This window comes from Haemaphysalis longicornis, unplaced genomic scaffold (assembly GCF_048455015.1).
Source record: "Haemaphysalis longicornis isolate Haplotype H1 unplaced genomic scaffold, Haemaphysalis longicornis Haplotype H1 scaffold_6, whole genome shotgun sequence".
Lineage (NCBI taxonomy): Eukaryota > Metazoa > Arthropoda > Arachnida > Ixodida > Ixodidae > Haemaphysalis > Haemaphysalis longicornis.
Genome location: NW_027526407.1, coordinates 33,002,852 through 33,104,320, shown reverse-complemented (window position 1 = coordinate 33,104,320; position 101,469 = coordinate 33,002,852). Strand labels below are relative to the sequence as shown.

General features: G+C 47.5%; 2 protein-coding genes across 2 annotated transcripts; one reads left to right on the top strand and one right to left on the bottom strand.

Moving 5' to 3' along the window:
* Nucleotides 1-4,137: 4,137 nt before the first annotated feature.
* Nucleotides 4,138-5,225, bottom strand: LOC144142450 (protein GUCD1-like). The gene has a single exon (XM_077673970.1). It carries the CDS (start codon nucleotides 5,031-5,033, stop codon nucleotides 4,311-4,313), a length of 723 nt encoding a protein of 240 aa, XP_077530096.1. The 5' UTR covers nucleotides 5,034-5,225; the 3' UTR covers nucleotides 4,138-4,310.
* Nucleotides 5,226-6,785: 1,560 nt separating this feature from the next.
* Bap170 (Brahma associated protein 170kD) lies at nucleotides 6,786-91,376 on the top strand. Its single transcript, XM_077673968.1, has 18 exons — nucleotides 6,786-7,181; nucleotides 7,333-7,426; nucleotides 8,014-8,111; nucleotides 50,894-51,048; nucleotides 52,775-52,993; nucleotides 56,721-56,843; nucleotides 56,930-57,012; nucleotides 57,496-57,572; nucleotides 57,685-57,766; nucleotides 59,862-60,697; nucleotides 62,780-62,922; nucleotides 67,239-67,486; nucleotides 68,472-70,030; nucleotides 71,789-73,096; nucleotides 79,631-79,769; nucleotides 81,487-81,672; nucleotides 84,612-84,703; nucleotides 88,094-91,376. The coding sequence occupies exons 1-18, from the start codon at nucleotides 7,093-7,095 to the stop codon at nucleotides 88,206-88,208; spliced, it is 5,646 nt and encodes a 1,881-aa protein (XP_077530094.1). The 5' UTR covers nucleotides 6,786-7,092; the 3' UTR covers nucleotides 88,209-91,376.
* Nucleotides 91,377-101,469: the final 10,093 nt, after the last annotated feature.

The following is a 101,469-nucleotide window of genomic DNA, read 5'->3' as shown; positions in this document are numbered from 1 at the left end:
TCAGGTGTGGGGACATTGTGGGTCTCTGTTAAAATAGGACTAAGTGAGGTGTGGCGACTTTGCGTGTCTCTGGTATAGTATTGGGGACGATTAGGCGGAGCAACTGCCGGGTTATGCAAGGCTAAGTCTGCCTCATCCAACAATACATACTACTCCTACTACTACTGCTGCTTGCGAAAGTTAGTTCTGCCAGTGTTTCAATTTTGCGGCATACCAGCTAGCCCAAGTTGTATTAAGTGTAGTATCGGGAACAAAAGTTTGTGGGACGGAGTATCAGCTCGCAAACGGGATTTCCTGGGTGTGTGGCGACAAGACACATGGGTGATGTCCGTAACTGATGAACCTTGCCCAAGAGCATCACTTTCAGCCAGGAAGCAGATTCTTGGCTGTCGGAAAGCAGAAAAAATCTCGTTCAATAGGTGAAAGCACATGCCTCAGACTTTGGGCCCCCGATGTAAGCATATGATCACACGTTTGTGACTTGTCATGTCTATGGAAAACGATTACCCATATGTGCACCCCTTGCCAAGTGTCATCATCATTATCAGCCTATATATGTGTCCGCTGCAGGACAAAAGGCTCCCCCAAATGGGCTGAATTCAGCTAAATACTACCCCAGAAGGCTGGTGGGAGAATGCTGCTGGTGTCCTCCCTTACGGAACCTTCCCAGTGGTGTAGCCTCGTCTGCTGTAGCCCAAGGTACACATTTACAATTCTGACCCACTATATCCCACCCACTTATATCGCTGCACGTGCGCACGTCATAAAACAGCATGCATCTTCACAATCATAGCCAAGACATCAAATAGCATCACAATTACTATGCTTGTCTAATAAGAGATATGGCAGAAGGTATTGAGCAAATTAATTGATCACAAAAAGTCCTGGGCCATCTCCACTACCGTGAAACCTGGGGAGGGGCGAAGCATGCAGTGTGCGCCGATGTTTTCCGCAGCAACATTGCTGCTAATGGGCAATGAGAGACAGAAGACGATTTTGTTTCAACTACCTTTATACATATGTGTATTTATTATGAAATACAATCTGCAATCGTGTGGTTAATCACAGTCAATATGCACGATGTATTTCTTGGGTTTTTCTACCTTGTCCTAATGCTCGTGGTGTTGCTGAGGCTTCTGCTATTCCAGGTCATAGATCGTGCCGAATTCAAATAGAGGTATACAGCTTTGCCGTAAAGGTCTCGTGCCTTTGAACAACGAATCTGGCGCGAGGCGTTAGAAAACGAGTGATTGATTTATTGTGGGGTTTAACGCGCCGATGCTACTATAAGGCGATGAGGCGCATGGCTCCGGATTAATTTCGACCACCTGTGGATCTTTGACGTGCGCCGAAATCTCGTACACACGGGCACTTTTTTGCTTTTCTCCTCCATCAGAAAAGCGGCCGCTGCGGTCGGGAATCGAAGCCGCATCCTCGTGCTCAGCAGCACAATGCCTTAGCCACTGATCCACCGCAGTGGGTGTTGGAAAACTAGTGTCCCAGTGTGTGCTTTTAGTACGCGTTTTTGCCCACGGAGATGAAACATTCTAGCGTGAGGCGTTGGCAAACAAGTGTCCCGGTGTGTTCTTTTAGCACGAGTTTTTGCCCACGGAGATGAAACGTTCAAGTGCAAGGCGCTGGAAAATGAGTGTTTCTCTCAGTGCATTCTTTCAGTATGCATTATGCACTAGTGAGAGGCGTTGCAAAACAAGTGTCCCAGTGTTTTAGTACCGTGAGTACACGAGACGATGACAGCCCGAGCCCATAAGGTGCTTTGCCCCTAAAAGACGTTATGTTCAACAAGATAACGTGACACATTTTGCAAATATGGTGCTGCAGTGGCATCCCTTTCTGCGCACCCCTTATCTATGTCACCCTGTCACACACACACACCTGCTCCTTACCCGTCTGCATCCACTTGTTTGTGTAACCCGTATTGTTCATCGTTCAACAGTTTTGTTAAACTTATGAACTAATTTGCGTAAGCCATATTGCGCATCGTTCACACTTTGTTCACCTGCACTTCTAGAGCTTTCTGATGGCTCAAGGACAAACGTAGTCAGAAATAAGCAAGTAGACTCATTTGCTTACATCAGGTTTATGAGGTCCATAAATGAGCGTCCAACAATGACAGACATCAACAACATAAACACTGCAGTACAAGTAGTTGAACCCAGCAAGGAATATTGCACACAGCGCTTGAGAAGCGCCACCAGCACAATGAGATCACACATTTTTGCTTGTCCGGGACAATAAGCTTGGAAGTAGCGCAGTAGAACAACGCATCATTGCAGTTCCCGTAATAGACCCGTAAAAGACAATAATAAAAAGGAATACAGAAGTGAAATACTGGTCCAGCCAAACAGCCATTACTTGATCACGGAATAACAGGAACCCAATAGTGTAATAAAAAAAAGGCAGAGATGATCGTTCTGCTTCTCAATAACATGCAGAATAAAAAGGGAGCAAGAGGAATATCCTGCTCCTCATTGGTCACATAGGTTGTGTAAAATGGCATAAAATGACACACCATATTCAACAGCAGAGGAATTGCAGCCCTCTTCTAATAAGGGTCATCATAATCATCATCACATTCTCTAAATGGCACAAAATGACACCTTGTGTTCAACAGCAGAGGAATTGCAAACCCTTTACTAAAAAAGGTAATCATCATCAGTATCACATTCTTTAAAATGCCATAAAATGACACACCATATCAACAGCAGAGGAACGGCAACCCTTCTCTAAAAGGGTTATCATTATCATCATGATCAAATGCTTGTGTCAGCTGCTCCTGACATTGGTAACAAACGTTTAATGCGAAAGCATCAGGTGCCCCATTCTGCAAAAAAGCATCGTTGTCCATGCAGAAAATTCTTGCCATATAAAAAAACACTATCATTGGAATTTGTGCCAAAGTGGGTATGTGGATTAATTAGAACAAAGCAAATTAATTAGTTCGAAAAAATAATTGGGTGCACTGAGTTAGAGTGGAAATTGAGTTATACCTATGCCACACATACACGAAAAACGACATCAAGTGTTTAAGGCCTTAAGATACTGTATGACATAATTTGGGCGGGCCGTGCTATACATGAAAATGCAAAGGTAATAAATGTGTTAGGCATGATGGTGATAATGGCCAAAAAGAGAAATGCACTCATATTTCAGAAGTTTTCAACGCGGAGAAAAACATCTTACAAAGGTTAAAAATGTTTGTTGTGAAAGGAACCGTTATGAGAAAAAGTGTTATCTTAAAAATGGTGTGAGCCATTTCTAAAAGTGGCTTCAGCAGCTGCCGTCACCAGCCAGGGGCAGCCAGATCCGAAAAATTCCAAACGACGAGTAACACGATGTTTGGCTTTTTGCCGTTGTTTTAGTGAACTTGGTCTTCTTCAGAACTCCGCCACCAAGAGTGCACAAAAATCGTCTTATTTCGGAGTTCTGCTACGTTTCTGCGTCAACACTCTGGCGCTGAGAGTTTCGTTGGTTTCATTTGGTGCTCATCGCGTTCGAGAGTAGGCAGGTTTAAGGCGTTCGTGAAGGCGAATGAATTGTGCGGAACGCCTTAAACCAAAAATGACATTAGGGCAAATGGCATTAGATTTTTGCGTGTATCAGCGAAATGATGGCATCAAAACTTACTGTCACTTTTCATCTACGTGTGGCATGGGTATAAGTTATGCCAGGGGAAGCCACAATGCTTTCGCATTCAAAGCATGTAAGCAGAGTGCACCAAGAAATCTTTTTTTGTCTCCAAAACGAAAGTTGCCAGAAAATTCTTTCCGAGGTAGCATCAGCCATACAAATTGCAAAAATAAAACTCCCTCACAACTGAGATAACATTTACGCTCCAATGGTATATGGCGTGTAACAACCACCTATGAACAAGTCTTGATACGTTGATCGCAGCTTTTGACATGACATGTTTGTACTAAAATTAACCGCCACGTTGTTGGAGAATAGCCTAAATTAGTGTTATGAGTAAAAACTATCCTCCGACAACACACAGCCTCCTAAAACATCCGAGTGCCGCACGCGAAAAATGTAGAAACGCTGCGCTCGACCCAAAACTGTCCGAAAATGCTCATGTCTGACATGCCGTGAAAAAACGTGGTCAGAAAGCCCCCCCCCCCCCCCCCCCCCCCCCCCCAAAAAAAAAAGGAATCTCGTAAGCGCTTTAGCGGCACGTCTCTCAACCCGTTTGTAAAACATCATTTAGGCAATGTACGCGGTTGCAAGCGATACACAAATTGAGAAAACGGCGTCTTTGACGCGCTGGAATCAAAGATCACACGTCTGTTCGCTAATCACGAGCAACGAACGCCTCTCATCGGCGAAGCGCTCACGAATATCACGTCTTCGTCGGTGCCCAACCGCTTCCTGGCTCGGTCCAGCGTCTCGAACGGAACACAGCATAGCCGGTCGCTCCTCGAAGGGTTCCGATAGAGGAACTTCCTCTCTCGAAGTCTGTAGCCACACAAAACCACGTAGTGACCCTGATACGGCACATACCGAGCCAGGACTCCGGTCACCTTAGAGACTATCCTGTTTTTCTGGCAGTTCTCGCAGTGTAGGAGCCCCTGATCGACGAGAACAATGACGGGACCACCCCGCGAAAGGTGGTCTATCAGGTCAGCGACTGTAGTCGACCTTTCGCGCACGACGATGCCCACAGAAGCGGCGTCTCTGAAGCGATTCTCGATCCTCTGGTAATCCCTGTGTAGGGAATTCTTGTAGTAGCACTCTGCCTTGTACTTGGGGTTGACGCCGATTGTTACGGTCGCGTAGACGTGGTCGATCCCGAAGCGACGTAGGAGATAACAGAGGTCTATCGTCCAAGTGCTTTGCAGATATCCTTCCTCCCGGCCGATTTGATCTCTGTTGAGTAGAAGATAGTTTCGCTGGTCGGGGCCGAGCACCATGGCGACGCAGGAGACGCCGCAGTCCCACGACAGACTTTGCTCGACGTGAGGCAGGGGAATCTCGATCGAATTGTGGCGAGCCGCTGAAGCCTGTTGCTGCTGCTCCATTGCGGTCCAAGGTTTGTTTCGTTCTCCCTGTTAATGTCTTCGCTGCATCTTCACTGCCTCAAGACACGAAGCAGCACGAAGAAAGCTTACTACGTATCCAGATTCCGATTCAATTTTGGCCTGTGGTGGAGACGAAACTTCAGCTCGAGCCGAGCTTGACAGCACGCGCCTGTCGTCGCCTTGTTCAAGGCAGTGCATCGCACCACGTGACACTTGGTGACACTGGCCTCATGTTTCCGGTAGCCTAAAACGCTTAAAGCTTCCGGTGTAATATTGTAGTTCCATAATTTGCCACTGGTGACGCCACAAAGCAGTACGCTTTATAGCGTACTTCATCTAAATGCTCATTTCGGTCGCGTTTGTGCGTGTGTGTGTTGTTGATACAGTTGGACTCTTACTATCAGCTTTGAACTTAATGCGTACTGTTCAAGGCGCGCAACGCTACTTGACATCTACTTTCCCCATTTATTTCTCGGAATGCACGTCCAGGACTTATAATCGAAGAGCCCAAAATGCTCGTTGCGTAGAGCTTCACGGACTAGGCCTCTTTGATTCATAGAGTTTCTCATAATGTTTTGATTTGCCCTGCACCACGGAGCCCTGCACTTTCTGCATGAGTTCAGAATTAGTTCAGCCAATTTAGCGCAGGCGCCGCCACTGAAGAACCCGTCCTGCGCTTTTGTCGTCTGCTTCTGCACCTCCTTCCTGGGACACGACCTACTCTCCTGGGATGTGCAGGGAAAGCCGTGAACTCATACCGTCAGTAAATCGAAGAGGCGAGTACTGCACTAACTGAATGACTGCAGCGAGCGCAGCCAAATAGAAGACACCTACTATTTTTACGAGCATTTACAGTGCAAGTCTAGCACATAGAGTTTGCCTAATGGCAGCAAAAAAAAAAAAAAAATGCTGGACATAAAAAAGTTACATCACGGTGGTTCTGCGCGCTAGAACAAGTATTGCAATACAAATTGGGTCCATGGCAATCGGGCTAATTTATTAAAGGAGAAATTGTGCTCCCCTCTCTCTTCAAATGCTATTTTGTAAGAGATTAAATAGATCGACATAGACGTGCAGTTTCAATTCTTCTTAGAAAAATATTCCTTCGCGACAAGAGTGTGATGTTTCAGCGAAGTTAGTGGTTCAGTGTACCAATTAATTAAAATGGCCCGGCTCGACCACGGTCTAGGCCGCACGGTCTGACTGGTCTGACGCAAGGAACGCCTTTCTTTCCTCCATGCGGGGGTGCTAACTTCTCTCTATTCTAGGATGATACAAAATGGTTCAGACATCTAACGGAAGATGGAGCCACTGGTGCTAGTTCTGCTTTTTCGCTCCGAAGTAAATAACGATTGCTTCTCGTCAGGCTTTTGCACGTAAACCCGTACTGAGCAAAACTGAACGCAGATAGATTAGGAACATAAGCAAGCGCTAATCATGTCATAACTGCTAGAACACAGTGGAGGACGTAGCAGCGACTGAGTCAGTAAACAGAAAATGAAACCACAGGGTGTACCAACGTTCAGTATTTTATTTCCCTCACAACGATGGCCTTCACAGCGTCGTCATTGACTCGCACGAAACTTCACCTAAAGAACAGCCAAATTTACGCTAATAAAGGGTAACGCACACGCTACAAACGAGCGAATCAAGCGCGAAATCATACCCTAGACGGCGAAACTCCGTCAGCCATCTTGGGGAAGCCATGAAGACAATGGTCGGGAGAGGAGGCGGCGCGCAGTGGGCGAGGGCGTATGTAATGACATCGATAGCTTTTTTTTGAGCGTTTTCTAACCTTGTGACGTTTTGGGCTCGGTGTGATAGTGGTTTCTTGATGCGCGGTGCTCTGGATGTGCGGTGCTGCGAACCCGGGATGTGATCGGAGCGTGCCGGCGAGCGAAATACGTTCCCGGTGTGTGCAAACGGGCGCTGGGCAAGTGTCGGCGCGTTGGCGCGCCTCGAACGAGGCTTAGCTGGCCATCGGGGCCTGGAGGCCTCGGCGGAGCAACCCGCCCGTCCGATGAACGTCAGGTGAGGAACCTCCGCGCGCTCTGGAGTCATGGAAAAGCTTCACAAGGAGCCCGGCGACTACACCAAGGACTCCTCTTCGTTCACGCTCGAGCTGCAAAAGTTCCACGAGAGCCGGGGGTGAGTCTTTTCAGCTTTTCGGGGCCGGAGGCTGGTCGGCGAGCCATTGTGGAAGTTTCTCTCGGGAGAGGAGAGTCTGGCTCGCGGTTTGCGCCGGGTCTGTGTTTCTCGGGCCCCGGCCGTCGACTGACTCGGTGTTCGTCGATCGCAGGAGCCCGTTCCGGCACGCGCCACGGATAAACGGCCGGGAAGTGGACCTTTTCGCCCTGTACAACAGCGTGACGGCGATCGGCGGCTGGCAGAAGGTGAGGAGAGGGCGGCCGTGCGGGTTTTGAATTTACCTCCACTTCGGTGGCCGACGCGGGTTTGGGACCGGTCGCTCGACCCCTCGGTTGGTCGCTGGCACTTTGCGCGTCGTGTGGGACCGAATTTCGGGCCTTATTTTGGCGTGCGCGCGTTTGAATGACGGTGCGGCTTGCGATCGTCGGGGAGGTGGGGGAGGGTAAGGGGGGGTTCCGTAGTTGGGTCGGCGTTGGCCCCTTGGAACGTCGGACACCTGGGTCGACGTGCGGCCGCTTGCGGCCGATCGGGCCAGCGTTGTGGCGTCGCGCGGGCCCCACGGGCGATGTTTGCCTGCTCGAATTCGGCCTTCTTTGCGAAACAAAGGCAGCCAGTTGTGCTAGGACTAACGTGGATGTCTTCAGCTCGCCTGCGTCGCAAAGCCAGGCAGCCGAGTGACGAGCAAACACGCGGCGTCACCTCGGTGTGGGGGGTCTCGCTGTGTGTGCTTGCGAGTTTTCGGCCCCGGGCAGGGTCGGATCGCGTAAGCGAAGCGCCGATGTGCGGTTAACGCCTGTTCCGTAACGCAGTCCTTCTTTTCTGTTTTGGCCAGGTGAACGACCTACTCAAATGGGATTACGTTCTGGACAAACTCAACTTTCCCAAGGCCTGCGCCAACGCATCGCTTGCATTGCGGCAAATCTACGTCCGGTGAGTGTGAAAGCAGCGGCGTGTTTGTGTTTACAGACGCGAACTTCCACGTGAGCGAGGCGCGCGCGCGCACGCCCGCCGATCTCATTCAAACTCTGTTCGGGAGAGGAGGATGTTCGCGTGTGTGTGTGTTCACTGCTTTGCCGTTCCTAGCGTCGGACGTTGTCTTTTGGCGGGTCTCGCGTTGTTAGCGCTGTCTTTCACGAAGCTTCACAGTCGCCTTCAGTCTCCGGTACAGCAGGTAATTTCGGTCGCTTTTTCGCTGGTCACTGTTTGGTGAAATTGGGGCGTCTTATCGATTTTCGCTTGCCTTACTAGACGGTTTAATCGGGAAGTGTTTGGTAATGACGGCTTGCCTTTAGGTCGCGATTTTTCGGACCAGGGTTCAGCTGCGCTGGTCGCCATAAGCGTCTTTCGTTTGGTGGTAACATTAAATACAGGCTTAGTGGGGACCATACCCTTGGGTTCTGATTGAACATTGAACCCATTACAATCCACGTTTTTCGTCGTTTAATCTCGTCGTATTTACGTTCACTTGAACGCAGTGTTTCTTTCAGGTTTTATTAGAGCTCATTGGAAATTGAAACGGCATAACTCGCTTGAGGGTCGACAAAATATTGTTTCGGTGCCTGCCAAGTGCTTTTATTATTCATGTGATTACTGCTATTTGTGTAGCAATACGGTTACTATTAGAATTCAGTGAAATATGGTTTGGTCACTGACTCAAAGCTTCGGCTTAAACCCAGCGCTTGTGACTGATCGCATCAGAACAGTTGGAGTTGGAGTTCATGACGGAAAGTACGGACATAGATTGCTTGTTTTTAAGGCGATAAATAAAATCATCTGCGCTTGAAACACGACGTCAGGGTTGTGGAAATGAGAGTGGAATTTTCGCTTGGGCTTTGTTGAAAAAAAACTCCTGATTGTTTTTCGCTCAACATAGTGTCTTCTGGAACTAAAGCAACTACTGAACGAGATGAAAATCCACCCATTAGGGTGGCTATAAAGTGGGCAGGATTGTTATATAGCATTTATGTTCTGCAATGCGAACGTATGAAACCTTCCTGAATCCTCTTACTGTTCATGTTTCGATCAGCTGATCTTTATTATTGCTAGCTCAGCTTATTATAATCACGGCTTGGCTGAGCACTATGAATACGGTTAAATTGGGAAGCTTTGCTTTTATTTATAGGGAATCTCTGCATTTGTTTGCGCTTGTAGAACCTAGCTAGACGGATTTGTTTGAAGAATTTTGTGAGGGGAATGAAATGTCAGCAATTGGACATACAATTATGTGGCAGGCATTAAAACACTGGAGTACGCATCTGGAAGTTTTCTTCATATGTCTGCAACGCAATCCATTCTACCATTGTTATGCAATTGAGGACAGTGACTGTGTCTGTATAGAAAAATGTTCCATCAGTAAGATTGCTTATTTGTTTCCTAGTAGAAATAGTTCGAAATTTTGGGGATACCTAGAAAAATATGAGAAGCCTGCAGCTGTAACAATGAAAGCTTGAATTTTCCTTATAACCTTTCTTTATATTTTGCTAAGTTGGGATGTTTGCTAGGATACAATATTTTGGGCAAAATTCCACTGTGGGATTTCTGTTTAGCTAATGCCTGGTGCTGAAAGACTCCTGGGAATTGGGTTCCAAGTTGTTGGTAGCTTGGTTAGGGAGAGTAGTGTGTTTGAAATATGTCATTTTGGCCTGTTAGAACGTTTTTGGAATTTGTCGGAAGGTGAAACAGTCATCTAATGCCAGGAGACTAAAAAAAGCGTTCATTCTCGGACCTTTTTTGAGAGCTCCGCTATGGTTGGAGGCATTAATTACAGAGAGTGGTTGGGAGTAAGTTTGTTGTAAGGTGGTGTGATTTTGTTATGATGTGCCTCTAACATTTCAAACAAATCTTTGACAGGGACAGAATGCTCATTTTTACAAGGAAATTCCCAATCTGGCGCTCCAAAGTTGGCCCTCGATAATGTGCACCGTCAGCTGTAAAATATGATATAGATCTGCAGCATTTCCGAGGTTCAACTTTTGGGGACACTGGTCTTTAAGCATAATCCAGAATTGTAATCTTTTAAGTTGATCTGGGATTTTATTGAACGTAATCGTCTGGAATTTGTGTTATCGCAAGTATGTTGGGTAGCCATAAAACTTGCCTGCAGTAATGGTATTCGTGTAACACTCATCGCAATCTATTAAATGTTGTAGGGGAAGGGGGCATATATGTTTATATATGCACATGCGTACATCCATAAACCTTGACAAAGGTGGCCCTTGTCGAAAATATTAGTGCTAGGCACTGTCACTTTGCGTACATATATTCTTCAACCTAGTAGCTGGAAACTGCCTGAATACAGAAATGTGTATATAAATATGAAGATAATGTTACAATAACATCACGTGGATGTAAAACTTTTAGAAAGACATTGCGTGAGTGACCCTTGGAAGCAAGCATTTCTAGCCCTCTGCACTTTGGTAATCGCTGTAAACGTTGATCAGCATCGCTTATTCAGTTGCAATCTGCCACATAGCAGTCTAGCCGCCCATATTGATGACCAAACTCCATGTCTACCGCTAAAGAATTTCTGCTGACTGCAAGGAACAGAAAGTTCTATACCTGGCAACTTTATCCGATAGCCCCTCTCCCACTCTCTGCCACATCCTTCCCTTTCCTCGATGGAAAGATCAGGTTTGCGGCGATACTGCGGAAATTTGTGTTAGCCTAAGTCTGTGCAAGATGGCTTGAATTACTTGCATTATGCGTGCTGCTCATTGTGCATAGCCGACAGGCGGGTAATGCCAGTTCAAAACTTTTATTTCGCGGGGTGTGAACAATGACTGTACTTCAATAAAACGGGCTGTTGGGCTACTTGGTACATACTGAATGGGGGACTTAGCACAAGAAAGACAAGGACGGTGGCAGACGAGGCAGGTGCTTCTTTTAAAAAAATTTTTTATAAACAGGCATGCACTGAAGAAAAAAAAAAGGAAGGGAAAAACATACACCCTGGGCATCTGACACAGCACGAATGTCAGAAAAAGATTGTAGAAAAGCACTTTCCTTATCATAGATAGAAAGTGACGGTACACTCGCACACATGGGCCCTTTTCTTTTTATAAAAAAATGCCTCGGCAACCTCACGTGTCTCGGCAAGTGACATCTCTGCTTCTTCCGATAATATTTTTTTTGTCCAGGTCGGGTTTACAAACACAATCACAATCTTTGCAATGTTGGGGAAAGTGTGAACCAGTTCCGCTTTTCATCGACGGGGCATGTTCTCTTAGGCGGTCATTGATGCATCAGCCGGTTTGGCCGATATGCACTTTGCCGCAATTCAAAGGAATCTCATGCACAACCCCTACCGCACACTTGATGAAAGGCTTGACATGCTTCTTTTCGCATTATTTGCGCTTCATTTCTGCTGCTATTCTTGAGCACAGCGTGGCAAGTTTTAAGGGCGCTGAGAACACAACCGGTACGTTGTACTTGGAAGCAACCTTTTTAAGGTTGTGCGCAACTCGGTGCAATCACGGTATGGCTGCGGTCCTTGGCTTATTTGGCAAGCGCTCAGCAAGAGCCCTTTGAGGAGCACCTTTTGGTTTACCTAGCAAACCTCCCGCCACGGCGGTAAGGATTGAGCTCGGAAAGCCAGCAGCTTGAAGCCTCGCCATTTGATGGTTAAAACTGCTTCCCATAGCATACTCACAAGATTTGTGCGCCTGTCTCGTCTGCCATCGAATCGTCTTTTTTGCTCTAAGTCCCCATATTCATTGACTGTACCATAGTGCAACTGTTATTTTCTGCGCCACTCGAATGAACTTCAAGGGAAGTAAGATGGGATGTAGCTTAACGGGGGCGGGAATACAAAATACAACTTCGGTTCATTAACCCTTTGAGGTTCAAATTTTTTTGCCAAACGCGACCCCCTAGGGTCGATTTTTTTTATTGCTGATATCAGTTCATCAGACGAATCTATTTTGAGAAAAAAATTGTCGTAATTTTTTAGGGTGATCATAATGTGACAAGAAAATTGTTTGTGTTGTTACACGGGGTTTATTCATGAGTATCATGAGAAAAATTCTAAAGTTTCGCTGACGCAAGAAGTGTAAAGCGCCCAGAGGATGAAATCAAAACCAGCCGGTGCACCGCATTATTAAAGCATAAAAAAAAAGGAAAGAAAAGCCATCTGCACAAGAAAAGCATTTCCTGTGTGGCAGAACATGCCAAGCGAGAAAAATGATTGAAAAAGGCGGGCTTTTTAAACATACCATGATGATGAACATGTACGTCATTGACCATTTTGAAAGTGTTTGCCAGAGACATACATATGCGTCATTGGCCCTGAAAGGGATAAAAAGACAGCCTCATTTCGATAACAATGCTGCTAACTTTATCACGAACTTGAAAAATTATAATTCAGATATTAAAGAAAGCAGGTAAAGCAGAGGAAGCTCTCCAGCAACTTTCCAGGGATCTCTGTGATGTCGCACAATCCTGTTTCTGTGGCTGTTGGCCGCAGACCTAAGCCACCGCCAAGAAAACGGCTGGGCAATTGTAATTGGGCTTCTAGTTCCATTTGATCTGGGTATAGTTCGGTTAACACGCTGATATGTACAGTAGGACCCCGGTGTTACGTTCCTCGGGGCTGCGTTTTTCCGGCTGCAACATTGTTTTTGTCGAATCCCGGCGCAGTTCACATAGAGTCCCATGTATTCAAATCCTCGCGTTACGTTGTGGCTCAGAGTACGTTCCTGGATTATTTGTTGCAATCTTACACTCTGAACCTGCCCAGGCAACATGCGTGGACCGCCATTTTGACATTTGATGAGCCTTGGCCAGGCTTGGCTACTCAACTGACGGCATGAAGCCGTATGCAGGTGCGATTCGTCACCACTTGATGGCCCTATGCTATCACCATCATCACTGTGCTTACAATGGAAGCTTCACTTCGGAATGCTGGAAGTGCGTATTTGCCATAAAGAACCACCGCAAGAATAGCACGCGGTCTCGTCGGCATCGTGTGTTTCAAGCTCTGATAACGCCGTTGAGTTTGCAACCGCGAACTTCGTTATGCTTTGATGGCGTCGCAAAAATGGGAGGCGCTTTCCCTTCAGGAAAAGCTTGACGTACTAAACGCAGTTGACAAGCAGACAGTGTGGAAGAGAGTTGACATCGCCAGGGACCTTGCATTGCCACGCGTGGTGTTCTACAGCAATCGCAAAAAGGGGCAATACTATATTCAAGTTCTTTAAGGTTCAAAAGCCAAGGTTGCAGGAATACATGGTTGCAGGTCAAAGCTACACTGTTTTCGTTCATTTTCGAAGGTTTCCTCACTGCTGCGTTTTCCTGGTTGTTAACGTTTTGTTTTCCCAATCCGGTGAAAAACGTATGAACGGGGTTCTGCTGTACATTTTTATGCTGGCCCATATCACATCGCACCTGCCCATATTACGTCAGCGTAGCGGCAAATTTGGAAGTTTTCAAGCAAAGCTCCCTCTCTCTTGGCAAGCCAGGTTCCGAAAGAACAAACTGCTGCTGGTGTTAGCTCAACACTTCTTCCTTGTTCTCTCGCTTGTCTCATCTTTCGCGCTGTTTCCTTATTCTGAACGCAAACGTCTACCAACGAGAACCCTCTTTTCATTTCTGTAAAATGCGGCATAGCATTCTTTGCCGCATTCTTTGCGGCATGCCATTCTTTGCTTTCCTTTGAGGTGGAATGAATCTTCACTTGCTGGATCAAGAATTTATTTTCCTGGTGTCATCGTGTGCCGACATTGTTTTGAAGGGCTGACGAACAGTACCTTTGGTGACGAGAAAGTTGGTCCACCATTATCATCTTTAAAAAATTAACTAAAAACAAAGACATATCCACAGAAGATGCACGTTTTCTGAACAAAATGGTTTAAATGGCCTCGATAGCGATCTTCTCAGTTAAACAAGTTTGCAGCATTGACCTCAGGAATGCCTCCACCCCTCTGTGGATGTTCATGAGTCTGCTCACGTCCCATTCAGCCTTGTCTTGCTCTTTGCTACAGACAGCTTCATTAGCACTTCAGCCAACTCGGCCGTTGTCAGCCAAACCTAGCGAACACTGACCCCAGCATTAAACTATTGGCAATTTCGCCGTTAAGTTGGCCAAAAGGGTTGTATAAAGGGAAGCGGCACTTTTGATTCGGCTTTGTTTGGAGGTGGGATGTGTGGAATATAAAAGGGTCGAAAATGTTTGGGAGGCCGCTTGTCAGCTCTTGCAGCCACGGGACTAATTCGTGCTTCTCAGTGGACAGTGGTTTAGTGCCGAAAAAGTGTGTTTTGTTTCTTTAGACGAGCGGCTTACCTCTGTTAACTAAGAACGTCGCTTTCCCTTAATATGTTGCGCTTCTCTAATAAACCTTGATAAAAAAAAAACAATCTAATGAGGTAAAACTTGGGATTGGGTAACTGCGAAGTCTGGTACTGGTATGTTGTCCCCAGAGTTGTGCGTAATGTGAGCATTGTGGGCCCAAGAGGAGAGCTGAAGTTGAGTACGTCATGCTTTTCACCCATACTCTAAGCAAGTACCATTGCACACGCACACACACATGCAAACACAAAACAGGATGCAGTTACAAACTTATTTTATTCAAGCAAGAAGTATAGGAATCAAAACACTGGGAGGTGCCCCTGGCCCCATTGCAATGTATGGTTCAGGAGCATTTCTGAGCATGATAAACACACCAGCTAGAGAATGATGAGCGATGTTTTTATCTGTGAACTGTTGCTAGGCTGTATTTCAACAACCCTTGCATAGTTACTGCAAGCACTGTTCACTGAAATTAGGTAGCTTGTGGGAATGGGCAACTTTTGGCAATGAATAATTTAAAGGAGCCGTGCAGACAAAACACAAGTATGGTTCATTCGAAGGGTTTCCTCAGTAGAATAATACTGACACCACTCTTCGCGCACACTTCTCTCAAATAAGCTATATAATCAGGAAAAAAGGGAATGGCCATGCGACCCACTAGCTCATTTCCTGCAACAGAACCTGTGATGTCATATGAGCCAGCTGTGCGATTGGCTGAGGCCGGCAAAAGCAAACGCAAATTGGGCACAGCTTATAAGCTTGCAGAACGAGCTATTCGCGCTTAAATGTAATGCATATCCATTTTACAGTAGTAAGGATGGTTGGGTAAACGGTGAAAGTTATGAAAATGGACACAAACAGAAGCATCGATGCATGCGCACTGCTGTTGGTGCTGGGAGCACTATGCTTGTTTTAGCTGCACAGCAGTCCGCTGCTTTGGAGTTGTCTCACACGACACTGGCCGATTGGTGTAAGCGAGGGTGTCTTACGTGACCCTGATGGTCTAGCATGGCATATGTTTCAGGAAACAATTACTTTCTACAGTAGCAAAACCAAGCCAGGGGCAAATACGGTCAAAAACTAAGCAAAGGTGGACAACGATCCGCGGCTCATATGGTAGTGCCTTCTGGGTGGACTGACAGTAAGCAAAGCTGCCGAGCCTAATGACGCAGTGGAAGCTCGTTTGAATACCCGCGCTTGTGACTTCATGGCGGACATCACAAAAACACAAAATTTGGCGGGAGAATCAAAATGTTAACCTAAATTGACAAATTTCTAGGTTAATACGGCAAATCTTTAAAATAAAACAAACTTGTATTTTGCCTCCATGGCCCCTTTAAAGAAATCCACTGCAAGCAAATGCGTTAATGTGCTTATTTCTTGTTTAATGTATTAGTTTCGCATCCCTAAGTGGGATCAGATAAGTTTGTTACGAACTTAAGAAAGGTTTGTTACGGACTTAAGAAAGTTTTATTACGAACTTACGAAAGGTTTGCTTTTGGGGAAACATTTGTCGAAGCGATGTTGGTCAGAGTGGCAGTGTTGGGGGGGGGTGTTAGCAACTGTACAGTCATGCTAGCTCAGTCTTTAAAAAAGTTTGTTGAAGTGGTGTTCCTCAGAAAGGGGTTGTGATGACTTTGGTTAGAAAAGCTTGCAGCCTCAGCTGCATACATGACTAGATTGAACGTGCCTGCACCTAGTATATATAGGGTTGTTTGTTTTAGGGTTTTAAATTTTTCTAAATTGGGGGAGGGGGGGGGGGAGTAAAAATTGGGTGCTATTTTTTGAACTGATAATCAAGGAGAAATCGGGCTTTTTTGCAGAACAATTCCGAAACTCTTTTTTTTTTCTTTTAATGTACTAAGAAATACACCGTTTATTTTAGACAATGTCACGATCTTCTTAACTCTAATGCGTTAAAATTGGTGTTTATTTGAAGATGGTAATTGGGGGAAATAGGTTAAAGGCTCTCCAAAATTTGCATTTGTTTGGAGATGAATCAGTAGTGGTGGCAGTTAAGGAAATTAATAGCTTCTAAGAAATGAAACATTTTATTCATAAGGCTGGTCATGATTTTCCAGTCATCCTTGTTTACAAACATTATCATCTGCTTGCACAACATGTCGGTTTTCATTAGAGACCTGTCTGATCGCTGAGCGTATGCATCTCAACTGGGAGGAAGTTCCCTAGACAACACAGCTTCCATTAGCTAGGCACAACATTGTCAGCAAAGCGTTTGTGAACCTGAGGTAGTGAGCGGTAGAGTCATGGCAATACTCGAGGAGTTCGGAAGCTGTGCTTTTAGGGCTGTGTTTTTAGGCGTACCATCAGCGCACGATTGTGCAAATCGCTGCTTTAAGGAGGGCTATTGTGGGAGAAATCCTGAAACATGTTTAGGGCGTAAGAATTGGGTAAATCGGGATTTACCTGAAAACGAACAACCCTAGGTATATTGCTTTTGGCACTTCAAAACATGTCATATCGTTTGCGCATGTGGCATATACACTGCTGGTATTGCCACCCATTTTTGTTTTTGTTGCTTTTGTGGAAAGTTCGTTTTGTGGCGGCAAGTTTGCAGCTCACTTTCTGCTGCGCTTATTTCTTGTGGAGTACAAATTGTACCTTCTCTTGTTGAGGTATTCATCGTTAGAACAGGACATGGAGAGCTCGGTGTCAAAGCTCTAAATGGGTTTGTATATTTTGCAGAATGATTTGGGGGTTTATTGTGTGGAACTACGTAATAGTATCCTTTCAACCATTGAACTGTGGGGAAATTTCTTCATATAGTATGTTTGAACCTTAAACTATTGCATGAGGGGATGCAACCCGTGGGTTAGTGATGGCACGAAGGATTTGATGAGTAGCACTTTGAGTCTGTGATTTGGTTTTAACCAGTGGTACTCTCCGACGCATCAGACGAGTCTTGTAAGAAATAGCAGTACCCTGGTTATGCTTGGGGAACCTCTGTTGACATTTTGAAGTGTATTGCGAGTTTCGCCAAAAGCAAGCAAAATCTTGTAACTGCGTTGTGTCGTTCAACTTGGGCAGTTGTGTATTTCTCTATTCAGGGGAAGTCTTGTGCAGCTTTAGTTTGTACAAAATGAAGAGAAAACACAACACATTTTGTTTTGTGGCCACGTTTTAAACTGCTGCAAAGTTGTACGGAATGGCTGTGTATAGCTCGACGCTATTTTTGAAATGTCAATGTCCGCCGTACCTTACGTTTTTCCTTTTGTTTGAACTTGGTGTTACTGTCAAAAATACTGATGTGCTGTTTCAATTTCACCCTAAAAAATTTTTGAGTGTGTTGTCATGGCCGACGTTATCAAATTGGTGAAAAGGTTGATGCAAGAGCAATGGCATTCTTAATACATTTTTCTTCCAAAAGAAAAAAACAAAAGGATCGGTTGAAGGTACTCGCAACATGGCCAATACATTTTGAACTTTTAAGCTGGTTTGGGTTAGTCGGGCAATGTTTATAACTTGCTTTCACTGAAGGGCAAAGGAATTGTTCATTCCAAGGTTGAATGTGTCGAATTTTTTAAAATCGAATTACTTTTCCTTGGAAACTTAATAGACGTAGGTTGTGCTTAGAACAGCGATGAGCTGGCTTTTCTCATGAGCGACAGGCACTTTTCTCCGCACCGACGGGATTGAGCGTGAAATTGCTGATGTGGGCTGGATGCGTGCCATACCTGCGCGCGCCGCGCAGATGTTGTGCATGCCAGGCAGATTTTCTTCTTTCTCTTTTTCTCTCTTTCTCTGTTTGTTCGTGTGCATGGTTCGTGATGGATTGCACGTATCGCAGTTTCCCGGCCGTTCAGCGCTTTTCGACAACCTGTGTCCCGCACAACTTATTTTTTAGACACTTTTTTTTTGTTCTCTGCCCCTTCCTTCACTGCTTTGCTAACCTCTGCTTCCTCAACAGTTCTTTTCTTTGATTTATTTTTTGGTGGCCTGATTTTCCCTTTTTATTTTTCCTTCGAGATTCAAGTTTGCTTGTGGGGTAGTACTTCTCGCTGATGCTACGGCGCTAGTTTCGCTGTTTTTGTGCTTAGCGAGAAATGTCTCAGTGCACTGGATGGAAGTGACAGCTTGAGAATTTTTACCGTAGCAAGTTGCAAACTCAAGCCCGCAAGCTGCTCCCTTGGGCCCCTTGCTGTTTTATTTTTCCATTTTTTTCTCCTGTACATGCTTAAAGGGGACATGAAGACGAAACACAAGTTTCATTCATTCGAAAGATAGCCTTATTAGAATCATACCGACACTACTTTTAACATAAACTTCGCTCAAATAAGCTGTATAATTAGGAAAAAGGGAATGTCCATGCGACCAACCAGCTCATTTCCCGCAACAGAACCTCCTACGATGTCATACCAGTCAGCTCTGCGATTGGCGGAGGCGGGAAAAAGCAAACGCAATTTAGGCAGGGCTTGCAAGCTTGCCGAATGAGCTATTTGCGCTTACATTTAGGGCACATTTTTTTTATAGCAGTAGGAATGGTGGGGTAAACAGGGGAATATGCGAAAGTACACCTTAGTAGTACCGATGCGTATTTCTATTGGTACTGTGCACACTATGCTTGTTTTAGCTGCACAACACTGCAGCGCTTCGGGGTTGCCTCAGACAACACTGGCCGATTTGCGTAAGTGACGGTGTCTTGCGGGACCATACTTGCCAAGCAAACACCGTGTTTCATGAAAGGATTATTTTCTACCTTGACAAAAACAAGCTAGGTACAAATATGGCCAAAAACAAAGCAAAGGCAGAAAACGGCCCTTCATAGTATGGTGGTGCCATCTAGGTTGAATAACGGTAAACGAGGCTCCGCAATCGGCTGCAGAGCGGTTCTTGTGATGTCATTTGCAGATGTTGCAAAAACGCACGGTTTGGCGGGAGAATCAAAATTTTAACTTAGAATAATTTCTCAGTGAATAAAGCATCGTCTTCCGGACAAGCGTGGGGGGCACTATAAAACACGAAATATTTTGAATAAAACAAACTTGTATTTTCTCTGCATGGTCCCTTAAGAAAGAAGTCATGAAAAAAAGCGAAAAATGACGGCGATGCAGAATAGAAAGTACACGGGACAACACGCTTGTTTTTTTTTTTTTTTTACTAGCAACTGGAAACTTTATTAAGAAACAGATTCTGTATCTGTTCTATTCTGTGTCACCGTCTTTTTTCACGCTATCGTTCATAATATATCAATACCAACTTGACCAACTTTCTGTCATGCTATATATGCTGACGGCTCGCATATCCTCCCTGCTCCGACTTCGTGGCTCCAAAATTTTGCTGGTTTGTCTTTGAACAGGGTAGTTGTCTTCTTTTCTAGTGTTTTAGTGTTCACATTTTGTGTTCAAAGGATTGCAGGATTACTGGTTTTGAAAGCGCTGAATTGAGAAACCGTGTGAGAAATCCATTGCAACCTCATGTTCATTAAATTCTTGCCGCCTGTCCAGTTTGCCAATGAAACAAGGTTCTCTGGGCTGATGTGTAGGCCGGAGAATAATGTACGGCTTTAATATTTCCTGTAAAAGGGAAACGAGAGAGAGTTGCACACATTGCGCCTAATTTTTCAGTTGAATGCGCGCAATGTGTTTGTTACACGTGTTGTGAACTTTCTAGGCACTTGGATCAGGTCGCGAAAGTAAAGTAATTGATAAGTGCCCTTTCCCCATTCCCCAAGCATATTTTTGCATGTGGTAATGTACTTGCAAGTCCACTAGGCTGTATTTAACAGAGTTCTGGCACGTATGAAAAGCAAACACGAAAAGGACGAATTGACGTAGCTGAGATTGCAATAAGCCACATTGGGCCTGATTGGCTGGGGGTGGCTGTAACGGCATCTGGCACTTTTGGAATAAACTGAGGCTCTAAACTTCTGTCGCATCATCTGAACCGCACGGGGCAGCCGCAAAGAAGGGTTCGACTCGTTCGGTTTGGTGCTCTTCAAACCTGCAAAGCATCTACAGGGCTAGTAGCCATAGTTGACGGCTTCGAAGTCCAGTTTGTTCGATATCTGTGCACTGACGTTTCAGCACGAATGCATTGCTGCGCACTATATTAAACCTTCACGCGTGGTTACTGTACCTCTATGGGCATTCGTTGCTTCGGATCAACCAGGGAAGGATTATTATACAGAGAATTGTTTATCTCGATGCATCGAGAGATTTTGTGCATGGACAATGTTATGCGACACCTCTCTCATATATGCATGCGTGCATATGCGTGCACACGCACACGTTAGTGCGCGCAACTTGGTACTGTCAGGGGTTTTCTGGATGAACTTGGTGGCGGTCGATTGCAATTACTTAAGCCCGCATTCATTGCTGAGCCCAGTGCACTGCATTTCTTTCCAGTAAAACTCTGTTGTGTACAACATGGTCCGCGCAGGGTTTAAGACGCCTTTACTCGAAAGAATGCTTATGCATGAAAAGGCGCACACTGTGTCGTGGTAATGGGCTCGCCTCCACCTGGCGTTTTCCGCGTTGGCTGGCTTGCGTCGCGGATTCGCTCCCTCACCTGCCTTACAGCAGATGTTTCCTAGGGAAGCGTGTGTGTTGGGGGTTTGCTTATCTAAAGTGCGCTGATAATAGCCGGCTCCCCCTTTACATCCGAGGAATAGAATACGCCGCCGCCACTGGCCTCTTATCTCTTTGTTGGGAACGAAATCGATAACGGGCCATATGGGCATTTCACCATCGTATACGCGTGCTCGCAGATTTGCGGCTTGGACCGCAGAGCTTGTGTGCGCAATGTCAATGGAGGACGAGCTTTGGACAGATCTGACCATCGCTGTCGGAGACTTCTGGAACCAGCGGTGAATCTGAGTTGGTTGACGACAAGTTAACACTGGCTAGAGTTTAACGAGTTGAGCTTTCTTGCTGGAAGCAATGCCGACTCGTTTCAATCTTCGCGGGTCCTCGTCGTCCGATGAGGCGGTTTAATTCTCTCCGCAAGTACAGCATTGTAGAAGTGCATATTGTAAAAGTACAGCATTGTAAAAGTTGGTAGGTACTCGTTTCTTCAGCATGGCCTCTGGAGTGGAAGGCTACGCTTTCAGTGCAGTCGATTGGTACAGACAATGACTTTACGCATAGGGCCAAGTTGTCTGATGTGCAGCTTGGAGACAGCATGCCGCAATGCAGTGTAGATGCTTTGTGCGCGGACTTACTGATGTGTCCTTGCCCGCGTTCCGCTCCTGTTTGATATGTCGCCCGCGCTGCCTGACGAAGCTGCTATCTAAACGCCGCGCGGAGTGTAACGGTTTCCCGTTGTTTATACCCTCGCCCACTACACGCGTTTTCCTTCTCTCTCTCCGACTACGGAGCGGTTCGGGCAAGCTGGGTGACCGACCTGGTGGGGGCGAGTTCACGCAACGCGCTGCCCTTTCCCTATCGGTGTTGCCGTCGGGTCCCTTTCCCCACTTTCTCCCTCCCTCGCTGGGTTGACTGACTCCTCTCTCAACTTCCGCCATTGCATCGCCCCCTCCTTTCCCGCGGGCCTTGTGGTAACTCCTTCCTTCCTGTTATAGTCTTCCGGGCTTCTTCTTTGCCTTGCTTTACACTTTCGCCGTCATTTCATCCCTCTCGCCGTCGTTCGTTCTGATTCGTTTTTTTTCTTCTGCTTTCCTTTTCGTCGCGTTCGTTCGTTCGCTCCATTTTCCCCCTCTTTCGTCGTCTCTCAGTTGCCTTCAGTCGTTGCGGCCTTTCGCGTGCTAGTTTCTTCGTTTCCTTCGTTGCCCTGATTCGTTCTCGCCCTTTCTCGTCCGTCGTGTGTGGGTTTGTTTGGTTTCCCAGCCTGGAATGAAGCGAGGAGGAATATGTCGGCTTTCGGTTAGCGTTCGTGGCGTTCCGCGGCTTTTGTAGTAGCGCAGCAGACAGCTAGCGCACCGTCGTCTGCTCGCGTGATCTCGTGGCAGACGTAATCGGTCGCTGGTGTTGCCAACGTTTATAGAACCAAGGTCAGTTTTAAAACTCTCCGCCTCCGCCATACCAGCAATACGGCGCCAGAGCGACCCACAGCGCCAGGTGGCGTCGCCGTCGCAACCGGCTCCCTTCAGCCGCTGGGGAAGCACGAGCGAAGGCAGCGCGGGCCGCATCTGTACTGCCGTTGCGAGCTTAATCGCGAAATATGCCGATCAGCGCGTTTATAACCTTTTATTTACGCTTGTAAGTGGTAAATCTAGCCACATGTCACCGGAGCTACGGCGCTCAATCGGCGACAACCATTGCGCAGTAGCCGCTTGCATTTCAAAGGCCGCGCGGCTTTGTGGCTGCACTTCCGCGTTCGTTTAGAGCATCGTCTGCCATTTCACATTACATAATTTACGTTTCTTGTTGAGGCTCTAGGCAGGAAATGTGGCTGGTGCGTTATGCAGAGACATTAGTGAAGGCTGGCAAACATTGTCATCATTTCGTTAAAAAAGCTTATCGGTTGAATAAAAGAACCAGAAAGTGGGTATTTTTTTAGTCAAGGTAAGGAGGTATTTTCACGGGATATCCCTCTTGGCGAAAAGAATAGGCTGTCAAGTATCAGCTTCGCGTGGTGATGGGGCCGAGAAGGGAATCAAGACGAAGACGACGATCGCAGTGCGCCCGGCACAAACCGTATATCTGTGTCTCCGCTGCAGTGCCTAGTAGCTCTGTAAATAGTGCAAATACCGCTATTATAATCTCGTCTACTTCGTGCCGGTAAATGAGATTATAGTAACTGTATTTACGCTATTGACAGAGCTTCTAGGCACTGCAACGGAGACAGCAGCTGACCGAAATAGTTACTTCTTCCCCGATTGAAACACGTTTAAACGAAAAGAAGCTATCCCTCTATTTTCTGAAGAACAACAACAACAAAAAGCCAACATGACTTCTATTGTAATCTCTGCCAACATTCTTTCGCCAGCTCGCCAATTGAAAACGAACTCCTTCCATGTCTCTCAAAGACGGTTTACTGCTCGCTGCCAGCACGTCTAAATTTGCAGCACTTTCTTCGGCTGCACCGTTAGCGCTTGTTTTGGCTTTCTGTGAAGACGAGGTCTGTGCAAGAATTTGCATGTTTTGGCGTGGAAATTTCTTTCTATTTGCCGGCGGCTTTGATAGGTAAGGAAGCAGGTTTGGAAATATTTTCGGGACTGCTCCTTCCACGAGGCTCCACTTTCCTCACTCAGTTTCTACTTTTTCACTGTTAATGAAGTGGGTGTAGCTCGCTATGTCCTCAGGGTAAAAATTCACGCCACACGCGCGATGTGGCTGAGAGGTTTCGGGCGAGACACGCATTGGCACGGTACCATATATCTACACGAAGGCCGAAGTAACTTGAAGTGCGAGAAAAGCGCCTTTGGGTTTGGTTTCCCCTGTAGCCACCCGCGCAACCGGGGACACAACACGCCGGCATGGTGCTCACCTAACCATCTACAACTGGAGTGCGCACGCACGCACGCGCACGCAAGCACGCACGCGCGGAGACGCCAGCCGCACAACGGCAGGTGTATCCCTCAGAACGTGCTGACCTCAGCTGCCTCCTCAGCCACCCGGTGCCCCGCGCGGGAGCCGGGTGCGACTGCAGCGCCATCAATGCGGCTTGGTGCGGCGGCGCCGGGAAACACTTCGAAGTTTTACAACTGACCTTGGTTCTATAAACGTTGGGTGTTGCAGACGGTTTTTCTGGAGGCTCGTCAAGCCGCTGTTTTCCTTGGGCACTACTTCTGCTCGACATATATTCGGGCAAGTGAGGCGAACAAGCTCCTACTCTGGTAGTCTGACTGAAACGGTATCGGTCGTTTCTGAGCAAAAGCGCACACGGTGTGTTTGGGGACGCTAGGACTACTTTTGCAGCCGTGCCTTTGGGTTCTTTCAACCAGTGTTTTGTTTTGGCTACGGCGTTTTTCTGTGTTATCGTTGAGGTGTTTTATTCTGCTGGTATCGTCTACGCGCCGCTTACGTTCAGCGAAAATAGAGGCCTTCTCCAGGCGTCGTTGCCTTATCCCTCCCCATTTGCGAGCGAGCACAATATATATATGGTGCCCTTGCAGACGACGCTGACTGCGGTCGTCTGCTACGCGCTGCGCCTGCTAGCAGACGACAGTTACGGCGCGGTTTTACGGAACTCGCGCCCAGCGGCTGGCGGGCGCAAATTTACTACATAACGCAGCGCTGTCTGTGTGCGCGTGCGGCAGGTGTGTTTGAGCCCCCGCGACAACGGCGGGCAGATGGCTTTGAGTGCTCCCCACTCTGCCGCTGACGTTACAACACCACCTTGATAGAGAAGGGCTCCTGCTCGGAGTCGTCTCGCCGTTATGAGACTGACGACAGGCTCAGCTGCTACCTCCTTGGAAAGTGGCTGGTATTTTGAAAGAAACGTTGCTTGAAGTGGTATTTGGGGTGTTTGCAGCAATCGCCGGAGGAGTTTATGCGGGCGTTGGAGGTGTGTAGTCTACGCTGTGCGCCTACGTATGCGGCGATGGGGGTTGGTAAGGGGAGGCTTGGTTACGCGTGGATTTGTTGGTCGTCGCAGGATCGCCGCGGCTGTGTTCAGATGTCTGCGACTTTCCAGAACCCTTCTTTTTTTGTCGTGCGGTCCTTACCTAGCCATCGCCGGTTGTGTTTGTGTACAAAATTGCGCTTATTTTACGGAGTGATTCGGTTCTGCATTTTAATATTCTCTTGTCCTCACGTCGGAATGTGTGCTTTGTTCCACTTTGTTCCTGCTTTGGCACAGGGTTGGTAATTCTGATTTCGGTTCGTTTACGTTGCTTCGCAGATTTCGCATAATATGCACCATCCCTCTCCCCCCACATTTTTTAAAAATTAGCGGACTGTTTTTACCTTACGTCAAGCGAATATTTATGCCAATACTTTTTTTTGGCGCTCGGATTGTTACACACCCGTTTTGTGCGCGTCGTTGTTGTGCGAAAGCCCGGGTAGTCCGAGTTAATTCTGCGTCTCTTTCTCTTTTGTTTGAAAAGGCGAAAGCTTTAAGCGCCACATACTGCGAAAAGCCAGTGTTGTCGATTGTCCGCTGACGAGAGTGACCGCCGCTGTAAACACTAAATGTATAAAAAAAAAACGTGTGGTCCAATGGAGTTTGAACCAAGGTATCCGTAGTAGCAGCCGTCTGAGCATGCCAGCACTTTTTTTTTTCTCAAGGTGCAACAAATTTCACCATCAATTCCTAAGGAAAGTTGAGAGAAGCGCAAAAATTTATTTTCTCGCATCAAAACTGCATCAAAAGTGCGTCCAAACGATCGCCAAAGATCCAAATTGCAAATGAAGAATGAACCCATGCGACGATTTTTTTCGGTCACTAAGTAAACGCATCTACGAACAACCCGCCGCGGTGGCCCAGTCGCTAAGGCATTGTGCTGCTGAGCACGAGGTCGCGGGTTCGATTCCCGGCTGCGGCGGCCGCTTTTGTGATGGAGGCGAGAAGCAAAAACGCCCGTGTGTACGAGATTTCGGCGGACGCTAAAGATCCCCAGGCGGTCAAAATTAATCCGGAGCCCTCCACTACGGCGCGCCTCATCGCCTGCGTTGCGTCGGCGTATTAAACCCTACGATCAGTCAAAATCGGCATCTACGAACAGTACACATGTAAATATGTACCGATACGGGGATTTGAGAGAAAGGTATGCTATTGTGCTGCTTCTTCATGGCGGCAATGCATGCATTGGCTTATCTAGAACAGCTGCTTTTTCGCGATTTTCATGTAACCGTTTTGATTCTTACAATGGAAGCCCGGTTTCACGCCCCTGTCGTGCGTACAGAGATCTCCTCAGAGCTTTTCAATTAACCGACCGGTCTATGGGGAAATTCGTTAGTTTTTTGACCCCACTAAAAAGCTTCCGCCTTAAAAGCAATACGCAACAACGCGCACTGAGGCACTGAGCCAAGTGCTACCTCTGGAGCCAGTGCACTTTCGTCTTCGTTGACGCGTTGCCATCTGTAGAACAAAAGCTGCTGTCATTGCTTTCTTCAAGGCACATACCCACTTCGGGAATTGCAAAACTACATACCCACTTCGGGAATTGCAAAACTATTAATTGGAAACGGTGAAGTCGTGAACAGTGCACGCCGCCGCCACCTAAACGCGATGCACGTGAGTAGCAGATAAGAAGCCATTCGAAGTAATTTGCGCCGAAAGACAAAAGAAATAAGAACGAATAAAGAGACGCAAGCGCGATGTAGCAGTGAGGAAGTTTTCGAAGCACGTTGAGTAGACCTAGGTGCCCGGAGAATTTATCTTTTTTGTTCGGGGAGTGGTTGGGAACGCTCTAACATAGATTCGGGAACAGTGTGAAATATTTTTCTTTTTGTTTAACGGTGTGGACTTGAAAACTAACCTTCAACGCCGTTTGCTTGCTATACCGTACTGGTCCCCCCCTTTTTTTTTTCGATTCCAGTTTTTTGGGGCGCCTTTCTATCGCTGCTGCGCCTTGTGGAAATTGAGGACTTCGTTCACGTCTTCACTCGCTCCGTCGCTGTACTTTCCTTCCCACGCGATTCAGCGGTATTCGCTGCGAAATGCGCTCTTTTAAAGCATTTATTGGGAACACCTGGCGGAACATTTATCAAGCCTTTTCTCCTTTATCACCGAGCAAGAGTATAAAAGCGATTTTTTTTTTGTAACATTATCGCGCTAACTGTCCGCTCGTGAGGAGTTCTATAACTGCTCTTCGCAGTTTTAGTTGAGTACCTTCAAGCGGTTGAAACACGAGTCGTACCGTGCGGTGGGAGTTTTTGTGGCGTTGCTATGACGACACATTGCGTCATTCATCATGTTTATTTAAAGGGACTGAGCCGATTTTTGTCGCGTGCAGCCGCTGGAATTGGAACCACTTCACCTGCGTCGACAGGTTGCAAGGCTTAAATTTTTTTCTCTGCTGTATAACAGTAAAACTGGTTTATGCAGAGATATGTATGTACATCCCGCACCCCTAAGATCAACCAGATTAAATCGCTCTAAAGTTGTACGCCCCTACTTTGGCCGAAGTAAGCGCTTTCAAATGTCGTATTTCCCCCGCACAACTGAACAATGGAACGCGCTACCTGACGTGTATTAAAAATTGCTTCTAACACAGCTACAATAACCCCTCTCCTGCTAGGGCAGCAGTGCTGCCTGCAGTACAAATGAAAGAGCATCACTTATCGCAAATGAAAGGTCAAATGATAGCGCCGTAGAACTTACGAAATGGCAATTTTTTAGACCTACCTGTCTAAACCTGGTACATGGCCTATCAAAAGGAATGCTGGCACCCGTGACAGTGAGCCATGCGGAAGCAAAAATTCAAATCTTTATTTCCAGAATGAAGTACGGATGGTTCCCTGACTAAAAGCTGTGAATCGACTTGACGAAGGCCAGGGAACCGTTCAAGGAAACGTACTTTGAATGTCCGTTAGATGAAAAGACGTATTTAAAACGTTGTCCCGGGCTTAAAGAACAATAATGGGCCGTATTTCCTATTCACGCATTGAATCACGCATTAAAACTGACAGAGTAATTTGGAAACGTATGGTAGCTTATTGTTCAGACAGGTACACGGCGCCGCCTGTCAGATTGCGAAAAGATTAGCGCGAAATTAAAATTTTCGTCATTTTATTTAATCTTTTTCGTGGTATAAGATTGCACTACACACTATAAAACGCTGGCTTTCATACATGCTAAAGGACACGCGCTCCACAAAAATCGGTTCTGTCCGTCAAAGGGGCCATGAAGACAAAATACAAATTTCGGTTATTTCGTTTTGCTTTGTCCCCAAACAATGGTACCAATCTTGTCGAAAACTTTAGACAAGTAATTTAGATATTCAAGAAAACGTAAGCACCGGCGACACCCCGGCCACTGCGGGGATCCGTCTATGACGTCACAGAAACTTGTTTGCGCGATTGGCGGCTGTCGACGCAGTGCTGGCCCATATGACGTCATTCCTGTCCACGCTAGGTCACTGTATCTCGAAACTTGCGGAAATTGTGCGTTATTGCTTGCATTTTTTTTTGTTGTAAAAAAGCATTTCTTGTGTAGATTTGAGAGCTGAATGAGTTTGCAAGGGGTTCTTTACTATTTTGCTTTTAATTATTCGTGGCCGAAAAGCTTTTGTCCTGGCCTAGAGAATTTTGACCGAGGCTGTACGTATTCGGGCTTTTATTGTTACCCGCACGAACTTGCGACGATTTCTTTCATTTGGCGGGACTAGCTCGACGCTATGCACGTTTGCCCCATTATTTGGCCCCATTTCTGAATTTATTTTTCGCGGGAAATGTTTCGACCGAGGCGTCGTACCTCCACAGCGTGTTTTTCTTTCTGTCGTTTCTTTAATTTCTTGGAACACGGCTTGCGGACGCAGGGGGGTAAAACTAGGCGAACGGTAGTGACTCGCTACAGCGGCTAATTTCCGTCTAACGGCGTCGTATAGAAAGCGAAAACGCTCTCGGTCTGCTTCCCGTCGCGTTTGGATAGGCGCGCCGCGGTCACGTAGCGAGGTTTATCCGATCTCGGCTCGATCCGGCCGCCCGCCCGTGTCCTTGAAGGCGGACTTGGCTGCAGCTAGCTGCCTGCCGCCGGCCGGTCGGAGTACGCTACGCGAGGTGTTGGTGGGGTAGCCTATTTCAGAAGCCGCGCAAATGATGGGGCCTTTTCGCTTCTTTCCTGAATTCGTCACTCCGAAAGGCGGAAGTCTTTTCAAATAATTCTGCCTCTGTTATTTTTTTCTCTCTCTCTCGCGCTAGGCCGGGCCAACCTTGCCTCTTATGGCGGGCGGGTTCGGCTGTTTCGATTCCGACCTCGTGAAGTCTCGGTGTTTGTCGCTCGGCTGCGCGCATGGACATTTCGCTGGTGGCCGCGTTATTTCCGGCCGCCGTCGCCTCCTCCGTGCGGTTTATGAAACGGTAGGAGCGGGGGAGAGGGGGCAGACTGCGTGGATTTAAACGCTGACTCGTGCCGCTGCCGCCGTGATGGCCAGTGCGCCGCGACTGCTTGCGTGTGTCGCGCTGCTGCCGGCGATTTTGCTCTGTCCAAGGCCACCGCCGCCAATCCCTCCACTCTCTGGTGGAGAGGGGACGATTTGGACAGGCGAGGAGGCGAGGTCGCCGGCTGTTCCAATGGAGGTGCAGCCAAGCGAGTCTTGTAAGATGAAAGGGGGAGGGCTGGAGGAGGACGTGGAGGAAAGTATCGGTGAGAGCATCCGCGCTAGGTTTTTTCCCGCTTGTTTCGCATTGTATCTGATTTTGGTCCCCTTCGCTGTTCATTGTTTTTGTTTGTTTACCCGTGGTCGCTTGGTCGAATCGTTATGGCGAGAAGATTCTCTGGAACGTGCTGAGGGAATGTCCGCCGATCGAGACGTGGTAGTTTTCCGACATTTGCCGCCGTCTACATGTGCGAATTTCGCCGACGAATTCGCCCCTGCGACGCCGCCCGTGCGGCAGAGCGTCTAATTCTTGTTGCTCGGACAATTTTTCAAATATTTGGAACAGTCGAACTTCTCTGGAGAATCGTTAAATATGGTGCGAATTTCGCCGGCAAATTCGCCGCTGCGGCGCCACCCGAGCGGCAGAGCGCTTAATTCTTGTTGCTCGGACAATTTTCAAAATATTTGGAACAGTCGAATTTCTCCGGAGAATCGTTAAAGATTCCGAATTAGTCTAAATTAATCAGGAGCCCTCCAGCATGGCGCGCCTCATCGCCTGTGTAGCGTCGGCGCGTTAAACCCCGCAATCAGTCAGTCTCTTGAGAACGCCGCTTTTTATTTGGCAATTTGTCGCAGCAGTGAAAAATAAATCGCTGCGAATTCCCGTGCGAAATTCGCACCGTGTAGAGCGGGCTTTATGTGACCAACGACGGTGGCGGTGGTGGCTAGAGGCTATTCCCTTTTCATTGGCGTGCTCCTTCAGCCCTTTTTGCCTGTCTGGGTGTGTGCTGACCGTCGAAGGAACGTTTTTTAAGTATCGCGTGCCGAAGGCCTTTCGAGGCGGAAAAGCGGAGCCAGTTGTTTATTAGTGCTATGGAACATAATTAGCGGTCGCGAAAAACGCGCTGGCAATTTTTCTCTTACAACGATCGTCATGTGAAGGAAAGTTTGACATCCATCTCAATGCAACCGTTCGGCTGCATTGACGTGGATGTCAAACTTTCCTTCGCAGAAACTTACTCCACCTTGGGGATTTCCCCTAAATCTGGTCGACTAACACCTGTCCTTCACTTCGAGTTGTTGATTAATTCGCTCTCGCGCTACAAACGACTAGCCTCCTTGTTAGCTCAGTTGGTAGAACGACTGCTCCGGTTAAGCGGTGGTCCCGGGTTCGAATCCTGGACCAGGACGAATTGTTCTTCAACTGCGAAGTTTCTGAGAAAGCTGTAGGGCTTTCCTTCGCAGAAACATACTCCGCCTTAGGGATATCCCCTAAATCTAATCGATTAACGATCTTCGGGTCTTTTTCCTGCTGTTCGGCCTTGTTCGTTTCGCACTGCCGACACCTTTCATAGTTATATCTTCTGTTGTGCTATTGAGCTAGACCATATGTCCATGTTACTGGCTCTTTTTCTGCTCGTTTGCTTATCTTTTTGACCTCGACTGCTTCCTTAGTTTTGAACAGACCGTGTAAGGGTGTAGCTGAAGATGCTGCTTGGTAGAAGATATAGACTTCGTCTCCGCAGCAACAGTTAGGATGCTGAGGTCCTGTAGTGAAGCTGTCCAGCTGCACTGTACAAGACACTAGCCTGACACTGCACTGTACAAGACGCAAGACACTAGCGTTGTGCGACACAGAATTATAGGAAGAAGACGGACACAGAGAGATGGACGCATCTGTGCTAGGGGGTTCATTCACTGTGATGAACTGTTCATTCTTCAGTTATTTTAGGAACCCATTCCCCACGTGCATGCATTTGAGAGACAGGATGAGAAAGGACCAAGGTCCCTTTCCCTTCTCACGGCTCATGCAAATGCCCGTGTACATTCGTGGACAAATGCGAGTACGAAAACGTGAACCAGAACACGCAAAATTGAATACTGTTCTTTGAGATCCACTAATGGAGCGCTATTGGTTATTTGGAAAGTCACATTTGGCAACTTCGTAACTAAGCCACGTGTAATTTTGACTTTTGTGGAAACAATTCGCGACATTTGTGTGTTTTGGTTCATACTTTCGTGTTCGCATTTTATTTGCTAATGACTGTACATATTTACTATATGTGCTCGTCAGAGAAATCGGATGTTGTCGGGTTTCATTTCTCGCGCACGCGCCTTAGCGGCTCTTGTGAAACGCGGCTCCTTCACCATTTAATTCGCTGGAGGCATTTTCCTGATTGAGGCCAGTGTACAGTCAGATGGGCCTGTTCACTGCTCCAGTTGTAGTGTCTTGCAATTACAAAGCGGCTGGTACCAGGGCACCGAGGTTTAGTAGGTCAGCGGAAAGAATATTATGGCCAGCAACGTGTTTGCAGATAATCCCAGAGAGTTCACTAGCGTGTGGCGTTATGCGACGTCATGCCGAACTTGCTGTGTGAGCAGTACTGGAACTGCAACTGTTTACTGATCCCAGGAGTAATGTATAAAAAATGTTTTGTAAATCGGGAAAGCTTTACGCGAATTTCTGGGGTGTTTCTTCCGGAAACTATTCCACGTACCTACTGCAGGTGATTGTATCCCCGAAATGTCCTGAATAGACCGGTCCCGTCGGCCACATTGAACAAGCCAGGTGGCCAGCATTCGAAGCCCTAACCCTTCACTGATCGCAAGAGTGGGCTATAAAAAGTTATATACCAGTACAGCTTTGCACGAATATCGGGGGTGTTTCTTTTAGAAACTATTGTGTGCTCTTCCGAAATGGTATTGTTCTACCCCCGAAATACCATTAATAAATCGACCCCGTTGGCCACATTGAGCAAAGCGGGTGACCAGCGCTCGAAACGCTAACCGTTCACTGATCGCAAGAGTGGTCTATAAAAAGTTTTATATACCAGGTAAGCTTTGCACGAACATCTGGGGTGTCCCTTGAAACTTGTGTGTACTGAAAGTGGTATTGTTCTACCGCCGAAATACCATTAATAAACCGTCCCCGTCATCCCCATTGCACAAGTCGGGTAACCAGCACTCGCAAACTTAGACCAAGAGTGGTCTATAAAAAGTTGTACACCAGGAAAGCTATGCACGAATATCTGGGGTGTTTCTTCTCGAAACTGTTGTGTACTTCTGCTAGTGGTATTGGTCTACCCCCGAAATGCCATGAATAAACCGGCCCCGTCGGCCACATTCAGCAAGTAGGGTGACAGCACTCGAAACCCAAACCGCTCACTGATCACAAGAGTGGTCTATAAAAAGCTTTATATACCAGGAAAGCTTTGCACGGATATCTGGAGTGTTTCGTCTTGAAATTATTGCGTGTACTTCTGAAAATGGTATTTTTTTTACGCCCAACATATTGTTACTAGACCGGCCCTGTCTGCTATGTAGCCAAGCATTTTAATTAAGCTGAAACTGTTCAGAAACCACGAGAGTAGTCAGCGGAGGTTTACGAACCCAAAGAAGTTTGCACGCGTTCCAGGAGATATTTCATGTACTTCTGCAAGCGATTTGTACGTGTGCGAAGTCTCCCAAATAGACCACCCTTAGCTGCCACGCAAATGAAAAATTCCCTGAAATTGTTGCTATCGTTTTCAGGGGCTTTCTTGTTTCTGTGCTTAATTTGGACCTGGGTGTGTGCAGGCTTCTGCTCATGACTGTACAATGTTGGCCCAGCTTAACTTGTGTAGCTACTCTTTGTTTCCTATTTTTTGTTAATTTTTATGATCACATCTAAGTTGATGTGTTGCCCCGCTCCCCGCATGTTAAATATAATGCACCTGACAATGCTTTTTTTTTCAACTTTTGTGCAATATCTGAATTGCTTTATAACATAGTTAAGGTTACTCAATTCATACCGCTGCTAATGGCCGGCTTTCTTTCAAACGCATTCGATCCTGATTTAAGGAAGATCAAAACAAAAACAAACCAGGGGCTCGAAGAGGTATCTACTGCGGAGCTATTCATGCAATGCGGCTCTGGGCTAGCGATAGCTATAGCTTTTTTGAAGTGCACGAAGGAAAAAGTGAAGGCGTTTATCGCAGCGTGCAGATAAAGCAAAAAATCGTGATGAACAGCTGATCCTTATATCATTTCAAACTGCCCTGTTTCTGCTCAAAAGGGTCCTTGGAGCGTCGTCTGGCATTGTTTACAAACGCTCAGCTCAAAGGGCGAGGTCGTTTTGTTTCCGAACCTCACTCCCCCCTCGCCCCTTGCTTTTACGTCACTGCAATCGGCTGGATGCGAGGGCGAGCGCAGAATAGAAACAAAACACTAGGGCACCAACCCCCTGCGTTGCCGCGTCGTCGTCATCGGCGGCCATTTTGGCGTCGCTCTCTCTCTCTTGTTCGCGCTTTCGTTTCGGCTGTGTTTTGGCGGGAGAGCGAGAGACGCCGAAAAACCGGCGGCGGATAGCGGGGAGGGGGAGAGGTCAGGGGTCGATGACACACACGTGGTTTGCCGCCCTCGCCGCGGCCGGTCGCGTGTGCGACTTCGCGCGCGTGAGAGAGGGCGGGAGAGGGCGCACGTGTTTCGTCTCAGAGACGCGGGGGTGATCCGGGAGATGGTCGACGACTGCGCTACTGCCGCCGCTTGCTGCATCTTGTGCGCTGTTGCTGTTCGCCGACCGACCAGGATGAGAGGAGGCCTCCTTCGTCTCGACGTTCGCACGTAGTCGACGTGTGAACAGATTTCTTAGCGGTTTCTCCTCGGTCGACCCGTTCGCGCCTAGGGCGTTCCCGAGTAGGTGGTGTAATTTGGAAGCAATCGTGCCGGGGGAAGAGTCGCAGGTTGGAGGCGGCCTCCTTGCTATTTTTGGGGAGATCGGGGCCGCTTTGAAGGTTTTTGCGGTTATTTATTAGTAATGCCTTTCACTCCCGATGCTTTCGATTTTTTTGTGTGGGTCAAAGTTATAGACTATACATGTAGACCATTACAGATCATGCGCTTACTCAATTTTTATTTCTTATTGCGCGTTTGTTGAGGCACCGAATCGAACCGGCCGTGCCCGCGGGCTCGTTACTAGCGATCCCGCTATAGTTATGGCAAAGTCGTAATAATTATACGGGGAAGGGAAGATGGACTTGCCTTCACCTTGAGGCTTTAATGGGCGCTATGCACGCCAAATGGCCGACGCGTCTCGTCCCACGACTGTTGCCGAGGCCGACTATGACAGCAGGTCTGCGGCCTGGCTTTGATGGCCAGCTCACGAAGCGCTTGAGCGAATAATTTTATTGCACGCGAAGTGGCTCTAGGAGGTTCATATCGGTTCAGAAGTTTACATTCTTGCTCGTGTTTCTAGCTTGGTATAATTGTGGTCTAGTGTAACTCTGTTCGCGCGCGCTACCCTTGAGGTGTTCTTCTGTGCAGCCGCCGGCATACACGTTGATAGTATGGCTTACTGAGCAATATAACGAATTGAAGATTCTCTCCCTTGTCGGCTTAACCAGGGTTTGTGGGCTTAAATGTCGCATGTCAGGAAAGGGGAAGATATGGGAGACATGATTGAAACACTAAAGCACTACCCAATCGTTAAAAAGAGCTGCGAAGGTGTAGGCTGCTTTTGGTGTTCGTTTATCTTTCTGAAGCCGAACGGGCTGCTTCCCTACCGCGCCGAATGGGTGGGTGGTCACGGTGGTTTAGACACCTCATGCTTGGACGAAGACGTGTGTCTCCGCTTCACCGAGCTCCGTTGTGGACGAGGAGGGCTTCCGAAATATCCTGCGGTCTTTCGCGCTGGGCGAACGAGATGTGTTAATAAGGGACTCCAGCACTATACTCAGGCACAACTAACAGCAACGACAATAATGATGATTGCTATGGTGATGACGTGTCATCTTACCAAAAAGGACTATATACGCTTGGTTTAATACTAGCTCTGCTTAGGGCAGGCACAAAAAGCTTATTCGGCACAAAATACTTTTTGTTTTCATGTTTAATATTCCCCTCTCTGCTTTCCGTCCACCAGCATTCTAATCTTCTTTTCGTTGCCTCGACAGCCTTGAAGATAACTTCCTCTGTGCTACCCTTAAATCCTAGGGCTTCCGGAAGCCGAATTTTTCCCTCGTGTAGTTTTGGTTGGATACCCTCACATTCTAACACTGTGTGCCGCATAGTTTCTGTTTATTTCCCGCAGATCACGCATGCACCATCATTTTGTGAATACTTCCCCACAACGCTCTTAGTTCTTAAGCTGCTCTTGCCTCAAAAAGCAGTAGCTTGGAAGTTGCCGCTGTGCTTCATCACCGCAGCCGGATATTCCTCCGCTCGGCGCAAGTAGTGTGTTACCGGGAATAGTTTGAACATGGATCGAGCCGTTTTCGTAATTTTTATGACTTAATATGCTTATAAACTACTGCAGCAGCGACAAAGTACCTTAGAAGAGGCGGACGATATCACGCGTTCACAATGATCTCCTTTCAAAACGCGCGCGCACGCTGACATCCGGGTCCGTCGCTTAGGCGGAGTAGCAAGTATTCTAGTTCCTTGTAGGCTTAGTGATATCGTACATGAGTATAGTGTCTCCAAACACCGGGGCTGCAGCTGCACGAAAGGATAAAATCACCGGACGCCTCGTCTTGTTCACAGTTGCCTGCCTAAGGTCTACACTAATTGCGGGAAACAAACAGCCATTTTCGCAGGCATTCAACTATGGATTGCATTGCCAATAACAATTAAATTGTCTTATTCTATGTGTTCATTCTACAGTAGTTTAAGATCGTTTTTTTTTTTTTTTGCTTAACAATTTTTCTGAATAATGAAGTCTTGTTTCCCCTGTGTATAGTAGTTAAACCCGTTTTTTTTTTTCGGAGCTAATTTCTTGTTCTGGTGCTTGCATATTTTATTGGCGTGTTAGACTGACCCTTACCTAACTGCGTTATTTTAGTACTTCTACAGTATTTTGATTCTGCATTGTTCCGTAGTTTAAGACCATTCTTACTTAACAATTTTTTTCTGAATAATATTCTGTGCTTTCTCCTGTTTATAGTACTTAAACCCGTTTTTCTAGAGCTAATATTGTATAATTTTTTGTTCTAGTGTTTGCATGTTACGTTAGCATGTTAGACTGACCCGTATCGACTGCCTGAACGTTTTTTAAACAATATTTTCGCCTTTTTAACAGGAGGTCCCCCCGACAGTTTTACATTGGGACCTCCTTCTGTACAACTACGTGCAATGTGTCTGTACCGAAAAATGTTTAATAAAATCCTTGATGAGAGGTTTGGGGGCGGATGGGGTCCCGTCGTCGCTTGCGCTGCGAGTCACGCACTTGCCAGGGCAGCGCATGCAGGAAGTCGTGCCACACACTGCCGCTGCCCCCCCACGACCGGCGTCCTCTTGTGGGAACGACGCCGCCTTCCGGTCGACACTGGGGGGAGGAGGAGGAGGAGGCTGCTCGCGTTGAGGTCGTCTCTGTTTGTTGGCTGGAGGGAGGAGGAACGACCCGGTCCTTGTTTCGCGTTGCCGCGGCGACGCCTCCTGCCGAGCAAGACGCGTCGCAGGTCTTGACACCGGGGAGAGGGCACCGCGCGCTGTTGGTTGCGTAAGCGGAGGGAAATGCGGTCGCCGGCGGAGTTTTTTCGCGGCTTTTCACGGTCGGCGTTGTTGTCGTTGCCTCTTGCTTGAAGCACCTGCCTCCTTTCCCTTACTCTCTACGTTCGCACCGTCCTTGTTGCGCTACCGCCTTCTCTGCGTGCATTCCGTGAGTGTTCGTGAACGATAACAGATTTGCGTTGTAAATTGATTGACACCCTTTTTGTCTATAACAACGTTACGTCCTGCAAAATACAAAAGAAACACCCTTTGAGAAGGTTTAAATCACGAAAAAGACCCTTTGAAACGGTGATTTTGTGAATTTTTCTTAGGGTGTTATTAACACCAAAACTCCATGGAGGGTGTTCTTCTGTTTTTTTCCTCTGGGATGTAAGAGTGTTATGCACAGAAAGGATGTAAATCATATTACAGCGCAGTCTGTCTTTGGCGACCCAATCGCGAAAATTTTGGTCTGTCCGTCAATTACTCAATCGATTCAACCACCCAGCCAAAAGTTGAAACAATTGTTCAACGAGGAGTATATGTAGGCAGCACCGTTCCTAACTACTGAAACCACTGGAATTAATTATATTGTAACGACGTAATTTGGTCCAGCACCGCTACTGTTGAAGGATGAGTCCGTCGATGAAGCACTCGAAGATTTTAGAGGTTCAAAGGTCAACTGATTCGATTATTGATACTTGGATTTAAAACATAGAGGCAAAACGTTACAACTGATACATAAAAATAGGAGAAAACAGGCAATCAAGAGTACTCAACGAAACAGTTGGCGGGCAAAGGGCTCCCGGCGTCTGGCCCCGACGACCGGCAGCAAGTGGCTCTCCTGGTGCAGCTGCCCGCTCGGCACCCTCAATAGCCGGAGGAGCCGCGTTATATTCGCTTTAAGCGGTCCGGTGGGGGACGTATTGGGGGAAAAAGTGCATCCTGGATCGTGCGGACGCAATGGAACAAGGCTTTCTGCAGCCAATTGGGGAGACGCTTCTTAGCTCCAATCAGCCATGTTCCCGGCAAAGTGAAAAGGAAAAATCAAACACAGACACAAGGCCGAACCCGAAAACGCGCGTTTGGAGAATTATGGGTGTAAAGAAAGTAGTTTAGACAAAACGCAATAAGTAAAGAGTGGAAACGACAGAAAGGTCGTCTGAAGGACCCGGAGCCCGAGAGCGACCAGCGCACACGCCACGGGGTCCCCGGGAAGGAGACGCCACTGCGGCGCAGCTGGGACGATGGTCCCCCTCGACAACCGCTTCTTTTGGTCGGCACACGCCGGAGGGGTTTCTCAGAAAAAAGGGGGCCAGGGCATCGCCGCGTCCGAACCGCTTTCACACACAACACTTGGGAGCAAGAGCCCTGGCGGGGGGCACAGAACGCAAAAAACGAACAAACATCAAGAGACCTCGGCTTCGCGACAATATGTTTACTTTATGCTGCAAAATGATCAGCACCCTTACATCTTACCAAAAAACAAGAAAAAACACCCTTTGAGAGGTTGTAGTTTGCGATAAAACGCCCTTCAAAAAGTGTGCTCTTGAGTTTTTGCTACAACGTGAGGGCGTTTTAAGGACAAAATGCCTTAAAGGGGGTTTCTATTTGTTTTTCATGGGTACAGGGGTGTTAGAGACAGTGAATGTTCCCCGTAAGGGTGTAAAGCATTTTACAGTGCAGACGTGGTACAGGCAAGATATCAATGCACGTGACCTGTTGAAGCAATTTTAGTTGTTTTTTACGATAGCAGTAAAAATAGTATTTGTCAGAAAAAAAAGCTCTAATTGGAGTAAAATGGGAGTTCCGGTGCGAATGAAGCCTGTCGCGGATCCACGACGTCCACGGTACCAACCTGTTGAGGGAAGAACAATACCGCTACGCTGTGTCGTTCTGCCCGTGGGCCAGTGCTGCCAACCTGCGAAGCCACTTTCCCCTAGCTGGGAAGAAGAAATTCCCTAGATTCCCCTAGATTTTCGCCGAATGCGGTATTAGGTGTGTTTTTTTTCTCAGATAATGTGTTTAGCGGTAACCACATGAAGCGATTTTTGCGAGCGATGCGACGGGGATCCGCAGTCGCTCGTACCAATCGCTTGCTGCGGCAGCCACATGAGAGCGGTCGCGCGAGCGACGGCGAAACGCGATCCCCAATACGATTATCGAAGTACACACAGCCGCAAGATTTTTATGTGTGCATTTGCCACAAAAATGGGAAATCTTGCACCACACAACATATGACACAAAAACATGCACTGCGAAAGAGTGCACTTCCAGTGCCACGCAAGTATATAAAAAAATAATGAGAACGAACACAGACGATGCGCACTGCATGATATTCGAGCGAGCAAGCTCATAAAATTCATCAGTCATGTTATTTTCAAATTTACACCAGCAATGTCGAAGGTAGGAGTGCTAGCTTTGCTGGATGCACATTTATGAGAAATAGGTATCTGCGCTTCATTGAAAACCTAAGTGAATATGTATATAAAAATATTGACTGGTAAAGTTAATAAATGGTAAAATTAGGCATTATTACACGACTGAAGGCATATGACCATGTAGACGTAAAAAAAAAATCCCTAGATGTTGACAAATTTCCATTTTTCCCTAAAGACGACACAGATCCCCTATATCTATGGAAATTTCCGCAGGGTTGGCAGCACTGCCGTGGGCGAGCATTATGACGGAGCCGGATCAAGTTTCCTTTGAAAGCATATGTTGGCGCAGAGAGAGAAAGATTCCATCTGGAAAAAATGTGCCCTGAGTCTTCGAGTGTCCAATAAGAGGTGCCTCGCGCACTCGTCCCCTACCGGTTTTACCGGTAGGCGACGAGTCACCTATATTGTCGGTTTTTACCGGTCACCTATACCGTTGGTTTTACCGGTAACCTATAAGGTGACCGGTAAAAAACGCAAAGGCTCGTGGGTGCGTCGTCTGCTCTTGCCACTTCCGGTTTCGAGATCTCGCCTGGCCTCCCGTACGCCGACGGCTTATATGCGCGCGTGGGCGTGTTGTTTATTCGTCACAGAGTGCTTACCTCTCAGAGGAGCCCCTAGTAGGATTCATCGTTGTTATTATGCGCGATGCATGGGCGTTTTTTTTTTTTTCGCTGGGGAAAGATAAACAACAAGCACACGCTCGCGTGAAAGCCGGCGGCCTACGGGAGGCCAGGAGAGCTTTCGAACCGGAAATGGCGGGACTCCGCGGGAGCAGACAATGCACCCATGAGCCTTTGCGCTTTTTACCGGTCACCTATTCGGGACGGCCAGCGTTGAGGGGTTTCGGGACAGTGCCCGCCTGTGTGGTCCGCGGACGAGGAAGAGTTCGCCCGCACGTTTTTATCGCGTGGGAAGGGCGTTGGCAACCTCCGCCTTCGGTTGGTGTCACTCGCGAACCGTTCTTGTGTTTTTGTATCGGCCTGGGAGGGTTGCGACGCGGCTTGCGGAGTATTTGCTGTGGGCATCCCCGCTGTTCACGTTTGAGCTTGATTTTTCGCCGAAGGAAAGAGGGAATGGGATCCGGGAAAGGGGGCAGACAAGATTTAGTTCTCTCTTAGCGTTTGAACCTCTTCGCTTCACGGTAAAATAATTTGCACCCTTAAGGGTGTTTTTTTACACCCCGGAAGAAAAAACAAAGGAAAACGCCCTTTAAGGGTGTTTTTTAGTTGATTAGCGTTTGAACCTGTTCGCTTCACGGTAAAATAATTTACACCATTAAGGGTGCTTTTTACACCGGGAAGAAAAAACAAAAGAAAACGCCCTTTAAGGGTGTTTTTTAGTTTATGTCACCCTTACACCCTAGCAAAAGCCCACTAACACACCTCTCTAAAGGGCGTTTTATCGTTACACCCTTTCAAAGGGTGCTGGAGGCAAAAAAGGTGTAAATCATTTTACAGTGTGGTGGTTGACCGGTCTTATTTCTCAGCCGCTTATTCGCCGACCGCGTGTCTGTCCCGGCGAGGTTAGGTTAACGTCGTGTTCGGTGTCGAATGATTCTTGTGCAAAGTTGAAGCAGGTTACGAAAGCAGAAACCGAGCAAAAAAGGAAAAGAGCCGAATCCGTACTTATTTTGTAGACAAAAAGGTATGCGGAATTGACGTGACGAAAGTTTCTTAAGCCGTCGCCAACCTCGCGGAGACACTCGCCAATACATTGTGGTATGTCACTGAGCTTTGAACGAACTGCACTCAATTTTCTCGCGCTGGTCGAAGGAAGAGATTACTTCTGTGGGATCCAACCTTGCTTCGCTTTTCTTTTGAAGTGGGGGATTTCCCTGCGGAAGTCTGTGGCAAAAATGCGTTCCGCAGCTTTTTTTTTTTTTTTCGTCCGGCTACAGAAGTACAACGTTCCCAACGTGTAGTCTGCAGCCTGTTGGTACAAAGTACAGACTCGGCCGTGGTATCGTGCAGAAAATTTCTCGTCGTCCAAACTCGAAGCGTGACTACGGACCAGATTAGCCGTCTATGTATGTATGCTATGTTAAGACTTTCGCCAGCGGGTACCGTATTTGCACGATTCTAACGTGCCCCCGACTGTAACGCGCAGTAGAATTCTACACCCGGAAACCACAAAAACAACTTTGCTCCGATTCTGCCGCTTACACGGAATAATCCAGTTAACAGACGCGCAGAATGGCACAAAACACTTCATCGAACATAAATCGGCACACGCTGTGGGCAGCTAAAACCCTTCCGTGAAGCTTTGCACTTGTTAAAAATGTGAACCCTTTGTTTTCGCAGATAGCGAACACTCTACTCAGGACGCCTTATGGACTCTGTCCGGTTCCCTTCCGTTTCCGTCCAGATTATTAGAGAGTTTTAGCTAACCGTGTTCGACGGTCCGCTTCGGTATCGGCGACACACTCAGCGCAACCGGAGCCAATGCCGTTCGCGGCCAAGTGCGCCACGCATGCGCAATGGCGCTCCCGCTTGCTATCAGAGCGGAGCGGACCGTGAAAAACGGTCAGCTAAAACTTTCTACTACTTTTCTTTTAAGCGAAGCCTGCTTTATTCATTAAGCCGCTTCTTTTCGGCTTAGAGTTTCTTTTTGTCCTAGAGTTGCGGTTTTGAGTCCGATTGTAACGCGCATGTATTTTGAACGACTATTTTCATGATAAAAGGTGCTCGTTAGAATCGCGCAAAAACCGTAAACTGATCTGCATCTTTTCTCCGGAGCCACCGAGTTCGAGTGCCGGCGCTCGGGCATACGTGCGGTTTCTACGACGGGGCGTGATTTCAGCTTGGCATCAAGTACACGCAGTGGAAAAGAAGCGTCATTTGGTGACTGTTGTGCAAGAGTACGAAGAACGGGAACGGGGAATGCGGACGTAACTTTTGCGGCTGTCTATTTCAGACGCGCCGAGTCAGTTGTCGGCGACGACGGGGTGATTTTCTTCTTCGGCTCCGCATTTTGCAACAACGCGTGGGGCGCCTCCACTATCGACCCGCCGCGTCCAAGAACGCAGGAGCTGCTCTTTGCGTCCGTGCGTCGCCTAGCGTGTATTGCTTCTTAGGGACGCCTCTTGAGTTGTTCTTTAACAGAGCTGTGCTTTTGGAGTTGTAAAATGTGTTGGGAAGCGGGTTCCAAGGGGGAAAAATCCCTACGTAAGTCACTAGACCACTGGTAAGGACCAGCTCTTGGATCGACGGCTGACCCAAGTGTTGTGACCACGATGTCCCGGTGATGCGAGGCATTAGAGGTACAGCAGAGCGTAGAGCCGGTCCCGGTACGTTATCCGGCACATCTGCGCATGCGCAGTAGCGGATCTCCGCTCTGCCATAACTCTCTATTGGCAGAGTCATTTCGTTCACCAATAGAGTGGGGGAGGAGCGAATGGCAGTTACGGACCACAGGGAGAGGTGGCTGGACGGGATGGGCGCGAACAGTGTTGTCCATCCTGGAAGAGCGGACCATAGATTTATTGCTCTCCTTTTATGAAGGGCCTGGGCTGTGCCATCATGCACCCTGCGATAGTGGGCGCGTTTTATTCCGTGACCCCGAAATGACTGGACGTGAGGAAGCGGTGTGCTATTCGAGACAACAGCGCTTTGTTCCTGCTTGACGATGTGTAGTTGAGGAGTCGACGATGCGCCGCTTTAAGTCTACGAAACAATATCCACGCTAGTTTGAGGTTCCACCCTCCTTGAGGGTGTAAAGATGAGGGAGGGGGACTTTGCGTTGTCCCGTTGTTCCACTCTTCTGAACGGCGGAGTTTAAAGCGCTGCTCACTCTCGGGAATGCCTCTTGCAAACCCGCCGGCGCTACTTTTGATGGTCGACTGGGTTTGTCCTGAAGAGTTTTGCCACCGTGAAGTTCCGGAATCTTCGATGAAGGTAAACTGAAGACGATGTTTGCGCCCATTTTTTTGTCCCTTCGCAGCGATTCCGTTCCTTGTCAACACACGGGAGCGTCCTTGCTGCTTTGTCTTGTACCGTCAGCGCTGATTAGATACCGGCAGCTGTCGGAGATGGAAGTCCCTGTGAGAAAGTCTGCGTCTTTCATCGCTTAACGGTTTCCTCTACTGAGTCCGTAGCGACGTTTTTCCGTCGTTAACCGTGAGACTTTTCGAGGGTGCACGGTCAAACGTACGAATACTCTGCTGATTGGGTCCTCGTCTTTGGAGAAAAAGAAGGAATATAGAAGCACCTGGCGACATATTATTCGCGAGGTTTTTTTGAAGGCACCTTGATGCCAGGCCATACGCACTGTTCGTACTCACTGGTCGCTCCCTCTCCCAGCGCGCTTTCGCGGACGGAAGTTAACGCACACCCGAGCGGTGGTCGTGGCGTCATCCCCCGGAACCCTCCTCCTCCTCGCCCTCTACCAGCTTTTCCTCGCAGACTGGCCTCAGACGGCGTGGCTGCCTGCCTGCCTGTCCTCCTTTCCCTCTTCCGTCTGGCCGGTCTTGGGATGTTTCTGGTGGAAGACGCTTGCTTTCGGAGAGGGAGGGGGTGTGTCCGGGCTTTCATTCACCCGGGGCTTCCACTACTGGCACCACCACCGACGCGACCTTGGGCAAGGTTCTTCCGTCCGCCATGTTGTTGCCCGTGCTACCGGGTGAGGGGGAAAAACCGGGGCACCCCGTAGGTTGGTCCCAAAGGGTGTTTGTTGTCGGCCCGTCTCTCAGCGGCGGGGGAGGGGAAGGGGGGAGGTGTGAGGGGGGTTTCCCCCGCTGACGTCACGTGCACTCCGGGCGGGGGTGGTGACGTCACGTTGGTTGCCGACTCATCGATGCTTTCCTTGCCGGCCTGCTTCGTAGCTCGGCGCTGCCGCTCGTCGCGTCCCGGCGTCGTCTTCGTTTCGTTTCTACAATTTTTTCGTTTCTCTACGCGTGGTCAATACGTTGTTTAGTGCTACAAACTCATAAGACACTGCCCCGCGCAGCTGAAAACGGTCCTTGGCATATTAACCCGTGCACCCGCGCGACTTATCGAATGCGTTTTATATCGTTGGACTCGGATGTGAATGTCGGGTTGCATCCGCTACGTTTGTCTGTTGCTTTCGGTTGAGATTTCTCCCAGTTGAATGATCATCGCTGAAAAAAGTCGTTTGAGCCTCTGAAACGCTTTCTTAGGAAGAACTTTGAGTACTTTGCCCTCGTTCCGTTCACGCGACCGTTGGAAAGTGTATACCTACGAGAGAATACTGAGTTCAGGTTAACACATTTTATAACAAGGGTTGCTGCAACTTTTCGACGTAGCGAGTGATTCTTTTTTAATCGTTCAGCGGTCATCGGCGTTGTTCTGAGAGGCGGCGGTTTGCGAACGCGATTCCAAGTATCGCATTTGAGTCAATCTGATGCGGTTCGAATGAATTTGTCATGAATTCGCTCTCGGCGGCATTTAGCTCAGTTATCGTGTCCTGTTGACTGCAGAAAGACATTCCTGAAAGCTCTTTCACTGCTCTAGGCGAACGGATTTATCATTGATTCCGGCCACTGATGACCTCGTGGTGGTCTTGATGGCGGCTACCAGCAACGGCTCGAGCGAAATGGGGCGCGTTGTAGGTGGGGAAAAATGAAGGCGAATAAAAGTAATTAAGTTTAAAACGGCAGGAAGTTTGTTTTGATTCTGGGCGGAGAAGGCGCGGTATTGACCGCACGGACGCCATCATGAAAACTGATGACCGTAGAGGTTACCCCGGTTCTACGACAGCAAGTAATATAGCGCTCTCCTGCCATCGCGGTCTGGCAATCTCACGTGACAATGTCACATTTGTTAAACGATTCCACCCGACTTCGCAAACCGCTGAGTTGGCGAGGTCGAGTGGAATCGCTTGACAGATGTGGCATTTCGTGTACAGGGAGGCAAGTTGCCTGCAAGGAGCACTTAGCAAAACGAAATTTGTTGTGTGCTTACGTCACGATTTGGCTGCCCGTAGAGCCGCGTCTAGTTGCTTCTCTGTAGAACCTACTAGATCGGTATCTCAACGGCTTAGGCCCGTTGCGTTATCCTGTAAACCATATCTTGCTAACAGATCAAGCCTCTACCCTTGGGGCCAACTCCTTTACAATGAACTGGTGCGTGCTAATGTCACTTCCACCCGGTTATTGGGAAGTGCAATTTCAAATTTCCCCCCAGTCGAGGTTAAAATGTTTCGGTCATGTTTGACGGCGTTATATATGCGATGAAAGACCGTGTCACCCAACAAATTCGGAGTACGGAATCAAGTTTTAAATGTTAAAAAGAAACCATTTTTATTTCAGCAAAGTAACGTATAGTTGTTGAAGGTGGTTTGAATGAACTCGTCAGTTTTTTGGCGTTTCAGCTGAAAAACTGGGAAATTTGCCAGCGCGTGAAGCGTACAAAATGCGGCCTGCAAGATTGTTGGAATTGTAAATTTGGGACGATTTGTTGCTAACTCGTCACAGTAGCGGAGCACGAATCTGTCCCGTTTTCAGTGACGCTGTAAACGCGTTTTCTTTATTATTTACGTCTTTATTTTCCTTTGGGACGAGGGGGCTGAAGCCAAAAGCTGCGTATCCATCTTGACAGAGGCTCCACCCCCGTAACAATGGCATCAGTGTCGGAAGTGCGACACTCGTCATAGCTAAAACATAATTAAAATAAGAATCAACAAAAACATACTCAACATAACCAAAAAAATCATTATACATGTCTTAAACTGCATAAAACTGTTTTTAGGATAATACATAATGTTGCTCACAAAATATCAAAGGCATATACAAATACAGGCGGATTAAACACTCTTGCTTTTAACCAAAAGCTCAGGTGCTTTCTCTGCAACAAAAAAGGTATTCAGCATCAGAATAAAAAAATTCTGAGAAATCCAAGGAACATGACGTGCTAGACTTAGGCCTCGATGTCTGCGCAAGGAAGTCTGGTAGAACTTTTTGAACCGTTGATCACGAAAGTACTACGTCTGAAAGACTACGTTGGCAGTCTTTCCATGTCCTTGCTGGGCGGTCGCCTCTTCTTGACCTGCGCCGTTTTTATGTAATTCTCTGTGCACTTATCAGTCGCTGTTAGGTTCTGCGGTGCAAAATCCCACAGTCGCCATATTTGCAGTCGGGCCGCGCGTGGCGTGACAAATTATGTGGACGAGCGTCTTCGTCCCATGCCCGTTGACTCGGTGCAGACTCCCGGGCCCTGGGGAAAGGGAGCAGAGTGGGGGAGGGGGAGCGGCGGCGCTGCCCACGGCCCCAATCGATCTGTTAACCCTCGCCCACACGCGTCATCGTCTGCTCCCTTCCAGCGCAAGTTTCGATTTCTCCGACCCCTTTCTCTCCCCGCTCGTACCTTGACTGCAGCGGGAAGAGGACGAGCTCTGGTTCCTGGATTTCTGACTCGTAGCCGTAATTGCGAATTCGTCATAACGCGTGCGCCCCCACCCACTCCGAGTGTTCGGTATGACTTGGCTTGGATTCGCATGGTTTGTCCGGAGAAAAAGCGGTTGAAAGTTGACGGGAGAGGGAATTTCGGCTCGGCGCTGTTGGAATATTCCCCGAAACAGCGAGGGAAAGGGTGTTGGTGTTAAAGTTTCGATTATAAGGCTTAGCAACGACCTGTGTTTTTGAACGCGGACGAAACAAGAGCGCGCCGTACCTAAGCGGCCGAGCTCGGCGCTACGTTCTGTGTTCATCTGATTGCGTTCGCGCTTGTGCATAGAGGTTTAGATGCGGTTGCGTTTTTGGCAGACACGCCGCTGAGCTTTGGAAATGCGTGATCGCCACTGGCTGCCACGCTGGAACACTCGTACACAAACCGATAAAAAGCAGGGTATGATCTCCCCTGGACTCATGTAGACGCATTTTGGGTTCGGTTGCAGCTACCGATAACTCAAGAGGCGCGCGCTGTAGTTGCAACTCGTAAATACGCAGGCAAGCGCCGTGGCCGCGGCGTCACGCCCTCACCCTGAAGAGTCTGGTCGCGAGTGTATGAAACCCACTTACGTCAGCGGCGGTCGGCAGTAACGGCCTAGAAAGAGTTGCTAGGTAACACCGTTCTGCTGTAGTGCGAAGCCTCGCAATCAACGTTATAGATACGAGTTTTCAACTGCTACCGTTCTGCAAGGATTCTAAAAAAAGTGTTAGACATATGGGATATAAGGTTGAAAATTGAAAAGTAAAAAAAGGCAGGATGTTTCTTATCCCACGAACCCATTGAAAAAAAAAAAAATCTTGCAGCCCTCTGTCTAACGACGACGATGGTTGAATGCAAAGCTTTCTCGTGACGGGTTCTTTGGTTGTCGTCTGAGTTTGGACTGGGTTTCAACAATGGCGAAATTGAGCAATCGGATAGACGCCGGCTTCTTAACGGGGGACCCAGGTTCGATTCCGGCCACCGGAAGCTTTTTTTTTTTTTTTTTTTTTCACTTCACCCACTATCATTCATCATCATCGTCAGAGAAAGTTGGCTTTCCTGCAGGGCGCTTTCGCGTTACAGCCACCATAAGTGAGAGCACTGAAGCTTCGCTTTAAGAGCGTTTACGTAACAGTGACGCGCACCTGCACATATCGCCATAATGACTTCAGCCGGGACCTTTTTCTCATAGTGCGTACGCCACCATCGAGCATGGGCTGAGCAGCTGCCAACCAATGTTTCGGCTTTATCAGCTTTGTACACAGCTTCCGTGGCCGCTGATGTGTTCTCTGCTTCTGTTTGCGCTGAGGCCAGATGGCCGAGGCGTTCCCTTGCAGCCGCTGCAAAGCGCATTGCGTCTGCGTTTGCCGTATGTGTGTACGTGGTTGAAAACCGCCGTGTTCTTGTTCTTTTTTTTTTTTTTGGCGGCTGTTTGCACACCTCGTTTTTTACTTGCATCTTGTTTCTGTCTACGTCCTGTCGGCCCATACGGTTGGTTCGGCTACGAGAAATAAGGCTGTCGGTGTTTATTCATTGGCAGGCAAAGCAGATGGGCCGCGCATTGCCGTTGCTAGAAACGACTTGGCTGCTGACTTTGATCACGTAACGGTTTGCGTCTAGGGGGCTGGTCAACTTTCGCCGTTCGTCGGAGGCGAGCTAACTAAGAGGGTAAGGTTGGCGTTATTTTAAACCCGACGTGTTGTATACAACTTCCGTGCGTGCCTCACGAAAGAATCCAGTCGTCTGCTAGCTTTTTCGCTCTGCGCCGCCCGCGCACCCATCTCGGCTTGTCTCGGATTTGAATGGCTATACGTGCCTCGCGGCGGAAGGAACGCTGGGCGTCCGTAAAAGCTTTTGTCCATCGATCACGTACGCGAAAAGGCGGCGGAGGTGTAATACTTTTTCGATATTCTTTTTGTTCTCTTTGGTTTTTACGAGTACGTTCGCGGCATTCGGCGACGTCGTCTGCAGAAGACGGGCGCGCCTCGAGACGTCGCGGCTTCGTTCCGCTGCGCCGCTCCTTCTTGTTCGGCGTAATTTTTAAGAATAGCGGCTCCATCTTTCGTCATTCGTGCCGGGAGCGGCGGAGTCGGTTCTGTTTTTGTTTTGTCGAGCACTTTATTAGCGAAATGAAGAGGGGGGGAGAAAGGGAGATTTAGTTGCGTCCATCTTGGATATCGATCGCGCCATCGGAGCCGTAGCCTCCTCCATTGGGGAAATGAAATGGACCGCCGTTTATTTTTCTAGGGCGCTTTCACCGACGTAGGTTTCGTCCAAAGAACCGTGGGAAACGCGACCGCTTCCTTTTTGTTTTCTGGTATACTCGTTTCCTTTGCCGTTTTTTTTTTCCCCTTTGTATTGCCGTTTCCTTCGCGCGACTTCTTTTTTTCCAGACGTGGCGATGTGTTCGGCTCCTGGAACTACTTACTTATGATTTCGCTTTGCAACATGTGGGCTTCAGAGCGGTACTCAGAGACCACCCCCCCCCCTTTTTTTTTTCTGTTTGAGTCTTCTAGGAATCGTGTGTAGTTCACGGGCAGTGGGTATGGATACATGCTGTGCTGCCAAGGCAGCGCAGAATCTTCTCTTTGTATAAAGTCGCCCTTTTGTCTCGGTTTTCAAAGAGCTGCTGTTTATTGATCTTCGAGAGGTCGTTATTACGTTGCCATGGTTATTAATAAAATCCGAGGCCCTAAAGCACCGTTCAATGAAGCTCCTCTAAGTGACCTAGCCCGGCTGAAAAATAGATTTATTCTGCACTCTTCAAAAAAAAAAAACGAAAACATTTGGTACGATTTTGTGGATTCGCCCTGCTTGTATTCGGTAGCAGAGTTTATGCGCACGTAAAACTAGATGAAAATTTGAATTTGCGTAACGTCTGGGCGAGATTTGGTGTAATAATTGGCCCCATCCAATTTTTTCATGGAAGCTTTGCCTCTTAACCAGCAGTTAAGAAGGGAACGGATGCGTTTGAGGCAAATTGCCCAAATTTTGGCCGCGCGCTTCCTTGGTGCAACTAGCATAGCCACATTTTACACTTTAGCTTGCTGCATCCACCATGTTGTCATGGTTTTAGTTGTATCGTAAGTTTTTCAAACATTTCAGTTGTGGAATCATGCTTGGGATCTCAGTTGGCCCTCTTTGAGCGTCCTAATAGGTATAATCCACCGTGAATTGTACTGGACGGGACAGTATAGGCTTAGAATCCTGAGGTTTCCATGTTCGTCGATAACATGTAAGTGAATATTGAGCGCAGTGAAGATTCCCTGCTTCAATTTCTGCTTTGTGTGCATTACTTACTTGCGGACCTTGGGCTAGCCAGAGCTGTCAGTATTTTTAGACCGGTGTGACAGATTCTAGCGAACCGAGGCAGTTTCACGACACTTGTGTTATCCTGTGGTGCTGAAATACAATTCAAAAAGAGTACGCGCGTGTTTAATGTCGCACCACTGAGTAAATTACATGCGGCCAGCTGTGAAAAAAAGATCTAAATCATGGTTATAACGCACTTACGTGGACCATTATTGTGTTTTATTGGCTGGCCTTCCTCTTTTGTAAGATTATGAAGCCAGCTGTTGCTCTTCGCAATCAGGGTCGCATGGATTTTTGCACTGTCAAAGGAGCCCACCGTTTTGGCATGGAAGTGAAAATGTCTGTGTGTTGAGAGGTCAGATCCCCAGCTGGTCGAAATAAATCTGGAACCCTCCAGCACGGCGCTCCTTATAGCCCAGATGTCGTTAGGGGTTGTGAAACACCACAATCAATCAGTCAATCAGTTTTGGAATGGAAGTGTGGCAAGGTTATCTACAGTCATGACCACGGCAGAATAAAAATGTTTTCTCACCATTTTCGGGATGCGTTTGTTTTTTTGCGGTTACGCTGCTGTTATTGTGAGAGAAGCCTTGAACTCGTTGGCTTCCGTTTACGGCGACGAAAACAGTACTGTTGGTTGCTGTAATGTCTTTTCTACCCACTGAATGTGGACGGGAGGTGTAAGTGGCGACCTTGTGTGTGTGCAGGTACCTGAGTGTGTTTGAGAAGGTGCACTTCCTGGGCGAGGATGCGGACGAGGAAGTGGACCCCGGTTCGGAGTCCCGGGGCGGCCGCAAGTCCACCGGCTCCGCCCTGGTCCAGGTGCCCATGTCCTACAACCGGGCGCAGCACGAGATACCGGGTGAGCATGGAGTTGGAAGGGTGCAGTGCAGCTCTGGAGGGGCTGAACGAAGATGTGTTATCATAGTAATTTTATTGAACAAACAGTACTGTTTGCCCCCCGATGGCAATTTGCACGATGACGTTTTAATGTCTGCTAAGATGGCAGTGGGCTTAGGACAGTGGGAATTTGTGTTTTCTACCCTGGCTGACTGTCTACTGCGCACACCCAAATTTTTATCTCCTTGAAACGGCTGTTAATAAGCGAGTTCCACAGCACTAATGCTGAACGGACATATACGCAATTTAGGTCAACCTGTGCACGCTGTTTTCGCACCAGGTATTTCACTTCCCAGGAGAGACTTGTTTGATGGATATGTTGACGATGCCGGAAGGAAACAGTGCAAGTGGAAAGGGCTGTAGTGGAAGAAGATAGAGATGCTCTGCTGTATTTGTGCTTTGTTTGCATACCTTTCCACTTACACCGTTGTGATTTGCGCTGTATCCTGCTTACAGCGTGCCTTACCAGCTATTGGAAAGGACTGTCGGAGCTGTTGTTGACAGTGTTATAGCTGTGGCAATTTGTTCGCGCAGTGCTTTGTGGCGGTAGATGGGAGAGGAGGGAGAGGAACAGCGCAGAGATTTAACACGGAACGACGGCCAGGGCTGTGGTCGTCATGTGCACCGTTTCTCTCCTTTGCATTGTGATGAACCATCTCGCACAAGCACCTGCTGGGGTGTCTCTTTGCCGAAGGCGTTGTGCTGCTGAGCTTGAGGGTGTGGGCTGAATTCTGGCCGCAACGACTGCTTTTGAGGTGGAGGTGAAAAACGAAAACGCTGTGTGAGGTTTTGGCACAGTTAAGAAATTCTCAGGAGTGTCAAAATAACCCTTTCAGACTCTATGTACACAACTGTGTACATTTCGATCCTGCGTTTTTTTTTTTTTTTGCAAGACGAAATACTAATGCTGAAAGTTTTTGCTAGTTTAGCATAATTTTGTATCCTCCGTCTAACAATGAAGATTTTAGGGCCCTTCTGGTGGCTAGCAAAATTACTCCGACCGTAAACAAACAAAATGGCAACGGCTGCAGCGGTTGAGCTTTTTCAAGTCTTTCTCCTCGTTTTCTCAGGACTTGTGGCCCTAAAAAATATTGAAACAATGCGTGTCACACAAATGTATACGTACGTGGAAATATTCAGCGCTACTTGACGCCCCTGACCTCTGTGACACTAGGTACACAATTCCCTACATGACTCCTTAAAAAAAAAATGAAGATTGTGTTGGGGTCAGTAACCTGCAAATTCATCTTATTTGGTGAGATACACAGCATAGAAACAAAAAAAAAATTGCAGGGTGAAATAGTGAGTGGCATCTGAAAGGGTAACCCTGAAAAGCCCCCCATTACAGTGCAACTGGTAGCCCGGTTGTAGCTTTGGTGTGTTAAACAAGACAATCAAGCAATCGACTTGCCCGCCACGGTGGCTCAGTGGCTAAGGCGTTGCGCTGCTGAGCGTGAGGTCACGGGTTCGATTCCCGGCCACGGCGGCCGCTTCTCTGATGGAGGCGGAAAGCAAAAACGCCTGTGTGTATGAGATTTCGGCGCACGTTAAAGATCCCCAGGTGGTCAAAAGTTAATCCGTAGCCCTCCACTGCGGCGCGCCTCATCGCCTCCATTGCGTCGGCGCGTTAAACCCTACAACCAATCAATCAATCAACCGATGGACTTGCTCCCCCCTTTGCTGTGCAGAGAGCCAGCGGCTGGCGGTGGGTCTGGCGCCCAGCCTGGGGGGCCCCTCGGAGTACAACAAGCTGTGCCTGTCCCTGCTGAGCGGGCTGCCCAACGAGGAGGCCCTGAGCCTCAACGTGTGCACCCTGCTGTCCAACGAGGGCCGGCACAGCCTCAAGCTGGACCGCAACCCCCGCCTGCTCGACCTGCTGCTCGCCCAGGCGGGCCTCTTCACGCCCGGTGAGGGAAGGGAAGGAAGCGGGGGGTAAGACGACGAAGCTGTGCGCTGTGATGGCCGACGTCGTGTAAATATGTCGCTTTGCATTGTTCCCGTCATTCGTCTTGCCACCATGTAACATATGTCATGATGATACCGGGACAGCTGCCAACATTTGCCGTGATGATACCGGGACAATTGCCATCTTGCGGCATGTGCCAAATGTTACGGGGCGGCAGGACGAATGGCAGGAACAATGGTTGAATGTGAAGCGATATGTTTACTTGATGTCGGCTACACAGCACCCAGCGATATGATACCATGCACCATGCACACAGCTTTGAGCACAAGGATGCAGATTCGATTCCCGGCCGCGGCTTCCGCTTTTCTGATGGAGGTGAAAAGCAAAAACGCCTGTGTGTACGATATCTCGGCACACGTTAAAGATTCCCCAGCGGGTCAAAATTAATCCGGAGCCCTCCACTACGACGTGCCTCACCGCCTACGTTGCGTCGGCGCGTTAAACCATACAATCAATCAATCAATCACCACGCACACAGCTCCGTCGTCTTTGCCTTCGCTCCGTGACAGTACTAGCTTTTCGTAACTCATTCAGCTCCAGTCCACCCACGAAAGATGTTGTTTTCAACCGAAAAAAAACTCGAGAAATATTGAGAAACTTTCAAATTTCATGCTGCAATGATGTGTTATGGGTAGGAATGACGTAGTATCGGTCAACACTGAACCCATTTTTATCAGTGGGTTAAGGGGGGAGGTGGGTCTTTAGACAATTTTTTTTATTATTAGTGCCAGCTGGATGAAAATTGACAGCCTTAAGCAGTTTTTTACACTGATTTCAAATATGTAATTAGTTTTAACATAGCTTCATTTGTTCAAGAAATACAACACTTTGAAATTTATTTTTTGAGGCATTTCTTACGGGGGTTTAGAGCAATGTCGCTTTAGCAAACTCAATGATGATTTATACGGACTTAATGCCAAAGGTCTACTCTGGGGGGCTATGCTATTTTTATTCATTTCGAAGACTTTTGCAAAGCATGAAAGAGGTGAACATTTGATATCAACAATTCGTATAAAATTGCCTCATTTTTATTAATTTTTGCAAATAGGTAAACAATGACAGAGCAATAAAAATAGCATCACCCCCTAGATCAATTCAGTACGAATACAATGGTACCAGTCTTGTCATCCTAGCCTAAGAGCAACATTACAAAAACCCCCGTAAGGCAGAGCTTGGTCTTGCCAAAAAAGAAACTAAGAAAAATGCATTTGAAGTTTTCGATCACGGTAACTTTTGCTACAGCATAGCTACAACAATATAAATAGCATCATTTTGTAGCTCTATTCTTCACGAAGAAAAGCATACCAACTATGTGACTGTAACACAAAAATACCTCTGGAAAGATTGACATAAATTTGCACGAATAACCGTACAAATTGCGAAGGAAAACTAAATTTTCTACTGTTACACTTCAGAAACTGTATATCCTCATTCACCTTTTCTTTCAGTGTCTTTACAGAATACAGAAAGGCACAAATACCATGTGCTGCTGTTATTTTTGTGCTACCAATGAGACTAAAGCACAGCAGCCACCCAGAACTAGAGATTGTCCTGCTATGCATCTCAAACCTACAGCAAGGCTGTAGGTGAAATGCACTTTGGTGACCAGTGCTTCAGTGATACAAATAGCATCAGCTGCTAGACCAATTCAATACAAATTAAATTATACCAGTCTTGTTATCCTGGCTAAAGAGTAAGATAAGGAAACACCACGCAAGGAAGAGCGTGACCTCACAAAATAAACTGTAGAGCTGCAGGTGGACTTCGATTTGGCGATGGATACCAGAGTGATACAAACAGCATCATACAAACAGCATCACCTGCTAGATCTATTTATTGCAAATTAAATGATACCAGTCTTATCATCCTAGGTCAAAAGCCTGATAGTGAAACACTCAGTAAGGCAGAGCATGACGTTGCAAACTAAGAAAGGAAAATCTAGTTTCTAACTCTTGCTACAGCATGGCCCAATATAAAAATCGCCATGTCACTCTGTTCCTAAAGAAAAAAAAAAAAACAAAGTATGCGACCGTACCCCAAAAATAACCAGGAAGGCTCTATGCAAGTAATGAAAAACTTTTGTAAACAGCGCTGGAAAACTGCACTTTTTGCTGAACCTTCACGTACGGTAGTTCCTTCTTTGCACTTCCTTCAACATTGATGCAAACTACAGAAAAGCACAAACATGTTGTGCTGCGGACTTTTTTTTTCCCAAAAATATAACCAAAGCACAACAGCTAACTAAATCTGGACGTTTCCACGCGGCGCTTCTCGGACCAGGTTCGTACGTGACAGGCGATCTCGGCACCGCCGTCTACGGCGTCTTCTATCGTGTTTTCGTACACTTGCAGCGCGTAGTTCCTTGAGGTAAAGGTCTCCAGGCATTGCGGCACGAGACATAAAGACGTTGTGACAGAATCGCAGTCACTAACGGCAGAGAAAACGCACCCGAATTGAAAATACTGCGGAAGCGAACGCGCGCCTGCAAAAACAAAACAAAAAAAAAATGGCGGCTCAACGGCGCCGGCCAATCAGAGACGCGGAACGGGGGGCTCGACTCGAGCGCGCGTGCTCCTGCCAATCAGCGGCTCCGAAACGACCTTCAGTAAATCGGCGGTAACGCTCGTTCTGCCCATGCGACGCCATTTTGAGATGGCGCAAAATACGCACAAAGAAATCAGCTACAAAGCGAGCCCAAGATGGCCGCCGCCGGCAGTCTGCTTCGAGTGTGGCGCGCGCGCGAAGTTCAAGCTTTTTTAGCCCGGTTTTCGGCGTTTTGCGGCTCCCGCTGCGTTTTCAAAGTCGTTTTTGAGATTATTCCCGATCAAATTCAGCGGTGAAACTTTTAGAGTAGGTGCTTGAAGGTATAAAGACTTCAAAAATGTGTTTTTCCCAAAATGCGTATTTTCGCGATTTTGGACCATTCTAAGAACCGCGTCTTCCCTTAAACGCGCGTTAGAATTCCAGTGATACTATCACACGGAGGTAGGCGCCCTACCACAATCGCCCAGTTATGTTTTTTGGTGGTAGTGTAGGCCAATGACTGCTAATTGCACGAATAAGATTCTGGGACGTTACAGAGAAATTGCAGGAAAGTGGTTGGGGAGTCGCCACTGCTTCGTATGTTTCCCTTTGTATCTCCATTATTGGTTTGAAGTTTCCAATAAAATAAGCATCGTTATCAGCACAGAGCGGTCTTTTTGATGAACCAAGGTTCTATTTCGTTGCATGGTCAATTTAAGAAATTAGGCACTTCGTACCCGTGTGAGGCTGGTATGGGAAAAAGTTTAGGAATTCAACATTTCACGACCACTAAGACGGCGGCTGAAGAAAAATGAACTAGAGCATTGTAGGAGTTCTCGCCTGCTAATGCCTGCTGATAGTTGCTATTGAGGGCTGGGAGCGTTTGCTTTACCCATTCAGCGAGTCATCTTCGGTCCTTGTTGTCTGGCGGAGATGCCCAGTTTTTCTGAAAAGTAAATTGAGTGGTATTCGGTGTTCTTCTCGCAAATCTGCGGTTGTCACCAGGCCAGACTTGGCTCTGTGTTTGCAAACACTTCCTCGGCTATTTGGTGGCTGACTGTCAGTGCAGTCAACTTGAAGAGGGGATGCCTCAGTTTGGTACCTTGCGGGGTTCCTAACTTGCCTGTCGCCTCCGCTCCTTGCAGACGACGCGACATTGCGGCCCACGCTCCTCGAGTGCTGGCAGGGGGTGGAGGGGCGGCGCATGGAGCGTTTCTGGGAGGACAATTTAGATCCGGAGACGATAGCCCTGTTCAATATCGGCAATGGTAAGCGGGGGGGCCCCCCTTTTTGCTTTCGTGCGCGTGCCTTGCTGGTTTTGTTTTTACACCTCTCCCTCCCTTGGCTCTTCCAGGTTGCAAGGATGAAGAGGACGAACTGTTTAACCTAAATTATGAAGTAGGAACACGGAGTATAGAAGGCCAAAGAGTGTTAAGGGTGAGTGAAGACCAGTGTTGGAGTTACGTTCACTCCTTTCAGGGCATTTTAAGGGGGCCAAGGGGTCTTTGGTCAAAAACTTTATTCTTGCAGTTGTGATGATAAAAATGGGGGGGCATATGTAGTTGTTCATTCGGACTGCAGGTATAAAATTTGTTTTGTGTAATACGACTATATTGAAATCTATTTGGATTTTTATTTGAAAGCCTTTGTAAAAAAACTGCTGGAGGGATGTAGCTGAAAAAGGTATCAGTGAACTGTGCACAAATCGAGGAGTGCAATAAAACTAACACTATCATTCTACCTGGTCTGTAGCAGAAGTTATGACCATTTGAAGTTTGTGCATACAAGGCAAAACAGGTTTTTTTGGTTTCCATCTTTCCATCTGGGTTCCAAACTGGGTACTTTGGTTGCTGCTGTATGGACCACGGTTGAAGTCGTAACTCAGTCTGAAGTTTGTCTCTGGCGGTTTCTCTCTTTCAGATTGCACTCATCTTCCACAACCTGTCATTCGAAGAGCGCAACGCCGTTGTTTTGGCAAGGAACCGAACGTTCATCAGGTTCGTGTCGAGTGCACTGTTTGCGGGAAGTTGCGGAATGTCCTTTGGCCCCAACTGCGAAGGCAGCTTTACTAAATGTCTTCTTATTCCGTGCTTTGTGTTTTCAATGCAGGTTTGTCATGCTGTCTGCGTTGAGCCGGTGGTCCACGCTGCGCCAAGTGGCGTTGGATACGATAGGCAACCTGGCATCGAAAGTACGTACACTTCATTAGATTTTGTTACTTTTTTTTCCACTTTTTCTCTTTTTGTCTCAAATCATTTGCTTCCTTTGCAATAGGCATGGGGCAGTCAGTTGGGTTGATTATTGTGTATTTGGGATAAACATTTCTAGTGAAGAAAGTAAAGTTTGACAGCTTAACCTGAAATTACCGGGAAAGCAACCAGCATTCGCATGCTGAGATTACGAGACAACTGACCCCTAGACGGCGGTCCTGTGAGACCTCTCAGATTGTTAAGATTATAATTTTTAAACTTTTTGTTTCATGGCTGGGTGTTAGAGTATACCACAAGGTTTTTGGAGCAAGTCTTGATTGTTACAGTAACATAGGTCACCAAGTCTGTACTTTGGTGTGGAGGATGATACCAATCTGCAAATATTGGTACTACGATTACAGTGAGCAGAAACTAAGTAAAATTGCAAACTTTCACGTGCAAGATGTGGAACTGAAGTATGTTACAGGATAATTGTTAGCGGGGTCAGTTGTTTCAGAGCTATGCAGTCGTAATTTGCAGGTGTACCGCCTGATGCCACTATTTTGATCCTGTGACCCACAAACTAATTTTGTGTCTTTGTTAGGGTGTTTGTGTGTCCAGATATTAAGATATTATAAAAAATGGTTTGTGCAGCTTCTTTTGCGTTATGAATCACTTCTTCCGGATGTACTTGTAAACTTTGTGTCTTGTTACATTTTGGTAACTAGACATGCGAGGAATGCACAAATTATGTGCAATGAAGAAATGTTCGAAGACAGATCTGCAAAATGTCATAACTTGTTCTCAGCATGCTTGCAATAAAGTGATGTTGGAACAGTTTGTAGCAGCGTTGTGACAGGGTTCTTTATTGGCCCTGTCCTTCAGTGTCTTGTCAAGGGGGACTTGCCTGATAACATTCCTATAGGACTTGCTACTTTATTAACCCATGGGCGTTCATTAACCACCACGCGTTAATCTTTACGAAAACATGTCAAAGTTCACAACGGCCAAGTTTGCTTATTTTGAGGATATGTCACTTCTGTATTCATGCAACCCTAATTTTTATGCAATTATGCAACCCTAAAACATGCAACCCTAATTTTTATGAAGTGTGGACTCGGATGTTATGTATTCTGTACACTTATGGCGAGCACCGCTAAACTTGCGTCCACATAACGTACAGCATCATGTTCAGTCACTGCGAATTTTGACTGTACTAATATATCTGTAACTTATTTGTATCTTGGAATACAATATGTATGACTTGCCTCACAATGTTCCTTATCTTTTGTTTTCTTGCTTTGTAGTAAATTCTATATACCCGCATGCGCAAACTTCCCGCAGTGTTTTTACTTCATTACTCATGGTTTTGAGACTTTTTTTACTGTTCCGCTCGGCGCGGTATTGTTCGTTATGGTTTGCGCAACATTATGGTTAGTCTGTATACCAATCTCTTTTCTTTACACAAGTTGCTTTTTTTGGCTTATTTCAGTGCACTTTCCTTGTTGGCATCCTTTATAAACTGAGGAACCTCAAATTATTATGCTTGTATTATGCGTTGCTCAACCCTTCTACACGTTTCACTTCCTTTGTATCCTTTATAAATATGTGCAATCTAAAATATGACGCTTACACCACAGTTACTTAACCCTTGTTCTTGTTTTGACATTTTGTTATTACTGTTGTTCTACCTACCGACTAAGTGCTTTTGTATGTATATGAATACACCCTTGTATGCCCGCCTGCCTTGGTCTCAAGAAGAGACTGGCAGTATTTCAAATAAATAAATAAATAAATAAATAAACAAAACATGCTTACTTGACAGCTAGTGCCATCCTCTGAAAACTAGGTAAACCAAAATGTTTATTGTTTGTTTTTTGTTTCAATAAAGAAGTGAGATATTTCTAAAAAGTAGCAAGCTAGGCCGTTAGAAACTTTTCCATGAATTCGTAGAACTTTTTCTATCTGTACACGATGCTTTTTAAGCCCATGGGCAATGAATGTGGTCAGTGGAGCCCCCCCCTTAATGACCTTGTTAAATGCATAGCCTGTACGAAATAGCACGACCTTACAACCCCTGACCCCGACCTTGTGCAGCTGGTGCTGTACCCGGCGCCGGAGGAGGATGAGGAGGAGGCCTCGCTGGGCCGCTGCTACGAGGACCTGGCGGGCGACCGGCAGCGGTGGTCGTGCGCGCTGCTGCGGCTCACCCGCGAGGGGGTGCAGTCGCAGGACCGGTACCTCGTCGTGCGCTGCCTGGACATCCTCGCCCGCCTCTGCCGCCAGGAGCGCAACGCTGAGCCCCTGCTGGCCGCCCTGGACGGTGCCCTCTGCCGGCGGGTCTTCGAGCTGCTCACGGTGCACGACCTGATGCTGCTCATCTACGCCCTGGAGGCCCTCTACATGCTGAGCGAGCTGGGCCGCGACGCCTGCGAGCGCATGCTGCACGTCCACCGCTCCATGGGCATCCTCGTCTCCCTGCTCACCCTGGACCCGCTCGCCTACGGGCCGCTCGCCCAGAAGGGCATGAAGCTCATCGAGACGGTCGACCCCCTGCTGCCCCCACCCGTGCCCGTCAACAACCCGGCCGCCCCCACGCCCATGGCGGCACCTCCGCCGCCGCCGCCTCCAGTCGTCGGGCTCGCAGTGCCGCAGTCAACCGCAACGACGACGAACCTGGGGGCAGTTCCGGCGGGGGTGCCGGGGGCAGTGCCGACGCCGACTGGAGGAGCGGTGACGACTGCACCACCACCGCAAACCGATCCCTTCGACACGGAGGCGTTTGCGGGCACGTGGGTGCGAGCCATGTACGAGCCGGCGCCGCCGGGTTGCTCGGTGGCACGCAACGACATTTATGCGGAGTACGTGACTTTCTGCAGCAAGGCGGGCCGAAAGAGCGTCATTAGCGCGTCGGTCTTTGCCAACTGCGTCAAGTGAGTGGCCTGGTTTTGCTCGTAGTGCCCGCTGCAGCTTGGTTTTGTGGCATCTGCTAGTGAGCTGTAGTGCGGAATGTGTGAGGAAAAGAACCTTGTGTGCGGTTTCATTCTCTGCACTGTAAAACAATGACGGACCTAAAGCAAAACCTTGAGGCACTCCTGATGACACATCGGTCAACCCCTGCAGTTGGTTTAACCTTTCATCCATTTGACAACTGGGCTGTTTTAATTTATTGCTATCATCGGGATCTATTATAGCATAACATAAAAAGCAATGTGGACAACTTAATAAAAGCTGGTATGCTGACATCAATGTCATTTGTGTACAACAAAAACAATGATGGACCTAAAGCCAAACCTTGAGGCACTCCTGATGACATATATCTTGCAACCCTTGAAGTTTGTTTAATCTTATCCATTTGACAACTGCGCTGTTTCATTGCCCATGACAATTTTCCAAGCAACGAAAAATAAACTACATCAAAAGCCTTCCTTAATAAATATGAAAGATTGCAATTTACACAACCCCTGTTGTCATTTAAATATGCCAAGTCATGTTTTAATTATGTAAGTTGGGGGATGCCAGACAAACCGCCATGCAATTCGGGTTGCTAAGGGATCAACAAAGAAAAATTTAGTCGATTCAGTGTGTTGCTAAAAATGTATGCTAAGTATCTTGCAAAGTACACATGTCAGTGACTGTGGCTGACAAATGAAAAAACAAACTTATGAGGTCTTATACCCCTGCTACACTAGTCCAAATGTCATTTGAACCAAATATCATTTGACTAAAATGGGTTGCTTCGAGTGCCATTCAGAATCCGCCGTGCTACACTACAATTTCGATGGCATTTAAAAGCTTTCACAACTGTTCACTGTGCCGTAGTGGCGCTGTTGTTGCTCCGTTCCGTTTTCGTACACTAATACAACAATCAAACTTAGGAGCAGTCTGAGGCAGTAAAATGATATCAAATTAGAAGAGACACCAGTTTTGACGCTAACGCGGTGGCTGTTTGCATTGTTTTTTTTTTTTTTTTTTTTTGCAACTGACCCACTGGTTTTGAGAGTATGAAAATTAAATATGTTGATTTCGTATGTTAAGTAAACAAACAGTGAACAAAGTTCCACAGACAACAATATTTTGTTTGTTTTACGAACGGAAGTATTATATTTTTTATTGCCGATCGAAGACCGGGAGTGCTGGAAATGGCATTTGAATCTGAAATGTCTCTCTCCGTGCTCGTTTGGCTCGAATGTCATTTGAGCCAAATGGCATTTGAAAACCTAGTGTAGCAGCACAACTTGGCATTTGAGTCAAATGACATTTGGTTCAAATGACATTTGGACCCTAGTGTAGCAAGGGTATTAATTTGGGAATAGGAACGACATTGGCAATTTTTCAGTCTGCTGGCAAATCTGTGCATGTTAAAGGCCAACTGCACTCAAAATTTTGCCATGTTGAAGACCCTGTTTCCGTATAGTCTGTCGGAAAAGAAAGTCAGATGCAAAATATAACAGCTGAAATAAGTGCGTGGACGCCTGAGCGATCAGAAAAAAATGAGCGTTTTTGAAACCGAAATCAAAGAGAGCGCGGCCATTTCAGTGACGGGAGAAAGTCTGCGCGCAAGCTCTACACTTGCATGGGGCAGCAAATGGGTGAAGCATTCACAGCAGAGCTCGACCGGTCCTTCAGCTGCGTGGCTGGCCAGAGGAAGAAGCCCAGGTTGTCCGGAGCGTCACAGGCGCGTCATGGCTGTTTGCGCGATCCGCCGGCAGGTGCATCGTGGTCTGCGGCAGAGCCTTTTTAGACGCTTCTGACTGATCAACGAGGCGTTTCACGGGGCTACCACATGTGTCTCAGCTGATTTGGTGGCACTTAGTGCACGTTCAAAATGAATTTGGTCGAAGTAAAATTTGAGTGCAGTTGGCCTTTAAGGACTTAAAAAAAAAAGCAAAAAGCTTGTGCAGTCATGGCTGCTGGCATGGCCGAACGTTCGTCAGTTGGATGGCTGTGCTGTATGTACGTGTGACACCGGCATGTTCGTTCCCCCTGCTCCCCTCCCCCCACCCACCCACCAGGACGGTGTACACCCAGACAGGCATTCGGCGGGTGGACAGTGCGAACGGCATGGTGAGCTTCCATCACGACGGCCTGCGCAAGCGACTCAACCCCCTGCCGGTGCCCATTCAGGTCACCAGCTGCCTCAGCATCAGCACCCAAGGTGAGGCAGCGGCAGTAGTGGACTGCGCACTGCTGGTATTGACGTGAGGGCGTTGAGGAGATCGTAGAGGGAAAAGGCTGGCAGCAGTAGAGCGTTAACTCTTTCGTGACTACGGAAAAATGGCCGATTTTGAGTGCTTCCAGGAAACTTTTTTTTTTTTTTATTGAGCTACTGGACACATTTAGCATTGCTACTATGCATGTAATTGTAAAAAAGTTTCCGAGTAGCTCATTTGTATCCTTGTGGTAGGTAAACTTGGCAATGAACACCTGTATGTACGAGTACTAAGTTCCTGCTGCAGGAAAGGTTATGAAACATAAAAAAAAAAAAAGCCGAAAGTCAGTTTTCGAAGTTATGTAAAAAAAGAAAAGGGAGCATTTGTTATCATGGTTACAACACTGCATAGGGAAGTTGTCCAGTGTGATTCAGGGAACCAGCTAACCTAGTTTGCATTGAAAGCCATCTCACCCCAATTTGGTCTGCACACTGTGCTCTTCACAGAGGGGCTTAGAATGATATTTTGTGGAAAGAAAGAGGCTGCCAAAGGCACTCCAATTTCGAGGCGCGGCATTCCAGAAGTCCCGTGTTCAAAAGGACACAAAAGGCTACAACCCTGCTGACTTTTGACAAATGAAACCTATGTTGCAACTTTGGAAGCCGTTGTTTCGAAAGTCTTTTTTTTTTTTTTCCCCACCTGCATTGCTTGTTCCAGTATGACCGCTGGGTCTATCTTGATGAACAGTTCAGGTCGTGACATTGATTCGTTTTCTAGGTTTACTTGTGAATTTTTTATTCAGGTAGTCATTCACAGTCTACATGCCTGCTTACCTCTAAAAAATTGGAAATTACAATAATTGTGTTGTAAATAAAAGTATCTAAAAATGTCACGACCTCGTTCATTCATTTGGGAATGCAAAATACTTTGAACAAGTTTTCAATCATGCTTTGTAAGTTGCTCATGTTCACTTCAAGGTGAACAGAAAGGAAATTTTATAAATACAGAAGTTTTCAGAAGTATTTCCAATTGCTGTGCCAATTTTCATCAAAATCCACAAAGAAATAAAAAAGTTGATCTTGAAAGGTGCGTCCCACCTTAATGCGTTTGGAAGTGTTGCATTTAATGCTTCGACAAGTCTATAACCTGCATGAGCATGTGCTGCTTAGTGTTTGGCGATAGTCTCTGGGTATGCGCTAGGCGCCACAGCCAATGGGAGATTTGCGAGAAATTTCGCTGCTACGGACACCGGACCTTGTTTTTTTTTCCCGCAATGGGCCATTGTGTTAACTAATACACCTGTTTGGGTTTATGCTGCTTAGCATTGGTCAGTAGAGTGGAATCTTGTTGAAACGATTCGGCATAATTTGTTTTCTGGCTTAATATGTTTTACTTTATATTCCCGGCCAACGTCCCTTTGAAATAATACATCGTTGTGCAATTGATAAGATCACATTTTTGCCGAAAATTGGATAATACGATCGCAAAAGTGGATCTTTACCGACATTTCTAGAAATCTTACCTTTACTCTTAGCTTTACTAGCTCAAACTGCTTTACAAAGAGGCACGATCCGTACGTTGCGGAGCCGCCAAGGCTGCGGCAATGCCAGTTTTGCGGCGAAACATTGCTGCCAGGCGTGGCCACTTTGTCCAATGATGGTGATACACTGCGCCATCTTGCGAAATGTATCGTAATCGCAACGGAAGATGTCCTGCTTACATGCAGTGCCGGATTAGGAAATTTCGGGGCCCGGGGCTACGTACCTCTTTGGGGCCCATTGAGTTAATCTTGGGGCCTTAATGACTTTGATGACGATAATGATGACTGGATTAAGACGCTGAAATCTTCGAATACCACATGTTACGCTCAATCAGTGAAAAAATACACATAATTTTAATGGTTTCCGGAAACCTATTTCCTAGTTTCCTTCGTAATATGATTTAAAGGTTTATAACCTGATGTGCACGTCAGTATGCTTTATTCGCTAGTCCATCACGAACTGTCCATCACAAACTGACGCATGACCGGCCAAAGAACGGGAAAGCATTCTCTTCGACAGAAACACTCTAATCCTTGTTATAGGCGCATAAAATTCAACAAAACACATGTAGAGTCACAGCCTTTGGACATCAAAATAGCCATACGAATCATGTAGTTTGACTTCGCTTCTAAATAAACCTTTACATTCAATACATTTAAGAAAAGCAGTCACGTCTGACTCAATCACTTGTGACAAAATGGGAACAAAGAACGACGTCCTTCACACTGTACATTGGTAAAAAAATGAGACAACCTAGCACTAAGATAAAACATGAACAAGTACAAAAATTAAAACAACCCGTTATAGCTTTTCGCAATCGCAAATTCACATATTGGCTCATCAAAAAAAAATATCTTTCAGGAGTTCCTTTACAATCGACATGATGGTTAAAGATTTCAATTCTTCTTGCAGATAGTATAGCGTAAGCAGTTTTTAATTAAAAACAGTTTTCAGAAAGCAGTGTATGGTCATAACCTTAGAGCAAGAGAAACATCACGATAAACACATTTTTCTTGCTGTAACATTTTGAGACGACCACCCGCGCTTCTGTCTTGGACACTGCAATTCTCCAGGTAGTGAAAAAAAAATCATCGAGATCCCACTGATGCGCTTCCAAAACCAACTACATTGAATGACAAGGTTATGGTAGCTATGAACGTCTTTGTCAAGCGCTGTACTTTGAAATTTCTTCGGAAGACTGTGTACGCAGATTTTTGAGCCAGTAAGCCTGTGCTCAAGTTGTCAATTATTACATTCAATCTGCCTTCGGTTTAAAAAGTACCGAGCGTTCAGCGGAAATGAGTTCGTTATGCTCAAGCCTGAACCCCTTTTTGCGCCGAAACATCCGCGTACAGAAACGTCCGCGTAACAAAAAGACAACCGAAACGCCCTTAACCGAAAAGAGCGTAGCAGGGCTGGGGGCTTCTTTTGATGGGTTCATTTACACCTTCAAGATGTTTACAACGCATTAAACAGCGAAGCTGTTTAGCAATTCGTTGATTTTGGTGTTTCAATAAACTCAGCATAACAGTGTAAATAAAAGAAATCACCGGCACCGGCAGTATTCGGACCTGTGTCTGGTAGATCAACGGAGTTAGTCGTCGTACCCACTCGGCTATGACCGCGAATTAGTTACCCCTGATTCAAACGGCTTACTCACTCGGTTTTGGCTGTGGGGCGAGGATTGATAAAAAAAAAAACGTGATAAGGTAAACGTTGCACCTTTGATAGCCTAGTTTAAGATCTCGTGTTCCGTTCGTTCGTTTAAGTCCGATCGTGACTTAAACCGTTGTGATGGTCGTAAAGGTTGCGTTCAGCCTCGCTACTTTCAAGTCTTACACATTAGCGTGAGGTTCCTTCATATTTTTTAGTCCGGGAAGCTTTCTCAGAAACGTATGAGCAAAATAAAACAATTACCTACATTGAAATTAATGCCAGTGTCGTCTACCATAAGGTTCGGGGCTGCGCCGGCTCGTCCCTACCCGTCACGGATTAGTCAGCATCTGTCTGGAGTTGAGGTTGAGGCCCCGGCCGTCGGATTTATATCCTATGTCCGGGATCTCAACCGAGCCCCTCAACGAAACATGCTCACCGACATTTCTTTTTACAAATAGTCGAGCAGGGCGCGGATGCAGGGGGCCCCTGGAAGCTGTGGGGCCCGGGGCTGCAGCCCCCATAGCCCCCACCTTAATCCAGCACTGCTTACATGCTTCGAGGAAGTTAGAACAGCAAGAGTCAACTTCAAAGGGTCAGTTCTACGCAAAAAAGTTGACGTATCCACCCTCTTCTTGCACACAAGACTTCCAAGCGTCTGGCCGCTGGATTCCCCGACTTAAGGCGCGACACGAATTTTTGTACAAAAACAACACCCGGCGAAGCAAACTAGCTTCTTTTTTACGTTGCAGAAGAATGTAGTTCTGGACGTTGAAAAAGAAGAAAGTGCTGCATAAATTGACCAGCAACTTCAACGTTGCTCAATAAAAGTGAGCTGCTGACGACGTATGCATATTTTCCTTCTGTTTTTAACCTCTTTAGATAATACGATTTTCGTATAACACATTTTCTTTTCCGGTTCCCGTGAAAAATGGATGAACGAAATTTTACTGTACACCTCTCCAGATATGTGCTGTGCACCAGGAGGCCTAGGCACCGTTTCAGTGCTACAGACGCCCAGCACTGGCATTTTCGCTGAATGTGCCTTTTAATTGCCTTGCATAAAAAGCTGCTCCCAATGCTTTGGTGGGTGTTTCCCTTCAAACGGGGCTTTTTTCTTGCCACAGCTGCGGCCACGACACTGCGCTCCCCGCTGGCCACTGGTAGCGGGACCACCGCAGCGTCTAGCCACAGCCCGATCCTGAAGGCCCAGCTGTCGGCCCCCCTGCGGGCCCTGACCCCGCCCGCGAACCAGGTGTCCCCGCCTCCATCGCCCGCCCTGGCCACCCCCGTGGCGGCGTCCACCACGCCACCCGGTGCGGGGGCCGCCGGCGGCGGGTCGAGCAACCTCATCAAGAGCTTGTTGGCCAACAAGGCAAGTGGGGCCTCTGCTCCCTGTCTCTTTTGGAGGGGGCTCTGTCGTAACAAGGCCTGATTGCTGGCTAGTTGGTTGATGGCAGATGAGATAAATACTGTTCGAAAGACGAGAACACAAGACGAGAGGGAGACAGGTTCATTGCCGCGCTTTTGTGGAGAAGGAGAACCTGTCTTCTCGGGTTCCTTGTATCTATCATATTTAGTTTATTTGAACTTGCACTCGATTTCAGCACCAGACTGAAGAAATTGCGAGTTTTTAGCTCCGCAAGATCAGTGTATTGATGTCGGTATCTTAATTATCTCACCAGGACTGCTGTTCATCACTTTAAATTGCAGTGTGTTGCATGCTGTGTCCTGTGACTCAGTTCCCGAAAATCTGGCAAAAAAAAAGGGTCTCAAAATGGCAACCCTGTTGCCTCTGGAGAGGAGGCGCATTGCACAATATTCCTTTTAAGGAACGCTAGTGCCACATCAAAAGTTGGTCTATATTGGTGGACTATTGTGTTGTAATTACCAGTATGGCTTAACAAAACCTGTTGAGCTAGTTGGTTCACACTTACTGGAAAGAATAAAAAGGGCGTTAAAGGGACGAAGACGAAGTAGACACAAACAACACATTTAGACGCAATATGGCACTCAGCAGCGACAGTTGCCTTTTGGCGTAGAAAAAGCTATCGTGAAAATAAGTGCTTCTGCATCGCCCGCTTTCCCTCACTACATTGTGTGACGTCAGTAATCTCAATTCTGAGCATGACTATGCACTAAAGCAGTATTTACCGACAACGTGATTGTACAATACCACACGCAGTCCTAGGAAAGTTGTACAACAAATAAAAGAATGCAGCTTGGCAAGCCTGGAGTCATGCCGTTTTGCTGACTACTGTTTTTGTGACTTGAAAAACTGCCTCTGACTTGTAACCATCAAGTGAGAGCTTTCCTTGGTCTGTGAAATTGCGAATAACTGCTGCCCTCGCTGTGCGCAGGTGTCCCGCAACCTTCAGCGGCAGCAGCAAATGCAGCAGCAGCAGACGACGGCGACGGCGGCAAGTGCGGATGCAGACGCGACCCCGGTGACAGCCGGGACACCCGTATTGGCCAACAGCGCGACCGCCCCCCGAGCAGTGCCCGAACCCGTCCGGCGCGAAGTCAACCCGGCCTCCCCCGCCATCAACTCCCACCACCACCACCATCACCACCACCAAGCAGCCAGCACCACTGTTGTGCAGCCCTTCACCTTCTCCTCGAGCGCGTCGGCTGCAACCGTCTCGACTGTGACCGCAACTGCGGCGTCGCCACAGGTCTCTTGCCTTACGTCCGCGCTACAGGCAAAGCTGCAATCTCAAGTTCAGGCCCAACCGGCAGCGGTGCATGTGCGCATGCAGTCGCAGGTTCAGGTTCAGGTTCCGACGATCCATCAGGCCCAGATTCAGGTGCAGGTTCCGACGGCCGCAGCTCAGTCACAGTCGGCGCAGGTCGCAGCCACCACGGTTCAAGCCCAGCGGCAAGTTCAGGGGCTTCCGACCACAGCTACAACGCAGGCCTTGCCAACGGCAGCAGTTCACCTGCAGCAGCAGCAGCAGCAGCAGCAAGTCCAAGTTCCAGCAGTCCAAGCACAAACCCAAGTGCAGGTGCAAGTCCCAACAATGGCAGCGGCGCAGTCGCAGCAGGTTCAGGTGCAGGTCCAGCCGCAGCAAGTGCAAGTTCAAGTTCCGACTGGCACTATTCAGCCGCAGCAAGTTCAGGTGCAAGTTCCAGGGGCCGTGGTCCAGCCACAGCAGGTTCAGGTGCAGGTTGCGGGCTCCGGCCTCCAGACGCAGTTCCAGCCGCAGCAGGTGCAGGTTCAGGCGTCCCCGGTCGTGCAGGCTCAGGTTCAGCCCCAGGTGCAGGTGCAGGTTCCCACCCAGATCTGCCAGGCTGCACTCCAGACGGGCCCCATGCTCCTCCAGTCCGCACAGCCGGGGACGGTCGTCCAGGCACCGACGCAAGTCGTCGTGTCGATGGCGCCGTCGGTCTCTATTTCGATGCCACCGGTCTCGTTCCAGACTTCGATGCCGGTCCAAGCCCCACTGCAAGTGACGTTCCCGACCACAGTCTCCACCCCGCTGTCGGCATCCACTCAGAGCCTGGTCTCAAGCCTGGCTTCAAGCATGACTTCGAGCCTGGCTGCCGGACTCGCGGCTAATCAGACGGTCGTGGTGAGCTCGTCGGCGCTTGCATCCAGTCTGGCGTCCAGCCTGAATTCCGGCTCCAATCAGACCGTGGTGATGGGCTCGAACCTGGGTGGCAACCCCACGGTGATGATGGGCTCGGGCCTGGCTTCGAATCCCGTCGTTGCCCAGGGAACGTCGTTGGCAGCCAGTCTGGCTTCGGCTGGTGGATTGCCGCCGGGGGCGACCATCGTCATGGTTCCCAACTCGGCCACGGGCATCACGACGGGCATGTTGGTCGTGCGGCCGCAGGGAAAGCTGCCGGCTGGGGCGGTGAATGCAGCTCTCCTCGCCAGGAGCCAAGCTGTGGCCAATGCCATCAACGCTGGGGCGAGGTGAGCAGTTGTTTCGGTGGTTTCAAGTTGATGTTATTACAGTCAAACCTCGATGTAACAACTTCAATGTAACGAACCGCGTAATTTTTTTTTTTTACTTCAAGTGAATGTACACCCTGTATTTTCACCCTCTGTGTAATGAAGTCTCATTTGCAGCAATTTTAATTTAACGAAGTTTCATTTACAACTAGGCACGAAATTTTGGTTGTAGAAGTAGCTTTTGGGAGACGCAAGTGCCGAAACGAAGTCTCGATAAAACGTGAACGGCGACTCGGGCCGCCCAATGCTGCGGATGCTGCGAGCCACGGAGTCTGCGAGCAAACTCCTTGCATAGAAGCTGCGTATGGCGGCGCCGCCGCAGCGTGCCGCTGCTTTGCCCTTCATTCGAGTGTGCTCATGCTTGCTTGGTTCCATCGTTCCAGCGATTGTGTGGCAAAGCATTTGTGGGTGAGCTTTGCGCGAGTTTTTTTCGCGCCTACGTCTGTGATTGCGCGGCGGCGGCAGCTTCTGCCTCGGCCAGAAAGCGACTCGCACTGCATGCGGCGGTGGGAGGAGCGCGATGACTTTTGCCAATGGGGAAGCGCACAATCTATAGAGGCAGCTTCAAAGGGCTCGGGGATGCTGGCTGGCCCCGCCAGAGACGACTAGGCTTAGCACTGGAGGGGATGTTTGATGGGCGCTTGTTTGACAGAACACGTCCTGAGGTGGACGCCGTTTTCACGCAGCTCGCCGCTATTGCAGGTTCAGATTTCAACGCCGTCTCCGCACACGCAATGTAAACGAAAATAATAAAATCGAATAAGGCTTTGCCAATAAATACGCCAGGTGGGGTTAGCTGTTTGCAAGGCACCGTTTTTAGCTTTTACGGGATGCTTGAAATAATCTCCCGTGTCCAATGGCCTATGCCTCCGTAAGGAAAGAGTTAAGCCACACACGTTGTGCAATCTGGCGCACGACCTAACAAGCATTTTCGCCGGGATAATGATAATGTCACTGTTCAGTTCCGCAGTAGAAGAAACAAGAAAACTGAAACCTAGTCGATCGGGGAAACCTTGAAAACATGGCAGATTGCTGTGCACGTGAAATGCACAGGAGCCCGGTGGCCATGTTTTTGTTGCCACGGTGAGGTTCGAACACGGCCGGATTGCCAATTGCATGTTACAATCTATTGGTTGCTTCATTTTACTGCCATTTGTAAGCTAGTGACGATAAAAGAAGCAGCCGGAAAACTGGTTTTTAAAAGAGCCTGCCGATTGAACGATACGAAGTTGGTGGCACCCGGTGGCATCGTTCCGGAGATATAGCGCTTCGAAAATTGCCGCGTTTTTCTTATTTTGCAAAGATATTTTGTCACCACAGCTGGCATACATATTTTCCTGTGGCACACCACAATCGTTTTCGGTGGGGAAACTTTGGAAGCGCACAGAATATAAAACGTGCAATCCGAAAATGTGACTTTAGAAAAACAAATTTTTTTTTTAACTTTTCGCAGTCTGTTTTCGCAGTGTTTAGCAGGTTGAGGGCAAGTTTCTTGTTCAAGCATAGTTTTCTGTTCTGGTGCATAAACTGAGGTTTAATAAACTAACCTACATTTGTTGCCGCAACTTGATGAATGGGTTTATTGCCGGGTGCTGATGCCTCTCGCTTCATCACGTTAACATTTCCGATTTTGGTAACTGCACTATATTGCGAATGGAGAATTTTATGCCGCCTACACACAGGTGGGCTTTGTTGTGATTGCTGTTTGTTCCGTTCCAGGGGGCCCCTCATAGTGTCCACCCGCCCGAACGGCTTCCAGCGGGACTTTGTGATGGAGGTGTCGATGCCCGCGGACTGCAAGTCGACGTCGTTGGAGGCGGCTGTGCAGCAGGCGATCGCGACGACGACGACAGCCGCCGAGCAGCACCCCGCCCACAACCACATCGGCGAGAACGGAACCGCGAGCCCCGTCGTCGTGACCACCACCGCCACGGCAACGACCCACAAATGCGGCGGCACCGTCGTCCACCCAACTACGGCGGTCGTCTCCGAGGTTGCCGTTGAAGGGGCAAAATCCGTCGAAGGAGGCGTGGTGTACAAGAGCTCTCCCCTCCTGAACGGCTTGCTGGACAAGGGGAAAGTTCCACTGGCAATGGAGCCGACCGGTCTTCAAAACGGCAGTGCGGAAGAAGAGTTGCAGCAGTGCGCCGACGCCAACGCGGAACAGGGCGGGGAAGGGGTGAGTGTCGTGGTGAGTAACGGGCCGTGCACCGTTGCCAAGGTGGCAGCGACGCCCGATTTGTCACCCATCAAGGACATTGTCGGTTCGGTGGAAAGTGCGTCGAAGGTGATCTCGCGCTCCAATGTCGACGTCGCCGCTGGGGCGAAGCGACCGGCCGCGGATGCGGCGGACGACAGCGGTGCGAGTTGCGCCAAGCGGCTGCGGCTAGAGGACTCGTGCGAGACGACATTCCAGGCCGAAGCCGTGCCGGCGACGACCGTTCCGTCGTCCGGCTCGCAGACGGCGGTCGTCGTGACGCGTGCCGCAGAACTTCCCTCGGTGACCACCCACCAGCATGTTCTTGTTCACCATGGTGTGATCCAGCAAGGGGTGACAACAACGACGACCGGGCAGCAGAGTACAACACCGGTCACTGTCCAGCACACGTGTGCGCACCAAACTGTGCTTCAAAGGGGACCGCAGGCGCCGGTGACGACGGCGCCGCCAGTCGCGGAGCAGCCGACGGTCACAACTGCCGCGCCGACGGTGCCGCAGCCCAACCTCGTCAAACTCCTAAGCACCACAGACTCTGGGAAGATTGTGACTGCAGCGTCGGCGAGTCCTGTTACGACGGCAGCGAGTGTTGTGTCGACGGCCGCGGCACCGTCTGCTACGCCGACGTCGACGCAGTCGGCGGAAGTGAAAGTTGCCCCGACGGCGTCGAAGACTGTTGGTGCAGCAGACGGTGAGAAGAAGGCGGCGGCGGCGGCGGCGTCAGCGGCAGCACATCACCACCACCATCACCACCACCACCATCACAAGGCAGCGAAGTTGGTGTACAACTGCGAATGGAAAGGCTGCGAAAAGTGAGTGCTTTTTAACTTCCCTAGTGGGGCTGATGGCGTCCTGTATGAAAACTAATGCACTTCCCCATAGACCGGTTGGGTCGACTGAAAGGCTCTGATCAGGGGTGGTATTCTCGTGTTTTGTCCGTTTTGTGTCCGTTTCAAAAGTGTCCATTTTGAGCAAGCCCTGATTGGTTAAAAGCGAACACCCGGATGTGATCTGATGTGAGCCGACGATTAGGAGCAGACGATTTTTCGTCGCCTTGTTGTTGGTTCGCTGGCGGAACAATAAACATATAAAGGATAGTTTAAAATAGGTTTAGTTGATTAAAATGCGTTTACAAGAACAGTTACGCAAAAGTAAATCGAAAGCCCACCTACAACTGGAACTGCGTTGCAAAAAAAACGGATGCAAAACAGACGTTTTCAAAACGGACAAACACAATACTGCCCCACATCTCTGGACAGGGCACGTGCGTGAAACTGGGCTTCTGCTGTGTCAAAACTGCAAAAAAAAGGAGGGTTCTAGATGAGATAATACAACATACATGTATTGATCATGAAAAGTACAATACTATATCTTTATTTCATGAACCACATATTGTGATACATGTAGATCGTCCGTGCATGCGTTTACTTAGTGCGTGAAAAATCGTCGTTTGGTTTGTTCTTTGTTTGCAATTTCGGTCCTTAGTGAAGTTTTGATTCACTTTTGATGCAGTTGTGATGTCGGGAAGCTTTCGCGCATCTCTTGACTTTCTTTAGGAAGGGATGTCAGTTTTTTTGGTTTGGAGCTTAACTCTTCTCCCAAAAGACGTGCAAGAAACCCACAATTTTTGTTATATCTGAGAAAATTGATCAGGCAATTTGAAAGCACAATGGAAGACGAATTGCCAAACAGTATAAGAATTCGAGATGATCATTAAAGATGAGCTTCATTGTAGTAATCAGAAACTGGCCACCAAGCGAAGAGTGAACGAAAGAGTAAACAAAGAGTGCACAAAGTCATGTAGTAATGAACTTTCCTAGTTTTGAAAAGCAGACTGAAAACTTCAATCTGTGCCCTCAAGAAATTTCCACGATAATTCAGAAACGCTCATGGGTCCGAACTCAAACCAGATGTAACTCGAACATGACCAGTAGGTGTCACTTTAGATTTGATTTACCTAAACAATAACGAGAATTCTAATTCACCATAACGTTCTATAAATGTAACCAATTCTGATACACATATTTCTAATTTCTCGCCAGGAACTGGACTTTTTACCCCTCCCACCCTTTTTTTTTTTTGTGACTGAAAGCATTCATTAATATTGTTAGGGGCACCACTACAGTTAAAGTACATTTCCCATCAAACTGGTGTGGAGGAAGTTCGGTCGAAAGCATTTGGCTTCAGTGTGGTTCTTGTCCCAATAATTTTTGCAAAAATCGCTGAGCCATGCTCAAACTTCGAACGATTTTTTGATTATCATGTAGGCATCGAAATGTGAAGGGCTGGGTGGGTTCTAACCTGAATGGAGACAATTAGCTTTGCATTGTGCTATGGTGATAGGGTGGTTATTTATTTGTGCAGCCACGTAATGAAATTGATGTAAACTATAATGGAGACGCTAATTTTATCTTTGTTTTTACTTTTTCACTTATATTTAAACCAGATGCTTGTACTGTGAAAGTGCTGTGACAAAAAGTTGTGGTTATTTTTTTGAAGGAATTGCTAACAGCACTCATTATTAACCCTTTCATGGTCTTTGTCTTGCCTCTAATATTTTTGCAGTGAGCTCATGGGGAACATTGTTTCCGCCATTTTAAACGGGGAGCGATTTGTCAGGAATTCTGCTAAATTAACCCTTGCAGTCCAGAACTTCTACCCACTTTCCAGCTGTTCTGGTACACGACTATTCTGCCAGTTTCTAGAGCGTGGCAAAGAAAAATACAAACTTCACAAGAAAAACTTACAGGGTACTCATTTTTTCTTTTGCATTGTGCTTGCAACTTCTTTACCAATATTTGAGCAGCGTGTGACACCGCTCGAAGCATTCACCGGCGTGTAGGCAAAGGTTTGTTACTGCAGGTTTTGCACGAAAACAGTTCCCCTCCTACTTTCTTTTGTTCTTCTATCGCTACAAACGGCACAGTCCTTCCTGCTTCGGCTGGGGAGCTTGTAAATGCCATGGCTCATCCCACCTAGCCTGTCCTCATATTCCATACGTGCAGACGGGTCCTTTGGGTTGAGCTCTCAGATCACCCCGTTTCTGTTGGATGAGGTTGCGGCGGTACTGTAGGTTTCGCTGCTCTTTCTCACCACGATTCTGCAGCTGTGTGCACCTTCAAATACAACTATTGACAATAGAAGCCTCTAGGTAGCATGAAAAATTTTTTTGCCCACCTATTCATTGTCTTTTGACAAAATGCGTAGCTCACAGAGTAATTATCCGCCCGGCGCTGCCTCCACCGTCGTCGTGGTCTTCGTCACTCGCTTCCGTCAAATCACTGTCGTCATTGACTGATGGAGGAGTGCAATTCTCTTCCTCACTTATGTCATCATTTCTTTTGCTAAGGGCGCCACCGTAGAACACGTGCGATGAAAAAGCAGCCATGCTTAGCGCGCACATGAAAATGCTTTGGGATCTGAAAGGCCTGTGCGGACCATTGTGCTGCACCCTAGTGGAGGAAGAAGGAAACTTCAGCAAAGTTCACTTTTCCCTCAAGAGATGGTGCATCACGTAGATAAAGAACGCAGGCACATCACAGTGAGAAGAACCGTGGAATTTAACCTTGAACACCCAAGTTGGGGGGGGGTGTAGCCCGAAAGAACCCATTCCCGTTTGACCCCTTCCCGTTTGAACCCATTCCCGAAACGCCCTTCCCGCTTGACCCGTCCCGTGTGCGCCCGTTCCCGAAACGACCTTCCCGCTTGGGCGCTTCCTGTTTCAGCCCGTTCCCAAAACGCCCTTCCCGTTACAACCCGCTCCGAAAGCGCCCTTCTCATTTGAACCCGCATCGTTCCAACCCATTTGTATTTCTGTAAATATGAGTTACCGTCTTCGAAACTGTTCTCCAAAATGTGCTTACAAGCAACGGGTCATGCACTGAAAACTTGTATGCAGGAAATTTTCCGGGCGACCGATATTTCCGGCCGATAAAAGTTTCTGAATGCCTTAGGCCGATACTGCCCTTTTGACACAAAATTTGTAGCGGCAAAAGTGTACTAGAAAGATACCCAATGTCTTGAGTAATGCACGCATTGGATTTTTCTGCAGTTGGTGTTCGTACGTGCGGCAGAAACTTATTTATCAGCCGCTCGTATGCTCATTGTTTGGAGCGTAGCTTTGTCTTCGGGTTCGAGAGATCTAGATCAAAGATGTCCGTAGGAAAGACTTTAAAAAAGGCAAAAACATGTGCATAAATCTGAGAATTGGCTACTAATGCCTTTCCTGCGGGAGTAATGGGCAGATTTTTTTATTTATTTACCGATTCTTTACGGCCTGGTTGGGCTCATGCAGGAGTGAACATAAAACACATCAGTATTGGTTGGCGTAGTTTAAAAACGCCCAACACAAATAAGTAAAAGACATAAATATGTAATAGACGCAAAGACGTCCGAACGCAAAAAGGGTCCGAACAACGATATGCATTCGTAATGTATTCCATTTTTAAAACACCACGATTCAACAAGAGCACACATTTCCAATACGTGGGGAAAATTCTTCTAACGATACCGAGTTCACTATCCGTTCAGTTACTTATTCCGGTAAGAAATTGCACGAGGAAACAAAGAGAACTTTTGAATAGTAATTCAGCTGATTGGCTGCCTAATATTCTTACTATGATGTCTTCTCGCTAAACGTCTGAAAGGCCCTTGGAGGTAGTATTACCGCGACAATTTTAAGTTTCTGTAGTAAAAAAAATTACGCTAGAGACGACCCTGCGCTGCTTAAGTTTCTGAAGGTTTACTCTATATGCAAATTGAGTATACTAGAGTGACGGGAATCCATAAAACGCAAAGCTAAGTTTATAATTTTCGCCGCTTCTCCTGAATGCGATTTTTTATAGCCACATGTGACATGTGTATCCAGATACATAGGGTTTCTTTATTTTTATACATCTTTTTGTCTTTGATAGTTTTCATCTGTTTCTTTTCGACATTGATGTACACTTGCGCTATTATAACGATTAAATGTGTTAGTCCGCCAAATACGATTTCTTTCAAAGTGAGGGTGTTTTTGCGATTTTTTTTATTTGTGCTTCCGCGGCGCTTTTCTGGGCTTTTTTATTTTATCATTTTTGGTAACGGAGTATCAGATAGTTTTGATTTATTTAGTTCACTTTTAACATTTGTTGTCTTTTCTGGAGGGGGGTTTCAAATATTTGTTTTTATTAGTTATTTACTCGTCCTTTGAGGAATATCATAAGCAACGTGTTTGTTAATTTGTTGTTAATTTGTTAATTGGTGTGTTAATTTTAAAGATTTGTTTGCTAATTTAAAAGTTTTGTTTGTTAATTTGTTAATTGTTAATTTGTTTGTTAGGCTTTGTTAATTTAAAAGATTAAAATATTTGTTAATTAGTATAACTTGAATTGTAACAAATGAAAAACAATATGAAAATGTTTTTTATAACGTTTCATAAACAAACTGCGTACGTTATTCCGGGAACGGACTAAATAGCAAAATACGAAACAGGAACGTTCTTTCGCCCCAGGTTGAAATGGGAAGGAACAAACGGGAAGGTTGAAATGGTAATGGGTTCAAACGGGAACGGGCCAAGTGGGAAAGGGCGAAACGGGAAGGTCGTTTTGCGCCGGGTTGAAACGGGACGGAAGAAGCGGGAAGGGCGAAATGGGAACGGGTTCAAACAGGAACCTCCCGTTGGGGGCACCCCAACTATGGACCGCTACAGTCTCGCTGCTTTTCGGCCAGGGTCCGACAGCGGACTGCTAAGGGTCAAGAAAGAGACCTTTTGTGGCGAAATGTGTGTCGGCTTTCCAAGCCTGCTACTTGTGACAAAAAAAAAAAAAATGGTATCGATAATAAGGATGTCCTGACAGACTTTATTCTCATTTACTTTCCTATATGTTTATTTTCAAGTGTATGATGACACATGATTGGGAGGAAGGTGTCAATGCATTCTATCTCTTGGCAACTTTTCCCCAAAAGTCTAAGGCTTGCAATACAATTTTGGCATTTTCCCGGCCTGAATGTTGACCTGTTAGTTTTTCTTGTGTGCAATAGGGTAGGTGAATTCATTATGATTTGTGGTGTCACAAGTTGGGAATATATGATGGTGCGTATCTACTTTACAATTTATGGAGTGGAAAATGTTTTTAAAAACAACAGTGTGTGAATAAGCTGGCGTCCCAGAAGTGCAGCCAATGACTAATTTCCTATTGGCTGCACTTGGATTCACACTGCATGCCTCGGGAAATAACACGCAAAGAAAGGGAAAGCACCCATCAGTTGTGACATGCTTTATATTCTACGCTTCAGAAATAAAATACAAGCAAATGAATGGGCCATGCAAACCAAAAAGAGCTTCCTATTCTGAGTTTCTCACTTAGAGGCGCAACAGTCACTAGTCAGGCAAGGGCACACAGCGCCGGGCTAAGTGCTCTGCTAGATTCAATTGGGCACTGCCGTGCCCATTGCGATTTTAGTGTTATGTGGAAGTTGTTGAGCTTTGTTGAAAATCTATTTGAGCTCTTTTAACAAAGGGGGGAAATTGTTTTGCATGCAGCTTCGAGTCTCGTGGTTGTAGCTCTAGAGCCACAGAAGCCACACCTGGCAGCATTCTGTGGCTGCAACGTTTGGCCACAAGTTAGGGAAGATTCCTTAACGTCCCATTAGGTGTTTTTGTTGTATACGTATTCAAGGCATCTGCTTCCTGTATGTAAATGTTTTTTTGATAACTTGGGGGGTTTAACTCGTCGAAGCTGCACGTGGTCTAGGAGGTGTGCTGAAGTAAAGGGCTCCGGATTAATCTTCACTGCCCGGGGATCTTTAACGTGCGCCAAAATCTCAACACAGGCATTTTGGCTTCTCACTTCCATCAGAAAAGCAGCGTCCGTGGCTGCGATCGAAACTCGCGTCCTTGGGCTCAGCAGCACAACGCCTTATTAGCCACCAAGGCACTGCGGTGGGTGTGTGTGGAATGTGGCTCTTCTGAAAAGGTTCTATACTGGGTTCCTGACTGACTGACTTTGTTGAGCAGAATACAGGGGTCATCTAGACTTGTTGGTACTTGCCGGAGTGGCTTCTTGGCTATGGCGTTGTGCTGTGGAGCCAAAGAATGCAGGGCTGATCCCGGTCGCGATGGCTGCTTTTTTGACGGAGGCGAAAAGCGAAAACGGCCAGGTGTTGAGATTTAGGGGCTTTTTAAAAGATCCCCAGGTAGTCGAAATTAATCCAGAGCCCTCCACTATGGCAGCCACATGGTCCATCAATCCATCAATGAGACTTGGTGGTTTTTGGCCAGGCGGTCGGATGAGCGTCCGCGTTGTGTAGAAATGTGGCTGTGCTGCGAGGCGTGTTTCCCAACGTCCCCGTGTGGTCCTCTGCAGGACATTCTCCACGCCGAGTGCCGTGTTCTACCATGCCTGCAACGTGCACATCCCGGAGGCCGAGGGGGACGTCCAGTGCCAGTGGGACTCGTGCGACGACATGAAGCGTCGCCGTCTCTCGCTGTTCACGCACCTTCAGGTGAGCTGCCTCCCACTTGGACATCCTGCGTTTTTATTTCTTTTCGTACTGTCGAAATCTAGTCTTCTTACCCTCTTCCAGCTTTGATAGAGTTCGAAACTAATATGTACTGCAGTAGAATCTCGATTAACGAAAATCGCTTAAACGGAACCGCCGCCTAAATGGAACAGTAGCCCGTAATTTGGTTGTTTTATGATTCAGATAACGTAAAAAACTCTCGTTAATCGGAACTTTTTGTGAGGCCCATTGGTATGAGAATCAGCTTTTTACGGTTCCGGCTGTGCCGTTTTTGCTTATTTTTCTTCATCCAGGTTTTTCTTTTAGCCTCGTCTCGTTAGCGGTCAGCCGTGTCAGCACAACGAATGCAACATCTCAGTTCTTGTTGCAGTTGTTCGATCTCGATTCAAGACGCTGAGGTTACAGGGCTCCTGCCTCCTCGTTCGTCCCATTGTGGTGCTATTCGCACTTCATTACCGCGTTGCCGTCTTCTAAATTCGGTGGCTCGTAAGCACTCGCGAAGTTGAGGCCCCTAGCTGCCGTGAAGATGCAGTTGCAAGGACTGAAAAATAATTGACGCATTTTGTAGTGCACAGCGACTAATTGTTGCCAAATCAACTTTGTGAATGCTGTGCCTAAATGTCTTGTAGTTTTCTTGCTTTCTGAAAATTTATCAGCTACATTCAATTTCTAGTGCTTAGAGTTCCATGAAACGGTATTAAGAGTGTGTATGTACATAAATTTGCACTTTTAGACATCTACCTCAGTAAACGGAACTTCCGTGAAATGGAACTAATTTTTTCGGTCCCTTGAAGTTCCATTTATCGAGAGTCTACTGTATCGGGAATTCCGGTGCCACTGTCTAGGCAACCCACGCTTCAGCCAGTGTGGCACCGTGCACCTCATAGAAGCGTTCTATTGTTTATCATTACTTGGGACAACCCACCACCAAGTTCTAAAGTTGCCTGTTGCTCAAAAAAAAAATGCATAAAGGGTTATTATAAGTGCTTTATCAATGGAATAGTGGAGCTCCAACAGGTTTTATGTCACGGACTTTTTAGATGCTTCATGGAAAAACAAGAAAACAAGTGTTTTACTTTTGTGTTGATTCCGGCTTCAGGTGAAACGTTAAAGAAGCCATCCGGCTAGCCAAGCCACGTAGGAAAGGAACATTACTTGTTCCTATGGCAGCGCACACAATGGTACACAATGGCAGCAATAGATTTTCCTCTAGTATGTAATACATCCACGCACACACGCACGTTGATATGAAACTCTGTGCCTGCTTCACGTGTCTCGACATGCTCTTCTTCTATTGGGCATTGCTGCGCGCACAGTGGGGATTCACACCCCACTTCTCATCCCAGTCACTAAACCGCCTCAGAGGGGCTGTTCGATTTGCTGTCTCGGTCTCACTGCGGATGGTTTGCAAGTAGTCAGAGAATTTTCTATTCCATGGGAAAGTGTGGGAAAAACGAATGCCCTATTGCTTCCTGTGAGGTCAGCAATGAGTCAGGGACTGATAATCAAAGGCATATTTTTGGGGTTGGTGTGAAACGTCAAAATTAAAAACGATGTCCTTGGTTCAAGAGTAAATTAATTTAACTAACTCATTCATTAATCGTAGATACTTTCCACCACCCCCTGAATGATCCATTGGTTAGTTTGGTCCAAGCTTGTTCTGAAGACGACAACTTCCCTTCTCCTTTTGACTTCACAGGACCGCCACTGCAACGAGCAGGTGCTGCAGATCCAGGCAGTTCGGCGTCAGCAGATCTCGCAGTTTGGCAAGGCCTCGCTGCCGCCGCCTGCGCAGCCTCCGCCGCACCCGGGATACGCGCCGGACGCCGCCTTCCTCGCTATTCGCAGGCACGCCCTCGCCTACTACAACCACCGCGACGCCTCGGTGAGTTGTCCCGATTATTTGTTGCTGCCCCGATACCCCTCTACCGGTCGGCCAGCATTGGGGGCTTTTGGTCTCGGTCTCGGTGTCGTCAAGAGTTTTTCTAAATTGACACTGCGTGCACCTCTGTTGCGGCCCGGTTCCAACATGTGGTTGCACCCAGTATGCAGTGGTCACTAATATTCACAGCTTCGTACGAGCCACACTTAGGGGGGACATGGGTCTTAAAACAATTTCTTTTAATTTTTGAGTTAACTCTGTGAAACTTGTCATTGAGTGAGTCAATTAGTTTTGAAGACCATAAGAGATAATTAGTCATTTTCGAAAGAACAACGGACAAAATAGTGTTGGTCGTAAAACTGTAATCTTTATTTTTTTCAATACTATGAACCCTGGTGAGTGTAATAAGAGAATCGTTTTTTTTTTCTTTTTGATTCACCACTTGGAGCTAATTTTACAGCTCATTAAACTCTGGTGTTTGAAGTGGGCACTCAAAATGGTTCCTTGCCACTGGTGCCGCCAAGGTTTAATGAGGTATAAAATTAGTTGCAGGTGGTGCATCAAAAAAACGATTCTCTTATTGCACTCGCTCATTCCACTTATTATTCATAGTATTGGAAATTATAAAGATTACGGTTTTACGACTGCCACTGTTTTGTCCATTGTTCCTCCAAAAATGAGTAATAATCCCTAATTATCTTGCTAACTATCTGACTGACTCAAAAAATGCCATATTTGAAATCGGTGGGACAAAAGCAGCAAGACTGACAAAATTCACAGTTTGCTTAACAATCAGGGGTGAGACAGCTGAATCAAGTTTGGGAGCAGTTTTTGGAGCAGCAAAATCTCGATTTTGGAGCAGAAGAACCTTGGTTTGGAGCAGTTAACGACATTTATTATGTCACCTTAGGTGCCCAAAAAATCAAATTTTTGGCAACTCACGGGGGAAAGAGCACTTTTTAATCGGTTTTGAACGTATATACCACTGAAACAGCCTCTTAACAAAGTTTTTCTACCAGAATATCACGAGGTACCAAATGCACTACCTTCTTACAAACCATTTTTAAATTCTTAGGCTCTGTGTATAGGTAGCATGGAGTTCCGTTGAAAATATTAAATTGAAAAACTAAGCAATCGTAAGGCATTTTTATTATCATGGGAATGCCGAAATTATTATTTTTGTAATCCCAGACTCGGCTTTAAGCACAAGTGTAGAGCCACGGCAAAAGTTGCTCAAAGCGAGGTGACAGTCGTCACATCCCACCAGCTTTCCCATTTCAAACACTAAGGTGCACGTTCACTACGATCGATCGTAATTTCAGTAACATTGATATGTTTAGCCATCTCCCCTTTGGCATGAAATAGATAGATGAATCAGATAGATGAACCATTCAGAACCATTCATTTAATCAGATAGATGAACCATTATTACTAGCGTGCTATAATAATAGCCCGTCCCGCAATCGGACACTGCTTGAGCATTTTGCGGTGATGTAGCCTGCGCCGCCCCCTTTGAAGTGTTGACCGTCCCATTCCCGCCGCTCGCAAGCTCGCTGTCAAAGGCAGCAATAACTCTGCATTTTATAACAATGCAATGAGTCCGAAATATCACTTCAAGCGCGAACCGCGCCTCACACGAAACGCGGCAAATTCGGGGGCACCGCGTTGTTTTCTATGAACTCCACCTTTTGAGTGGCGCAACTTCTTCCCGTAACAGATCAAACTAAATGTAAACCTAGCCACCCCCATAACCAAAAGCACGGTAGAAATCTGTGAAGAGCGGTCTGCCTGAACAAGAGTGAACTAGCCTGAACTACAAGCAACTGCTTCACCCGCTGGCCATGTTTTCCGATCCTCACCATACCAAGATGGCGTCACCCTGTATACGTACGTAATGCCGTTCCGGAGATACGGCACTCAGAAAATTGCCGTTTTGTCATTAACTTGAACAAGTTTTGTCGCCTCAGTTAACATTAGTATTTTTATACAGGACTTTTCAATGATTTTCGATGGGAAAGCTTTAAAAACGTACAGAATATAACATGTGCAACCCGACATTGTGACTTCCGAAAAAACTATTTCGGGGACCATTTTACGTGAGTTTTTTATTGAATGATCAGTCAATTAATTTTTACAAACAGCATCACCTTGGGGGTAATAAAAAAATATGTGGTCAGTAAGCATTTTGCCCCACTGAAACTGATGGGAGCGTTAAAATCGTTGGCTCTCAGACTGTTTTGAAGCAGTTTGGCGTAATTTTACCAATTTTCAAGCTTTTGGAGCAGCCTGGCGCAGGAAAACAAATTTGTATCAAATCTGCGCAATATGCGCAGCTGTCTCACCCCTGAACAATTAAAAGGAAGCTGTTTTAAAAGCAGCATCCCCCTTTAAAAATATTACTGCACATGTCGTGCATACATCACCATCAGACTTCGTAGGGATGGGATTTAAAAAAAAAGACTGGTGTCGACATTTTATGTCATGCAGAGTGCGACTGAGCAGTCATAGACGCAAGCGCATTAATGTGGTCCAGAACTGTTAACATGTCAGATCTCACATTTTCTTTTTTGTTTCGTTACAAGGGCTTAACTCCCAGAAATCCATTAGACCTGACCGATGATCTTTTGAATTTAGTTTGTTACCTGCAATAATTTGCTCCATCTCCGTACATTCCCACAAGGTTTTGTGGTACTTTGGACTGTGAAAGGTGCAGCAAATTGAATAGCAAAGGCTGTTCACAAAGTACTCAAAGTTCTGAATGTTCACAATAGAGGGCTGTTTGGCGAAGGAAGGAAACGGGATTGTGGAATAAGATTGATAGCAGGAAGCAAATTCTGGTGGGAAATTCACCGTTGTTGTGAAAAGGGCATTTTGTCCCATCTGACTAGCTCTGTCGGAGCGCTGCGCTCATTGTGTCGTTTTGTTTTTCGTTCCCCCACCAGGACGAAAAAGAGTCGGCGCTGGCCAGAAGCATACGCCTCACGTCGGCACTCATCATACGGAATCTCGCCACCCATTCATCGCTAGCCAGGCGGTGAGTGTGTTTGCGATACGAGGAGTGTTACCCTCTAGTAAATGGCTGTGCAGTCTAGTCCACTTATAACGATATCCAAGTACCAAGGAAATTCCATCGTTATAACCGACAATTGTTATAAGCGGGTTGCAAAATAAAAAGACGAAGCACAGCTCAAAACATTTTATTCGCATGCGAGAAAGGTCGTATTACTACTTATTTGCCAAGCCAATGCATTGCAAGAAATTCAACAAGTCTCGCCCGCTGAAGTGAATGCAAAAAGAAATGCAATGGGTCCACCCATAACATAAAAAAGTTTCGAATAGGCGGCCATGTGTGCCATGGCAGCTGCCGCTGGGATCTCTGCAACAGGTTGCCACAACTCTACATTTTTTAACCCCCACAATACCCTGTGGATATTTCGTTCAAGTCTGCATCTTGCATTCTATATTGCATTTGGATGCTTGCACTTATTTTTGGTGAGAAATGTTGCTTTCTCAAGACCTTCAGGCAGATTATTGCTCACAGCTGTAACCTTCATGCTGAGTACCGTATTTACACGATTGTAAGTCGACTCGAATGTAGGTTGACCCCCAAAAATTGCATCTATCAAAAAAAAAAAAAATGCGTGCCGCCTAGAAAATTGTATCACATAGAGAAGCTCTTCCGTCAACCCACACGGCAGCTCTACCATCAATGATCGATGCTCCCACAAGAGCCGTGCGCTCGCGGTATACGCGGTAGATATTAAAAAAGATAAGCTTTTCTATAAGCACCCGGAATAACCATGCGCTGTGGATTGAGCGGGAAAAGCACATTCGCTGCGAGATGACAACCATCAAAGCAACCGGCAGCGGCCACTGCCGTGCAATACCAAAAAAAAAAAAAAAACATGGCGGCTGACGGAAGCGGCCGTGCGCGATTTACTTTTGAGCGACTACCTCCCACCATCGCGTTCGGAAGTGTACTGAACAATGGGATATGATTTCGGCTACGTTAGCGCCATGCATTGAATGAAGGGATTTGCTAATACTCATTTTGTTTATTAGAGATGAATGAAACGCTTCTTGACGCGTTTTTGCACGCGATTCGTGCACGTCGGCGTTGCGCGGGCGACTTTTTCACGTGCAACGCCGACGATTCCGCGCGCGCGTTCTACCAGTTCTACCGTTCTACGTTGGTATGACGCGCGACGAGGGCGGCAATGGGAGGAGCCTGACGACTTGCCCCAGCCGGCTGGCGCCACCGGAGATGTTTAGGCTTACCATGGTGGCGGATATTTGATTGGCGCTTTACCTAGCGGCGCGGATAATGCTTTATAGTGTCGTTTTCGACCGCATTATCAGCTCCTTTCATGCACAAACGTCTTCGTTTGTGCCTTCAGTGATATCTTAAAGAGCGGTTAAAAGCGGTCGCTTGAGCTACGCGCATCTCTTCGCGGCTGGTGACGCCGCCATGTTGCCGCCGCCGATCGCGTAGCGCGCAGCATGTGGGCAGCGTCAGCGCGGCGCATTTTCACGAGCAGAAAACGCCCCTTGCGGTTCACACTTCAGACTATAAATAAACATGGGAACGAGGGTGCAAAGCTGTCGCCTCCTCGTAGACCCCCGATTTCTCGTTTCTCTAGACGAGACCGTTAGTTGCACAAACAAGACACGAACAAGAGTCCAACTGCTCCTCTTTTAACCACTTGTATGTTTGCTCCAACAGTGTTGCGGTACTGTTTCGAATACAGCTGGAACACAAACTTTCCCAAGCTGCCCTCATTTCACAAGAAAATCTCTACATACTCTACCTTCCTCCCACACAACAACTTTTCGTGAATATTTTGATTTGCAATGTATCGTTTTCAGGTTTGTTGTACTGCAACTCTCAATTGCAGCATCAGTATTACCTGAAAAAGAAAAATCCCGACAAGTGGGAGACGAAGCGTGAAAGATCCAGACTGCGCGCCTGCTATCATAGTTAGGAAGGCCTTTTTTTTTCTTTGCTGTTTTTGAAAGGCAGTGGGGGTTGGTATATGAACAAGTGCACTGTAAACTATGTATTTATCGTTGTTTGTCAGATTTAGATTACAATTACAGTAGCAGCTTTCTGGTGGCTTCTGTTGCGATGTGCAAGTTTGTGTTGAAGTTATATTGAGATTGATGTTAGACAGGCGAAAAGTAATCTCGGTACCCTTGGTAGCAAGATCCAGATGGTGGCACAAGGCACAAGTGTGTGTGTTTGTGCGTGTGTGCCGAACGTGATAGTAATTACAGCCTGCAGGCAAATGTTACGTTCTGCAAAGCGATCCTTCTAAATTTAGTCAATGTACCGTATAAACCGGATTATAGGTCGACCCCCTACCTTGAGGTGGGAAAAGTTGATAAAAAAAATAATTCGGCACAGAAGCGCACTCACAATGTCTATATTTATTTTTGACGCCCGTCCGTCACTGCCACTCACTATGCCTGCCGAAGTCACTCGTCCAAGCTCTCAGAGTCGTCCGAGGATGACTGCTTCGCACTGTCATCTTCCATGCCATCAGGCATGTTGCTGATGGAGCACTTCCTTAACGCTCGTGTAACCATGTCGTCGGGCAGGACTGCCCAGAGAAGGACACCCAGCTTGACACGGTCGCAACCGGCCCGTATAGGTCTTTTTGTTGTCGCCGGCTATCCACACATTGTACAGTTCGCGGAGCCGGTCCGCGCATGGCCTCCGGAGCGATCGTGAGCGAAGTTCCCGGATGAAGTCTGCCACTTTGTTCTCCAACTCAGGGTGCAGCGCTTGACGTCCACGGAACGATCGGTTTCGGGGGTTGCACGCGCACAGCTTAGCTTTCTGGCTCCGCCAGTACCGCACACTTTTCTCCGAAACGCCTAACTGGCGTTGCGCCGCCATATTCCCATTCTGCTCGGTGACTCAATCGCTGTCAGCTTAAACGCCGCGGTGAACTGGCGTCGGCTGCCGCCACTCATTTCGGAACAGAGACGTACAGAAATGTACGCAAGCACGCACAATAGACGAGTAAAAGACGAAAAACTAGAGAAAAGCGAAATCAAATAAAGGACTGATAGTGCGAGAGAGCAGTCAGACACGAATGGTGATGGCGACGGACTACGCTTGCACATTGTTGCCAGACAACGATTTACATTCTGCCAATGACCGCTATATAAGACGAGGGGTGACTTTCGTGCGGATTTTTTTGGAAAAAAACTCGACCTATATTCCGGTTTATACGGTAGTCATCAGTCTGCACTAGCAAGTGTTGGGTGATATTCAGGGAGTTAGGGTATGCGGGTCATTGGGAATGCCTTATAAAGGTCTGAATAAGAGCTAAAGTGCACAATAAAATTTGCGTGCAGGCAGTCCTGAGGGGGACGTGGTGATAATGACGTAATTTTTCAAATTTTTCTCTCCCTGCAGCTATCTGCGGCGGTATGAACAGCAGCTGTCGACCGTGGCCATGTCACCGCTGGAGTTGTCTCGGACTATTGCCCAGTGTTTGCGCGAAATGGCCAGGGTGTCCACGCCGGACTGAAGTTCTTTTTGTTAATACGAGAGAGAGAGATCGAGAGAGAGACGAACTCGTTTGAGTTTAACACAAGCTGTGCGGCTCGCCCCGTGAGTGACCGAGTGATTGTCGTTGCGGGGGTGGCTTGCAGCAGAGGGCAGCGCCGTCAGTCAGGGACTGTGTGGACCGTCGGTGGACCCCCTCTTCCCCCTGCCTCTGTCTGTGGACCTTTCAACACTGTACAGACTGACAGAGAGAGGGAGAGGAACGAAGAAACGTTGCATCGTGCCGCGCTGGAGATGAGTAAACGAGGACTCGGCAAAGTGCGTGCGCCCGTGAAGAGAGACAACTCCCCTACGTGCCTCGACGAAGCGACGGAAGATGGAGCAGCCGTCGCGTCCTTCTTGTTCTTCTTTCCTTTCCCATTGCGTTTCGCCGTAAGTGCGTCGTGCGTGGCAGCATATACAGAGCATCGGCACCCCATATCAAACCCCGATGGAGAGAGGTAGAGAGAGAGCAAAAAGAAGCAGGAAACATGTAGTTCACTGTGTTTGTAAAGTATGTGAGTTCAGAATTTTTTTTTTTTTTCCCCACCCTAGAAGCTCTCCATAGTTTGCTTGTATGTCTTGCTTTAGTTTTCTTCAGTCACCATGTGCGCTTTGAAAAGGCTGGGCAAGCTAGCATTCCGCAAGGAGAGGCAGGTTGGTGGTGTGTGTTGGATTGAGTGAAGGGAACGAAGAGATTGTGTAAAGACTTGTAGACGGACTTTGGACTAGGCCCCTTTGCGGGGGATGTAAGGGGTGCTTGTTGAAAATGTCCTGTTTTTTATCCCGTTGCGTAAGGCCCCTGCGTACTGCTTGTACGGCGGTGTGCTGGCGGTTGTGTGCCCAAGGGTTGCGTTGTGTTGCCTGCCCTTTTCTTTTTTTGTTCGTCTCTAGCGGTCGGAATGTGTGCCGTCACGGCGACAGCGGCTGTTTTTATTTAAGACTTATTTATCTTCGTGCAAGAAAACAAAAAGGAAGTCATCCCCTCGCACTGTACACCCTACCATTTTGATATTTCAGTGAACTAAATTTCTTTCTATGCTTCTGCGCTTTTTGTGGAAACTGCCTGTTGCTGTGTTTCAGACCACTTGAAATTGGGAGGGGATGTATTCGAGTGTGCTTGTTTTTTCACAATACAGGCTGTTTAGTGCATCAATGATAAGTTTTTGATGTCATTGCTTTCTTTTTTTGTAATGCTCATTTCAAAGTATTCATCGAAGCTACAGGTAGGCCTTGTACAATTCTACGATCCACTGGGCTGTGCAGCTTAAGCATGTTTTGTACGTTGGGGGTGCTATATGTTAAAAGCGCTGATTTTCAAAAGAGATTTGTTCGTAGGTAACTGTAATGTCACGTATTCCTGCAACTCTGACGTGGTCTCTGGGGGCCCCAGGAATTATTAAAAGTAATGTAATGAATGTTCTTTTTTGTTTAAGGAAATATCATTAATCACGATTTTCATCGCTACCCTTCCAGGGAAAGAGAAACCATTCCTCTTATGCCTTATATCCTCTCCCATTTGCCTTTGTGTTCGCAGCGAGGTGCATTTGTGTCCTGTTAAGTTGAAACAGCCTTTCTTTCCTGCCTCTGCACTGTGTTCTCGTCAAGAGCGGTCGTCTCTCGGGTTGCGCCATCATGGCAAGTTTCATTCAGCGCACGAATTAAACAACAAATACACACACTCGCTTCACAAGTGATGAATCATGTTATAAATATGTAGTATAGAAAAAAAATGAGACGGTACAGGGGGCAGTGGTGGTAGTTTTTTCGTCTGCCAGCTCTGGTTGTTTCGTGAGGGGAGGGGGGATGGGAAAAGGGGCTATGCTTGGCACAAATGATTCAGCCGGTGGAATGTGCTGCTCTTTCTTTGCATTCGGTGGCTGAAGCTCTTTTTGTTTCAGTCCCCTTTCATTTGGTCTATTTGTCTTGCGGCAGTGATGTAAAAAATGTTTCCGCTTGCCAGCGTCCTCCCAAACTTGCAAAATCCTGTTCTGGCTCGCTTGTCATGCATTGCTGTCCTTTCATATTTGCAAATCTGGCTGTATCAGCCCAGACTTCCTCCCCCCATTGTCAGTATGCCGGGTGTAATGGCTGCTGGCCTCATGCGCGTTCCGTCTCTTATCATTGGGTTGGAAACTCCTTACGTTGTCATTCATTTCTTTTGTGTGGCGTTTTTCTTTCTGGAATTTTGTTTGTCAATTTTTAAGTGTGCATTCAAAGAGTAATTTTGTACCACTCACCAGCTTGTTTCAAAATGCTTAGATTGGTACATCTTGCTCGGCATAGCATGCAACGCATCTCTCTGTGGTTTCAAGCTTTGAAATCGGCCTTCAATATTTATACCTGCAGAATCATTACAGCTTATTTTCAAATTTTGTGTGCAAAATGAAATGCAAAGCTTGCATTTGAAAGACCCGCGGGGAATGCTTTCTTGTGCTGACGTCCACCAGACTCCCACATCGAGCTGTGTGTCCCTTCCTGCTTCGGAAACTCTGCTGTGGGGGAATACAAGAAAAACATGGCGGGGGTGAGAAATTGCGTGCGAATTATTATGGATGCGTACGGTTACCTCATCTGGCTCACCCCTGCTATGTTCTATTTCCGTGCTCCCAACACCGCGCAGCAAACATCGCATGCAACTATTTCGTCTAGTACGCCCTATCTTTGCGTTTGGCTTTTGTGTATTGCTCAGCCTGTTAGTACTGCGTTTAATTTGTTTCTCGTTCGAGTGTTTCTCCTGCTGTGATCTGTGTGTGGCAATCTAGTAAGCCTGGGACGATTTGTGAACTGCCGCGCGCCTGTACTGTGTCCACATCCCAATGAACGTGTTTGAAGTTCTGCATTTAATTTCAGCTTTGCAACACTGCTTCTGTGCCGTCTCCGCCCGAGCGTGTAAAAAGTCTCCGGTTCACCCCTGCTCTGAGAAGCTGACGTGCTGCCATGTGTTTCCCCCTTCCCCCCTCCACCTTCCCTGCCTGTCGCCGGCGGTTTGTCTGGATGCACCAACTTCACAACACCATTATTGCCGTTAATATTATTGTATTATGATTGCCGCGTCTATTTCTGTATATATACATACATGATGAGAAAAAATTTATACACAAAGTGAAGAAAAATTGGTTAATAAAATGTTTTTTTGGCCATCTCAGAAGCGTTTGAAGTCGGTGACTTGGCATTTTCAGTCTCATGAGCCATTTGAGGTTTTGAAGGGGCAGACAAGCCCCCCAAACGGGAGTTTCTATGGTTATGGCAGGGGAATAATTTTTCTGCAGATCATTCTTCCCTTCCAAGCTCATGTAATTGAAGCTTCTTGAACAGTTAGACCAGCCTCAAACTTGATTGATTTATCGTGGGGTTTAACGTGCCGACGCATCACAAGTGATAAAGCGTGCTGTTGGGGAGGGCTCCGGATTAATTTTGACCACCTGGAGATCTTGAACGTGTGCCGAAATCTCGTACATACGGAAATTTTTGCTTTTCGCCTGCATCACAAAAGTGGCCCCCGCAGCCGGGAATTAAACCACCCTCAAATTACTTTCATTGATGAGCATTGAATTTAAACCTACATTTTGTGCAAGGTATGGCTGGGAAGCCACGCTTGGTGGCAAGTTTGCATTTTACCGTTAGTCATTAGGGCAAGTCAGCTTGTTAAAGCAACATTGGAGCATTGTAAACATGGTCTGACCATTCGAAAATCTACTCTTATGAACGTTTTTCTCGAGAAAAGTGAGCTCGAACATTTGACTTCTCTTGCTGGCGTTGCATGCTGTGGTGGTGCAGTGGCTAAGGCATTGTGCTGCTGAGCCCAAGGACGTGGGTTGGATGTCAGCCGCAGGGCCTGTTTTTCAGATGGAGGCGAAAAGCTAAACACCCACGTGTCGAGATTATGGCACAAGTTAGAGATTCCCATGTGGTCATAATTGATCTGGATCCCTGTAATATGATGTGCCTCATTGTGCAGGTGTAACTTTCATGCATCATTGCCCCAATATTTGAATTTTTAAAAATTTGGCTTGGCTATGACAATTCCACTGACAGCAGTTGCACACAAGCTGTGCCTGAACAAGTACAAAATTGACATTCACGTGTAATCTGTCAACATCTTCATTTTAAACAGTAATACGTAGGGATGTTGCTGCAAAAGAGTGATGCCACTGGCGTCGTGAAATTCAACTGGTGTCCTTCAGCAGGGCTGGGCATTATCGCCATACTAGGGTATCGCAATAGTGTCTTGGAGACACTTTTAAACACCTCTTCCCATTTTGAGATACATTGAAAAATGTATTTGTATCTGAGTAGTGGTGTACTTTATGCTGTATTGAATGTCTCGCAATACTCTCGCACGTTTGAGTATCTCGTTGCATTTATTTTTCACAGCACAGAAGACGCCCGTCCTTCTTTGTTAGCTTGAGCCATGCCTTTTGCTTTGTCTCAATTTTGCATCTCCTAGCTCCCTTCTTGTGGATGACAGAGCTTAAAAAGACTGGCCCAGCACTGTGGAGGCAGGTGTGTAGATAATTGCACCGTAAGGCACGGCTGTATGCTAGCCCTGCTGGAGTTGGCCGGTGACACGAAAGGAAGTGAGGAAGTCGACCCACAGAATCGCCAATGGGACGCAGGTAGGTCAGGCAGAACGTGGCAATGATGAATGGGCTTGTGGGCAAGCCTTCACACGTGTTACACGCGCCAATGCGGGTTCTGGTGAACCATATAGTTGGTGGGAAGCGGCGAGTTAAAGCGTGCGAAGTGTGTCGTTGCCACTCCTTTTGATATGCACTGAACGCTGCGTTTTGGCTGACAACATGCTTGCGAGTCAGACAGGGTAAAAAAAAAAGACGTGCTGCCTTGGACGATAGTCGAACCCTAAAGCAAATGGTAATGGCCGAGTAGCATCCCTGCCAATTCTTGCCCACTACCTGGTCACACCAAGGGAAGTGCCACGTGTCAGATTGGGTTTTGGGTTTCGTTTAACTGCGGGGTTGTCTAAAAGCAGTGAGTTTAGCCGGCAGTTCATATTGTTTACGGAGTCTGGCGGCTTGGGTGACACCGTATTTACTAGTCAGACGGAGTCAAAGTAAGAAATTCATCCAGGGAATGAATGGCAGTGCAAAACGTCGCCAGATATGCCAACAGCACAATTGCACCAAGAAAAGTGTGCATGCTAAGCCGAAATCGGTTCCAGTGAACTGAGGGGTTGACCAGAAGCAAAGAGTTAGATGGGGAAAGCGTTTTGGGGATGCTTCATTTCTGGCGATATCATATTTAGAGGTAGCAACAAAGATGACCGACACCGACACACTGCCTGGCACATTTGTTGGCTCGAGAGAAATTAGTGGGCGTGAAGCACTTAGCTGGAAACCATTTTCTCTGGTGACTCAGCATGAGAATTGATCTAGCTGACTTACCCGGCTGTTGTTGAGGCAATTTGGGTAAACATTAGGGAAAAAAAGTGGGTATTCAGTCTAAGGGAGAAGCCAAGTATTTTGAATGGTATTTAAATGCAAATGAACCCCAAAATTTAAGCCATCCTTGCATGCCACTAACATTCATCAGACCAAATGATAGCGGATGCTGAAGGCTGTGAAGCATGGTCTGTCCTGGATATTACATTTTTTCAACCCTTGTAAATTGAGTCCACTGGTTCAGCTATCAAAGCAGAATGCAAGATTTCTAAAAAAGTAATATCGTCTTCGAAGACATTGTCATCAAACTTTAAAGTATGTTCTAACTTCATAAGGTGAGCATACACTTTTTTTATGGACTATATTTCTATTTTGGTTGCATGTGCTAATGTTTGTAGATATTATACATTGCTCTTTTTTCTTTCATTTATTTAATACCAGGTGATACATCCAAATGGAGCATCTGATTTTCAACAGTACGTACTTGAAGAGGCCCAGAAAAACCAGTTCTGGACAAAATCAAACCAAGCACAGTGAATGCTCAAAACAGCTGGAGCGACACTCAAGACAGACTGAACAATTATTTCAATGTCATCTTGTTACTAAAGACAAGACAGTAAAATAAGTTTGATGAGCTTCTGCATAACTTGATTGTAAAAATTAGCAGTGGCTTAGCTCGGCTATGCCAGGATATACGTTGCGTGAGCAAATTGTTCAGCACCCGTACTCCGATTGGATTGGATTTCAATCCAATTTAATCCAATCCAAATCAAATGCAAGCCAATCCGATCCAATCTGATCCGATCCAAACCAATCCAATGCTTCTCGCGCTTGCGCAGAACGGCCCTTCACGGCACACGCGAAACCGCTAAACCTCGACCAGTGTAGCTTACGCTGCAAAATCTCTGCTGCCACTGCAATTAATTCAGGAGAGCACATTTTAGCTGTCTTAAACAGGTATCGTTACAACTGTCGTTTTTATAACTGCTTTTGTTTTATTGGCGTGCATATATGAGCAACGGTAAATGTCGCGTATTTTCAGGAACATGTCTCGAAGTCACGCTGATGTCTTGGACATTAAGAGGAAGACTAGACGATGCATTTCACGAGAAGATAGACATCGCTAAAGGTGAACTACCAACAACGACAAGTATGCACCATGGTGGACGTGTGGTACCCTTCCACAAAAATTAAGCTTCATGGGCGTGACAGCACGCTGGGTAAGGTCATATACCAATCTCTGTGCACCATCTTGTATATGAAATATTGCACGGGCGTCTTCGTCCATTGTGATGCTACACAGAAGGCATGAAAGCCAATATTGAAAAGGTTAATTTACCTTTTGCGTGCATAATTCGATGCTTGGATTCAGTTTCCGTCTTCCACTTCAGACTGACTTCGACACTCTTGAACAGAGATCTACAGCTGTAGCTTGCTCACGCTTCACTAGAACTCATTCATGTGACTGTGTTGTCGACTTGCTTTTAGATGTCTACGCAGACACCTTCAAAGCAAACAAGGTTGTAGGCACCGTTACCGACAATAGGAGTTTTGTGTCAAAGCTCTCAAGAAACTCGGAATTGATGCAACTGAGATGTGTTACCGTGCAGGGGTGAGACAGCTGCGCATATTGCAGATTTGATACAACTTTTTTCCTGCGCCAGGCTGCTCCCAAAGCTTGAAAATTGCAAAAATTGCGCCAAACTACTCCAAAACAGTCTGAGAGTCAAGGATTTTAACGCTCCCGTCAGTTTCAGCGGGGGAAAATGCTTATACTGATGGCAATATTTCCCAGCACCCCAAGGTGATGGTGTTTGTAAAGGTTCAATTTATTGATCATTCAATAAAAAAACGGCATAAAATTGTCCCTGGGATAGAAAACCATTGCACAGTCCTGTAGAAAAAATACATATGTGTAGTGAGGCGTCAAACTACTTGTGCAAGTTGATGAAAAAAAACGGCAATTTTTGGAGCGCCGTATCTCCGGAACGCCATTACTGGGCGCCGCCATCTTGGTGTGGTGAAGATGGGAAAACGTGGCCACCGGGTGAAGCAGTTGCTTGTGGTTCAGGCAGAGTGCTCTTCGCCTATTTCTACCTTGGTTTTAGTTATGGGGGTAGCTGGGTTTACATTTAGTCGTTTGATCTGTTGCGGGCACGTTGCCGGACTCGAAAGACGGGAGTTCATCAAAAACAACACGGCGCCCGCGAATTCGCCGTGTTTTGGCTTTGAGTGTGAGGCCAGCACGTGGTTGAAGTGAAATTTCGGACTCATTGCGGTTGTATAAAACGCTGAGTTATTGCTGCCTTTCACAGCGAGCTTGCGAGTGGCGGGAATGGGACGATCGAAGCTGCAGAAGCAGCAGCGCGGAGGCTACATCGCCGCAAAATGTTCAAGCAGTGTCCGATAGCGGGACGGGCTATTATTTCACGCTAGTAATAATAGTTCATTTATCTGAAGTGAAATTTAATGCCAAGAGGGAGGCGGCTAAACATACCAACGTTACTCAAATTACGATCGTAGTGAATGTGCACCTTGGGGATTGAAATGGGAGGGCTGGTGGGGTGCGCCGACTGTCACCTCGCTTTGCGCAACTTTTGCCGTGGCTCTACACTTGTGCATAAAGCCCAGTCTGGGATTACAAAAATAAGAATATCGGCATTCACATGATAATAAAAATGCCGCACGATTGCTTAGTTTTTCAATGCGATATTTTCAACGGGGCTCCACTATCTATGCATAGAACTTACGAATTTAAAAATGGTTTGTAAAAAGGTAGTGCAGTTCGTACCTTGTGATACTCTGGTAGAAAAAACTTTATTGAGAGGCTGTTTCAGCGTTATGTACGTTCAAAACCGATTAAAAAGTGCACTTTTCCCCCGTGAGTTGCCAAAAATTTGACTTTTTAGGCTCCTGAGGTGGCATAATAAAGGTCGTTCTTCTGCTCCAATTCAAGTTTCTTCTGCTCCAAAATCAAGATTTCCCTGCTCCAAAAAGTGCTCCCAAATCTGATTCAGCTGTCTCACCCCTGGTTACGTTAAAATATCTAGTCTCTGAGCTACAGTCGAACACGGATATATCGAACTCCAAGGGAATCGCGAAATAGTTCGATATATGAAAAATTCGATATAAAAAGTATGGGCTCTGAAACCTCACCTGTGGCGGACGACCATTTACCGATCGGCGCATTCAAGAATGACAACTAATTCCGCACTAACGACGCAACAGGATGCTTTATTTGCGTGAAAAGAAATCGCTGATCTTGGCCTGCTTCGTCGTCCTGTTTATGGAATTAAAGACGCCGGTCTCGATCTTCTCGAGGATATCCAGGTGCTACAGCCCACTTCCTTCCATGTCGCTGCAACTACGTCGAATGAAGCTGAACGCAGCAGCCAGTTCACTGGTGGAGTACGATCGTGTAGCCACATCCTCGTACGGACGGTCTTCGCCACTCGGGCTATCAGCCTGGGTTCCTGCAACCGCAGCTACGATATCCTCGTCACCGGCGCCGCAACAGCCTAAACATTGCTGTCAGCGTTCAAGAAGTCGCCGGCAGACACTCCGGCTGGAACAGCAGCCGGTAAAAGAGACGTCAGCTCGCGAAACGTGTCGTCCATGCCCTCTTCGTCGTCGTCGCCGTCTTCGCAAGCTTCCGAAAATTCGGCCGTCACGAAGCCTGCCTTCCGGAAGCAGTTGGCCACGCTCTGCTTTACGCTATCCAAGGCATCCGTCATCATTTGTATGGCCCCCAACTGGTCAACTTTAAGCTTGGTGCCCACGTGTAGGTTCATCAAAAGCCTATCGAAGAGTCGTCTCCTGCGCCCAACCTTGAACGACTTAGTCGAGCGGTCGAGCGGCTGCAGCCTGGCTGTTGTGTTCGGAGGCAGAAACTTCAGCTCGACGTTGTCAACCTCGCAGGTGGTTTGGTTTGCCGAGCAGTTATCCATGAGAAGGCAAGCGTGAGGCTCCGAGGCCCCGGCTTCTGTCCCTGTCGGGTCTCGGCGAAGGCACTAAGCGACCGCGGAAATCGGGGGTGCAGCGACCACCGAAGAGCACCTTCCAGCTCGCGCGGCGTTCGATATACCCAATGTCGGGAAAAATACCGTTCGATATAAACGTACGAATTCCTATACTTTTACACAGAATTTTCAAGGGGATAATTCATGAGTTCGATATAGACAATAATTCGATATACCCGTGTTCGATATATCCGTGTTCGACTGTATATCGTTTGCAGTGATTCCAGGCGTATTCACATATTTTTTTAGGTTCGGTACAAATCGAGACATTGGCATTACTTCCCTTATGAGCTTGGGCGGGCTCGGCGAGGAGTACCGCCCATCACTAGAACAAATGCGCGGGCTCGGCGAGGAGGGCCTGTAACGAAAGAAACCAGCATCTGGCTTCCAAAATGGTGGTAGATTCGACTAGTGAGGCAGTGAGCGCCTCCGATCCTCCACTTCCTCGCTTCCTACTGTCGCCCCCTAGCTGCACATCTTTATTTCTCAATAGGGCCGCCCCTCACCGGAGCAATTGCGCGGGCATGGCGAGGAGAACCGCACCTCACAGGAACAAATGCCGGGTCACGATGAGAAGCAACGTTTGATGAGGAGGGCCGCCCCTCACCGGAACAAATACGCAGCCTCGGCGAGCGGGCCGCTCGTCTTCGTGGAACGAATGCGTACACTTGCCAAGTTGGGTCCTGGTACCCGCCAACCGTAGCGTACCGTATACGGTAGCCGCTAAGCTTTGTCACAGCAACGGTCGCTGGCTGCGACTCGGGCAGGATTCCGAAGGTTTGTTGTGTTCTACGCGGAGGCGCCAACGTGAGCTGTCCCTTAGGGAAGAGGGGTGGGGGGGATCGTTGCGCAAGGGTACCAACCGAGTGCTCTAGCAATGTCAGCGGGCGCTAGGCCAGCGCAAGCTGCACGCGCTGGCCAACCTCACACGTACCAAGCCCTGAGGACACCCTTCAACGCCCGGTAAAAGCCAAGGCCGCCGCTTCGCAAGGAAATCGGCGCTGTGCCCTCTCAGCAAACTTAGCTTCGTCTCCCTGTAGGGGTACTCAGGCGTCTCTAAAGTGTTTTTTTTTTTTTTTTCACTTTATGCCCAGGCCTGCGCGCATGGTTCTATATGGCGATGTGAATAAAACTCACCTTGAAAAAAATTAGTGCCCTTCCACTCTGTGAAAACGGATGACCTGCGAAGCTGCGCGCCCTCTACGGAGTTAAAGGGACCCCGAAAAGCTTTGTGAAGGTGGCAATCAAATGCATTCAAGTGGTAGAACACATAACGGGGGATTTTCGAGCCAAGTGTGAGCCCCATACGTTGTACGGATAATTTGTAAACAATTTTTGAAGATAGCCTTTTTCAGCCGATGAGCGCGACGCCGCAGCGAGCCGACCGCGGCTGACGCAACGACGATCGCGGCTGACGCAACGGCGAAGGCGCCCCTGATTCGCCCAATCGCCGGCGAGGTCGGCCGCCGGCGGCGTCACTGTTATTGGCTTCCGGCTGCTCTCCCTCCTTCCTGCGCGATCCCGATGCAAAGGCGGCAAAGGCGGGTCCGCAGCGATTGACGCGTGCCTAGGCGCAGGAATGTAGCTAGCGCAGAACGGAAGTCGAGCGTCACGATGTCACATGGCTATTCCCAGTGTTTCCAGCTGCTTTGAAGGAAGCAGAGAGGGAGGAGGAGTCGATCGGAAAGTGGGGAGAGGTGCATTTAATTGCGTCTGGCGCAGCTAATACTGAATGTAGATCAATAATTCCAACGGCATTGCATCGCTATATTGGTGCTACGCAACAATACAGGCCTATTGTAACTTTTACAGAAGGCTTTTCTGGGTCCCTTTAACGAAACAAAACACGTTTGTTTGTAATTTACTACTTAGCATACTTCCTAGTCAATAACCTGAATGAAGTTTGGAAAGACCCGACCTTTGTCCTAGCGGACAAACGTAGAGCTGTATCCTTCCCTCCCACGTCGTCGGCATCTTACTGTTTATGTAACAGACGAAGCCAATCCACTCTAACACTGAGGACACCGGAGTGGTCTCATTGGGCTATTTGACGACCACGGTCAAACCACATGCCAGCACAACGGACATGTCATCAGTAAAGTCATGAAACCTATAGCTGCGCGTGCCCGCCCTCCCACCACTTCCCCCACTCCCAGCCCGGGCACGGATAAACCGTCATCCGCTCATGGGCGGTTGCTTAGATGTGAAAGACACTGTCGAACATGTCGCTCTGAAAGCCCTTTAAGCTGATATTGTCCCACTTCGGCGTTCCAAGTGGGCCAGTTGCTGTTCATCCGGGAGGGATTCGCAGCTACTCGACAAGCTGGAACTTGAGGCCGCAACGTCGGCGGCAGCGGCTTTCCGCTGTTTTCGCGCCCATTCACGTTTCTTTAGTTTTCGCTCTTCTTCCTCCAAGCGAATTACATGCGTCCGTCGCACAACGAGTTAACACCTCGAATGCCGCGACCTTTATTCTTGCGGAGACACACGTGGGTGTCCCTTTCGCTGCCCAGTCTTAGGCACCCTATTAGAGAATAGAGAGTTTTAGCATAGCGTGCTCCGTCCGCTAACGCTACGGCGGCGGGTAGCGGGGCGCGACTGGAGAGAGCAAATTCGTCACGGTGGGGTGGATTAGTTCCGCGCGGCCTGCCTTCGCCATGCACGCTCTTTCCCTCCGCTGAGGGGCAACCTCCTCGCACTCCCCGCGTGCGCATGCGCAGTCCGGTCCCGCTACCCGCTAACCTTAGCGTAGCGTACGGGAGCCGCTATGGCATTGTGCCTAGCGTACGGGACTCTATTGTCTGTGCAATACATCAACGCAGATCCAAACCGCTCGACTGCGGAGGACAGTTGACAGGGCGCACTGAGCCATGATACTCCCATGTATAAATCTCAATCTCACAACACCACAACGGGTACATATGTAATCGGTAGTGGTATTAAGCCCTGCGGTGCGTGCATGCCCCTTCCCTCCACCCCTAACCAGTGCACGCCTAAAGCGGCAACCGGGGATGAACGCATAATTAGGCGTAAAATACACCGGCGGAGGGAGAGAGAGAAAGATTTTAAATGCGGCCAGACTAAGACCTATTATTATTCTTCCACCAGAAGAACTATGACCAGCTGGTCAATGATGGCCGCCGACGCGTCAATGTCGCTCGGAGTGGCTTTCAAGCTGCAGAAGAATTATGTGCTCATGCACGCCGGCGTTCCAACGGGGCAAGTTGCTTTTAATCGGCAGGGACCCGCAGCCTGTGGGCGAGGTGGAATTCGAGGCGGCAACGGCCGCGGCTACATTCTCGGCGGTGGCGGTGACGGTGGCTTTCGCGCATTTTCACACGCATTTTCACACGCAAATTAGCGCTGCTGTTGATTCTCCGCAATCATCTGATAACGGCGCTACGGCCGCTGTCAGACGACTGCGGAACTTGCGAAAGAGGCATCGGTGGTGGCGAGGGGAATAACCGTTATGATAACCTTTGTAAGAGAGGGGTTGGCGGAGTCGAGGGGGAGCCCCGGAGCGGCGCGGCTTCATCGGAATTAAAACTTTGAGGGGGGAGGGGGGGGGGGGGTGAGACATATAGTGCTTCGCAGTAATGAACTTGCTTTGCAGGAAAAAGTACGAGATCAACGGTTGGTGGCCGCCATTTTCAGGGTCCTCCGTTGCTGCCTGGACTGAGACAGCTTATTCATCCTCACCATCTCTGGTTTATTAAAGTTCTTATTTGTATATCTATATTTGTTTATTTGTACCTATATCTATCTATTTATATTTTCAGCAGAAGGTGCTTAAAATCACGTAAACATTTAGCGGCCACACCGG

What these genes read in the sequence shown, in the direction of transcription:
- LOC144142450 (XM_077673970.1), bottom strand. Translation starts at nt 5,033, where the DNA reads ATGGAGCAGCAGCAACAGGCTTCAGCGGCTCGCCACAATTCGATCGAG.
- Bap170 (XM_077673968.1), top strand. Translation starts at nt 7,093, where the DNA reads ATGGAAAAGCTTCACAAGGAGCCCGGCGACTACACCAAGGACTCCTCT. An exon ending in AAGGCCAAAGAGTGTTAAGG is followed by an intron (nt 57,013 to 57,495) that starts GTGAGTGAAGAC and finishes TCTCTCTTTCAG; the next exon opens with ATTGCACTCATCTTCCACAA. An exon ending in GCCATCAACGCTGGGGCGAG is followed by an intron (nt 70,031 to 71,788) that starts GTGAGCAGTTGT and finishes GTTCCGTTCCAG; the next exon opens with GGGGCCCCTCATAGTGTCCA.